Source organism: Schistocerca cancellata, chromosome 4 (genome assembly GCF_023864275.1).
Source record: "Schistocerca cancellata isolate TAMUIC-IGC-003103 chromosome 4, iqSchCanc2.1, whole genome shotgun sequence".
In the NCBI taxonomy this organism is placed as follows: Eukaryota; Metazoa; Arthropoda; class Insecta; order Orthoptera; family Acrididae; genus Schistocerca; species Schistocerca cancellata.
In genome coordinates this window covers 737616045-737760223 of record NC_064629.1, presented here as the reverse complement: position 1 = coordinate 737760223, position 144179 = coordinate 737616045, and the positions used below count along the sequence as shown (strand labels likewise).

Sequence of the window (144179 nt, the reverse complement as noted above, 5' to 3'; positions counted from 1 at the left end):
GCTTCAGTCACCATGTCTGCGCAAGGGGGGGGGGGGGGGGACCACATCTCCTGCAAAGTGACTAAATAAAGAATATGTATTAATATATTATTGACTTTGATGAATTGACAGTCATGAGATCCTCTTTCTCCAGCACAGAGTGAGTCGTTTTCCTACCAATTTCTTCTGGGAGGGGAGTGGAGGGAGAGGGTGAGGGGTAGGGGGGTGGGTGGAACGCCCTCTGGTGGTTTCACTGTGCACTATCTCTGTCGATCCCTGCGTATCAAGATGAGCGCACACAGGAAAATTTTCCAATAAGAATACACCTTCAATCTGCCACATTGTAATTACATAATTAGGACATGTAGTTGCTGGATGCGAACTTTTTCCAGCAAATAAAAGTGAGATCCAGCCCTTGCAAACTGAATTTTATAAATAAACAATATATTCTATGGTATATAATTGAATTTTGTGAGGTCCTTTCTCTCTAGCCGGCCGCGGTGGCCGAGCGGTTTTAGGCGCTTCAGTCCAGAACCGCGTGACTGTTACAGTCGCAGGTTCGAATCCTGCCTCGGGCATGGATGTGTGTGATGTCCTTAGGTTAGTTAGGTTTAAGTAGTTCTAAGTTCTAGGCGACTGATGACCTCAGACGTTAAGTCCCATAGTGCTCAGAGCCATTTATCATTTACTTTCTCTCCAGCACAGACGGCAGCTTAGAGCCCATGGCGGAATCGACTCTCAAACAGGCGTTTGCCTTGTAAGGATGAATTCTCGCGTGTATCGGCATTCCTCAGGCGTTTGCTGGATAAACACTGCCTTGTTTGCGCTTTGGCCCGACTGCGACAGACGGTGCGTGCGGACCCGGATGGACACTTGGAGAAAGAGAGAAAGAGCACATGTTTCAGCAGGTATTTCTTGGATGCTTTTGTTCAAGGATTAGTGCGACATTCGGTCTGTCAGTCACGGGGCCTGAGCGGACACTTGTGTGCGGCAGCCGCTTCTCAGGCTCTCGCAGATGTGGCGTGGCCAGCGGACGGCTTGGGTGGCGTTCTGTGCGTTCCAGTGGACGGTGGATGCTATGCAATTGAACGCTTTTTAACATAGTAATTACGTGTGAGGGTGTTTCATGATGGTATTCTTTGTGCGATTGGAATAAAAAAAAAGCGATCGACGCAATTACTTCTTACAAGACCTGCATCTTCCCAAACAGCAGGGAATGATGAGCAAGAGAAACCCAACACTGCACTCTGAATTTCTTATAAATAAACAATATAATACTCTTGAACTTCCTGTCGTAAGATCTACATCTACATTTATACTCCGCAAGCCACCCAACGGTGTGTGGCGGAGGGCACTTTACGAGCCACTGTCATTATCTCCCTTTCCTGTTCCAGTCGCGTATGGTTCGCGGGAAGAACGACTGTCTGAAAGCCTCTGTGCGCGCTCTAATCTCTCTAATTTTACATTCGTGATCTCCTCGGGAGGTATAAGTAGGGGGAAGCAATATATTCGATACTTCATCCAGAAACGCACCCTCTCGAAACCTGGCGAGCAAGTTAGACCGCGATGCAGAGCGCCTCTCTTGCAGAGTCTGCCACTTGAGTTTGTTAAACATCTCCGTAACGCTATCACGGTTACCAAATAACCCTGTGACGAAACGCGCCGCTCTTGTTTGGATCTTCTCTATCTCCTCAGTCAACCCGATCTGGTACGGATCCCACACTGATGAGCAATACTCAAGTATAGGCCGAACGAGTGTTTTGTAAGCCACCTCCTTTGTTGATGGACTACATTTTCTAAGGACTCTCCCAATAAATCTCAACCTGGTACCCGCCTTACCAACAATTAATTTTATATGATCATTCCACTTCAAATCGTTCCGCACGCATACTCCCAGATATTTTACAGAAGTAACTGCTACCAGTGTTTGTTCCGCTATCATATAATCATACAATAAAGGATCCTTCTTTCTATGTATTCGCATTACATTACATTTGTCTATATTAAGGGTCAGTTGCCACTCCCTGCACCAAGTGCCTATCCGCTGCAGATCTTCCTGCATTTCGCTACAATTTTCTAAAGCTGCAACTTCTCTGTATACTACAGCATCATCCGCGAAAAGCCGCATGCAACTTCCGACACTATCTACTAGGTCATTTATATATATTGTGAAAAGCAATGGTCCCATAACACTCCCCTGTGGCACGCCAGAGGTTACTTTAATATCTGTAGACGTCTCTCCGTTGATAACAACATGCTGTGTTCTGTTTGCTAAAAACTCTTCAATCCAGCCACACAGCTGGTCTGATATTCCGTAGGCTCTTACTTTGTTTATTAGGCGACAGTGCGGAACTGTATCGAACGCCTTCCGGAAGTCAAGAAAAATAGCATCTACCTGGGAGCCCGTATCTAATATTTTCTGGGTCTCATGAACAAATAAAGCGAGTTGGGTTTCACACGATCGCTGTTTCCGGAATCCATGTTGATTCCTACATAGTAGATTCTGAGTTTCCAAAAACGACATGATATTCGAGCAAAAGACATGTTCTAAAATTCTACAAGATCCTTGCTCTCCAGCGCAGAGTAGCCAATTTCCAGGTCGGGGAGGGGGAAAAAATGGTTCGGCTCTGAGCACTATGCGACTTAACTTCTGAGGTCATCAGTCGCCTAAAACTTAGAACTAATTAAACCTAACTAACCTAAGGTCATCACACACATCCATGCCCGAGGCAGGATTCGAACCTGCGACTGTAGCTGTCGCTTGGTTTCAGACTGTAGCGCCTAGAACCGCACGGCCCCTCCGGCCGGCGGGGAGGGGCAAAGGGGTGGCTAGGACTGGGGAGTTTATCAGATGGGGAGGGGTTAATTAATTTATCAACTTAATTAAATAGTCAATCGAATTGATAAGAGTGAGATTGGGTTATTCGAATAACTCAGACCTGAAAGTACATCAGTATCATCAGTGAGGGGGATTTGGTGGGGCGGGGGGGGGGAGGGTTGGAGATTTTCTGAGGGTTTGGGAGGAGGAGGAGTAGGCAGAGGGGTCGGGGAACAGTAGGTTAAGGGCCTGTCAATCAAAAGGTTGGATTATCCCCAGGGTGTCACTACCTGTCAATCAAAAGAGAACAGTAGGTTTGCCCTGAGTGCATACTTGCCCCTGACCTAGGCAACCCTCACTAACAAAATGTCGAGAAAGGTACACTGTCCTACAACTAATATATTCTTTGTGCCTAGCATGCCTGACAACGAGGAGTGAGTGATGGTTAGAAATCTGCTAGAAATGTTAGATATCTAATGCATAACATAAATTACAGTTTCAGAGAGGAATCATTTAAAAATTCAGTGCTAGTCTGGAGTATAGGTCGCATTCTATTTATAGGAAGAAAAGCTGAGTTTAAAATTTCATCTACACCCGTATTAATATTTCCGCCACACCAAGGTACAGCTACAGCGTTAATAAACGTTAGTTAAAAAATATTGCTTTCACCATCAGAAGAGTGTGTTGCCACTGTTGTACAGTTGGCTGTGAATCCATTGGTATGAATTTGTTACTACAGCTACTTGGGAACCTACTGTGCACCACTGTATGAACTATATAGCTGATTTTCCTGTACAAGCACGATTATAATTCATCAGAAATGATCTAGAAATCAGTTGTAAGTATTTGATGTATATGGCGGTCATTTATATTGAGTTGTAGGACATTCACAGTCCAAATCAAAACTGCTACTCCACCATGTCTACAACCATTTGAAACACTTTAAAGTGTCAGTTAACTGCTGCAAACCAGTTTCAAAGTAAAATTCCTTGTTTATGACCCAAAAATGAAAAATCAAGTGGAATTTATTCTAGATATTGGAGTCCATCAAACGAAGATGCATGTGGGATTACGTAAATTACACCATTTCACTATCACATCTTGGATAGAACCGAGTCGTTCAATTTCATACCTGTAGCAATTCTAAGGCAGTGACTGCAAGTGGTGAGGTTCTGTCAGCTCTATGCATACTTGTCTATAGCCATTTGCCCATTTGCTTGTCAGTGATTGTGAGACATAGAGATTCTGTGATGATCTAGTGTTCCACTCTGTTCTTTTTCACGAAGTTAGTGTAGCTTACGTTTGGACGTCAGATGATGCTGTCTGCTGCACCTCTCTATTTCTGGCAAGGAGTCTGCTTTAATTACATTGGTTTTATAATTTGCAGAGTAACTATATTTAATGAAAATTGGATTGCTCTGTAGTGGCTAACTTGAACTGTTCCTTGAGTTCATAAGATACAGATTTAGTAGTTTGAAGTCTTAGAATTGTTGGGATAGTTTTCGTAAAATGACATGTACTTGAAAGAAGAAATCTAGTATGATCAGTCCTAGAGTGCTTTGCAGCAGATATCGGAAGAATGGAAGACCTCTTGCTAGGATCACAACAGTTATTAAGAGCTCAGACGAAATTGTAGCTGCATATCGCGAAATTCAGTTCTTTAGGTGCTAATCTCATTGACTTCCGAACAAAATTGGCCAATTTGTTCGTACATTCAATGATTTTCTGCATTTATGTCAGCTGTCCTCATTTAGAAATCCTGTGGTAGCATATGGTGTTACACATGCAATGTAAAACACATTTTGAAGTGGGAGGTTCTTCAGGTACAATTTTTTTTATCTACGTGAAGTATTCGTTACTTTCAGCATGAAACTGAAACGAAAGTTCAATGACTTGCTGTATGTATGTCGCCTGTCTCCATTTAGAATTCCTATGGAGATATCTGATGTTAAGTACTCACTGTAAGCCACACAGTGAAGCATGAATCCTTAGATGTAAAAGTTCTGTGATATGATTGTTGTCATGTGTTGTTTTACTGAGTGAGTACATTTGATGTACATGTTCCATAGTACGGAAATAGATCTAACACAGAAACTTTGGTTAAGGATATAGGATACTTTTCTGGCTCAATGTTGTGTAAAAATCAATACCTATTCAGGCACTGTTTATAATGTATATGTTTTACAGATTTTTAGTTGATATCAGATAATACAGCACACTTTCTAAACAAATTAGAAGTATTTTGAATATTTTTGAACCTGATTAGAGTTATTAAAAATTACAAGGAAATTTATGTAATTGTTTTTCCAAAATGCTTCCTCAAATTGAGGTACCATTAAATCCAACGTTATACATTTGAAGGAGACCAAATTTTTACAAGATATGAATGACATGATGGCTGAGGTACTAGAAACATTTAATTCCACTTATTATGTATATTACAGGTAAAAATATATCACATCTTACGTTTTAATTTTTATAATTTTTTCCTAATAAAAATGTTATTTTTTCTGTAATTTAGTTCATTCTGCCATAAAGGTTAGGTATACTACATACATATGGACCATTGCAATTTACAGAAAAAAAATAGAGTAATTCTTTATAAACTTTAGGAAATATTTGTACCTGAATTCTGAAAAATACAACTTTCAGGAAGTTGTAAATGAAGATATGAGTCCAATTAAACTGTGCCTCAGAACATTCCTGAAGCATAGTCTACATCCTGAAGCACTTCTTCATCTTCAAGCTTCCTCTTGGCATTCCTTTTAGCCCTTCTTGCTTCTTTGGTAACTTGAAGAGCGAACCTTTCAGCTCCATGCACCCCTTGTCTGCCACACACAAGCAATTGATCTTCCATATTAGAGCCACATATAGTGACTAAATTTCTCAGGACTTGTAACCTTCCTATCACTCCATCACTGAAACGTATCACTGCATCTAGTACACCAAATTTTAATGTATTTAGTCCTACAAAAACAATCTTGGGTAATCTTTCCCATATGTAATGGTTGAAACTTTCGTTTGTATTCTGAGTGCCCTCATGAAAACAGGGTCACTCAGGTCTCCAAAAAATTAGTTTTATTTCATTCATAACAGGCTCAGGAAGAGAATGCTTAAGATGATATTTTTGCCCACTTTCTTTTGCTTTTTGGTAACCACACCAAGAATCTTCTCCTTTAGGGCAACGTCCGTGATCAGGGTGGTCATCAGATCAGTGGACAACTTATGAAAGTAGGTGGCCCACACAGCTTTTCTCATTGCTGTAACATCATTCAGAGGTGCAGTTCGTCTAATGGCCAGTCCATAATAACTCTGAAGAAGGTCTATTGCAGTTTCTGTCAATCTACCTCGGCCAGACAGAGTTTTTCCATCAGGTAGTTTCCTCAATCTAACACCCATCCTCTTTTGCACATGTCCACAACACTCCAGTTTTGTTACCAAGGTATCACCATAAACATTGAACTCATTAATTGTACTGAAAGCTTTAGAGTCCCCATCACCTACGAACTTCGTATATCTAACGTTATAAATGGGCACCGACCTCTGAAATATTTTTAGAGCTCCATCACACTCCATACCTCCACTGTAACCATCATAATTCTTAGAACACTGATGTTCAATATGTCCTTCATTGTTACCATGGCAGGTGTGGCAGTACTTAGATAAACACTCAACATCAACAGCTTTTCCATTCTCCAGAGAAATAGCACTTACAACACCATTCAAGGGACGATGTCCTCGACATTGCCATGTCCCATCAAGTGCAACAGCAATGTCCCTGGTTCCAATAATATTTACAGTTTCTTCTACTGTACGTTTCATAGTTGCTTTAGACACAACCGTGTAGGCACCTTAAAGTATTTTTATGTACTTGCTGAACCTACTGGTAGGAGGAAGAAGACCCATAAAATCACAACACGTTTGAACAGCCTTTTTTTTACTTTTCCTGTTGCATGCATTGCATACACTAACTTCAAATTCACATCGTATGAATTATGTGCATAATGTTCTAAGTAATTTTCGAGATAGATTCATTGCAGGATCTACACAGAACAACTAATTTTGATGCTAAACCATTCCTGCTACTTTGTTATTCAGTTATTTCCAGACAGCCTACATCATCACGTTGTTTACATTTTGCAACTTCCTTTACCAAAGAAGATAAGATGCCCATGTCAACAACAACAAATCCACTACAAACAGCGTCATTGTTTACACAAAAATTTGAGTCACCGGGAGGCGTGCCATGTGGGATTTTCTTCTGTGAAGAATTGATACGTAAGTTACTTTCAACAGTGTGGCTTGCTTTGTTTGTGAACTGGTTACCACAAAATTTCCTTTTATTGAACTTCTTGATGCATGGCATAGTTCGTATGTATTGTACACTAAGGGATATGTACTTCCACAAATACATGTAGCACTTGGGCAACAAACATTCAGTAACACGTGAACAAAGTGTTTCAGGGAACAAAAGTAAATACTAGCAAAGATAATCATTTACACACTAGAAACTTGCACTGTTACCAACATATACAATGTATCATACGTATAATCGCCGGAAACAGAAAGTTCACATTTCTTTTCGAAATAATACTGGTTTCTGTAACAGAAATAAAAGGGACGTGGCGGCATACATGACTGTAACTTTAAATTTGGTATATGTAGGTCATTTTTCAGTTGAAACCCTATAATGTATATATCCATGTAATCAGGTAAGACTATAGAATTTAATAATGTCATAACAAAATTTTTCCACCATTTACAAGTACCCAGTATCCTTAGGAACACGACTCGTAACACTGCAATCAGATCCCCACACACGGTGGATAGCGGTGTGCATGATGTCGGCCGGTAGCCGGCCGCACATCGCCGCCGTAGCACGTGAATCACATGATTGCAGTATATTTATCGAGGTGCGCCGATTGCTCCAGCGTTGGTAGGCTAGGGACTGCGTTATTTTCCGTTACTTGGCTGGTGCTATGGCCTCTCGGCTACATGTTACATCCACGACATGGCGACGGATGATGTTGCTGATGGAAGTTAAGTTTACTCGTCTTGAAATATGATATACAATAGGGTATTAAGCTCTACTCTAGTAAAAAATACCGTAGTTTTCCTCATATGTATTTCCCTCTCTTTTCAGGGTTTTGATTCGACTTTCAAACAAGTATAAGTGTGTTTCATTCCCAGTGTTTGATACAGTACTGCATGTAAGAACAAGGAGTTCATGGCATAACTGTGGTTTTGTTTTGGACAATGCATCAATGCAGGTTAAGGACTGTTATAAAAGTTGTCTTCTATCATTTAGTTTTAGACGAGAATTTTCCAAGTATGTGGGCCATTTTGAAGGTCCCAAGTTTCCCAGTATGGGCTGAAGCATATGTGTGATACTGACTGTAGTGTTGTCAATAATCGACAGAGGAAAATCTATAATCGAATACTGCAGAGATGGTGCATACACAAGTAGCATCACTAATCGCAAATCAGGAAGAATCAATAAGGTAAGCTTCCCAGAGTTACAAGGCGCCACAACCACATAACATAATTCAAATATCACCACACTGGACAAGAACGGTCACTTCTGTCTTGTTCTATCTAGTCTGTGAGTTGTGTCTGAATTTCCCCATCAAATGCAATCACACGCCAAAGTTCTCCTTCCACCAGCAAAGAACAGTATCGTTGTATCTTTGCACAGTCGAACAAAGTTCAGTCTTAAATGTACCGTTTCTTGAGTGTCATCAACACACATGTATTCATCGTATCTGCATTAAAAATTTAGACTTCATTATCTGCAGATTTATACTTTATTGCCGCTCAGTGTCTGTGGTTCTCTCTTGTCTGTTGGTACTGGAAGTCATTTAATTACATAACTAACTCCACTAGTGTTCAAGCAGCCACTGCATTGCGGAGCTAAGGATAACTGTATTATTTGCAAAAATGAAGTGTTATGTTCTTTGTCTATTTCTTTATCTGGCCGTTTCTTTTGTTCACTTGTGTGTATGTTCAAAGCAAAACACAATACTTACATTTCAAATTTCCCATGTAATTTTAACTTAGGTCACACTGGGCTATGGCTGTGGCGCCATCACCAACAGTATACTATAATGGGAACATAACGTGTATGTAGGCGAGTTAATGAGGTGCCTAGAGTTGGTAGAGGGTGAGCTGAATTTGCTTCTACACCTGAACAGTAGCTGGAGGCCCCAGGGCCTAGGGCGCACTGCAGTCGGTCTAGCTAAACGATCGGTACAGGCCAGACAGGTATGAAGATGAGCAGTGTGGCCAGAAATGGGGGAAACCCCAGGGGGAGATGAGATGGGTGGTGGTCGCTAGCTTAGCACTAAAGGGAATGCACCAGAAATGGTAGTTTTTGAGAGACTTTGAAAGTAGGCTAAGTTACAACTGTTAGGAAATCTATAATAGTTCACAGTCAAATAGTTAAACAAAACTGAATACACCTGCAAGCTCAGATAAATGAGGCCACATCGAATGACACAACAATATTTTCAATACCTTTAAAACTAGAGGAGTTAGCATTTTACAATGTTAAATATTTCCCCAATGAAATGTTCAATTAACTTCTTTTAAACGCTTCATACGATTTCACCAGGCAACGTCTCAGATGATAGCATTGCACTGTATCTATCGTCACTTAAAGCTATACAAGGTGAGTCACTAACTATTGCCACCTAGATTAACTCCGAAAGTATGACAGTAACTGAAATGTTTGTGGGACAAATGTTGCATGGGACAATGGAGGCCACAATATGACATTGGTGTTTTGTTGCTAGGTGGGGTCGCGTCAGAGGTATGAAGGTCAAGTTTGCTTTTCTAAATGGGATGCTATAGCTTGATACTTATTTTCTTATAGTGGCTATCGAGACGAATCCAATGATGTGTAACAGTAAGGTCTTTGAAGGTCAACGAAGGCCAAAAAGGTGTCATAAACGTCCATGTACAGAAGGTGTTGGAAGTGATGACCAATGGTATCATGGACTGAGTGGTATACCTTATCACTTCAGCACTTACCAAAGCACAAGCTATGACAATTCTCTCTCGTACGTAGTGTAAATATAAATATTCGCCGAATACGGCGTATCCATCTAACGTGCCATTGACATGTAAACACCATTCGACGGTTTCGCAATACAACACTAATAGGAACGTAAGGCCAGTATCGTCGAATCAGGCCAATGTGAATGGTGTATTCCTTTGAAGAACAAGTCGATATGCTTCTCATTTATGGAGAATGTCAACGAAATTCAGTGAGAGCTAGAGACTTGTACGCTGAAAGATATCCTCAACGTGCTCACCCTACGCATCATACATTTGAATATGTGTATGATAAATTGAGAATAACTGGATCTTTAACGCATTGGAAACATATATGGCAAAGAAAAATTACTAACGAGGAAACGGAAATTGGTACTCTTGCCACTGTGGTTCGAGATCCTTGTGTTAGTTCGCGTCAAATCGCAAGAGAGTCTGGTATCAATCAGAGTTGTGTTGTTTATGTTCTACATACCAATAAATATCACCCTTACCATATCAGTCTCCATCAAGAATTAACTGTTACGGATTGTATGTGTCGCGTTGAATTCAGCCGATGGGCTCTACTTCAGATTCAGAGGGATGACACATTTATTAATTTGATTTTATTTACTGACGAGGCTATATTCACAAACCACGAAAATGTTAATCTGCATCACATGCATTAATGGGCAACTGAAAATCCATGTCGGCTGCGGCAAGCTGCACACAAAAAACCGTGATCGATGAATGTATGGTGTGGGATTCTGGAGGACAGAATTATAGGCCCCTATTTCATCGAAGCAAATCTTAATGGTAGGAAGTACACCATATTCCTGCAAGAAACATTAGGTCTGTTATGGGAAGAAATGTCTTTAGGAACAGGGAACAGAATGTGGTATCAATACGTTGGGTGTCTGGCTCATTTTTCGCTGATGGCTAGAAATTTTTTCTTGTGGGGATTCGTAAAAAATATTGTTTATAAAGACGTTCCAACTACACCTGAAGATGTGCGAGACAGAATTGTCAAAGCATGTGCTTCGATAAGTGCTGATGTGATAAGGAATACCACTCCGTCCATGATAAGAAGATGCAGCACTGCATTGACACCAATGGTCATCACTTCGAATACCTTATGTAAATGTACATTCATGCCATCTTTTTTACCTTCGCTGACCCTCAAAGACTTTACTGTTACACATCATTGGATTCGTCTCGACAGCCACTATCAGAAAATAAGTACCAAATTATAGCATCCCATCAAAAAAAAAAGTTGATCTTCATATCTCTGAAGCGACCCCACCTAGCAACAAAAACAGTCATATTATGACCCCTGTTGTCCCAAGCAACTTCTGTCCCACAAACTTCTCAGCTCCTATCATACTTTCGGAGTTATTGTTGGTGGCAATAATTGGTGACTCACTCTCTATATCTATTTTATTTATTGATTAACATCGTCTTTCTTTTATATCTTTTGCATGATACAAAGGACTGTCAGAACATCATATTCTTCACAATAACACAGAAAAGGAATGCAGTATGAACACCTCGTATTTTTTCGTACTATCATTTTTATTTAAGGAATATTTAACTAGTTTTGTCAGATATTTATTTAACTGTTGATTACGGTTGCTAACACAATATCATCATAGTTTAAAAAGTGGCTAATGGCGTGTTTAGAAGACACCACTTTTGAAAAGAGAACTGGAATATGCTTCTATCAATCAGATATAAATAACTTTCAACAATATTTAACCAAAATTTGCTTTCACTTAGTGTGAGCTTAGTTGAGCAAGAATACTAGCTTATTTATTTATGAACAAACCTTTATTTGTAGTTACTGTGTGTGAACTGAGTGTGAGCGAACGCTTATAACATTTATGTATTAAAATGTTGCTGTAATACATTAGTCTAGTGCAGAAAGTGGCCAAGTGGAAAGAGATACCTTTGGAGTGGTGCGCACTAGGGAGCGATTCTGAGCACTTTTCGTTTAGATCTTGAGGAAGACATATTTATGTTTTTTCTTGAAGAAAGCAGACCTGCTATGAGTGAGTAGGTTGAGTGGGTGACAGATTCTGGGTGGTGAATGGCCGCTACAATACTTTAACTTTTGAAAGACTTTATGTCGAGTTCCTGAAGAAGGCAAACCTGCCTGTAGTGCAGTGCTGTATTCAGTTGGATGGGTGATTTATCCTGGGCAGTGAACGGCTGCTACGATACTCTATGTTTTTCTGATTGCATCACATAATTTCTACTCAATATCTTGGATGTGTTAATTTGTAAATCATGATGTTGATCTTTGAACTATTTTGAGCTGTTGTATATTTTGTGTATTATGATCACAAAATAGTCTTAGTTTTTACGTATCTCAGATGAATGTTTAGCTTAGGGATTCTGATACCATTCTCGTAATGCTCTCAACACAACTTGACTACATTTGATAATGTTATTTTCTGTCTATATTTTAAATGGAAATCGTAGAAGCGCTTTCCATTTATTTGACATGTACTTTCTTGAATAAACATCATTAAAAGTAATTCTCTGTCGTCTACATCAGTTACAGACGTTAGAATACAACCCTTTCTACTAAATTATTAATTTATCTTTTATTTTATATTTCTGTGTATTTTATTAATTCGAAATTCTAGCCAATGCAGAGACTATTTGACTGCAGGATCACAGCTGCAGGTTATTATTTGCATCGAGTTAGCTGCTGGTCATGGAAGCAGACATGCTCGGCTCGACCCAATGACTACAATGAGCTATTCTTTTTTAACTGAGACCAATTACCTTAACTACGAGTAACCACAGTTTAAGTCTCTATTGGTTTGCTTGTAAGGACTGCTGGCTAGAGAGTAACTACTCAACACAAAACCGTTAGGCAACGTTACAATACTAGCGGCGGAACTCGGAAATACTATCCCCCACTTCGTGCTAGGCAGCCAATTGGCAATATGTGTCACGCAGTTCCCTCCAGTGTGACGCTGCGCCGACTGAATGTGGGTTGAAGAGACCACTGCAGCGCGCCAGTGGTAAACTTTGAGGCATGGATGCTCTCAGATGATGGGCTCTGTGTAGGATGGTGTTAAATAAAGCCTCCATTGCTCCAACTACATAACATGATAGTGACACCCATACACATTTAACACAACTTGCTTAAACTGTGATGGCAGAAGGCTGGTGGTTTAAACATAGAGTAAAATTGGGCTTTAGATTTTTGAACTTACATAACATGATGCTGCATGACATATCTGCAGATCATTTTAAATAATCCACAAAACTTAAAATTTGTGTGATAATTGTTTAAATGGTAATGTTATAGGGGAAGATGCAGGAATTCTGTAAGTGACTTGATTGCTACAAATGCACTTACAGGTCTCTACAGGAGTGAGTGCTTTCTAGCAAACGTATTAAGTAGTTCAGCAGACTAATTACTCCCCTTTGTCCCAGCTGAGCCAGTATCACAGGGGATTCCATATTTATGACAACAGCCATACTTCAGTGGTGAAATCGATGGAAAACACTATGGCCATCTTGAATTTTATATTTAACACAAGTGAATTCTGCATTTAACACAAGTGAACTACTACCATCAGTATGACCGTGGGCCATTATGCATTTTTTAATTTTCCACTAATTTATACTTTGGACAACGGCCTATTTCTGCAGTGACATCACGGGAAAACCAAGTGGCCACCTTGAGTTCTGTATGTAGCTCAAGTGACCTACTTCCACCAGAATAACAAAGCACCATCGTGAATTTTTTCATTTCTCGCCATTTATATTTGGGACAACAGCCCTACAGTGACATCACAGGAGTTGGAAAAAACCCCAGATATTGTTTTCATTGTCCCTCAGTATCTGAATTTCCCATCATTTCATTCATAAGGAAATTGATCTGTGTCAGAGGCGGGTGAGGAGGGGGAGAGGTGGGTAAATTTGATGACTGAGTGATAACATCATCAATGATGTCATAGATGGCATACTTCGCACTAGCTACTTGAGGACTTTAAAGAAACTGAGAAAAGACAGACAACAGGCTGAGATTCGTTGGAAGAAAAGTGTGGTCTATGGAAAGAGTGAGCTCACTTTTAAAAGAGGGCTCAATCTTCACTGAGTTTACTTTTTAAAAAGTTAGCATGAACATACTGTTTACTTCTACTATTTCTGGCTCACTTCCTTTCATATAAAAACTGTAAACGATATCAATTTTATTATAAAATTCGTACAAAATTAAGCGGAAATATAAAAATAAACAGAGATAAATAATTACAGTAAATTCACACAATTACAGTAATTCACACTCATTTAAAAATTTATTATAAAATTCGTAGAAAATGAAGGGAAAAGAATTGAAGACTTTGTTTTTCTTTTTTACTTGTGTTCTCTTTTTTAGAAAAAGTCTAGTCTGAAAAAAATGTCAATGGAGATAAATAAAACAGCAAAATAAGATTAATCACATTTACCTAAAATTAAACCAAATTAAAAAACATTTATTTTAATCGATTACAGTGCAACATTATTACCATTAATATTTTATATTTTATTCACTTTAGTGTATCAAATGTCATTGGGAATCGCAATCCCCCAAGAGATTGTTGCAAACAAAAAAATTTAAATATGTATAAAATTTTTGAAACCAGAAACTGTAGACCACGAAATTCATTATCATTACTTTAAAGTTTCTTCATACCCTTGCACCTCACTTTAATATTACCGTCTTTAAAAAAAATTGTAAACCCCATCCACTAATTATTTTCAAAAACCTGTCTCCTAAAATAATTTTAAATTCCTTATTCAGTTCCAAATACGTTTTCTCTCCTTGTCTAGCAGTCAAACATTCACAACCAGTAATACTGTATAAAATGTTTACTTGTAGCTCACTAATCTTTTCTAAAAAAAAATTAATATTGCTAGTGTTGTTGAGCTTCTTGAGTAGAGCCTCAATTTATATGGATAAAATATGTATTAATATTTTTTTATTTACTGTTGATAATAATTTGTAATGTTCATATAGTAATGTATTTTTTCTATTTTCCAAAATAAATCTTTTATCATCATGTGGGCTCAATGCCTTTTTAATTGCTTCACCTGAATAAATTACATACTTAATGTTTCTTATTAAATCCCTAGTTCTGTGCTGCTCCCTATTGTTATACAAACAATTTTATAATCTTCTAAGCTTATTTTATTTTTAACAACACATTTCTGTAGCCTCCTCGATTTTTCATCTATATTGTCACCAACGTTATTAGCATGCAGTTTTGTTCTGATATTGTAAAAGCCTTTGATTATTTTTTATTACATTCATCTTTCATTTGCCTTAAAACTATTTCATTTACTTGGGAATGTTGTATATGGATAGTCACTAGTATCAAATTTATCAACTATCGATTTCATATTGTAATAGGAATCTTCAGTCTGTATGTTGTATATGCAACTATCTGTATCTTGATAACAGAACTCAGTTTTCTCACAGTATTTTGGTTTTATAACTCTATAGTGTAAATCACACACCAGCTATGCAGGGTGGTCCATTGATCATGACCGGGCCAAATATCTCACGAAATAAGTGTGAAACGAAAAAACTACAAAGTACGAAACTTATCTAGCTTGAAGGGGGAAACCAGATGGCGCTACGGTTGGCCCACTAGATGGCGCTGCCATAGGTCAAACGGATATCAACTGCGTTTTTTAAAAATAGGAACTCCCATTTTTTATTACATATTCGTGTAGTATGTAAAGAAATATGAATGTTTTAGTTGGACTACTTTTTTCACTTTGTGATAGATGGCGATGTAATAGTCACAAAGATATGGCTCACAATTTTAGACGAACACTTGGTAACAGGAAGGTTTTCTAAATTAAAATACAGAATGTGGGTACGTTTGAACATTTTATTTCGGTTGTTCCAATGTGATACATGTACCTTTGTGAACTTATCATTTCTTAGAATGCACGCTGTTACAGCATGATTACCTGTAAATACCACATTAATGCAATAAATGCTCAAAATGAAGTCTATCAACCTCAATGCATTTGGCAATACATGTAACGACATTCCTCTCAACAGCGAGTAGTTCACCTTCCACAATGTTCGCACATGCATTGACAATCCGCTGACGCTTGTTGTCAGGTGCTGTCAGTGGATCACGATAGCAAATATCCTTCAACTTTCCCCACAGAAGGAAATACGGGGACGTCAGATCCGGTGAACGTGCGGACCAAGGTATGGTGCTTCGACGAGCAGTCCACCTGTCACGAAATATACTATTCAATACCACTTCAACTGCACGCGAGGTATGTGCAAGACATCCATCCTGTTGGAAGTCCATCGCCATACTGCATTCAGTGAAACATCTTGTAGTAACATCGGTAGGACATTACGTAGGAAATCAGCATACATTGCATCAATTAGATTGCCAGTTATCCTTCCACCCATAATACCACACCATACATTAACCCGTCAAGGTCGCTGATGTTCCACTTGTCGCAACCATCGTGGATATTCCGTTACCCAATAGTGCATACATATTATGCCAGTTTACGTTACCGCTATTGGTGAATGACGCTTCGTCGCTAAATAGAACGCGTGCAAAAAAATCTGTCGTCGTCCCGTAATTTCTCTTGTTCCCAGTGGCAGAACTGTACACGACGTTCAAAGTCGTCGCCATGCAATTCCTGGTGCATAGAAATGTGGTATGGGTGCAATGTTGATGTAGCATTCTCAACACCGACGTTTTTGAGATTCCAGATTCTCGCTCAATTTGTCTGCTACTGATGTGCGGATTAGCCGCCACAGCAGCTAAAACACCTACTTGGGCATCATCATTTGTTGCAGGTCTTGGTTGACGTTTCACATGTGGCTAAACACTTCCCGTTTCCTTAAATAAGGTAACTATCCGGCCAACTGTCCGGACACTTGGATGATGTCGTCCAGGATACCGAGCAGCATACATAGCACATGCCCGTTGGACATTTTGATCACAATAGTCATACATCAACACGATATCTACCGCAATTGGTAAACGGTCCATTTTAACACGGGTAATGTATCACGAAGCAAATACCGTCCGCACTGCTGGAATGTTATGTGATACCACGTACTTATACGCTTGTGACTATCACAGCGCCATCTATCACAAAGCGAAAAAAGTGGTCCAACTAAAACATTCATATTTCTTTACGTACTACACGAATATGTAATAAAAATGGGGGTTCCTATTTTAAAAAACGCAGTTGATATCCGTTTTACCTATGGCAGCGCCATATAGCGGGCCAACCATAGCGCCATCTGGTTTCCCCCTTCAAGCTAGACGAGTTTCGTTCTTTGTAGTTTTTTTGTTTGATGCTTATTTCGTGAGATATTTCGCCCAGTCACTATCAATGGACCATCCTGTATAGATAAATCACGTATACTTACTCCAACATAAAATGGCTTATTAAACACACTTTTTGTTTTATTCATATGGACAATAGCAAGATTGTCATAAAGTATTTTCCTCCCTTTAAAGTTTGACTTTGCTACAAGTTTGTCACATATTTCTCCATCTGAAAGTAATAATATGCCTACTCTGTTCCTTATATTTTTAATCGTTTTTCCAAATACTCAGTTTTCCATCAGTTTCAAGAAATTTTCTTCAAAATCTTAATTTGTCTTAGTGCTCATTTCTGTGTTCAAGTCTATATATTTCTTTAACCAATCAGAGTGTCTAATTTTGTTACTGTTTGAGTAGCTGCTCTTCCTAAACATCACGTCCTGCGAGCAAACCAGTTACTCATACTTTAGGTACTTGGGCTACAGATGACTCTGTTTAGAAAGCGTGGTAACTCCATGTAGACACAGGGTCAGACTTGGCACATCTCCTTTCATGCCCCACATGTAATTCGTTGCAAACAATAAATTGTATCTGTGATACTACATTCAAATAGTCTATGTACTGGCAAGAATTGCAAGCTAATAAATATTAATGCACAGAAATATTAATACACAGAAATACAAAATGAAACATAAATCAATAATTTAATAAAATGACTCTATTCTAACATCTGTAATTGATGTAGACGACAGAGAATGATATTAAATAAGGTTTCTTCAAGGAAGGACATCTCAAATGAGCAGGAAGTGGTCCTATTACATTCATTTGAAATACAACCAGAACATATCCTCATCAAATGCCATATGATTACGTTGATAGCGTCACGAGAATGGTAGCAAAATCCACAAACTAAATAGTCATCAAAGATACACGACAGCTAAGTCCATTTCACAATTACAACATGCGAAATATTCTCCAGCTCAAAGCTGTGCAGAGTTCACCATGATGATTTACAAATTAGCACATGCAATACAAATAATAGCAACTCATAATCTTCTATCCTCAGTTCCATAATTAAAGTGGGAATAGTTAAAATTCTACTCTGGAGTACATTCAGACCTCTCGAGATAAAAAGTCCACTGGGAAGTATTGTAGCGACCATTCACCACCCTGAATCAGTCACCTATATGACTGTCACACACACGTTACCATAGGCAAGTCTACCTTCTTATAGCACTCGTCATGAAGTGTCCAAAATCACTCCCCTGAGCTCTTCATTCGCGAAATCCCAGTATCCACTTGACTCCAGCAGTGTTCCACCATTGTGCAGTTCTCATTCGTTGGAAGTCATCGCTCTCAAGCTCTACAGACATGATGTGATGAGAACTGGCCACTTTCTGGACTAAACTAACGTATTACAACAATATTTAAATGAAGAAATGTCATAAACATTCAGTTAGATCCAGACCATTTACAATAAATAAAAGTAATAGTTGGTTCATAAATAAATAAGCCAGCATTCTTGTGCAAGTGCTCTCATGCTAAGTGACAGCAGGTTGTCGTTAAAACTGCTTAAAAAATTATTTGTGCCTGCTTGACAGAAGTGTCTTCTGGCACTCTTTTCAATTGTGGTGTCTGATAACACATACGATTGACCACATTTAAATTAGAACAGTTTTTAATATCACTTGCAGTCAAAATTTAAATAAAGTTACTGGCAAAATAGTAAACCGTTTGTTAAGTAAAAACGCAAGTATAACAAAATTTGAGGTAATCATGCTGCATTCATTTGATGTTTTAATGTAAAAAATACAGTGCTCAGACAAACATTTGCATAATGAAAAAGACGTAAAAAACGTTGTACATCAATAAATAAAATAGATATAGATGCGCAGCCTTCAAGGATGATAGCTATTATGCAATTTTATCATTTGAGATACCGTTTGTTGAAACTGTATGAAGCGATTAAAAGTTGTTGATTGAGAGGTTCATTGTGTAAATGTTTACTCTCTGTGAAATATTAATTTTTGCAGTTTTAACATATTGAGATATTGTTGTGTCTTTGGCCTCATTTTTCAGAGATCGCAGATGTATTGAGATTTATGCTAATATCTGCCTGTGAGCTATAGTCGAAACTCAAAAAGCTGTAACTTAGCCATCTTTATGATTTTCTGGCACTCCACCATTTCCTGAAGCAGGAGATGCGAGTAACAGCTGTCCAAATTTCCAGCTTATGGATTTTCCTCACATCAGGTCATTTGATAACATGCAAGGCTTGCCTGGAGTGACCATGGCAGGTCCCCCGGCCACATCATTCACATATGCAAACAAATTCACCTTACCTTTTCTAGGTGACTGATAAGCTCACCCACATATGCGTATTGTTACATCTTCCAGAGTAGTAAACAACTTACTCTCTTTGGTTCCAGGAGCAATTTACTTATCAGGAGCAAGAGGTACACCGAGCGAGGTGGCGCAGTGGTTCGACACTGGACTCGCATTCGGGAGGACGACAGTTCAATCCCGCATCCAGCCATCCTGATTTAGGTTTTCTGTGATTTCCCTAAATTGCTCCAGGCAAATGCCGGGATGGTTCCTTTGAAAGGGCATGGCCAATTTCCATCCCCGTCCTTCCCTAATCCAATGAGACCGATGACCTCGCTGTCTGGTCTCCTTCCCCAAAAACAACCCAACCCAGCAAGAGGTATATTTTACTTAAATCATGTAAATATTTGATTGTTCCAGATCTAATTCAAATACATATCCAGATGGTGATGAGTTAGAAATTTCACTTATTCTTGTAGAACTAAATGAAATAGGAACATCCCAATGAAACTCTCCATATGGTAAATATTCACTCATAGCCAAACCATATAAGTTACTTGCATCTAAATATGCTAAGTAATTCGATATTTCTTTTTTATATCACAATCTTTCATATATTTGTTATTTCCATTCAAACATCTTTGAGGTATATTGAGATATACCGCCTCTCATTCGTTTTCCAGTCATTAAAATCATACTGCAACCATGTAATAATTCAAGTGGCTGTCCAGTTACTTTTAGCATACCATCAAAAGGTAAACCAGATGCAGTAAAATACCAAGATGGATCTAAATTATAAGCTTTTATACAAGTTCTCTAAACTTTTCAAATACATCAGCCAATAACAAAAGATCATTTCTAAGAAATAAACCATCATATGCACCAAATTTTATATACTAAATTTTTTCCAAACTACTTGATTTATATGATATATATATCATGTAAATCTTCTTTATTTTAAGAATGGAAGTAATTCACAGTACTGTTATACAAAAGTTTATCTAGGCTTAATTCAAGTCAAATTACAAAACTTGAAGTGAAATTTATTTGTGATATGTGTTTGTTCGATTTCAATAGTGAAGAAAAATTATAGAGTCGCACACCAAACTGCATAGTTACCAACAGTTGAAAGTTGAGTAGCCAAAGAAAGTGAACACATAAGTTTTAAAAGTTATCAGCACACAAACAAAGTTATATTTGTTACATATGCTTATTTTGTGAGTTTGTTGTTGAAGATTGCTATTGTACAGCCTGATCCAAAAAAATTAATATACTATGAAATAAAAAAATCATGAGCCAAATTGGTTGTTGTTATTATATTAAATATATAAATGAACACTATAAAAATCCAGTTGTTTATCATCAGCCAAATTTTCATAAAAACTGTATTGACTGTATGGAAGAAGAGGTTGAAATGTTGGAAGAAGTTATTCTGAAATCGAAGAAATGTGACCCTTAACATCTGAAGAACAACCGAGATATGTAAGACCAAGAATTTATTCATTAGATAGGTATCACTGATTACAAACAAACAAATAATTCGTCATCACAATCATTTGACTGGAAAATATGTTAATCCACTGTGTAAGTGTTGAAATTTACAATTAAAACACACACACATTTCATTCCTATTTCTATATACTTTATCAGAACATGATTCACACTTGTTTGTAAAGGAACTTGGTTCTGATAGAAGGAATCAGATTTAATAGCAAATAATGAAAGTAGATATAGTAGTTCTGGCAAGAAGACAAAATCAAAGATGAATTTTACTGACACATTTAGATTTATGTGATCAAGTCTTGATAAACTTTTATGAAATTTAAAAAAGTGTCACATGAAAACATTAAAAGGTTTTTTCAGGAGGATCTAGTAAATCAGGTAATCAAGAAATGTGTCTACCCTAAGATTGCAGGGGTAGCTGGAAGAAATTCGAAGAAACGTGTCTTCTGTTGAGAAAATAATTTCACAATAAACTGAATGACTGTGAAATAAGTGATGAAGAATGTAAATTTATCCTATATCTATAATATGATATATACATATTGTTAACAACTAAAACAACTTCAACACTTGCTCTTTGTATATTCTATGAATTTTTTTGTAAATCCTGTGGTAAAGATGTTAACTGACTAGTTGATTTTGATTCCATGCCATTACCTATTTATACACACCTGTAATTAAAAATATGTAAAATTTCATTCACTTATAATAAGTGGTCGAACTTCATAATTTGACATAAATATTCAATTGGTTCAGATGAAACAACTGGAATTCATTTGGTTTATATGGCTGTCTTGTTATCAATATTATTTTACCATACAAGCATCAATATCATCTTGAGATAATTCTAAATATGAACCATTATAGTATGGTTACATTATAAGTAAATCAATATCTAAGTGTTCTAAACCTAATGTATGACCAAATTCAGGAAACAAAACTGCAAGTAAATTTGTCATATCTTTTGGTGTATTCCCATCAGTCTCCAAATACCACAAGTTTTCGTCATCCATATGTGTTTTCACAGGATTCTATTTGGAAAAAATGCATGACCTAGCATATTACCATTTCCAACTAGTCATAGATCCTTTGGACAATGGGGACCATATATTTCTTAGCTACGTACTGCTCTTTTATTTACAATTCATATGTCGAGTTTTCATGTCAGGTTTAGTGTCATATTAATGGAACTGGATGTCAATATACTATTACCATAAATGAAGTGCAGACATTGTTATTTGTAATACCTTTTAGTAACACCTTTATAGACTTAACATGTTAGACAATTGAAAAACATATATTTCTAATAAAAATTACTTTTATTAAATGCAGTAGATAATTTTAAAATTAAAGAATAGAGACCTACTTTAGTGATGAAAATAGTTGGATTTTCGTTTCCTTTCAGTATCACCAAATTAGAGGCTTCTAACTTTTCTACTATAGTAGCATCTTGATCATTGAAATATTTGAAGGCTTTCTCAATTTTTGTTATATTATAAAAAAATCTAAAAGAGACAGTCATGTAAATTTCCTTTCTCTTAATAATGGAAGTAATTGACATTACTGTTATATAAATAATATTATCAAGGCTTGTTTCAAGTCAAATTACAAACCTTGAAAAAGTAAATTTTATTTTTGATATGTGTTTACTCCACTTCAGCAGTAAAGAAGATTTAGAGTGTCAGACACCAGACTGCAAAGTTAACAAACTATTAAGATTTGAATTTCCAGAGTTAGGTGAATACTTACAGTATACACAGAAAGTTCCAATCGTTATTTATGCCGATTTTGAGAGTTTGCTGTTGAAGATAGATACTTCACAACCTGGTCCAAAGACTTCATATCCAATCAAAATCAAAATCAGGAGCCAGATTGGTTGATGTTATTATATTGAATACATAAGTGGACACTATAAAGATCCATTTGTTTATCATGGACCAAACAGTCACAAAAAATAATCGAATGTATCGAAGAAGAGGTTGCAGTAATTGGAATAAATGATTCTGAAAATATGTAATGAGACCATTAACATCTGAAGAACAAACAACACATGCAAGATCAAAAATGTATTCATTATGCGATGTCGTTATTCACAAACAAACAAATAATTCATCACTATTATTTGACTGAAAAATATATAAATCCACTATGTAATTGTTTTAATTTACAATTGAAACACCCAAATTTTGTACCTGTTTATCTACACACTTTATCTGGATATAATTCACATTTGCTTATAAAAGAACTTAGTTATGATAGAAAGGACATAGATTTAATACCAAATAATGAAGATAGTTATATTAGTTTTGGCAAGATGGTTGGTTGGTTGGTTGGGGAAGGAGACCAGACAGCGTGGTCATCGGTCTCATCGTATTAGGGAAGGATGGGGAAGGAAGTCGGCCGTGCCCTTTCAGAGGAACCATCCCGGCATTTGCCTGGAGTGATTTAGGGAAATCACGGAAAACCTAAATCAGGATGGCCGGACGCGGGATTGAACCGTCGTCCTCCCGAAAGCGAGTCCAGTGTCTAACCACTGCGTTTGGCAAGAAGATTGAAAATTTAAAGATGAGGTTTATTGACACACTGAGATTTGTGGCATCAAGTCTTCATGAAATTTTATCATATTTGAAGACGTGTCAAATGAAAAGCATTAAAACGTTTTTTTAGGAACTCTAGTACATCTAGTAATAAGGAAGGTGGCTATCCCCATGTTTATATCGATAGCTTTAAGAAATTTAATGAAACATAGCTACCATTCAGACAAGAATTATAGAATAAACAGAATGACTGTGAAATAACTGACGAAAATTGTAAACATTTGGAAAAATGTAATATAAAAAATCTTGGTGAATATCATGATTTGTGTCTTACAAATTATGCTTTGTTATTGGCTGTTGTATTTGAAAATTTTTGAAAAACTTGCATAAAAGTTTATAATTTAGAACCGTCTAGATGTTCTACGGTACCTGGTTTATCTTTTAGCAATATACTAAAAATGACTGGAGAACCACTTGAATTATTACATGATTATAATGTAATTTTAATGATTGAAAAAGGAATAGAAGGTGGTAATCCCAGTGCTGTAAAAGTTATGTGAAAGCAAATAATTAATATGCAAAAGATTATGATGTAAAAATGTATCTAATTATTTAACATATTTGGTTGCAAATAATTTATGTGGTTGGGCTATGAGTCAGTATTTGCCATGTGGAGGATTTGAATGGGATAATATAAATACATTAAATTCTGAAAAAACGAGTGAAGTTTCTAACCCATCATCATGTGGAAACATATTTAGGTCAGATCTAAAACACCCAAAAAATTTGCATCATTTGTATAAAGTTTTACCTCTTGCTAATGAAAATAAGATTGTACCTGGAAACATAGAAAGTAAGTTATTGACTACTCTCAGAGAGAAGCATGTTTATGTAGTTCACTATAGAAATCTTAAAGAGTATCAGCCTCTAGGAATAAAGATAACGAAAATACACAAAGTCTTAAAAAATGATTGATTTCAAACACATACCCGGCTCATACAATAATAGTTGGTAGAGACTTTAATTTACCCTCGATATATCGGCGAAAATATATGTTTAATTCTGGAGGTATGCTTAAAATATCATCCAAAATTGTGCTAAGCGCATTCTCTGAAAATTATTTCGAGCAGTTAGTACATGAGCCCACACGAATAGTAAACGGTTGTGAAAACACACTTGACCTCTTAGCAACAAATAATCCTGAGTTAATAACCAGCATCAAAACCGATATAGGGATTAGTGAATACAGGGTTGCCATAGCGAGATTGAATATTGTAATTCCCAACTCCTCCAAGAATAGGCGAAAAATATACCTATTCAAAAAAGCAGATAAAAATTCACTTGATGCCTTCCTGAGAGACAATCTCCACTCATTCCAAACTAATAATATACACGTAGATCAGATGTGGCTTAAATTCAAGAATCAGTATTTGCAACAATAGAGAGGTTTATACCAAATAAACTAACAAACAAAGGAGATGATCCTCCTTGGTACACAAAACAGGTTCGAACACTGTTTCAGAAACAACGAAACAAACATGCCAAATTTAAACAGATGCAAAATCCCCAAGATTGGCGATCCTTTACAGAATCTCGAAACTTAGCACGGAGTATAATGCGAGACGCCTATAACAGTTTCCACAACGACACTTTGTCTCGAAACCTGGCAGAAAATCCAAAGAGATTATGTTCGTATGTGAAGTATGTTAGCAGCAAGAAACAATCAATGCCTTCTCTGCACGATAACAATGGAGATATTATCGAAGACAGTGCTGCCAAAGCAGATTTACTAAATACAGCTAACCGAAATGCCTTCACAAAAGAAGACGAAGTAAATATTCCAGAATTCGAATCGAGATCAGCTGCTAACATGAGTAATGTAGAAGTATATATCCTCGGAGTACTGAAGCAACTTAAATCACTTAATAAAAGCAAGTCTTCAGGTCCAGACTTTATACCTATTAGGTTCCTTTCGGAGTATGGTGATGCAACAGCTCCATACTTAACAATCATATACAACCGTTCACTCAACGAAAGATCCATACCCAAAGACTGGAAAGTTGCACAGATCACACCAATATTCAAGAAAGGTAGTAGGAGTATTCCACTGAATTACAGGCCCACATCGTTAACGTCGATATGCAGCAGCATCTTAGAATATATATTGTGTTCGAACCTCGAAGGAAACGGTCTATTGACACACAGTCAACATGGGTTTAGAAAACATCGTTCCTGTGAAACACAACTAGCACTTTATTCACAAGAAGTGCTGACTACTATTGACAAGGGATTTCAGATCGAATCCATATTCCTGTATTTCCGGAAGGCTTTTGACACTGTACCACACAAGTGGCTCCTAGTGCAATTGCGTGCTTAGGGAATATCGTCTCAGTTATGTGACTGGATTTGTGATTTCTTGTCAGAGAGGTCACAGTTCATAGTAAATGACGGAAAGTCAGCGAGTAAAACAGAAGTGATTTCAGGCGTTCCCCAAGGTAGTGTTATAGGCCCTGTGCTGTTCCTTATCTATATAAACGATTTGGGATACAATCAGAGCAGTCGTCTTCGATTGTTCGGAGATGACGCTGACGTTTATCGACTAATAAAGTCATCAGAAGATCAAAAAAACTGCAAAACGATTTAGAAAAAATATCTGAATGGTGCGAAAAGTGGTAGTTGACCCTACATAACCAAAAGTGTGATGTCATCCACATGAGTGCTAAAAGGAATTCGTTAATTTTCGGTTACATGATAAATCAGTCTAATCTAAAAGCCGTTGTTGTGTTGTTGTGGTCTTCAGTCCTGAAAGCCGTAAATTAAACTAAATACCTAGGTATTAAAATTACGAAAAACTTAACTTGGAAAGAACACATAGAAAGTATTGTGGGGAAGGCTATCCAAAGACTGCATTTTATTGGCAGAAGACTTACAAAATGTAACAGACCTACTAAGGAGACTGCCTACACTGCACTTGTCCATCCCCTTTTAGAATACTGCTGCACGGTGTGGGATCCTTACCAGATAGGACTGACGGAGTACATCGAAAAAGTTCAAAGAAAGGTAGCACGTTTTGTATTATCGCGAAATATGGGAGAGATTGACACAGAAATGATACAGGATTTGGGCTGGAAATCATTAAAAGAAAGGCGTTTTTCGTTGCGACTGAATCTTCTCACGAAATTCCAATCACCGACTTTCTCCTCCGAAAGCGAAAATATTTTATTGACACCGACCTACATAGAGCGGAACGATCACCACGATAAAATAAGGTAAATCAGAGCTTGTACAGAAAGATATTTTTGTACATTCTTTCCGCGCGCTGTACGAGATTGGAATAATAGAGAATTGTGAAGGTGGTTCAATGAACCCTCTGCCAGGCACTAAAATGTGATTTGCAGAGTATCCATGAAGATGTAGGTGTAGATGTAGGTGAACTAAAGCAAACGAATGATTTTGAAGAAGATTTCTACAAATTGATGAATATTTCATTACTTGGAGAAACAATATAAGAAACAGAGGAGATATAAAATTACGAGAAGTTTCAGATCAACAAAACTGTGATAAACCTGTAACAGAGCCACAAAGGGAGAACAATAATTAATGAAAATGTAGCTGCTATCCAGATGAATAAAATCAAAATTATGATTAATAATCCAGTTTATGTTGTAATGAGTATACTTGAGTCATCTGAAGAACTGATGTATAATTTTCACTATAGAGTTATGAAACCAAAATATGATGAGAAAATTGAGTTGTGTCATCTAGATACAGATAGTTACATTTGCAACATACAGCCTGAAGAGTTCTATGGCGAAATGAAATCAATGAATGATAAATTTAACACTACTGACTAGCCAAGAGATAATATAATGTGGCGGCTGCCAGTTTAAAATTCCTTAGAATCGAGAAACAACTACGCCAAACGTAAAGGCAATGATTGACAGATTTGCAGGGGCTCGCAAGACCATGCATATTTAAATGTAAATATGGAAAATATTATAGTGGCTTGATGATTCATAACTCTATTACTCAAAACGTGGAAGTCAGTAGAAAATGTGAACAAATCTTAAAATACCGTGACCATATGTAGCAACAGGTTTTGCAGATAACTGACATTCAAGGTTCATGTGACTGTGCAGTTAATAGTTTTCAAGCAGAGAGCCTTTGTACCGTAACCTCAAGAGAAAACACTGTGCTGCAACGTAAGTAGCCACTTCGATGGCAAACACGCAGTGGCCCACTAGAGCATGCCACATCTCACCACTTAAGCAACCTGGCTAGAAATCTACTGGCGTGAAATCTTGCCCACGCTGTTTCAAATTTCACAAACGTTCCACTCAGAACAAACGTCCACGTAACTGGAACTTTCAAGTGCATGTTGTTCATGCTGAGTCGAGCTGTGATGCTAATGTAGAACATTACAGTGAAACTGTGCAATACAAGGAATCAGTAGTTTCTTCAGCGCAACGCTACTCCAACAAACTTCTTGTGTACCTTGTTATTGCTGGCTAAAATGTTCAGTTTCAGTTAGACATCAGTGCTTCGGTGTCATTGTTACATCACAGCCAGTTTGTGGGCATTCCCATTAGCTTTCGTGAATAAACCTTCAGGAAAGTTAAGAATCTGTGCAGACTTTAAGACGACAGTGAATCCTGAGCCAGTAATTGATTCATGCCCACTGCCCAGACCTGGAGAACTTATGGACCGCTTAGGAGCGAGTCTCTACTTCTCCAAGATCGATTTTCGCGATGCCTACCTACAGATTACATTAAATTAAGTATCACAGGAAGTGTTTGTGATTGATACACACATGGGACTCTTCAAATTTCTTCTCATATCTTTTGATAGCGCATTTGCACCAGCGATCTTTCAACGTTATCAGGAAAAATTAACTGCATCTGTGTCTTCATGTACAACTTACTTGGATGACTTTCTGGTATCAGGCCCTACGCCAGAAGAGCACCTGAGCAATTTGTCTACCCTGTTCAAAGTGTTGTCAAGGGCAGGTCTCAAATGTAACAAAGATAGCTGTGTGTTCTTCCAGGCTGAAATGTGGTCAATTCCCAAGGTGTTCATCGTTGCAGTCATACTTACAGGTTACTAGTGACTTCAAACCTCCAAGAAATCTTTCTGAATCGCAATCAGTACTAGGGTAGCTGACCTATATCCTCTTCATTCTTCATGCAGCTCAAATTGCGGCACCCTTTCATTGTCTTTGGCGCTAGACCGCATCTTATGTGTGGTTCCACAAATATGACATTGCATTTCAGAAATTGAAAGACCCTTTGCTCAACGATCATTGTCTGGTCCATTTTGATTCTGGCAAACGCCCTGTCTTCGCCAGACACATCCTCGTATGGCACTGGCATGGTACTTTCGCACAGAATTGGTTCTGCAGACAGGCCAGTAGCTTTCGCCTCCAAACTTCTCAACAAGGCTCAGACCTATTACGAGGTGCATTCAAGTTCTAAGGCCTCCAATTTTTTTCTCCGGACTGGAAAGAGATAGAAACATGCGCATTGTTTTAAAATGAGGCCGCGTTCATTGTCAATACATCGCAGTGATGGCAGCACCGTACAGCAGATGGAATTTTACCGCCAGTGACGAGAATGAGAACTGTTTTAAATACTTAAAATGGCGACGTTTTCCTTACTTGAACAGCGTGCAATCATTCATTTTCTGAATTTGCGTGGTGTGAAACCAATTGAAATTTATCGTCAGTTGAAGGAGACATGTGGTGATGGAGTTATGGATGTGTCGAAAGTGCGTTCGTGGGTGCGACAGTTTAATGAAGGCAGAACATCGTGTGACAACAAACCGAAACAACCTCGGGCTCGCACAAGCCGGTCTGACGACATGATCGGGAAAGTGGAGAGAATTGTTTTGGGCGATCGCCGAATGACTGTTGAACAGATCGCCACCAGAGTTGGCATTTCTGTGGGTTCTGTGCACACAATCCTGCATGACGACCTGAAATTGCGAAAAGTGTCATCCAGGTGGGTGCCACAAATGCTGACGGACGACCACATGGCTGCCCGTGTGGCATGTTGCCAAGCAATGTTGACGCGCATCGACAGCATGAATGAGACTTTCTTTTCGTCAGTTGTGACAATGGATGAGACGTGGATGCCATTTTTCAATCCAGAAACAAAGCGCCAGTCGTCTCAATGGAAGCACACACATTCACCGCCACCAAAAAAATTTCGGGTAACCGCCAGTGCTGAAAAAATGATAGTGTCCATGTTCTGGGACAGCGAGGGCGTAATCCTTACCCAATGCATTCCAAAGGGCACTATGGTAACAGGTGCATCCTACGAAAATGTTTTGAAGAACAAATTCCTTCCTGCACTGCAACAAAAACGTCCGGGAAGGGCTGCGCGTGTGCTGTTTCACCAAGACAACGCACCCGCACATCGAGCTAACGTTACGCAACAGTTTCTTCGTGATAACAACTTTGAAGTGATTCCTCATGCTCCCTACTCACCTGACCTGGCTCCTAGTGACTTTTGGATTTTTCCAACAATGAAAGACACTCTCTGTGGCCGCACATTCACCAGCTGTGCTGCTATTGCCTCAGCGATTTTCCAGTGGTCAAAACAGACTCCTAAAGAAGCCTAGCCTTCGCCGCTGCCATGGAATCATGGCGTCAGCGTTGTGAAAAATGTGTACGTCTGCAGGGCGATTACGTCGAGAAGTAACGCCAGTTTCATCGATTTCGGGTAAGTAGTTAATTAGAAAAAAAAATCGGAGGCCTTAGAACTTGAATGCACCTCGTATGTCCAGATAGAGGAGAAGGCTCTTGTAATCAAATTTCAACAATACCTGTATGGAAGGAAATTCTACTTAGTCACTGACCATAAACCACACCAGTCACTTTCCAAACTAGCCAAGTCTGTTCTAAACCGCACTACACAAAAATGCCATCGATGGGCTCTTATTCTGTCGCATTATATGTATGAGACAATTTACAGGCCCAAATGCAAACACGCCAATGCAGATACGCCCTCCCATCTTCCTGTGGGACTGAATGCAGACTTCAGCACATCAGAAGCATCACGTTGACATACTGCCGCACAAGAGTTAGATGCTCTGGATCACCGTAAGGTCACCCAGGCAATGGCAGCAGACCTGGATGTGCAATTTTTTTTTTGCGTTACGATCGCACAAGCTGGCCTCGCTCAGTGAAACAAATCATTAGCCTGGTGATCCGCCAATACGTAGCACATCGGCATGACTTGTCAGTGCTTCAAGGTATTATGTTGCTACGCACTGTATCAGAACAATCGCGTGTGGTAATCCCAAAGGCTCTCCAGAGAAACGTAGCCAACTTGCTCCACCAGGATAACTGGGGCGTGATCCACACAAAACAATTAGTTCAGAGACATGGCACTTGCTTTGGCATGGATGCTCAAATACAACGAATGATGGCACAATGTCATACCTGTGTGGAGCACCAGGCAGCCTCTCTTCAACGTATCACTGACTGGCCAAAACCAAAAGTGGCTTGGCAGTGCATTCGCTTGGACTTTGCCGGATCCTACTTTAACATTCGTTGGCTGATTGTCATCGATGCATATAGCAAGTTCCCTTTTGTAATGCCTATGAATTCAACATCGAAACACTGCACACACCAGTTTCTACAGTCCATATTTTGCACTGAGGGTCTTCCACAGTTGCTCGTAACTGACGATGGATCTCAATTTGTGTCTGCAGAGTTTGAGGACTTTTGTGCAACCAACATCATTCGTCACATCACCAGTGCGCCTTTTCACCCTCAATCAAATGGAAAAGTGGAGCACTTCATGTGCACTTTCCAACAATAGATGGACAAGCTCATTTCATGAGGGAACAAGTTGTGAAGTAATGGGCGAGTTGTGGCACCCTGAAAATATTCTAAGTTCGAAGTTGGCGTGGGCGCACTGGCCGCTCAGTAAGCAGGGGCTCGTCAGCAACCACATGGTGCGGAATTTTAGCCAGAGCAAGAGGGGTTGCCTCAGCACGTGCTCCAGGCTGACTGCGTGGCTGGGAATTCCATGTTGATGCTGTGTCGAGGACTGTGCTTTGTGTCAATGAAGGAGATTTGTATGCCGCGAGTGCCAAAGATGGCGGACTTTGTGAAACCATAATGGCAGACATTTCACAGATCATGTAGAAATTAATAATAGCCAGAGGGATCACGATACCTTAAAACGAAACATGTACATTACCATTATTTGCACGACGATTCTGACGGTGTAATCAGATTTTCAATATCTTTATTAGTTTAAAGTTTAGTATCTGACAGTAAATTATACAAGTAATACCCAACAACGAATTTCTAAAATCTAAACGGTTCATCCGATTTTGTCGATCGACGTCTCTTTAGAAAGCTATTAGTGTAAACCTAAATTGGTATGCATTACAGGCACGTAACTTGAATAGTACATGACTTATTGGAGGTCACAGTGGCCGATTACTATTTATCGCGTCAGGCAATAAGTATTCCACAGTTACACGAAAAAACGGTAGCAGCATGCTTATAATTATATTTATTCGTCTATGTCTTTGTTTATATTCAATATATACTATTCATGAAGAAATTGGTCAAATATTTACTGTGTTTTAGAAATCACAGAGGCATTAGGCTACTGGCCTACCTTTGTTTCTATTCCTTTGATATTTGTTTATTTAATCTATTTATGTATTTAATAATGTGTGTTAGAGCGTGTTTATGGTCCAGCCGTAGGACTATTTACTTAATTTCAAGTTATTTAAATGTAAATCCAGTATTTTGTATGTGTTTCAATACGTTTGTGAGCGTGCGTTGGCTTGGAGATATGGCGGGAGCGCTCTAGCCAGTCACAACGCTCGTTACTACGGTAGGCGACTACCGAAGTCAATGGAGAGACTGTATGGAAGTGGGGGACGAGCATCGGGTCGCACAGGACTCGGGAGAGTGCTGGAAGGGAAGGCGCGACGGACGGTCGCAGGAGAGTGTTGAGCAGCTTGCGCGTGGTCGCGGAAGATAGAAATATTTCGTAGTGCAGACTTGTGCACTTGTGAGATTTCCATGGCTTCTGCAGAGAAGACATAGAATGCGTTTAGAAGTGAATATCTCGTGAGCTATGTTGTTGTTCATAACTAATTACGTGAAGTAGGAATCTATTGTTTCCCTGTTATTCTACTTATATTTTGTTTAATTGCTGGACCATCAACACAAATAAGTGTTTTACAGTAATAAACGGCATTCTTAAAGGTATTTCTGCTATTGTACTCATCATTTAAAGTCGTTAAAATAATACCTGCAGATTTTATTTAAGTACAATCTTTCATTTATAAATTTCTATTTTACATTCAAAATTCGCAATTGCCAAGTGATAGGAACCTTCGACCATTTGAGTCATGTGTGTATTCATATTGTATACTGTAGACTCAGCAGTATTTGAAATGTAATGCGGCAACTACGTATCCCAGCCCTTAGGCAACGAAACCAACCAAAACTTTTAATGTTTCAACTCTGTGTCTGAGGGTACGTAGGTGAGGGGCACCAATATTTTTTTTTGGAAGCCTGCAAATCTTTGCTGCTATTCCTCTTGTCTTAGCGCTACCAGACCCACAACAGCTCTCCACCAGCGGAGTGGCCAGCACCTACTCTATTCACTTGGGGAATGCATAAAGCTAATCAACATTTTTTCCAGATTGTATAGCAGATAGAAGGCCTGGGAGCGCTGCAGTATTGTAAAATCCTTAGGTAGGTCCATGTTTCTTGTACAGGGTCCAGTAGGTTTGCAGCAGCGGCACTAGAACCAACTTCATCCTTCTCATTTGCATAATCCTGTAACCGAGTCTTTCTTTACAAATTCGTTGCCTGCCTGGATGATGCAGTCCGCACTCCATCCAGTGACATGAAGTGTGTCCTCTGCCTAGATGTTCGGCTGGCTTTCCGGGGCGTTTGCAAGGTGAATGCTGGGGCACTAGCAGGGTCTTGGCACCATCTACAGACTTGTTTCATGTTCTCTCATTCATCGTTTGCTTCATTCACACTCTGCCCCCCCCCCTCCCGGAGTTATACCAGCAACTGACACTACACGACGACACTGAGGGGGTTCGAGAGGGAGGAGTATTGTGTCCTCGCCAATAGACGCAACTGGGGTTGACGCACTAAAACAGTTTCAGACTGGCGCCACGGGTAGCGCTTTTAAGTTCGCCGCCATTCACAAACGCGGCCCGATCAGCAACCTCCTTCTTGCCGTCAATAAGATGGACATCCGCATTGGGATAAGTGGCTGCTACAGGTAGGAATGAACGGTTAGTGTTCGGCGTGGTTGTACAACTGTTCTAGTACGGAGTTCCAGGGTTGCAGTTCGTAGCTACAGTTCGTAGTGTAGATCAGCCTGTGAGACTTAGTCTACAAGTGGAGTCGCCTACAGCCTTCACATAGGGACACGTGTTTACTACTGACAATGTGGTGTGATGACCAGGATGGACAAAGTCTTGTTAACATTGTATTGAGTAACACACCCCTTGACAGTGCACTTCTTAGTTGTATCTGTCCACAAGCACACTGAACGAGTTGTTTTTCATCTTAAGTGTCACAGTGCAGTAAAGTGTATATTTGTGTATCACTAATTAGTTTGAATTGTCAAAGTTCCTCCATCCACCTCGAAGCGCCTAAATATACTATGATGTGTGCGAGTCCTGCTACCCAGATGACCCTTACACATCACGTCCTTCATAGTGCAACGTTACCACCTTTGTTTCGTTTCCTTAAATTTTTTGAAAAAGACGAGATCAACAAGGCCACAAAAACGAAATAAACTGTGAAACAATATATCTGAACTGGGGCAATAAACGAAATGCCAAAAGGACTGACTAACTCAACAGATAACTTGACGACCAAATATGAGGTTCAGAGTAATAGTGAATAAGTCAGTTTACTGTTCCAGGCTTAAACACTTCCTATAAGCAATGGCCACATACTTGTTGAAGGCGAGTGGGTTCATATCGCCCCTCCATCTACAATATAATGACATAGTTGCCCAACAGCCAAGCAGTTGTATTTGACTTTGCCCAGGGAAAGTAGGAGTTAGCAACCCTAAGCAAGTGCCAGATCACTTCGTGATTATGACAGGTAAATCTATGTTGCAGAGTCTCTACAGCAGGACAGTGACTGCATTTATCTGTGACACTATGTCCAATGAAAAATAGGTACTCATTGGTGGATAACAATTTGTATACCATTTGATACCACGAGGACACCTCTGTCATTGACAGAACAGGAAGGCTAACATGAAACCACAACATCTCCAGAAGTTAGCGGCGATGCCTGTTCAACAGGCACCGTACAGTCAGTTCCCCAACCAAGGATGTAGCCAGGATTGTGCCAAATGGGGGGTGGGGGGTGCGGGGGATAAGGTGGGTGGGATTTGTTAAAGAGGACCTTAAAAGAGCTCATGTTTTTCATTTATTTTGAGAACATGTTTATTTACTTTTTAATTTTTCGTAGATAATCAGCTTTCGGGAGGGCTTCATAGAAGTAGTATTTCGTGTATAAAATCAAGCCACAAAAGCTTTTCTTAAATAGTGTAACATATACTGTCAATAGTACGTAAAAATACCCAAATGTACAATTTAAAACTTCTTTGTCAAAAGGATTATAAAGTATTATCTGTTTGGCCTCTTTGCTATCAAAACTCATCTCAGTATTCTAATATAATGTTTTCTATCACATCCTCAAATCCCGTAAGCGGTGTTCTAACAGATATGGCTACCCATGTGGGTCAAATAAAATTCCAGTCATTTTAAACAAATTATTACCATTTCTGCCATATCACTGTAAAAGGCAGCCTCTGGGTTTTCTCGTGCATATTTGCGAATTTAGACTTTACACGAAGTAACCACATGCGTATTGCATACTTTGATTTTTTATACTTAATATGACACATTTTACTTTTTAATATTGCATATTAATCACTTTTCCATGTCTTTAGTGCATAATATTACACAGTTTAGCCGCATAAAATATGGATTTTCAATAAAGAACTATATATAATTTTCTTCGACAATTATCTCAGAGTTTTCAGTAAGCAGAGATATAATCTCATTCCTTAGGTGTGTTGTAATTTGGCAAACAGCTGAGATATGGTGATGTTCTGATCTCTCTTCACCAGCAAAGGTTATTTCTCGCTCTTCTTCTTTCAGTCTCGATTTGAGTTGTGGAAGTGAACAGGAATCAACAAACCTGATTGTTTTCCGATACCATGATCATTACCAACAGGACTGTTGGAGTAAACAGAAGTATATCGTTGTGTTAGACAGATAAGCTAAAATAATTTCTGGTGGCGATAATTGAAAGGATCAGGAATTATTGAAGCCCACACATTCCAAAATTTCCTCATTTAAGTATTCATCTGTCACTTCTTGCAATGGAGAAAGATCATTTTCTGCAGATAAACCCATCAGCCTAAATGACAAGAATTTGCATTATTATTTACCAGAGGAAAACCCTCCTATTGGAACACTAAAAAGGCAAATATGTTCCGTTTAAAAGAGTCTGACTGAAAAGTGGGGCACCAATTGCCTTCACTCTATCTTTCTCAGAAGCTTTAAAAATTTTCCTGAACGTTTTGGCATGGTAACATATTCGTGCTCTTTTCAACATGAAACTCATCTCTCACTCTCACACTCTACTGCAACTGTAAGTCGCTCACACCCACTAGTTCATTGTTCAACGCCGCTCATACGCATCCAGCGCCAATTGCCATTCTCATAGATTCATTCTGGGAATCTCTTCATCATGATACCTCTGTGTCTCTCTGTCACTATCTCTCTTCTCACATCCACAGTCTCCTTGGTTTTGTTATACTACTGTTGTCTCCTCACGCTACCACTGTCTCCCCTATGTTCTCTCTTAGTAGTAGTAGTAGTAGTAGTAGTAGCAGTAGCTTTATTCATCTGTAGATCTCTTTTTACAAGGATATAGGACATGTCAAAGTATTTACAAGTTAAGAGCAATTTAAAATAAGCGAATTCGTATACACATACATTTACAGACTTCTAGTTAGAGACAATCATTAGATTTACTCTTGGTATACAATTTTTTTTTACAAATAACTTATTAAATAATGTAATGCCACGCTTTTCACTTATATCTCACTATCTGTCACTGCACACACTATACACACATTGTTTCATAACACTTCACTGATTACACACACCATCACACACACACTGGTGACCTCTGGGCCATTTTCTGTACATCAACTTCCCATTTGCTATCCTGAAAAACCGAGTCAGCATCCCTCTATAATGAGTGAGACGTTAAGCTCAGGAACAGGAAGAGGTATTAGTACTGTGCTATGCATAGCTTGGGGGTAAGTATTTCTAGAAAAGGAAAAAAAGAAGGAAAAAGCATAGTGTGAAAGTGTTGTGTGGAATGTTGGATGTTTTATAATCATTATTATTATTTACTTGTATAACATTTTTTTTACCAAACCCCTACCCTGTTTTATCTAAGTAATCTTTCAATGTATAAAATGTATTGCATAATGGGTACTTTTTTGCTGCCTTTTTAAATAAGTGTATTTTTGCAATTTCTTTTATCTCTTTTGGTAATTTATTGTACAGTTTTATTCCTTGGTAGAAAATGATGTTTTGAGTTTTATGTTTATTTTTTCTTGGCAAATGTAAGTTGAAGCTAGCTCTTGTTCCATGGTCATGGACAGAACTGTTTGTGCAGTAATTACCAATGTTATTTTTGATGTGTACAACTGACTGGTAGATGTATTCACACAGAGAAGTTAAAATCCCTTGTTTTGAACAGATCTTTACAATGAGCTTGGTTACCATTTTTGGTTATGATTCTTATGGCTCTTTTCTGGAGTTTGAAAATTGTGTTCATATTTTGTGCATTTGTTCCCCAGAAAAGAATGTAACCAAAAGACAATGCATGTTACACACTGATGATAGGATTCTAAGGGCATAACATGGCGATGACATTCTGTTTCCAAGTACCTTTGTGTGTTCACACCACTTCAACTGAGAATCAATACTCATTCCTAGAAATTTTGCATTTCTTACACAGTCAATAGAGGTGCAACCTACATTTAATTTAGCATTGCCATTTTTCATATTGAAACTGAAACTCATGGCATTAGTTTTCTTTACATTCAGAGTCACATTTGTTGCTTATTGACCAATCATAAACTTCCTTGAGGGTTTCATTTTATTTCTCTACAAGGAGATCTCTTGTTTTCTCAGTGACTATAATATTGCTGTCATCAGTAAAGAGAATTTTTTACCATGAATAACACTACTAGGAAAGTCATTGATGTATATCAGGAACAGTATTGGTCCTAATATGTATGTGGTTCTGGTAAGTGTTTTACTAAATGTTTAGATGTACTTTAAGTATGTATTATCTCTACTGCCTAGTAAAACCCCATCTCTTGATAGTCCCAACAGGAACCAGAGAAACATGAGCAAATTGGCTGTCCTCAGAGCCATCCCAACCCCACATTGATTGGCCTTACAGCTCCATCAAGGTGTGGTCGATCATGACGCCGGAACAGCTCAACAAAGTGTACGTTGGTACCATGAGTCAAGGAAGCTATCTTGTCCAGGTCACCACCTGTGTCATATGCCCCTCCCTATCCAAACTGTTTACCACCCCACCCACTATCACTACATGGTCTTCTTTTGTAAAGTCTTTACATAAAGACCCTAAGTCCTCTATCCAGCTCTGCATTTGGCTTGAAGATACTGGTGGCCTGGTACGCTGCTCCTAAACTTTCCTGTAACTGAGGGCCTACACCTCACCCATGGCTACTACCTAGCAGCAGCACTTTCTTCTTCCTAACACTTTGTACATTCCTAAGCTTCTTGGCATCGGTTGAAGTGTGCTGCACATTTCCTGCTCCTCGTTCTTCCTGAGGCTCTTCTCCACTTAACTCTGACAGTGGTAGATACCTGTTTTTGGAGTTGATGATAAAGCTGTCAGATCGCGTTCTCTTTCTTCCTATCCTCCTACCAGCCGCCAGTTCCCAACCACCCTCCTCCCCCTATCGCCCTTGATCCTTATCAGTTCCTTCCTTGATTCCTACAACTGTGCCTGAAGGGCACAGATTTTCCTTTCCTGTTCCCCAATCAAAATGTTCCTACTGCATACACTGCAGTTCCAGGAGAGAGCCTCTTCTGTTTTCCCAATGTTCTCCCCACTGCATACCCCCCCCCCCCCCCCCCCAGTGAAAATATTTCATACAAGATTGGCAACAAATCCCTCTACTCACTACCCTATAACAGCTCCCATATTTCTCACCCTTACTATCTCATTTATCCATTCCCACTCCTGCTGTCTCTCCCACAGTCATAATCTCCCTCTTCCTTGTTGCCACTGTCATACACTTTTTCTCTCATTACCGCTGTCTCTCACCCACTGACACTGTCTCCTTCATTCGTCATAGCACTGTTCTCTCAGTGTGAACTATGTTTCCAATCCTACTGTCTCTCTCTTTCTCTCACGCTACCATTGTATCCTTCGCTCTTTCTACACCACAACCACCATCTTTTATAGTCCAGTATTTATCTGCCACTGCCCCTGTTTCCTTCTCTCTCAGCACAAAAAAGGGCGATTATATTCCCATACCAAACTTTTGGGAAAATTTTTTGAAGGTGTTGAGTAAGGTAGAACGAGGCAGCTGGTACCCCACGTTTTCAGTCAGTCTTTTAAACATGAGCATATTCTACTACAGCAGGATATGTCGCTCATATGAAGAGAACTATATGGGTAAGTAAAATTTTGATAGTTTACTTATGTGAAAATGAAATAACATAAAACTCATTTTGCAGCTCATACCGGAATTTACGTGCACAAAAATTTTGCTTGTGCTTATGTGCTACAAAATTGGGTTCCCAGCACCATTCTGATGACTACAGAAACACTTTACACCATATTTCTTCGCGTTACGTCACTTTATAATCATACGGGATTTTACGCGTGTATTTTACATATTCAAGTATGGTAAATTTGAACTTTTGTATCTGTAAAACTGGTAAAGCTATCAAGAAAATTTACAACGTTGTTTGACATGGGGATCTTAGGAACATATAGTAAAAATTACACCCATTTGGTGTGCATAATTGTCTTGGACTCTGCAGGTCAGTTTTCGTACCGAAAAAACATATTTTGAGGCATTTCTCGATAAAGGGTAAAGACTTTTGAAACGGTAAGATGACACTGCTAGATAAATGCCTATAGAAAATAACGTTATCTTAGCAACTTGAAGCAGTTATTTATTATTCAGAGTTCTTCTCACACCGGATTTTACGTGTACATGGAAGATAATTTTGAACCTCTGTATCTCAAAACGGATAATGATATCAGCAAAATTTTCAAGGTAGTTCGAAAGCGGAATCTTGGGAATTTATCGTCAAAATTTCAGCCATTTTCCGTGAATAGCCGTTTTCGAATCCGCGGCTCTGTTTTGGTACGAAAAAATGGTAGAAAACCCTTTTTTGGGAATTCCTAAGGAACCGTCCACGAACTAATGGTGCCCGCATAAACCCCTCAAGGCCTACAGTAAGACATATGAAATACAAAAACGACCAACCAGTGTGCTCCATTTGCATAAGCAGGAGTAAGGCGTTCGATACAGTTCCCCACAGTCGTTTAATGAACAAAGTAAGAGCATATGGACTATCAGAACAATTGTGTCATTGGATTGAGGAGTTCCTAGATAACAGGACGCAGCATGTCTTTCTCAATGGAGAGAACTCCTCCGAAGAAGGAGTGATTTCAGGTGTGCCGCAGGGGAGTGTCATAGGACCGTTGCTATTCACAATATACATAAATGACCTGGTGGATGACATCGGAAGTTCACTGAGGCTTTTTGCAGATGATGCTGTGGTGTATCGAGAGGTTGTAACAATGGAAAATTGTACTGAAATGCAGGAGGATCTGCAGAGAATTGACACATGGTGCAGGGAATGACAATTGAATCTCAATGTAGACAAGTGTAATGTGCTGCGAATACACAGAAAGATATATCCTTTATCATTTAGCTACAAAATAGCAGGTCAGCAACTAGAAGCAGTTAATACCATAAATTATCTGGGAGTACGCATTAGGAGTGATTTAAAATAGAATAATCATATAATGTTGATCGTCGGTAAAGCAGATGCCAGACTGAGATTCATTGGAAGAATCCTAAGGAAATGCAATCCGAAAACAAAGGAAGTAGGTTACAGTACGCTTGTTCGCCCACTGCTTGAATACTACTCAGCAGTGTGGGATCCGTACCAGATAGGGTTGATAGAAGATATAGAGAAGATCCAACGGAGAGAAGCGCGCTTCGTTACAGGATCATTTAGTAATCGCGAAAGCGTTACGGAGATGATAGATAAACTCCAGTGGAAGACTCTGCAGGAGAGACGCTCAGAAGCTCGGTACGGGCTTTTGTCAAAGTTTCGAGAACATACCTTCACCGAAGAGTCAAGCAGTATATTGCTCCCTCCTACGTATATCTCGCGAAGAGACCATGAGGATAAAATCAGAGAGATTAGAGCCCACACAGAGGCATACCGACAATCCTTCTTTCCACAAACAATGCGAGACTGGAATAGAAGGGAGAACCGATAGAGGTACTCAAGGTACCCTCCGCCACACACCGTCAGGTGGCTTGCGGAGTATGGATGTAGATGTAGATGTAGAAGTGTGCAATATACATGTTTTAACTCTGTACTGTATGATAGAAACACTAACACGATCCATCTGTTGTGTATGCAAATGGTTTCTAGCTCAAGGGCTACCCAAAACAGTTGATCCTACCATTCTATCACCAATAGCACCCAAGGTATGAGCCACAGAAGAATCCTGAGTTTTAGAACACATTAGGTAGTGAATGCTGTTGCATGCGTACTGATCTACTGTGTACATTTTAGTGCTGGGAGTCTCCAAAGTGGTATTGTTTTCGTCTTTGATGCAGATCTTTCCATTTTAGCAGGGAGGCTACATCTTTAAGAGAATTGGAATCTGTCAGGAAAGAATGGAATTCAGAAGGAATTGGTTGTGGTCTATAGTAAGGGGTCAACATCGACATTCACCTAAATCGAAAATGGGAAGCCACAGAAACCCAATTTTCAAGGTTGCTGGCGGATGGATGCTTACCACCTCGCTTTCTAAATCCAGGGATTGCTAGCTCAGTGCCTCAAGGAGCAGGGCCTCCCCAGTCGGTGAAGAATTTCGGAAAACTAGATGTCATACATTGTTTTCCAATAAAACAAAATTAATCATAACAAAATATAGAATTCAGATATTGCATGTTTTTTTTCTTTAAATGTGCATGTCTAGTCATTTCATAGTACACAAAGACATGTATTTTTTTAAGTTTTAATGTAATGGAATTCTTGGCTTCAGTTATAGCATAACAAGAGGGTAAACAGATTTTGAACGAAAGGGGTGGGGGGGGGGGGGGGGGAAGACGCAGGGTGTAGTCGGCTAGGACGAATTCAAGCAGCCTGCTGAAAAAATCTCTTAGAAATAAACGAACTACTGACTGTGCTGTCATGATACACTTCTTCCACTCTCCACAAACCCTTCCCCATCGTTCAGTATCGAAACTGGTTTGGAACAGTCCGGGTGACTTTTTGCCATTTGGCCTACTAATGATAGATTTTTGAGCAAATTTTTTAAAGGAATGCAACCATCGATACCTAGTCAGTATTTTTGCTGATTAACGCGATATTTGGGAAATACAGGCAAACCCAAGTGTATTTTTGTGCACTGATTTTAATATAACATTATTTGTAATGTTATTTAGATCTCCACTGACTTGTGAAATACTGAATTATTGCAATTGTGAAATTCTACTAGTCTCCAAATAGCGGCTCCAGCGCTAATGTTAAACAGCTGTAGATAGGTAATTAGGCTATCATAGTAGTGTGTGCATATTTCAAACTTATTGTAATGCAAGTGGACGAATGAAAATCGGTTTTCCTCTCCGTTCTTGTTACAAACTTATCTGTAAATAGAAACTATCAAACAGCACACAGCACAAAGCTGTAAACAGCAGTACTTAAATTTAATTCAACTGCAAACAAGAACTGAAATGATTAACAAAACAACAACTGAGATAAGTAAGGCTAGCGATGTAAACTAGTTGATCTTGGCTAAATTAGGGTTGGGAGATAGCCAATAATGCTATCAATGTACATGACTTAAATGTATCGACAGCCTTGATAACTATCGCTAATGCTTATCCGTTTTTCGTCATATGACTGAAAATCAAAATATCTTTCAATTACACTGCATGTCAACTATGTCGTGTGTAACTCCATTTAGATGACAGACCCCCCAGAGCCCCCATTTCGCTAGGTCCTTGCCCCATCCCACGCATTAACAAAAATGTGGTAGTGAGTTGCTCTCTCTCTCTATAGAATATGAACCCCCAAATAACTGACAGCAGTATACAATTCATGGACAAGTGTTAACTGGAAATTCAGTTGACTGACATCAACAGGTAGATCAAGACTGCCTGAACACAGAAAATAAAATAACCAAGATGTGAATGTGTAGATACATGAGAGACGTGGTGTGCCGAACAACTAAAACAGATGCTTTCCTTTGAATACTGGAAAGTCCCAAGCCCCTGAGGGAATACGCACATGCAGCCATCTCATATCATAATAGAAAAATATTATACTTTCATAACTAACTTACAAAATTGAAATCAGATCCAACTAAGAGACGCCGGACGAAGTTGGAAAACACTGTGAAAGACATTGAACATACAGTAGAAGACAGTGAAAAAAGAAAACTGCTACAGTCAAATTACACTGCACTTTCCCTCAGATTCCAACCAAAGCTACGCAAGAAAGACCTCCCTGTCACAGCCATTGTGATTTGGAGAAAAGGTCCCACTTATCCACCTGCCAGGTACATATTGCAAATCTCATCAGAGAACTACAAATTACCAGAGGATAGAATTATAAGGTACACCACACAATTCATACATTACATAACAGACATTCTGGTTCCAGACGCAGCCACACTACCTTTATTTTCTATAGACAGTATGCATGGCAATATACTAACAACCGAAAAAATAAACATGATTGAACAAAATATTAAAACACACAGTACACATACACATGAATATATGAATATATATATATATATATATATATATATATATATATATATATATATATATATATATAGTCAAGCTTCTAGAGCTAATAAAAGAACAGAAGTATTTCCAGTTCAATAATGAATTCTGTTTATGAAGTGAAGGATTAACAATGGGATCTCCAGTGTCTGGGATCATGTTGTTGTTGTTGTTGTTGTTGTTGTCTTCAGTCCTGAGACTGGTTTGATGCAGCTCTCCATGCTACTCTATCCTGTGCAAGCTTCTTCATCTCCCAGTACTTACTGCAACCTACATCCTTCTGACTCTGCTTAGTGTACTCATCTCTTGGTCTCCTTCTACGATTTTTACCCTCCATGCTCTGCCCTCCAATGCTAAATTTGTGATCCCTTGATGCCTAAGAACATGTCCTACCAACCGGTCCCTTCTTCTTGTCAAGTTGTGCCACAAACCTCTCTTCTCCCCAATTCTATTAAATACCTCCTCATTAGTTATGTGATATACCCATCTAATCTTCAGCATTCTTCTATAGCACCACATTTCGAAAGCTTCTATGCTCTTCTTGGCCAAACTATTTATCGTCCACGTTTCACTTCCATACTTGGCTACACTCCATACAAATACTTTCAAAAATGACTTCCTGACACTTAAATCTATACTCGATGTTAACAAATTTCTCTTCTTCAGAAACGCTTTCCTTGCCATTGCCAGTCTACATTTTATATCCTCTCTACTTCAACCATCATCAGTTATTTTGCTCCCCAAATAGCAAAACTCCTTTACTACTTTAAGTGTCTCATTTCCTAATCTAATTCCCTCAGCATCACCCGACTTAATTCGACTACATTCCATTATCCTAGTTTTGCTTTTGTTGATGTTCATCTTATATCCTCCTATCAAGACACTGTCCATTCCGTTAAACTGCTCTTCCAAGTCCTTTGCTGTCTCTGACAGAATTACGATGTCATCGGCGAACCTCAACGTTTTTATTTCTTCTCCATGGACTTTAATACCTACTCCGAATTTTTCTTTTGTTTCCTTTACTGCTTGCTTAATATACAGATTGAATAACACCGGGGACAGACTACAACCCTGCCTCACTCCCTTCCCAACCTCTGCTTCCCTTTCATGCCCCTCGACTCTTATAACTGCCATCTGGTTTCTGTACAAATTGTAAATAGCCTTTCGCTCCCTGTATTTTACCCTTGCCACCTTTAGAATTTGAAAGAGAGTATACCAGTTAACATTGTGAAAAGCTTTCTCTAAGTCAACAAATGCTAGAAATGTAGGTTTGCCTTTCCTTAATCTATTTTCAAAGATGTGTTGTAGGGTCAGCCTCACATGTTCCAACATTTCTGCGGAATCCTAACTGAGATTCGCCGAGGTCGGATTCTACCAGTTTTTCCATTCGTCTGTAAAGAATTTGCGTTAGTATTTTGCAGCTGTGACTTATTAAACTGATAGTTCGGTAATTTTCACATCTGTCAACACCTGCTTTCTTTGGGATTGGAATTATTATATTCTTCTTGAAGTCTGAGGGTATTTCGCCTGTCTCATACATCTTGCTCACCAGATGGTAGAGTTTTGTCAGGACTGGCTCTCCCAAGGCCGTCAGTAGTTCCAATGGAATGTTGTCTACTCCCGGGGCCTTGTTTCGACTCAGGTCTTTCAGTGTTCTGTCAAACTCTTCACGCAGTATCGTATCTCCCAGTTCATCTTCATCTACATCCTCTTCCATTTCCATAATATTGTCCTCAAATACATCGCCTTTGTATAGACCCTCTATATACTCCTTCCACCTTTCTGCTTTCCCTTCTTTGCTTAGAACTGGGTTTCCATCTGAGCTCTTGATATTCATACAAGTGGCTCTCTTTTCTCCAAAGGTCTCTTTAATTTTCCTGTAGGCAGTATCTATCTTACCCCTAGTGAGATAAGCCTCTACATCCTTACATTTGTCCTCTAGCCATCCCTGCTTAGCCATTTTGCACTTCCTGTCGATCTCGTTTTTAAGACGTTTGTATTCCTTTTTGCCTGCTTCATTTACTGCATTTTTATATTTTCTCCTTTCATCAATTAAATTCAATATTTCTTCTGTTACTCAAGGATTTCTACTGGCCCTCATCTTTTTACCTACTTGATCCTCTGCTGCCTTCACTACTTCATCCCTCAGAGCTACTCATTCTTCTTCTACTGTATTTCTTCCCCCATTCCTGTCAATTGTTCCCTTATGCTCTCTCTGAAACTCTGTACAACCTCTGGTTTAGTCAGTTTATCCAGGTACCATCTCCTTAAATTCCCTCCTTTTTGCAGTTTCTTCAGTTTTAATCTACAGTTCATAACCAATAGATTGTGGTCAGAGTCCACATCTGCCCCTGGAAATGTCTTACAATTTAAAACGTGGTTCCTAAATCTCTTTCTTACCGCTATATAATCTATCTGATACCTTCTAGTATCTCCAGGATTCTTCCATGTATACAACCTTCTATCATGATTCTTGAATCAAGTGTTAGCTATGATTAAGTTGTGCTCTGTGCAAAATTCTACCAGACAGCTTCCTCCTTCATTTCTCTCCCCCAATCCATATTCACCCACTATGTTTCCTTTTCTCCCTTTTCCTACTCTCGAATTCCAGTCACCCATGACTATTAAATTTTCGTCCCCCTTCACTACTTTAATAATTTCTCTTATCTCATCATACATTTCATCAATTTCTTCATCATCTGCAGAGCTAGTTGGCATATAAAATTGTACTACTGTAGTATGCATGGGCTTCACGTCTATCTTGGCGACAATAATGCGTTCACTACGCCGTTGGTAGTAGCTTACCCACACTCCTATTTTTTTATTCATTATTAAACCTACTCCTGCATTACCCCTATTTGATTTTGTATTTATAACCCTGTATTCACCTGACCAAAAGTCTTGTTCCTCCTGCCACCGAACTTCACTAATTCCCATTACCTCTAACTTCAACCTATCCATTTCCCTTTTTAAATTTTCTAACCTTCCTGCCCGATTAAGGGATCTGACATTCCACGCTCCGATCCGTAGAACGCCAGTTTTCTTTCTCCTGATAACGACGTCCTCTTGAGTAGTCCCCTCCCGGAGTTCCGAATGGGGGACTATCTTACCTCCGGAATATTTTACCCAAGAGGTCGCCATCATCATTTAACCATACAGTAAAGCTGCATGCCCTTGGGAAAAATTATGGCTGTAGTTTCCCCTTGCTTTCAGCTGTTCGCAGTACCAGCACAGCAAGGCCGTTTTGGTTATTGTTGCAAGGCCAGATCAGTCAATCATCCAGACTGTTGCTCCCGCAACTACTGAAAAGGCTGCTGCCCCTCTTCAGGAACCACACATTTGTCTGGCCTCTCAACAGATACCCCTCCGTTGTGGTTGCACCTACAGTACGGCCATCTGTATCGCTGAGGCACGCAAGCCTCCCCACCAACGGCAAGGTCTATTGTTCATGGGGGTAGTTCTGGGACCATAGCAAACATATTTATGAACCATGTGCGACAGGTATCGAAAAACTCAGTTTCACATATCCAGTCAGCAGTTTTTGCCTTTTGCAGTATTTTTTGCTTGCATTTACATTATTTGCACTTTATCATGTTTTTGTACATCGAATTGAAGTTACCTGTGTTCTCACTCAGCACAGTATGAAACTGGGTTCACACACTCAACGAAAGTGTCGCCACAGCTAGTAGCATACCGTAGTTCCAATGCAGTTGCATGTGTGAACTCCCAGTTTTTAGTGGTGCAACTTAAGAGACAGAACTTCTGTCATACCACGAAAAGTTCAACTTGGCTGTACTTTGTCGAGCCACTTTAGTTCCACCGCTGCCCCATGGTTGCAGTATTTCGAAACATGGGCATTCTGTCACTTTTCTCATGGAGTAATTGCTGCTGTGCTCCATTAGACTTCAGTGTGTTTTCATTTTTGTTAGTGAAAAAAGTGAAAATACTGCTCGGTCAGTACATTGCTATAGCTTCTGGAAGTACAAGAACAGGAACCTACTTTTGATTTTCAGTGGCAACAGCTTTGTGTGTGTGTGTGTGTGTGTGTGTGTGTGTGTGTGTGTGTGTGTGTGTGTGTGTAAGGAGGGGAGGGGAGGGAGAGGAAGGGGGGAGAGAGAGAGAGAGAGGGAGAGAGAAAGAGAGAGAGAGAGATATAGATTAGAAGCTGTAGGAGAGTACAGGTTGAATGTATGTGAAGTGTGTGTTTGAGTTGTGTAAATTAGTGAAAATGTTTTGTATGGAGTAGATGGTAATGGTAAATGTAGTCTGTGGTTATATGTGATACTTAACGTTATATTAAATGGCGAAACTATTTAAAGAGTGTGTGGTTGGCCAGACTGGTCTGATCATTTATTAGTTGTTTCTTTTCTGTTATGGCTTTTTGAATGTGGTACTTTTCTTATATGGTGAGGAAGTGGCTTTTGTTGTTGTTTATCCTTATGATTTCCATGTTTGTGGCTCTGGTGGTATGTTTATGCTGATGCTGGTGTAAGTGTTCTGCAAAATTTGAATGTTATGTCCTGTACTTCCATGCTCTTACATGTTCTTTGTCTCTGGTATCCTTCTGGTTTGACCTATGTATCTTCCAACACATGTATTGCATTTCAGGTGATACATGCCTGATTTCTGTTATAGAACAGTTTCTCGTATTATTTTTGGGAAGTATTTTTGAATTGAATTTTGGCTGTTTTCATGCTTTGTTTTTTGAAAATATTGGATATTCTGTATATGTATTTTTGGTTGTAAGTCAGAGTGTACCATCTTTTGTTTTCTGTTTCTTGCTCATACTGTGTGGTCCCTATTGTCGTATTTTGTGTCTTTGTTGGTGCAGGATTCTGTCCTTGTGTTGTTGAAGGCTGGTTGCTTGTTCTTTTCTGTTTCTTGATTTTATTGTTTATTTGTTACTGAGTTTTCTTTGTATCCATTGTTTGCTGCTATTTGTATTATGATATTCAGTTCTTTTTGATAATTTCTGTATCTAACGCCACTGTGTTTAGTCTGTGAAGCATGTACCTAAGTGTTACCTGCTTTTAAGAACTAGGGTATTGTGATGTACCATGTATAACTGGATCTGTTGTTGTGGGTTTTCAGTATATGTGTTCAGTATATGTGTTGGTCGTTTTGAATCTTTATGGTGATGTGCAAGAAATTTAACTGCCTGTTTTCCTCTTTTTCTATTGTAAAAGTATCTTTTAACGAACTGAATTTTTGTGTTTGTGTAGCTGGTCAATTTTATTGTTAGATTCCTTTATCAGGCACAAAATGTTATCAATATATCTAATTTAATACAGGATGTTGTACCTATTTGACACTACTTTGTTAAATACAAGGTGAATTACTAACTATTGCACCCAGAATAACTCCGAAAGTATGATAGTAGCTGAAAAGTTAGTGGGACAAAATTTGCATGGGACAACAGGGGCCATAATAGGACGTTGGCTTTTTGTTGCTAGGTAGGGTCACTTCGGAGATATGAAGGTCAACTTTGCTTTTTTAAATGGGATGCTATAGTTTGGTACTTATTTTCTGATAGCGAGACGAATGCAATGATGTGTAACAATGAGGTCTTTGGTCAATGAAAGTCTAAAAGGTGGCATAAATTTCCATTTACAGAAGGTGTTCGAAGTGATAGCCATTGGTATCAATGCAGAGCTGCAATCATGGATTTAGTGGGATTCCCTATCACTTCGACACTTATCGAAACACATGCTCTGACAATTCTCTCCCATATATCGTGCAAATAGTAAATATTCTCCAAGTGCCATTGACATGTGAACACCAATCGATGGTTTCGCAATACAACACTAATAAGAATGGTAAGGCTAGTATCGTCGAATCAAGCGAATGTGGATGATGTATTCCTTCAAAGAACAAGTCGATATGCTTCTCGTTTACAGAGAATGCCAACGAAATTCAGTGAGAGCTGGAGACCTGTACGTTGAAAGATATCCTCAACTTACTCGCCCTACACGTATTACATTTGAATATGTGTATGATAAATTGAGGACAACTGGATCATTAACACACTAGAAACATATCCGGTAAAGGAAAATTACTAACAAGGAAACGGAAATTGGTACTCTTGCCACTGTGGTTCAAGATCTTTGTGTTAACCGTGTCAAATTGCAAGGGAATCTGGCATGAGCCAGAGTAGTGTTGTTCGTGTTCAGCATCGCAATAAATACCATCCTTACCATATCAGTCTCCATCAAGAATTAACTGTTACGGATTATATGCGTCACATTGAATTCTGCGATGGGCTTAACTTCAGATTCAGAGAGATGACACATTTATTAATTTGATTTTATTTACTGATGAGGCTACATTCACGAACCATGAAAATGTTAATTTGCATAACATGCATTATTGGGCAACTGAAAATCCATGTTGGCTGCGGCAAGTTGCACACCAAAAGTCGTGGTCGGTGAATATATGGTGTGGGATTCTGGAGGACAGAATTATAGGCTCCTATTTCATCGAAGCAAATCTTTATGGTATGAAATACACCACATTCATGCAGGAAACATTAGGTCTGTTATTGGAAGAAATACCTTTAGGGACAAGGAACAGAATGTTTATCAACAAGATGGTTGTCAGGCACATTTTTCGATGGCTAGAAATGAGTTGCAGAGAGAATTGCCAAATCGTTGGACTGGACACGGAGGAGATTTTTCGTTGCCGGCTCGTTCGCCACACCTAACGCCTCTGGAATTTTTCTTGTGGGGATTCGTAAGATAGATTGTTTATAAAGATGTTCCAACTACACCTGACGATATAAGAGACAGAATTGTCAGAGCATGTGTTTCGATAAGTGTCGATGTGACAAGGAATACCACTCAATCCATGACAAGAAGATTGCAGCACTGTGTTGATACCAATGGTCATCACTTCGAACACCTTCTATAAATGGTTGTTCATGCCACCTATGTGAGCTTCATTAACCTTACTGTTACACATCATTGGACTCGTCTCGATAGCCGCTATCAGAAAATAAGCACCAAACTATAGCATCCCATTAAAAAAAAAAAAAGTTGACCTTTATATCTCTGAAGCGAGCCCACCTAGCAACAAAAAACCGACGTCATATCATGACCCCCGTTGTCCCATGCAACTTCTGTCCCACAAACGTTTCAGCTCGTATAATAGTTTCGTAGTTACTCTTGGTGGCAATAGTTAGTGACTCACCCTGTGTAACTTATCACACATGGTTCATTAATATGCTAACAAGGAGGGAACAAGCCGTGGTTTGGAGAATATGTAAACAAGACGAAAACTCCGTAGGTAATTTGCACTTCAACTTTAGAAACAAAACCTTGAGTTTAATCTGGAACAACCAATAGTGTACAAACATACGTATCCAATTTGTAGATTAACTGCGGAAGATGCTTTATAAATAAAAACGAAATGCGATTGGTGTAAAATTCTACTTAATTAAATTGTAGTAAGCTTAAGACGGAAAAATCAGTAATAACTGATTTTATCAACTGCTGCGGAAGATAATCACACTAACAAAGATATAATGTGTTTTAGCCTTAAGAAAACGAAGAAGGATAAAATCCACTAATAAGATATGAGTTAGCGCAGCAAAAATAGGTTAACTTCCAACGTTAGAAGCCGACGGAACTGTCAAAACTTTCTTCCCGAGAAACCTTAGTGTATGGACCCGTTGACAGACTGTGTGCAACCCGCCGTGAGAGATAGTGCTTTGCTAGGCATGACAACAAAGTACGAACAGTGATCTGTGACTACAAAGTTTGAATGTAAGCTCTTTGTGATTAGGCAGGAAAGTTTGAGATTGTGTGTACTATACTGTCGAAGTAAGAGTGCGTCTCAGTTTGAGTTTTATCCAGAATGTCTGTTAATTCAAGAATGGAGCAGGTAATGGAATAAAAAGTCTAAAACTATTACTGCATGCCTTGCGCTGCTAACAAAAAAATTTCATATCAACAAAAGGGTGGTGTAGACGTCGACGTTTCTTGGTTGATCGTCGAGTAAGTTTTTGAAGTCAGTAACTAAATAGACCGCTACCGGCTTTGTATGTAGGTGCGTTACTCTTAAAATTTGTTATTTTATCATCTAGCGCCGTAAAAATCGTTTTGCGAAACGTTTAGAATGTTCTGGAAAGTGGGCGATAGCGGCTTAATTTTCACATTACAGTTAAAACTTCCTAATTGTTTCAAAACGACAGATAGAGAATTGGAATAAAATTGGAAATTAGTCGCAGTTTTCCAGAGAGTGAATTGCGTTTAGTGAACAATGTACTTGTTGGCGTACTGTTGTTTCATAGTCTCAGCAAGCTGATTTCTCTCTTTCAGTGGTTTATCGAAGTGTCTAAGGGGAAGGCCGTGTGAGTGCTTAACAGACCCCGTCCTTCACTCTGTATTCATTGCCAGTTATTAGTTAAAATTAACATTTTCTGCTTGTATTATCATGCAGGTACTCTAATGTACTGGCATGGCAGTGCACCATTCATAAGTACGCTGGGTGCTGGAAATAGTGTAGTTTGCCGTGTATATGCAGTCAGTTACCATTTTTGGTTGTCATACTCTGTCTAGTGCCACGTGCCTCCCTTAGTGATGGTGCCGTATGAAATGCTTTCCTATTTTGAATTTGTATTGCACTATTTCTTTTTAAACCACTTGCACGTAGAATTGCGTTCTTCCAATGTTATTCGACGTGTAGGTTTAATAAGGTCCGACAGTCATTAATTTCAGTAGTTCATTCTGTATTCATTTCAGCTACAGGTATCTGAACCTCCACAATAGAAGCCTGTATCATTTTAATGCTTTCTATATGTCGGCTTCATGCCAGCTACTGTTATGTTTCATTCTCACCACTTCACTCTTCTGAAAAGTCTTCAGACAAATTACAAAAGAAACACAACAGTCTGAACGTAAGAGTTTCTTGTGAGACTGAAATGTTACCTCTATCAAGAATATATATGCACAAAATTAACTCTGTCTTCTACACTTGCCAGTCTGTTCAAATTTTTTCTGCCTATGCCAATGCTAGTTTCTCTGAAGGAATATACCGCAACATTTATGATACAAATGTGGTTTGCTGGTTGTTGTTAATTTGTTTCTTTTTCCGTGATTTGGATACAGTTCAAAATTATTTTTTTTAAATACAAAGTAATGCTGTCATAAACATGTTTATTTTCATTGAACGGTGTTCTGTTGAATGTGCTGAACAGTTCCTTTACTCTAACCCATGAACTTGCTTGGCCACCAACAGTTTGAACATAGACTCTGCCTGTGGTGAAAGTGTTGAGAAAGAAGTGAAACTATCTGGGACTGCTTTTCAAAAATAAACATAAACTTTACAATTCAACTGAGTTTATTGTTAACATTGCCATAATTGTGAATGTAATCTCCCCCTACCCTTGAAAGTTTCTGATCGTTGAATGTAATCTGATTATTTATCGCAATTGGGTATAGTTTGTGATATGGCAGTGTATGTATCAATGGCATATGTATGTGCTGTACAAATGATTGTGTTATGATATTCCTGGCTTCATTAGCACATGGAGGAAAAATACGTCAAATGCTAAGTTTTAAGTATGTTACAGTATTTATTGATAAAGTTTTTGCCATTACTGCTTAGCATAGAGCTATTAAAAAAGACATATTACAAAAATTTTGTGAGACTTAATACATAATCAAAATTGTTTGTGAGAACTTGTTTATCCATATCAGATCTACAGGAATATGAAGCTAGATTTGCAATTACTTCAGGTATTTGTCCAGTCCAGTGCTGAAGTGATGTCTTTTCATAGCCACTTTCTCCACAATGTCAGACATAAAAACACAAAAATGAGTAGCCATTCACTTATGGATGAGACAAACAGAAAGTAACAGAACAATAGCGCAAATGTTTTGTATTCACAAAGTAAGATCACCTAAAGTGATACATTGGTAACTGGTAAATAGCAGTCTGTGTACAGATGGAGGTTTCATACAAAAAAACTTGTGAAGTCCAGAGTTGGAATAAACTGCATGTATTGATACTGGATGTGTCAGTTTTGTTCCATAATGTTCTCCCAATGTTACATGTGATGTCATAATGTGCAAAGACGAGGAGACCAGAATACTGACACTGTTTCTTTTGCATCTCTATTAGTTTTAGAATTAAGTTATGATGACAGAGTAATCTGTTGTGTAACCAGAGTTCTAGGTTGGGTTGGAAAGTGACAGTACGGTTGAGGGTTGGTGAATCCAAATAATAGCTGTGAAAGCCTACCTCAGTTGGGTCGTGAGTTTGCAAGTGATATTGGATCCTACAGTTGAAAACTTCTGAATTTAATGGGACCCAAATAAGTTCATACTAAGAGGAGATATCAACTGTACAGAAAATAAGGGTGGTGACAGGTTTATTTAACTGGGGTCTTTACTGTCCAGACATTCCAAGAAAAATGCCCTGCATCTCATGATGACCTATTTAGAGAACAGAAAGAACCCGCTTTCAGGGCAAGAACTAAGAATATTCTTCAGTCTCATAGGTGTTTATCCCTTCGAAATTGTGCAGATAAAATTAGACAAATAACAGCTTCTGCGGGGGCATCAAAGCAGTTGCCCTTCGTGTGCTACATACAGGGCTGGAACTGTAAGAAACAAAAAATGTGGAACAATAAAATGTATTTTCTGCCACACACGTCACCATGAGTTACTGAGTGTAGACATGGATGTAAATGTCACTAGGAATTCTATTACGTAGTTGAGAAATGCTAAGAGCATTTTGTTGAATGTTACATGATTATTTCATGTATAAACTGGTTGCAAAAAGTGTGACAGTGGTGGCCATGAGCAGGGAGTGTGTGGATACTTGAGCATGTGGAATACTTCAGCCACTGATGTTGTCTCATCAGGTTAATTTATTTTTACATAGGTGGTATCACTGTTAAGTTGGACCGAGCGAGGTGGCGCAGTGGTTAGACACTGGACTCGCATTCGGGAGGATGACGTTTCAATCCCGCATCTGGCAGTCCTGATTTATGTTTTCTGTGATTTCCCTAAATCGCTTCAGGCAAATGCCGGGGTGGTTCCTTTGAAAGGACACGGCCGACTTCCTTCCCTAATCTGATGAGACCGATGACCTCACTGTCTGGTCTCCTTCCCCAAACAACCCAACCCAACTGTTAAGTTTGTCAGTATTTTACTGTCTTAGAGCAAGTTAGTTGTGTTGTCTGTTTACAGTTTTCGACACCCTAGCAGTAAATAGCTAAATGGTTTCCAATTTTTGTTTGGTTAATTTTTATGTTTGACCAAAAGAAAACTAGTGACTGGAACCTTTGTAGTTTGAACATTATTTTTGTTCTATAACAGTTAGAATAGTTGATTACATAACATAGAAATAGCCAGTTGAACAAAAATGTTGAAGATATGGATGCTTCTGACTCGTGAGATGGGCTAGTTGAGCTATGGCTTAACTTCCCCTATGCTAAAAATACATTTATAGGTGCTTTTTGTTGAAAAGAAACTTTGTGTGAACAAGTGTTACAAAATTGTTACAAAAAAGTGTGTGCAAAAGCGTTTACACAACTACACATCATTAGTGTAATTTGTTAGTAGGTAAAGCTTGTCCACTAGCTTCCACAAATGTGAACGTTTGCAAAGGCTTTAAAGTTAGTGGTGTTTTTGCCTGGAATGTGAATTTTCACTAATTATGAACTTCCGTAACTTACAGTCTCATGTCCTTCTGGAAAGTGCTTGGGCTTCATTCAAATAATGCAAATTATACCAAGCACATTGAAAGACATGTGGGTGGGCTTTCGTCTACTTTCGCGTTGAGCCCTCGGCAAGTGGGACCCATTGTTTCACCAGAACTGTGAGATGGTGGTGGTGGTTGTTGGGATGTTTAAGGGGGACTAAACAGCGAAGGTCATCAGTCCCCCGAACTGTGAGACTTTTCCACAAAGCCATGCCTAATTTTATGAAAGGCAGTAGGAAAAAGCTAAATTGGCAGTTTTAATTTCTGCTCCTGAAAAGCTATAAATTGAGAAATCGCTTCTGGATAGAGCAGAAAAAGATAAAAACGGGTAATGGGAAAACTTTGACCTGCACAAAAACAGTCAAAGCAATGCGTCTACCATGGAAATTCAAAATAGGCTTAATCTGAATCATCTAACAGAATCTGACAGTTATTCAACAAAAAGCACAAGCTCACTCAGGGCCAAGAGTAATAAGAGGGACACTGAAGATGTAGTTGTGGACAGGAAGCCAAGCATAAGTGATTGCTTGTTGGTATAATTAGAGGGGGAAAATGTGCTATGCAATTTGTTGGGAAAGTTATTAATATAGAAAAGGAAGGACTGAAAGTTAATTTTCGAAAAACAAAAAAAAAACAAAATAGAAACTTCGTTCAATGGAAGAGGAGTGAAAACAAACATGTGTGCCAGGTTATCCATGGAGTAAATGACTGTTGAAGTTCGTGACATGATTTAGTTGCTGTCTAGTGCGTGGTAACGTCAGTACAGCTGTTGCCGTGGTGGCTAGCATTGTTGCCCTCACTCTAGTGTCCCATGTTCAAAACCTATTATTGTTTTTATTCATTTCATAATTATTTTTTTTCCATTTATCTACCGTATCCATAGACGGTTACTACAGAAATGTTTGTTATAAAGTAGGGGATACAAGGGTGTTACATTAACAGTGAAATTACATCTGGGTTTCGCAATAAATGTATAACATATATTGTGCCTGTGTGTGTGTGTGTGTGTGTGTGTGTGTGTGTGTGTGTGTGTGTGTGTGTGTGTGTGAGAGAGAGAGAGAGAGAGAGAGAGAGAGAGACTTTCAGGGTTTACAGTCATTGTAAATTCTCATTCTTACATCCATTCTTACATTTACTCTTCAGGAAAATTTGGTCTATTTCCTCGGATGAAATCGATCATAGAAACACGTGGAAACGGAGAAATTCTGAACACAATGAGTGTTATTATTATTTCTTTCCTTTCTCAGACGTTATGTCTGGTTAAAAATGGAAAGTGACGCGGACCTTGATCAAGCGCGACTTCCTTTTAATTGTACGGTATATATTATATTGCATTTAGGAACTTTTGGGTAATTGTACATGTATCAATAATTACAGATTTCTGTAGTTGTATATATAAGTTTGGATGTAGCTGTATTGCATTGATGTACTGGTGGATATTGTGTGGTATGACTCCTGTAGTTGATAGTATAATTGGTATGTCAACTTTATCCTGATGCCATATGTCCTTGACTTCCTCAGCCAGTTGGATGTATTTTTCAATTTTTTCTCCCGTTTTCTTTTGTATATTTGTTGTATTGGGTATGGATATTTCGATTAGTTGTGTTAATTTCTTCTTTTTATTGGTGAGTATGATGTCAGGTTTATTATGTGGTGGTGTTTTATCTGTTATAATGGTTCTGTTGCAGTATAATTTGTATTCGTCATTCTCCAGTACATTTTGTGGTGCATACTTGTATGTGGGAATGAGTTGTTTTATTAGTTTATATTGTATGGCAAGTTGTTGGTGAATTATTTTTGCTACATTATCATGTCTTCTGGGGTATTCTGTATTTGCTAATATTGTACATCCGCTTGTGATGTGATCTACTGTTTCTATTTGTTGTTTGCAAAGTCTGCATTTATCTGTTGTGGTATTGGGATCTTTAATAATATACTTGCTGTAATAGCTGGTGTTTATTGTTTGATCCTGTATTGCAATCGTGAATCCTTCCGTCTCACTGTATATAGTGCCTTTTCTTAGCCATGTGTTGGATGCATCTGGATCGATGTGTGGCTGTGTTAGATGAAAAGAGTGCTTGCCATGTAGTGTTTTCTTTTTCCAATTTACTTTCTTCGAATCTGTTGATGTTATGTGATCTAAAGGGTTGTAGAAGTGGTTATGAAATTGCAGTGGTGTAGCCGATGTATTTATATGAGTGATTGCTTTGTGTATTTTGCTAGTTTCTGCTCGTTCTAGAAAGAATTTTCTTAAATTGTCTACCTGTCCATAATGAAGGTTTTTTATGTCGATGAATCCCCTTCCTCCTTCCTTTCTGCTTAATGTGAATCTTTCTGTTGCTGAATGTATGTGATGTATTCTATATTTGTGGCATTGTGATCGTGTAAGTGTATTGAGTGCTTCTAGGTCTGTGTCACTCCATTTCACTACTCCAAATGAGTAGGTCAATACTGGTATAGCATAAGTATTTATAGCTTTTGTCTTGTTTCTTGCTGTCAATTCTGTTTTCAGTATTTTTGTTAGTCTTTGTCTATATTTTTCTTTTAGTTCTTCTTTAATATTTGTATTATCTATTCCTATTTTTTGTCTGTATCCTAGATATTTATAGGTATCTGTTTTTTCCATCGCTTCTATGCAGTCGCTGTTGTTATCCAATATGTAATCTTCTTGTTCAGTGTGTTTTCCCTTGACTATGCTATCTTTCTTACATTTGTCTGTTCCAAAAGCCATATTTATATCATTGCTGAATACTTCTGTTATCTTTAGTAATTGGTTGAGTTGTTGATTTGTTGCTGCCAGTAGTTTTAGATCATCCATGTATAGCAAATGTGTGATTTTGTGTGGGTATGTTCCAGTAATATTGTATCCATAATTTGTATTATTTAGCATGTTGGATAGTGGGTTCAGAGCAAGACAGAACCAGAAAGGGCTTAATGAGTCTCCTTGGTATATTCCACGCTTAATCTGTATTGGCTGTGATGTGATGTTATCTGAATTTGTTTGGATATTAAGTGTGGTTTTCCAGTTTTTCATTACTATGTTTAGAAACTGTATCAATTTAGGATCTACTTTGTATATTTCCAATATCTGTAGTAACCATGAGTGGGGTACACTATCAAAGGCTTTTTGGTAATCAATGTATGCGTAGTGTAGGGACCTTTGTTTAGTTTTAGCTTGATATGTCACCTCTGTATCTATTTTCAGTTGCTCTTTACATCCTCGTGCTCCTTTGCAGCAGCTTTTTTGTTCTTCATTTATAATTTTGTTCTGTGTTGTATGTGTCATTAATTTCTGTGTAATGACTGAAGTTAGTATTTTGTAGATTGTTGGTAGGCATGTTATGGGGCGATATTTAGCTGGGTTTGCTGTGTCTGCTTGATCTTTAGGTTTCAGATAGGTTATTCCATGTGCAAGTGTATCAGGGAATGTGTATGGGTCTGCAATGTAACTGTTAAATAATTTAGTGTGAGTCCGCCGCTCATGGTCTCGCGGTAGCGTTCTCGCTTCCCGAGCACGGGGTCCCGGGTTCGATTCCCGGCGGGGTCAGGGATTTTCACCTGCCTCGAGATGACTGGGTGTTTGTGTTGTCTTCATCATTTCATCATCATCCAGGAAAGTGGCGAAATTGGACTGAGCAAAGGTTGGGAAATTGTACGGGCGCTGATAACCACGCAGTTGAGTGCCCCACAAACCAAACATCATCATCAATTTAGTGAGATGTGAATGTGTTGAGGTGAACTTCTTTAGCCAGTAATTTGCTATTTTATCATTTCCAGGGGCTTTCCAATTGTGTGTAGAATTAATTGCTCGGGTGACTTCATGTTGCAAAATTATCACTTCAGGCATTTGTGGTATCATCTTGTATGAGTCTGTTTCTGCTTGTATCCACTGTGCATGCCTGTTATGTTGTACCGGGTTTGACCATATGTTGCTCCAGAAGTGTTCCATGTCTGTTATGTTTGGTGGATTGTCTATTTTAATGTGTGTGTTATCTATTGTTTGGTAAAATCTCTTTTGGTTTGTGCTGAATGTTTGGTTTTGTTTCCTTCTATTTTCACTTTTTTTGTATCTTCTAAGTCGTTTGGCCAATGCTTGTAATTTCTGCTTCTTTTCATCTAATTGCTCTATTGCTTCTTGTTGTGAGATTTTACCTAACCTTTTTCATTTTTTGTCTGATATTTCATTTCTTATAAATTGTGTTAGCTGTCCGATGTCTTTTCTCAGTTTTTCTATTCTGATCTGTAGCCTGTGTTGCCATGCTGGTTTTGTGGGCTTCTTCTGTGTGTTGGTTTGTTCTGATCTCTGCCTAGTGTGTATACTTACTGTAGTGTATGCTCCTATATAAACCAGTAGTTGTAACTCTTCCATAGTTGTATTTTCATTTATTTTATTGTGTTGATAGTTTTTATTGTTGTTTCGACTTGTGGGTTATTTGGCGGTCTATGCAAGAATGGTCTAATGTCTGTATTTGTGTCTTTGTATTCTATATATGTCAGCTGAAATTTCTCTTCTATATCTAACACGTGTGTCTCTTCGTGTTCTATTTGTGCTTGTTCTGGTGGCTGTCTTAAGATTTCGTTTTCCTCTGATTGTTTAATTGATGCGTGTTGTTCTTTGTTTGTTTGCTCTGGGATGTTTGAGTCCATTACTGTATTTTCTTCTTCTGATTGCACATTATTTTGTTCCAGTATTTGTTGTACTTGTTGTTTGATGTTTTCTAATTCTGACTGGGGTATCCTATTATTTTTTATTATTACACGGATCTGATCAGCTAGTCGTTGTTCTGTTAAAAATTTTAATTCCGGGTATCTGGTAATAAATGTTGTATATATTTGTGATCTGTATCCAGTTGTGTTGGTTCCTAGGTTTGTTGCTTGGTAATAGCAGAACATGAGGTGTCGATTAACTTCATCTGACCATCTCATCCTCTGTCTTTGTTTTCCTTCTAGGGTGGTTGCAGGATAGGTAGATAGTAGGTGAATAAAAAACAGAAATAAAAGTAATTATCAAACTTCAGACATGGGACACAAAAGTGTGATGCTGCAACCTTGGCCACTGAGCCACTGCTTCGGTTGGACTGTTCACTTGCAAAAAAAAAAAAAAAAAAGAACACACATGTAAATTACTCTCGAAAACTTTGACCAACATTTTCCTTCAGATGTGTTAGCTTATTTGGGCTTCTCTTCCACTGAGTAACGTTTCTGGACATTCTGGTTATGGCACGTGCTGTGTTCTCCTTGTAAGTTTAAATTGCCTCTACCTGAAGACACCACTTTTGTTGGTGATCAATTAGTCTTCAGCCTCCCATCATCAATGCTAAAAAATTACTGTGTGAGTACTTTTACTATCATAACTGGTTTTGAAGAACTTAGTGTTTTGTAAAGTTTAAGTTGGTTGTTAACATGAGATTTGAAATCCTTAAACATGTTTTGAGAATGAAATGATGATTTAAGTCTGTTATTTTCCAGCTCAAGTATCCCAATAACATGGATCAAGCATCCCCACCATAGGTATCCTTCAGCCATAATGTAAAACAACTTTGTAAACAATTTCTTCGTTGCTGCATATTTTAGAATTTGTTTTTAAATGCATATCTTATGGGGGAATGTGTAAGGCTTATCATGACAGTTGGATCATTCCATGTCAGTTCAACCAGGGGCTCCAGCTCATGGTCTCAGATTTGACTGAAATTCAGTACACTAATGTACAAAGTATTAGTTACCCCTGCCAATTAGTTCCAGAATTATGACTTGTGAACGAAAGGTGGCGTGACCCAGAAACTGCAACTCGCAGCTGGCAATCCATCTTCAGACCCAACTTCAGGTCTTACCAACTTTGGAACTATTCCACACAGTCCAGTGAAATTTTTACAGTAACATCCATTTACAAAACACACTCCATGAATCAAAACACCAACAACATATTTCTGAGGGAAAATAAAAAATTCTAAAATGTGATTAAAAATTGTAATATGTTACAAGGTACATATTGTAGGTGCCCTCTATGCCAAATATAATTCACTCAAAAAGGGTATAATTTTTTTTGTGGTAAGCTTAATGTGGCCTAAACACACACAGAATTCGTCATGCCCAATCAGTCACAAAAACTGAGTTAAATGTACATGAAAATACAAAAATTTGAAAAATTACCTGAAAAACATGGATTTTTGATGTGTGGTAGCACAAAAGGGACAAGTGGTATCCAAGCCAAATTTCACTCTCTGCATAAGTAGACCATAATGATATATATCTCAAAATTTCAGCATGTTATTGCAAGACATTTGTGTACAATGGAAGATGACAGATGTATTTGGTGATATGGCCATTGTTCCACAACACAATTTTGTAAAAACATATCGTAAACTGTTCTGCCTCTACTTATCCTTCCCCACAACTGTTTAATCACTAAGCAACAACATATAAACAGATTAACACACTCTATCATTAATGTTTACTGCACTTTAACTGCTAAAAACCAGTTGATTGTTCTTTGAACGGAAGTTTTCCCACACTTTAGCTACTGTACTCCGTACATGGAGTGGCAAGTTGTACTGTCTTCCTGATAATGTGGTAGGAACTGGAACTGTCATAAGAATATGTTCAAAAGGAATCAAACACCTGTCTGCCAAATATGGCCAATGAAATGATCTTGCTGGTCCTGCTGGTGCCATGAAGTTCACAAATACATCACCTTCTGCTTCACAGCACTCTGCAACACATCCTAAGTACTATTTGTCATCATAAACAGCAATAACATAGCAACCTGGTTATATGTTGCTGCTTTTGCTTCTGAATCCTGAGTCAGACACGCTGTAAAGACACACGTTGTGCATGAACCTATAGTTATAACCAGACAGTCTGCTCGTCTGCACATTGTCAGAGTCCGCTGGAGAGAAGCTATGATGGCCCCTTGTGCCTGCAACAGTTTTAACGTGTTCTAGTGTGCTTTTTAGCAACTCTTCGACTGATTTCACCTCATCTTTCGAAACATAGAATGATTCTATGCCAGAGATATTTTTCTGTGCCCAGGTAAATAATTGAAGTGTCAGAATGTGACCTTCTGTAGGGTGCTGCAGACTAGCTCGTGATGCCCTGCGCTTAATGGTAGCACCAATACTATCACATACATTTTTACCATGACTTGTTGCAAAAAAATTCCATTTTGCGTGAATCTGAAAGGCATGGTAATGCATGCATAATTTTTTGAGATTTTTACAGTTTTTTTTACTGACTAGCTGCCCCATCACTGAAGTATTTCGCGAAATGTATGTGAGGCAGCTTGTTTCTCACATATGCCATGACAGTCCGAATGTGGGCATGAACTGCAATGGCATCACGAATTAAACCGTCACTAAAAACGTACAGGTTCATGACAGACACATCACCTGATTCACCTCTATAGTAAATTGCAAATGGATGGAGAGTTGCTTGACTGTTGTCCCAATGATATCCTTGGATGGTATCTTGAACTATAAATGCATAATTTTCAGAAAAGTCTAGTATTACTATAATTTCATCTTGTTTTAAATTATCCTTACAAAACTGGAGATAAGCCAATTGTGCTGTTGCTGTGAAGCTGTGTGTGGTCAGTTTGTCCGTTTTTTGACGACACATTTCAACAAAATCTTCCACTGTACTTTGCTTTGTTTCAAGACTTGTGCGATCCATGTGTGTCCATTGTTTATAAGAAACAAGTTCACTGTCATTCATAAGGAGTTCACCATACAGTCTGTTGTTCATGTGTTCTGCAAGATTTGCCTTGCCAGGACACTTTTCACTCCTGTGTATCATGCACTGGTAGGAACTGGTGTCACACACTAGCAGCTTCATTGCACCTTTGTAATCCAGAACAGAATCCTTTATAGCAGCAAACATCAGCTTAGCATTTTGATGGGCCTCACGTGTGTGTGCCCCTTGCATTTACAGGCACAACCCATTTTGGCCGAAGATTGAAAAAAGATGATAAACCTACTTTGGTATTGGGATACTTTTCCTTGAATTCTACATATAGTTCTGATATGTTGCATAGCAACAGTCTTTTTTGCATCTGTACATATACATTTCCCATTTTTATCATTACATACTCATTTTTCCAGGAGTTATTCGTCTGTAGACATTATTTTCATAAAACTCTGACACTGGCACCTTTATTTCTGAACTCAATTGCTTACCCTGAGCCTGCTGAAGTTGTGGAAGCACTCCTTGGATTGTTTTTATTTTCCCAGCTTGCTTTACCATATATGTGGAAACATTGAATTCCTTTGCAGTGTAGTCAATAGACCAGCTGGAAGGTGCAAGGGTAAGAATAGCTACTTTTTTCTGGCATGTGGATATGGCACATTTTTCTTTCAAATCATGCACAATTTTGTCAAAGTCAGAGCATTTCTGGCACGATTTCTGTTCCTTTGGAGTAGATAGTTCTTCCTCTTCCACCATTAGTGAGTCAGCTATTTTGTGTTTCAATTCCATTTGAGCTTCTTGTAGTTTTCTTCTACCATAGCTGGGCCTGTATCTTTTCCCAACTTTGTCTCTCTTCATGGGAGACGAACCAAGAGCAGTCACTTAAGTATTTAATTGCTCATCTGCTGTGGTTGTAGGTGGCTGATACTCTTCGTCACTGTCATGTAAATTATCAGAATATTCTTCATTTTTTAGCAGTGTAACACACCTGGAACATAACTTTGTTTCATGTTAAGTCACATGCACTGATTCACTTTCAATACTGATTTTATATCAATTTCTCTGAGGCTACACTTCACTGTCTTCTTATTAATTCAAAATGGATCAAAACAACTTCTTTGTAGGAAAGAATACATATCCAGAAACACTTTCATATGATGATAACAAACGCTAAAGTTTCGTGGAACTGTACTCCTTGTGCCCACAGGGTGTATCCTGGATCTCCATAGCAACAAATCTTGGTCCGATTCATCCAGATCATACAGTACACAGTGAATGCCACATTTTGTTCCATATGTTGTTTTATGACATTCATATGCTTGTGCTCTACCAATACTGCAACTTTTTTGAACAGAAGCCCCACTGGTACACTCTTCTGCCTCCATACTGACTTTCCACAACAGTTCTGACCAGTCTGAACTAGAATCTTAAAAACATGAGTAACCTGTAATTGTTGCTTGTTGTTCCCGCCCAACAATGACTCATTCTGTCCCTGAAAACTACCATTGTTTAACTTTGTTGCCTAATGGTTCCCAACAATTGCTGCAGCTTTACCTGAAATAAGCTGTCAGCATCATCACTATTACTTGCTAAATCGTGTTAAAAGAAACATAACCAAATACATCTGTCAACTTTTGTTGTACACAAATGTCTTGCAATAACAAGTAGAAATTTTGCCACATATTATATTATGGTCTACTTATGCAGTGTTTGAAATTTGGCTTGGATATCACTTGTCCCTTTTGTGCTACCACACTTCGAAAATCCATGTTTTTCAGGAAATTTTTCAGTTTTTTGTATTTTCATGTGCATGTAACTCTGTTTGTGTGACTAATATGGGCAAGATGAGTTCTGTGTGTGTTTAGGCCACGTTAAGCTTACCACAAAAAAATTTATACCCTTTTTGAGTGAACTATATTTGGCATAGGTGGTACCTACAATTTGTACCTTTTAACATATTACATTTTTTAATTCTTTATTTTGGCTCAGAAATATGTTGTTGGTGTTTTGATTCATGGAGTGTGTTCTCTAAATGTATGTTACTGTAAAAATTTCACTGGACTGTGTGGAATAGTTCCAAAGTTATTAAGACCTGAAGTTAGGTCTGAAGATAGATTGCCAGATGCGGGTTGCAATTTCCGGGTCATGCCACCTTCTTTCACAAGCCATAATTCTGGGACTAATTGGCAGTGGAACTTAAAATTTTGTACGTGAGTGTTCCACACTTGGTAGCATTGGTGTGCTAAATTTCAGCCAAATCTGAGACTATCAGCTGGAACATTTTCTCAAATTGGTTGAATTGACATGGAATGATCCAGTTTCATTTGTCTCTAAGCACATAGCAAAAATAAAAATAATTAAAATAAAAAATGTGGCTGAACTTTGCTCAATCTTCCCCATTGTTTTACAAATGACAAATTGCTGCATTTAATAAGCTTAGTGTGGGTTTGTGGGGATAATGAATACACTGCCAGAATACCGCAGTGTGGATGGGGGGGGGGGGGGGGGTACGGCAAGATTGTAGTACCGTGCATCGGCTTTGACTCATGTCACAGAGATGAGGGACACCCTTGTTTCCAGCTCACATAATATGGAAAATACAATGTCACTCACTACACACACAGAGAGAGAGACAAATAACATGAAAAATATTTAATTATGTAAATAACATGAAACTAATGATAGCATTACGGGGATTAAGGGATTGTGGGTGGGGACTAACTAAATTTATGTGAATCCTAATAATGAAGACTTACCAAAATGAATACTATCGCAGAAATCAATCCAGCAAAATCATCAGAAATCAACAAAACCACAATAAAAAAAAAAACTGAAATGCTACTATCAGAAAGTTAAAACAAAATCCATGGTAACACAAAACCTAGACTTTCTCGTGTAACTAACACCTAAGTCCTAACGTCACCAATGTAGGTGGGGCATAATCCATACCAATTCAGGCAGGCTAGGAAAAAATCTTACCTTCATAGTCGTGGATGTTAGTGAATTTAGAATTGTTAAAATGAAGGGCTGAGTAATGAACACGTAATTTTTTGTTTTTTCCAAAAAAATTTCTACTACGAGATACAGCCCTCCAAAGATGACGCTGTGCATACCATTTTGAAGTTGTGAATTTTGGAAAAAATTTTAAAATGCTGTATCTCTGCAACAGTTATACATTTTTTATTTTAATGATAATTGCTTTATGATTACAAAGAAATACTCCATTTGGACTTACCTGTCGAAGTTTTTTTACTATAGCATATAATTCATGGAATTTTTTCCAAAAATGCCAATCCATATTCTGTTGATTACTACCATATAGTTCTACATTTTCTGGAAAGGAGAGCTTCCACTTTGTTTGAACGGGTTTTATAAACAATTGAAATTTTTGCCATAAATAAAATCTGTTTTATTACCACATTATCACACAACGGGCTCATATAAATCAAAACCTAGCCTTATTTAACATAATTTTACTTTTGAAATATGAGTAAGACACTCACTTTTTCAAGCATTTTAAATAGTTGCAAATGTATGTGAAAGGTCCAAAGACTTAAAGGTTTCAATTTATACAACTTCTGTGCACTCTGTTTTGTACTGATACTAGCCAGTCAATGAACTAAAAATGTGTTCCACTGCTTCATTATCTTCCTTTGATATGTAGTGATGCCTTCCTGTTGAACAAACAGGAACTGGAGCACTTAAAATTATCAAAATATCGTGAACAGGAAGTGTGCACTGATGACGTTGTTTCTGTTCTTCAGCTGGAATCCTATATTCAGCAGCTGGTCCATGTGGTAGTATAAAGTTCATTACAATTTCGCTTAACTCATTACTGGTGTCTATAATCACTGCAATCCACCAGTCGCGCGCGCACACACACACACACACACACACACACACACACACACACACACACACACACACACACACACTACAAACGTCCCCCATGTCAGGTTGTGAATCTGAATATTATCCTGCCGTTTCTGAGGTGTTTGGCAAATGAACGAAATTTCTTCTTTCTTGCTCCTTAAAGTGCATGTAATATGAGTTCGTCCATCACTTTGAGTCTGAAAATGTCTTCTGAATTCTTTTCACAGTAGTAGTTTATTTGGACCATTCTTCTTTTTTCTGCTCACGGAATTCCTGAATTTCCTTTTTGGACAAAAGAATGAAGGCTGTGAATGTGCAAGATTTCACTTGTACAATCCTCAGCATTCTGAATCACAGCTCTGTTTGGTCTGGAAAGATTATTTTGTAGCATGCTGCTTCAGCAGGCCTCCTGCACCATCACAAGGCCCCTTCCCGTGACCAGTAACACTGTATACCCAGTCAGTTGGCACAAGTAACTTACTCAGTTCGAACAGCTGGTAACAGTTTTTAATGTGACTAGGAGCACCATCAGAAATGACGATGATCCTCTCTGCCCCTACCCCCTGCGGGTCCGGCGGTTAGAATAGGCCTGAGGTATTCCTGCCTGTTGCAAGAGGCGACTAAAAGAAGTCTCACACATTTTGGCCTTTATGTGATGGTCCCCTGTAGGGTTTGACCTCCATTTTTCAAAATTTTCCCGAAGAGCGAGCCAATTGGGTAGGGCACTTTACATGGTGCATCGTGTCCATGCGCTGAGACCTATTGCATTGTTCGTTGGCGTGGATTTGCACTTCCGCTCATTCTCCAACTCTAGGGCGAGGTCACCCTCCTGGGTGCGTATTTTTCTATCAACTGTGCAGTATCGTTTTCTACACTGACAATGATCACGCATTTGTTTGCTTGGTTGCACCTGATATCCAGCACGGTAGCCAGTCCGTTGTGGTGGGGCCGCCATGTACCCTGTTGGTTGTATCCCCCTGAACACACAGGGATCGCTCTGTTGATGCCTGCACTGTTAACTCTCCACGTATACCGAGAAGTAGATGCCCGTTACCCTGGGGCATCAGGACTCCCGACAATGGCAGTCGTGCCGAGTGGCCTTTGCTGCGGCTTGGTGGCGTCTGTGGGAAGGGCCCCGGTCGGAGTGGGTGGCATCAGGGTGGATGACACGTGATGAAGTGTAGTACATAATCTCTTGCTGGTGGTCAAACACCAGCAGTGTCTAAGTGTTCACAGGCTCAATTCAGTGCACAGAAGTATGACCCGCAACTCGTTCCCCTCCCTGGCCGCACCATGGGAGGAGCGTCAGGTTAAGGATGGCAGCAACTCTTATTCGCCCTGGTACCTTGTACGAGAGCTGATGGGGAATCTTTCATGACGATGAAGCCTCAGTTTTTTATTTAGCATTTAGAGGGCAAGTTTGGGGAGATGGAGGGCTTGTCTAAATTGAGATCTGGATCAGTCTTGATCAAAACAGCATCCTCTACCCAGTCACGGGAGTTACTTGCTTGTGACAAGCTGGGAGATGTTTCTGTAACAAGAGCTTAAATATGGTCCAGGGACCTTCTTTTGCAGTCTGACGATGAGCTGCGCGCCAGTTTAGAGCGGCGAGGTGTACACTTCATTCGGCGTGCCCACAGGGGCCCCGAGGGATAATCAGGTTTCCACCGGTGCCTTTATCTTGGCCTTCGGGGGTGATACATGAACCGAGAAGGTCCAGTAGATGGTTTACCGCTGTGATGTAAAGCTCTATATCCCTCCCCCAATGCGGTGCTTTAAGTGTTGGATTTTCGGCCATATGTCTTCCCGCTGTACTTCTAGTGTTGCATGTCGAGATTGCAGATGCCTGTCACATCCCAATACTCCATGTGCCTAGTCTCCCTTCTGTGTCAGCTGTGGAGAGCACCATTCGCCCTGCTCGCCTGATTGCAGGATTCTCCAAAAAGAAAGGAAAATCATGGCATACATGACCCTGGACCAACTGGCCTACATCCTGTACGTATGACATCTTACAGCACCACTCCAACAGTTATAGCCCTATCAGCTCCACCAACTCCAACCCCAGTCACCTCTCAGAGCCAGAAGACTACACTAGCCCCCTTGATGGTGGGGACACTTCCCTCCCTGTTGCTCCTGCACCACCTACTTCAGGAGCACCCCCCGCCCCCCCCCCCCCCCCCCCACCAAAAGCATTGGGGATGTCAGTCCCCCATTTCTGCGCCAGAGAAGCATAAGTCTTCTTTGACTCCTCTCGCTAGGAAGGGGTCCCTTGGGTTGCTCCCTTCCCAGGTTTCTGCTGGTGGAAAAGATGACACCCGCCAGTGACTGAGAAGCTCAGAAGCAGCTGGTCGTAGGGCTTCATGCGCATCCTCCCTCAATCCTGGAGACTGAATCAGTGAAGTTCTCCCAGCCAGGGAAACCCAAGGAGTAGTGACAGAAATCCAAAAAGATCCCCAAGACCAGTGGAATTGTGGTGGCACCCACACCACTGCTGTTTACAAGCTCTGAATCTGCGGATGAGTTGGCGGTTCTGGCATCATCATCTGAGGACCTAGATCTCGCCGGACCCTCAGACACATTGGATATAGACTGCTCAGGCAGTAAGTTGGTGGCAGCAGGGGACCTTAAGGAGTAAACTGCCTCGTTGAATGTTCCATGCCTTCCCAGTCTGACAATGACATCATCCTCCAGTGGAATTGCTGCGTTTTTTCCACTGTCTGGCTGAGCTACGGCAACTTTTAAGCTTTACACCTGCTTTCTGCATTGCCCTCCAGGAAACCTGGTTCCCGGCAATGCAGACCCTTGCCCTCGCTATAAGGTATTTTACAGGAACTGTAGCGACTACAGTCAGGTGTCGGGTAGAGTTTGCATTTATGTACTAAACTCAGTCTGTAGTGAAACTGTGCCCCTTCAAAACCCTCTTGAAGCTGTGGCTGTCAGAATAAGGACGACACATGAAATCACTGTCTGCAATGTATATCTTCCTCCAGATGGTGCAGTGTCCTTAATGTACTAGCTGCACTGATTGATCAACTCCCTAATAAGAGATTTCAATGCCCTTAACCCCTCATGGGGTGGCACCATGCTTACTGGCCGAGGCAGACATGTCGAAACTACTGTCTCAGTTCGATCTCTGCCTCTTAAATACTGGGGCTGCCACACATTCTAGTGTGGTTCATGGTAGTTACTCGGCCTTTGATTTATCAATTTGCAGCCCAGACCTTCTCCCACCTATCTACTGGAGAGCACATGACAACCTGTGTGGTAGTGACCACTTCCCCATCTTCCTGTCACTGCCCCAGCGTCAAGCACACGGATGCCTGTCCATATGGGCTTTAAACAAGGCGGACTGTGAAACTTCCACCTCTGCTGTCACTGTTGAATCTCCCCCACATGGGAACATTAATGTGATGGTTGAGCAGGTGACAACAATCCTTTCTGCGGCAGAAAACTGGATCTCTCGCTTTTTAGGTCGCTCCCAGCAAGAGGCAGTCCCTTGGTGGTCGCCGGAAGTTGCTGAAGCAATGAAGGAGCGTCAGAGAGCTCTACAGCAGCATAAGTGGTACCCTTACCTGGAGCACCTCACAGCCTTTAAATGGCTCAGTGCCCACGTTTGCCAACTTATCGAACAACGGAAACAGGAGTGTTGGGAGAGATATGTCTAGACCATTGGGTGCTGTACGTCGCCTTCCCAAGTCTGAGCAAGGATCAAACGTGTTTTCGGGTACCAGACGCCAACAGGTGTTAACGTAAAAGACATGATATCTACTGACGCAATGATGATTGCTGAGCACTATGCTCGAGCCTCTGCATCGGAGAATTATGCCCCCCACCCTCCTCCCCAGCCTTTCGCACTCTCAAATGGCGGCTGGAAGGAGAAGTCGTCTCGTTTACTACATGCCACAGTGAATCCTATTACACCCCATTTAGAGTGGGAGCTCCTCACTGCCCTTGCACGTTGCCTCCTGTGCCGTATCTGATCCACAGTCAGATGATTAAACATCTCTCATCTGACTACAAGGGCCGTCTCCTCGTCATCTTCAACCGGACATGGTGCGATGGAGTCTTTCCATCACAATGGCGGGAGAGCACCATCATTACAGTGCTCAAACCCGGCAAAAACCCACTTGATGTGGATAGCTATCGGCCCATCAGCCTCACCAACTGTGTTTGTAAGCTGCTGAAAAGTATGGTGTGTCGGCAGTTGGGTTGGATCGGGTCCTGGAGTCACGTGGCCTACTGGCTCCATGTCAGGGCCGCTTCTGCCAGGGGCACTGTACCACTGATAATCTTGTGTCCCTAGAGTCTGCCTTCCAAACAACCTTTCCCAGACATACACACAGTTGCCATCAGTTTTGATCCATGCAAAGCATATGACACTACCTGGCGACATCATATTCTTGCCACATTATGCTGATGGGGTCTCTGAGGCCCACTCTCGATTTTTATCCAGAATTTCCTGTCACTCCGCACTTTCTGTGTCAAAGTTGGTGCCTCTCTAATTTCCACTCCCCCCACCCCTTATATCCTGGAAAATGGGTTCCTGCAGGGCTCTGTATTGAGTGTATCAGTATTTTTAGTGGCTGTTAAGTCTAGTGACAGCTGTTGGGCCACTTGTCTCACCCTCTCTGTATGCAGACGACTTCGGTGTTTTTACTGCTCCACCAGCACTGGTGTTGCTGAGTGGCGCCACCAGGGAGCCATCTACAAGGCGGTCATGGGCTGTCGCCCACAGCCTCCAGTTTTCGTCCACTAAGTCATGTCATGCAATTCTGTCGGCGTCGTACCGTTCATCCGGAACCAGAACTTTACCTTCATGATGATCCCCTCACTGTAGTGGAGACATATCGATTCTTAGGACTGGTTTTCGATTCCCGATTTACTTGACTTCCTCACCTTTGTCAGCTTAAGCGGAAGTGCTGGCAGCACCTCAATGCCCTCTGCTGCCTGAGCAACACCAACTGGGGTGCAGATCGCTCTACTCTGCTGCAGCACTACAAAGCCCTTGTTCAATCCCGCCTTGACCATGGGAGTGTGGTTTATGGTTCGGCGGCACCCTCAGCGTTGCGTGTACTCGACTCAGTGCACCACTGTGGCGTTCGCCTAGCGATGGGAGCCTTTAGAACGAGTCCGGTGACTACTGTACTGGTGGAGGCCGGAGTCCCTCCATTGCAGATCCGACGTGCACAACTGCTCACCAGTTATGTTGCAGACATTCATAGTTCTCCTGAGCATCTGAATTACAGTCAGCTTTTTCCACCCACGGCAGTTCATCTCCCACTTTGGTGGCCCAGGTCAGGGCTAACGATTGCGGTTCATGTGCGATCCCTTCTGTCTGAACTGGAGTCCTTCCCATTTCCACCTCCCATCCAGGTAGATCCGCATACACCTCCATCGTGTACACCTAGGCCGCAGATTCGTCTGGAACTTTCGCATGACCCTAAGGACTCAGTTACTCCTGCCACTTTCCGCTGTCACTTCCTCTCAATTCTTGACGTGTTCTGGGGCTCTGAAGTGGTTTACAGCGATGGATCAATGGCTGATGATCACGTCGGCTTTGCGTATGTTCATGGAGGAAATACTGAAAAGCATTTCTTGCCCGATGGCTGCAGTGTTTTCACTGCTGGGCTGGTGGCTATATTTCGTGTCCTTGAGCACATCTGTTCAGGCCCTGGAGAGTCGTTTCTGTGTACTGACTCCTTGAGCAGCCTACAAGCTATCGACCAGTGCTCGCCTCGTCATCCTTTGGTAGCGACCATCCAGGAGTCCATCTATACCTTGGAACGGTCCAGTCGTTCAGTGGTGTTTGTCTGGACCCCAGGTCACGTGGGAATCCCAGGCAACGAACTTGCCGACAGTCTGGCCAAACAGGCTATGCGGAAACCCCTTATGGTGATCGGCTTCTCTGCAACTGACTTGGGTTCAGTACTACGCCGCAAGGTTCTGCAGCTTTGGGAGACAGAATGGCATAACCTCAATACACGCAACAAACTGTGTGCCATTATGGAGTTTACAAATGTGTGGAAGACCTCCATGCAGGGCTCTCATGGGGACTCTGTGATTCTCTGTTGGCTCTGCATTGGCCACACTTAGGTGACACACAGCTACCTCCTGCGCTTTGATGGTCCACCTTAGTGTCAGTGCAGTGCCTGCCTGGCAGTGGTCCATATGTTTGTGAGCTTTCCTTCTTTGGCTGCCCTGCGACAAACTCTTCAGTTACCAGACTCGTTGTCATTAATGTTAGCTGACAGCACCTCATCGGCTAAGTTAGTTTTATGTTTTATATGTGACGGTGGATTTTATCATTCTACATAAGTTTTCACACATGTCCTTGGTTGCTTTGTGTGCTCCACTCTTATGCTTTTAGGTTGGATGTTTTAATATGTTGCAGAGTGGCTGGCCTTTCCTTTTTATTCTCGTGGTTGGCCAGCCACGGTCATCTGCTCTTATTTTTATCCCTTCTACCTGTTTTTTTGCTGCTCTCTGTGGTTTTCTTTTCCTGTTTTTTTGTCCATAGTAGTGTTGGCTGTCCTATCATTCTTATGGTTCTTCCATTCTCTTGTTATTGTGCTGTACATCTCCTTTCTTTTTCCTTTGTGTAATTATTTTACCGGGCACAAGGGACCGATGACCTCGCAGTTTGGTCCCGTCTATCTCCTCCTCCCCCTCCTTTAAAACAACCAACCAATCTCTGCCCCTGTTTGCAGTTGAAGAATTTTGCGCATTGCTAGCAAAGCATGTGCTGAGTCATGTTTCGTGTCATCACTTGCAACTGCAACAGTTGTGGTCTTGTTTTGAAAATGTCACTCCCGTAAAAATTGAAACCTGGTCATTACTCCAATGATACACTTGTACTTCTTGTGGGAGAATTACAGACCAGTTCTCAGCAAAATAACAGTGAAGCACTAAACACGGTTCTTCAGCCTGTACACACCCTTTCACTACTTCAATATGGTGGTGTTGCAATTTCTTCAGATGCTATTGTGTTACTGCCTTCACTGACATATACCATGTTCATCAATGAAACTGTCAAAGGCAACAATTTTCTTAATTAGTTTATTTTCCTCCCATGTCGCATATGTAATTTCTACAGAGTTATCTGCTACATCTCCCAGGCCAAGTGCCTAAAGGCAGTTCTCCCTTACCAGGGCAGTCACCACATTCATGAAAGAAACAAGTCTATTGCTTTATGTCACAGGCTACTAATGACTTCACATGCCCAACCGATATGTCATGTCACTTGCTGCCGTAAGTTATTCAAAGTTACCACACAAGAGTTCAAAATTTGCGCAGCGCACACACACACTAACAGACATATGTAGATGGATGTGGAACTACCCACTTAAGTCATAATGCATTAAATTTTGCTCTTCCAATGTGTGAAGTTGTATAGTTGCTCTTATAAATAGCAAAAGTTTCTTTAATACTGCAAGTCGTGTACCTGTTAACTTTCACAACTTTTTACCTTCAACTGTTACAGTTAGTGTCTCTTTTGTTGGCGCTCTGGCAAGACCTCCGAGGGGGGTCCACAACTCTTTTGTGGATATGTGCGTGGCAAGCACGGGACCCTGAGCTAGTGCAACTCTCTTTCCTTTCCGAACTGCATACCTTTCTTCTCCACATCCCTCCTCGTCCTCAATCCTTAACCCCTCTCCCCTCCCCTGCCCCTTCTCCCTCTCTGTGGGAGTATGTTTTGTGCCTATGTCGGGAGACTGATGCTTGTGACTGTAAGACGTAGTTTCTCTTCTTTGCTCTCTATGCTGGAAAATCTCTGTCCTCCTTTGTCCTTCTCTCTTCCTTGCCTCTTCTCTTTACTCTCTTCCCCCCTGCAGTGTTTGAGACCTCTTTTCTTTCCTGTGTTCCTCCCTTTCTTTTTCTTTCCTCTCTGTGTGTGTCTGAAGGCCAACCCACATGTTCCCACGCACAGCTGGTGATGGGGTAACATGTAATTCTCCACCTAGGTAGACAAGTAGGACATGTACGTACCCCCTGGTAAAGGCCTGGCTCAGGGAGGGGTGATCACCTGAGCTGGTACCTTCCGAACGTGCCAATTGGTCCTTCTGTCTGTTTCTCGGTGGGTGTGACCTGAGGTGTGGACAATCACCTAAGGCGGGAGTGCCCTCAGAGAGGGCCCGGACGAGGAAGGAGTGTGCCATCGGAGACACCTGTAATCATGGGGGATACTTTTGCAGTGGTTTCCTCTTATTCTATAACTTCTGCCCACAAGAGAAAGCTAGCTGAGTCTCAGCCACAGACAATTCTTCCATCAGTGCCAAAGTTCCGGGTTGTTTCTCGGTCTGATGAGGGTCAAGACATCTCTACAGTCAAACCTTTCTTTATTCAGAAAGGTGTCGACGCAATTGCAAGTCATGTCAAGTCTTTCTCCCAGTCATGAAATGGCACCTTGTTGTTAGAAACAGTCAGTGCCCTCCAGGCACAAAAATTGCTGCGAACTACACTGCTACAAACCTTCCTTGTCGAGGTGGAAGTGCACCGTACTTTAAATTCATCACGCAGGGTGGTTTATACATGCCCACTCAACGGATTATCCAGTGAGGACATTAAAAATTACCTGTCTGACCAGGGTGTAACAGCCATACATCGAATCATGAAAAGGGTTGACAAGGACTTGATACAGACCTGTAAACTCTTCTTGTTGTTTGACAGAGTTAAACTTCCATCGAACATTAAAGTGGGATATGACATCATTTCAGTTCACTCTTACATCCCCCATCCTATGCGTTGCTATCGGTGTCACCTGTTTAATCATACCAGCCAGTCGTGCTCCAATCTGGCCAAATGCATTACACATGGCAGGGATGCCCATGAGGGTGATTGTCCACCTCCATCCCCCCGTTGCATCAACTGTATGGGTGGCCATGCTGCTTCCTCTAGAGATTACCCTATTTTCAAAGATGAACAAATTCTCAGTAAATCCGAGTGTAGGAAAAGGTGTCTTCATTTGCTGCTCATAAGTTATTTGCCAGTAGAAAGCCCACTGTGCTCCCAGCGGATAAATATAGCACTGTCCTTGCACATCCTGTGCCTATTAAGGAGGTAGCCACACAGACTTGCGATCTCACCTTTAGCACCACGGTCGTCAGAACGGCCAGCCCAAAGATCATCCGTTCAACCTCCCCACTATCACCTGCTCACTCTAAGGCTTACACTTCATAGGTTCCTACTAAATCACGGGTCCCAAAATTGGACACCCGGATTCCCAAAAAGAGCCTACTCATGAAGCTTTTTTTACGTACCCCAACCTCCCAACCATAGATTTCTCCCTCTCAACGTCCTGCTTCCAAGAAGGCTCAAAAGAAACAAAGTTCCTCTACTCCTCCACAGTGTGTTTCATCTACAGCACCATCCGCTGAGCCACCCTCAGCCATCTTCCATGTCGCCGAGACGCTACACTGGTGGCCGATCAACAAACTGATCACTGGCGGTAGGAGCTGCCCCCCAAGTAACCTATGGATCAGGATATTCTGCCTTTGGCTGGATGCTGTTCCACGCCATCAGCTGCCGGCTCTCAGCGGTCGTTGAGTTGATGGCAACCGTGGTGAGATTTTTCCCTTTTCTGTCTTCCCTATGTCAATTATCCATTGGAATATCTGTGGAATTCGCTCCAGTCATGATAAATTGTTAATCCTCTAAAGACCCTACTCCTCCGTCATCTTCTGTCTTCAGGAAACAAAGCTACATCCCCATGATTGCTTTTTCTTCCCTCATTTCCAATCGGTCTGGTTTGATCTCCTTTCTGTTGATGGCACTCCGGCACATGGGGGACTTAAGATTTTTCTCCATGATGCTGTCCATTATCACCCAATCTCCTTAAACAGTTGCTTCCAAGCCGTTGCTGTACATCTTTCCCTTTCTGAATACACCTTCTCTCTTTGTTCCGTATACATTCCATCGTCCACAGCAATGGCAACTGCTGATATCTTCATCTCCTTGGTCAGCTGCCCCCCCCCCCCCCCCAATTAGCTGTTTGGGGCTTCATTGCCCACCACCCGCTTTGGAGATCTCCACGTCCTAGTCCACAAGGATCCCTATTAATTAACCTCTTCCACCAAGCAGATCTTGTTTGCCTCTACACTGGGGAACCTACATTTTGTCCGCCTCCGCATCAAACTTATCTCATTTGGACCTTTCGCTCAGTATTGTTCAGCTAGCTCAGTGCTTTGAATGGTTTACTTTTGCTGATAAACACTTGAGTGACCATTTTCCTTGTGTCCTTAGATTACAGCTGCAACTGCCATCTATGCGCCCAAGATGCTGAAAGTTTTCCCAAGCCGATTCGACACTTTTCTCCTCTCTAGCAACATTTGATGACCATCAGTTTCCTAGCACTGACGATCAGGTCACTCATGTTACGGAAGTTATTCTTACAGCTGCGGAATGTTCAATACCTCTTACCTCCCCTTTCCCTCATTGCCCCCCAGTTCCTTGGTGGAATGAGACGTGCTATGACACAATAAGCGAGTGGAGATGTGCTCTTCACATTTTCCACCATCTTAGACTGGCCAACTGTATCTGCTACAAGCAATTACATGCGCGATGCTGTCGCATCATCTGCAGTAGCAAGAAGGCAAGCTGGGTCTTCTTTTTCTCCCCTCTAATCTTTGGGCTCACTGTCGCGCAGGATACCATAGTGGACCCATTCGCAATCTTGAACTCATTGGGTCGACACTTCGCTGAGATTTCGAGCTCTCAAATTACTTGCCATCCTTTCCCCTGAAGAAACGGACAGTGGAAGAGCGACCTCTTGTTTCTTCCTCTCAAAATCTCGAAAGCTATAATACTGTTTTCTCTATGTGGGAACTCCAACATGCACTCTCTTCCTCTCGCTCTTCCGCCCCAGGAGCAGATGGCATCCGCGTCCAAATGTTACTGCATTTATTATACCATAGTCTGCATTACCTCCTTTGCCTTTATAATCAAATTTGGACCGACAGTATCTTTCCCAGAAGATGGCGGGTAGCTGTTGTCATTGCTGTTCCGAAACCTGGAAAGGACAAACATGCCCCCCTTAGCTATCGCCCCATATCTCTCAAGAGTAGTGTATGTAAGGTTTTTGAGCGTATGGTGAATCACTGTTTAGGCTGGTGGCTGGAATCCTGAAACCTTGTAACACCTGCCGAATGCAGTTTCCAAAAGCATCGGTCTGCAGTTGACCGTCTTGTTGCTCTCTCCACTTATATCATGAACAATTTTCTCAGGAAATGCCAAACGGTAGCAATATTTTTTGATCTGGAGAAAGCATATGATACCTGTCAAAGGACAGGCATCCTCCACCCACTGTTCTCTTGGGGCTTTTGAGGTTGGCTACCCCTTTTTATCCATGAATTTATGACAGAGTGCCCACATTTAAGGTGCGGGTGAACAGTACTCTATCCCATATTTCCTCCCACGAAAACAGGGTGCTCCAGGGCTCCATGCTTAGTGTTGTACTGTTTGCCATTGCCATAAATCCAATTATGGATTGTGTCCTTCCCGATGCCTCGCGCTCCCTATTTGTCGATGATTTTACAATCTAAGACAGCTCTCAACTGACCAACCTTCTTGAACGACATCTTCAAGGCTGTCTCGATCACTTCTACTCGTGGATCATCGAAACCGGCTTCAGATTTTTTCCAAGTAAGACTGTCTGTGTAAGTTTTTGATGCCGTACTGAGTTTCCTCCTCCTTCCCTACACCTAGGACCTGCCGACCTTCCATTCGCAGACGTTGCCAAATTCTTGGGACTTAAGTTTGACAAAAACTGTGCTGGTCTTCCCATGTTTCATTTCTTTTGGCTTGCTGTCTGCGATGCCTCAACACCCTCCGTGTTCTGGTGGTACCTCCTGGGGAGTGGACCGATTGGTTCTCCTCCATCTATATCGCACCTTAGTGCGCTCGAAATTGGACTATGGAAGCATAGTTTACTCCTCTGCACGGTCGTCTATTCTTTGGTGTCTCGAGTCTGGTCACCCCCGTGGATTGCGTTCAGCATCTGGAGCTCCTTACACCAGCCCCGTGGAGAGCCTTTACGCTGAGACTGCTGAACCTCCACTGTCCATTTGGTGAGCTGTCCTACTGAGTCGTTGCACTAGTCATGTCTTCCATGCCTGCTCATCTGACCCATGCCCCTTTTTTTTTACGCCTCCTTGGATTTAGGGTATGCAGCCTGCCCTTCCTATCTACTAATACCAGGAATCCGCTTCCGTCAACTGCTACATTCTCTTTCCTTCCACTTTCCTAAAACTTTCTTGACAAATGGGGATATGGCACCACCTTGGCTCCGTCCCTGGACCTGCCTTCTCTGTGACCTTCGTCAGCTTCCCAAGAGCAGTACCGTACCACCCCTATAGTTTATTATCAGGCATTTGCTGCTCTATGCACACAAATGGAAGGTGCCACATTTATTTACACTTACAGCTCAAAGACCTCATTTGGTGTTGGGGCCGCCTATATTGTTGGTGACACCCCTATTAGAATTCGGCTTCCCGACCAGTGTTTGGTTTTTACTGCGGAGATTTATGCTGTTCTCTGGGCTGTCCAATACATCCATCTCCATAAGCGACTACAGTATGTTATATGCTCAGATTCGCTCAGATCTCTTCTCAACCTTAAAGCTCTTTATTCGGTCCACCAGATTCAGGAGAGCCTCCACTTGCTTCATTTGGGGGAAGTCGCTGCGGCATTCCTCTGGAGCCCCGGGCACATTGTTACCCATGGAAACGAGGCAGCCGATGTAGTGGCCAAGGTTGCAGGCTCTCTTCCTCGGCCCACTGTTCACATGTTTCCCTTTGCTGTTCTACAGAGCGTTTTATTTCGTCGTGTTGGTCTTTTATGGCACATACAGTGGTCTACACTTCCTGGTAATAAATTATGCAACGTAAAACTTCTTCCTGTGCTTGGACCTCTTCCTTCCGGCCTTGTCGTCGAGAAGAGGTAATTTTAATGAGACTCCTGATATGGCACTGTCTTTTTTAGTCATCGACATCTTTTAACTGGCGATACTCCCTCGCTTTGTCCTCACTGCTCTCAACTGTGGACAGTGAGACACCTTTTACTTCAGTGCCCCTATTTTAATCCACGATGCACTCATGTACAGCTCTCGCCTGATATATCTTCCCTTTTAGCATATGATACGTGCTCAGCCAATCGCGTCCTTGAGTTTATCAGTGTCAGTGAGAGGACATTAGTAATTTGAAATTCTTTTTTGGGGAATACACCCTCCCCCCCCCCCCCCCCTCCTTTCAATAGTAGTTTTCTAAGCTTACTTTCCGTTTTTAGTTTCCCTTCTTTAGTTTCCCTCCCATTGCTTCTGATTTAACATTTGGTTTTTACCCTTCCCTAAGCCACAAAATGGGTGCTTATGACCATATCAGTTTTGCTCCCTAAAACCATTAAAACAAAAACTCTGGTGAGAACAGTCCCATTTATCTTATAGATAAAATAACTGCACTATTTGATTTGAACTTGAGTCGCTTCTGCAGGATGACCATAATAGGCATCTGGTCTTCCAAAGACTCCTTTTACAGACCTCTCATTTCTTGATTTGTCTACCATACACTTTGATACTGATGGAACATAGTCCAAAATTGTTTTGTTTGAAAATGTTTCTGGAATAATAGATAAAACTTGCACGTTTTCACTGTAGGATGCACAGCTGAATAGATATTTGTGAAAAATTCCTGGCAAGAGGTGAAAGAGTGCTTGGGTCCATTTTCTTCTGAAGATGGAATTTCTGCTTTGAAGAGTGTGGTCAGTTTTGCTGTAGTGTATTCATCCATAGCTTTAGTAATTTCTCTGCGCTTTCTTGATGCATAGAGCTTATGACTGGACTTCACTGACTATGGTTTCTTAACAGAAGTAACACCTACCTCTGTAGTTGACTGATTCAGGGTATTTAATTCTTCCTCAATTGACGCAAAATCTGCATCATCTGCACCATGGGAGGCTTCACCCTGTTCAGATACTGTCTTTGTTGTTATTCTGTCACAACATTTAGAACACACAAAATCATCACTAGAAACATCTTCACTTTGAAATAGTCTTTAAATGAGAACACTTATTCCCAACCTGAACAAAGTTTATTTTTTGTTTGTTTGTCTTATATATCTGTCTTTTATGGATATGCAAATAGTCAGCACACTTCACTCTCCTGTGGCCTCAGACAGAAGGCATTTCAAACAGTCGTTTTCACCAAACACAATGCAGCTGTGTCAACTGACAAGTTTCTCATGAAAACGCAGAACTCACTGGATGGTCTCAGATTTCTTAGAAGCCTCTTCAGTAAACAAGTTAGCTCTGAATAACTGCAATACAGAAACCTGCAATGAATAACCACGACAAAGAAACTACAACAAAGTGTTAGAAATAACTGCAACTAAGAAAGTGATAAGAAATAACTGTAACAAAGACAATAGAAATAAATATTGTAACAAAGAACTTAGTGAGAAACAACTTCAGTTATGACATAAGTTACGCTTGAAAGTTAAAAAAAGAAAAAAAATATGTTTGAAAATAAAACCTGCCCAACTTAAGTGGAAGCTCTCCTTTACAGAGAATACAGTAGTACATGGTACTAATCAACAGAAAAAAATCTGACTTTTCTGGATTGGCATTTTTGGGGAAAAAAAGTTCTGTAAATTTAAAAAAAAAACATCAAAACGTGACAGTAAAAGAATTTTGACAGAAATGTCCAAACAGAGGATACCATTGTAATCATAAAGCAATTATCTTTCAAGTAAAAACAACTCTAACAAAACTCTAGAACTGTAACAAAAATACAGCATTTTAAAAATGGTTCTGAAATTCACATCTTCAAAATAGTTTTCGCAGTGTCATCTTTGCAGGCCTGTATCTTCGGAGCAGGAAATTTTTGGAGGGGGAAAAAAAAGTGTTTCATACTTACTCCAGGAATTTCAACTTTTTCTAAGTTCAATGTCATCCGAGACTATGAAGGTATCCCCCCCGCCTGAAGTGATACGGATTATGCAGTAGAGTAAACTCCACAATACGCACCAATCGCAATCCAACATAATTAACAACATGTAACAACACAACCCTGAAGTTCATGAAAAATTGCTTTAACACAAGTTTTGATATATGTCGCATACTTCTACACATACCATATGTGCCACCATAAAAACATACTTATTGACCAAAGTCAGATGGCACACATATTTAGCACTCTAATGGTAGCGCGCGCACACACACACACACACACACACACACACACACACACACACACTCTTGAATGGCCAGCGTAAACTTCTCAAGCCACAAACTCATCTGGATAGAACACCATACTTCGTCCTGCTAACCGCCATATATACTGGTCCAAAACATGTGGCAACTTTGGTCAGTCTCATACCTTCTCCACAAATACAACAAGTAAAATACTTTGCCATTAATTGAATGACTGTAGGAGTTAATTGTGGCCATGTTGGCTCCCATTGTTGCAAGCAGGTACCTACTTGTAAACATCATTGTTGTATTCATAATTAACAAAATATGAGACAAAATTGAATCGCCAACCATAAACAACACGCTGCACTATTACTTCCAAACACAAAAAAGATATCTTGCCCATAACTCCAACATCTGAATAACTAAGAAACTGCCACAAACACTTACAATATTTTTCCCTCAAACAGCACTTGGGGAGTCTTACAAACCACTAACATCATTCAGTTTAGAAGCATAGACATACCAGCCTACAGAGCACCATGACATTCGTAAACATACACTCCGTAAATACGATCAGTTTCAGATATGCTGAAAGGCTATGACGTAACTTCATAGAAGCTCTCCTGCTAACCTTGCAGAACTAGCACTCCTGGAAGAAGGGATATTGCAGAGACTTGGCTTAACCACAGCCTGGGGATGTTTCCAGAATGAGATTTGCACCTTACAGTGGAGTGTGTGCTGATATGAAACTTCCTGGCAGATTAAAACTGTGTGTTGGACCGAGACTCGAACTTTGCATTTCGCAGGCAAGTGCTCTACCATCTGAGCTACCCAAGTACGACTCACATCCCGTCCTCACAGCAAATTTCATATCAGCACACACTCCACTGCAGAGTGAAAATCTCATTCTGGAAACATCCCCCAGGCTGTGCTAAGCCTCATCTCCACAATATTCTTTCTTACTGTAAGGTTCGCAGGAGAGCGTCGGTGAAGTTTGGAAGGTAGGTGACGAAGTACTGGCAGATGTAAAGCTGTGACGGGACGTGAGTCGTGCTTGTGTAGCTCAGATGGTAGAGCACTTGGCCGCAAAAGGCAAAGGTCAAGAGTTCGAGTCTCGGTCTAGCACATAGTTGTAATCTGCCAGGAAGTTTAATAAAGACAATATAACAAAGTAGAACAAAGTGTTTGAAATTGAGTGGCACATATAAAATTCAAGTAATAATGAGAGATAAATATGGCATGGGACTTAAGACTTCAAGAAATAGTCATTAGTGCCAGTTTGGAGGGAGAAGATAATTGTTACACGTAGTTTAAAAAAATATTAAGTCCTAATGATACACGATTATTCTTGAAGAGAGGACAAACAGGAGATAAACGGCTGTTATCACAATGTGTTTCAACTTTGGAAGATACATAAGGTGAAACTTAGCTGTAGGATTTTTTGAGAACTTTGGATGCTAGTGAATAGGGGTAAATGAAAAAGCAGACGAGAAAAGTGTTTAATAATGATAACTTTATAATAAGTGAGTTACTGACAATGGGTTGAGAGAAAGTGATTGCAAATGACCTATTGTTAAGAATAATGCTTACTTTCACATTGAATAATTTGAATAAACTGTAAACCTCAAAGTAAGATGATTGTACCATGTAAGAAAACCCTAATGTTAATTGTAAAAATAGTGTTTTCACAATTCAATAAAAGTTATGTAGTGGAACCCACTTGCATTTTTTGTAGTTCATGTAAAATACATTTGCATAATAGGCATTGAAATGCTCGTTGGAGACATTTCCTTCTGAATTTGTTTTTACAGTGAAAAGTGCATTAAATATAATGTAAACAACAGGCAGTTACCATGGCCCTTGACTCATTGGCTTTGCCAACTCATAACAAAATTATCACCTTTGAACCCAACCAAATGCTTGTATTGCACTGTAGATCTGTCATTCACAACCAAGATTTCAAGATGGGTCCAATGTCATGCTCTTGCCCAAAATTCCAGTAATTAAGTTTTGGTAACAGAAATTATAGTTAATTTACTTTTAGGTAGTTCTAGAATATATTAAGGGAACAGGCTTATGCTTGAAAATTTCTTATTTTAATTCACTCACAATTGCCTGATTTAAGGGACTAAATTCCATTATCCATGTTTTACTTCTGTTGATTTTCATCTTATAGCCTCTTCTCACGACACTGTGCATTTTGTTCAATTGCTCTTCCAAGCTCTTTGCCATCTCCAACAGAATTACTATCATAGGCAAACCACAAAGTTTTAATTTATTCTTTCTGAACTTAATTCCCTTTCCTGATTTTTTTTCTTGGTTTCCTTTACTGCTTGCTCATTTCACAGATTAAGTAACATTGGGGAGAGGTTCAACCCTGTCTCGTTCCCATTTTGAACACTACTTCCCTTTTCGAGCCCTTAGACTGTTAAAACTGCAGTTTGTTTTATGTACAAGTTGCAAGTAAATTGTCACTCTCCATAATTTACCATCTCTACCTTCAGAATTTAAAGTTAATGTTGTCAAAAGCTTTCTTTAAACCTACAAATGATGTAAATGTAGTTTACCTTTCTGCAGTCTACCAGTTCTAAGCCAAATCATAGGATCGGTATGGTCTCATATTTCTCTGGAAGCCAAATTGATGTTCTCAGTGATTTGATTGACTGACAAGAGTTTTCCATTTTCCTGTAAATGTCTCTTATCAGTATTTTGCATGCATGCCTTGTTAAAATGATGGTTCAATAATATTTAAATCTATTAGCACCAGCCCTCTTTGCAATAGAAATAACAACATTCTTCTTGAAATCTGGTATATCACCTGTCACATATATCACCCATATTGAGGGGAATAGTTAAGAGGACTTGTTTCAACATAGGTCTTTCAGTGCTCTGTCAAAGTCTTCTTGCAATAATTTTTCTCTCATCATATCTTCACTTGCTTCTGTTGCTCTTTCTGTAATATTGCTTTAGAGTTTGTTTCCTCTATATTGACACTATATATTCCTTTTACATTTCAGTTCTGCCTTCTTTGCATAGTATGGGCTTATTTGAGCTGTTGGTATCCATACAAATGCTTCTTTTCCAGCAGTGTCTCTAGTTTTTCTATATGAGTATGTTGCATCTGTCTTCCCCCAAAGCCATATATGATTCTGCAGTGTTGAATTTCTTGGCTACCCATTCATGCTTTGCCAGTTTGGCACTTCTTGCAATTTTCATTTTTTTATAGGTGTGTATTCCCTTCTGCCTGTCTCATTTGCCGCATTTTTATATTTTCTCTGAATACCTCAGCTGTGTCATTTGCCTTCAACAAATGTAGACATGATTATCAGATTTTTCTTTCTCCTGATTTTTTTTACTAGTATTTGTCTGATAGCAAAAATGTCAGTTATTCCTTAATTTGTCAGTCCATTGTGGTCTTCTTCAAACAGAGGTTCTAGACTAACTCGGTACAAGTGCACGTACTGTGCTGGTGCTTTTGCTTCTGTTGGTAAATGTTTGAGCAATGAATCACAGGAAGTCGACAGGACAAATCATGACTGCGGTGTAGGTAGCCAATGAGTCTCATTTGTAATTTTGTATAATTCACAAATGAAATTAGCAGGTTTTTTTATTGTACAGGGTTTGAATTTCACCACATTATCAGAATTTCGAAATTGGAAAGAAGACATCAAAGTAAGTTACTGCAGTGATGAATGTGTATCTTTGCTATGTTACACATCAATCTATAATGGCAGTCTTATTAATGTGTTAAGATTCATTGAATTCAGCAACTCACAATCAGATTATCACAGTCCAACGTAATCTAGGCCTCAGGTTAAGCTACAGAAAGTTTTGTCATTGCAACAAGCCCCCCCCCCCCCCCCCCCCCACACACACACACACAATGGCTCTGTCAGTTCAAACCCAAACTCACTCTCCAACCTACCGTAAGCCCCAGGATACAATACAGGCCAGTCTGTTGACACACTTGGTTATTGCAGTCACCAAAGGAATACAAAAATCAGGAAGCAACCTTGAAATTGATAATAAATATATTGTTTTGATTCTTTCATTGACTAACTAAAACTGTCCTGACACATCTTATACAAACAGCTTTGCTGATCTACACACAGTAGAAGAGAGGTGTACTGTCAGATGCTGCCTCTGTTTAAGGCTTTGGCTGTCTTTCAGTATCTTTTGCTGTCACTAGTCATAGCTCCCCATCCAGCACTACAGCCACAAAATGTAATTTATCTTTTTTTCTAAAAAAGAGTATTTTTGTTTTGAAGTACAGTGCTGCATTGCATAGTGAGGAGTTAGTGTTTCTGTTTTTGGCCTTCTTGTATTTGGAAATAAAATAAAAAAAGTGAAAAGCTGTGTGACTTCAACTTTATTCTACAATACAAAAAATTGCTCAACAGTACCCCATTTTCTGCACATTGAAATCCCTTTGTCACTAGAGATACGATATGGTGACAACTGTAGAGCCATACAAGGACATCTCATATTCACCGAACTTGTCAGCATGTGTTGCTGTAAACTTCTTGAGAAAGGTACCTGTTTAAGAAGTTTTGTTTCCAGTTTGTCTACAGACATCTTGTGCTTGCACAGGAGATAAGGGTAAACTATAGTCACTTGATCTACATGTCAGTTTTATTTACATAAGAAATACGTATAGGTAATTTATATTTAAGAAAAAGAATCATGCATTTAGTATACCTATAAATTGTGTTGTGGGAACTGCACTGATTTAATAAATTTTCTTTGTGGTTATGGCAACTGCATGTTGTTAACATTTTCAACACACCGGATTTCATGATGTGTCATTAGGCTTCGTTAGTCTCAAAGATGGGGGATGCTGCATTTATGTGAGGTTTCTCAATATCTCTACTTATGTTTCAAATACATACATACTTTTTTTCAGCTCCAAGCGACAGTTGAAGAACTTAAGAGACTTAGTAATTTGACAGAACGACAGAAAGTGAAGGACATTTTGCTAGTTGAAGCCAGGAAAATTGAGACTGAAATTTCATTATTGAGAGAACAGAGCGGAGCAGAAATAGCAGAATCATCTTCAGGTGGTGCCCGAAATGCACCTGCTCGATGCTATGATGTGCGATTAACTAATTATGGTTTGTATCAAGTCCATTAGTAATATTATAGTATTAAGACCCCTATGGAAGATTAAGAAAAAATATAACTGTTCTGCCAAATCAGACTGCAGTGGATTAAAGTTTCTAAGTTTTATTAGTATTTATTCATTTTTAAAAATAAATTCTATTTTACTTCTTTCTCTTCCCACTTACGTCACTAGAAGTAAATTGAGTCTTTCATATTGCAATGCAAACTACAAACTTCATGGTAATGAACAACCTCCCTTTATACTTTGTCATCCTGTTCTGGATTTCTTTACTGATGTATGAAATATGAACTGCTTGTAAAATTTTCCCTATCATTATGGCAATAAACAGGTTTCGTATAATTGATATCTAATGTGTGGTTGTTTGTTTCAGCATGGGACCAGTCGGACAAATATGTTAAAATTTATGTTACTTTAAAAAATCTTGAAGCACTCAATGAAACAAATATTGAATGTGTTTTCACAGAAAGGTGAGTAAATAAAAGTTCACATATAATTATGTCCATGTGTTTTAGTCTGTAGACCATGGCAGTGAATGTGCTAAATGTAAGTAGTTTATTTATTTATTTTAATTACATATTGTGGTGGAAAATTGTCTGTAACTTGTGACGAACATAATTGATCTAATCTTTTAGAGAGACTGATTCACTCTAAGCATACTTCATTACTTCTTGTCTGCGTTTCATGTAAACTGGTGAGTTGCCTAATGTTATTCCTGACAAGCACGCTGAGAAGGAACTATTGTAAATATTATAGGAAACTAACAGTGATCTCATACATAATTAAAATACTTATCAGTCTCGATTGCAAGGATTTATTAAAAACTAAAAATTACATGTCAAAATGGTAACTGGTTGACTTCATAAAAAACCATTTTCAGACTATGTCTCTAAAACATTAACAGGGTGTATACGACCCGGGACAACCGGGAATTCCGGGAAAAACCCGGGAATTTTTTCATCCGGGAGAAAACCGGGAAAAACCCGGGATTTTTCGGAATTCCGGGAATTTTTCATTGTTTTAGCTTTCAGTTACATTTTTGTAGTTTTGACTGCAGAATTGATTCTCTAGCAAAGAATGTTATTGTATCCTGCTACTGGAGAATGATACTGCAGCAATAAAATATAAACGAGAGGAAAAAAAAATAAAACTGTAGTGGCAAAGGAAATGTGCATTTTACAACAAAACACCGTGCACGCACAAGCGTCTACAGATAGCAAAAATATGTTAAAGGCCGTAGGGCGCAGACTGTAATTCTTCGTAACAATAAACTGCTTGCTATGAGCATGACGTCACAACTGTTCACATTAGGTTCGTTTGACCAGTTGCCAGCGGTCTGTTGCGCATGCGCATTTGACTCGCGTATAAGCAGTACCTTCTCTCGCTTCCCGCTTCTTGAAGTTTGGCTGTTAGCTGCATCGGTAGTAGCAGCAAGCAGCCAGATGCAAACGAGAAAAATTTTTCTCGCGCGCCCTAGCTGCCAGATTCGCGCTTGCACAGAGTTGTCTGAGTTGTAGTGGGGAGGGGGTTAGTCTCCACGTGACCCGTGTTTACGTTAAGTGATTTCGCTGCTTCTCTTCGTGTACAGCTCCCACGTCAAATGAAAACAAAACGGATTTCTGTGGCCGGGAGCTATCAAGTGAATTAAAATGCATTCACATAATTACAGAGGGCAAAAATATGTTATTAATTTCAGTTTCTGATATTATTTTCTTTCTAAGTTAGTAGCAGTCAAGCATTAATCGCCTTGCAGAAGAATGAAGTTATTTTTGCAAGTTTGCTAAAGAAATTCCGTTGAGGCAATCATTTTATTTGAAACGAAGTGTTTCATTTAACAATTTTGGGTACTTCCAACTGTTAGGTGAATTTCAAGTGCACGTTATCATCTTCTGCCATGTATGGCATTATGCCATAATAAAGAACCAAACATGAGATCGTGGAGTACTGGTACTCCAAGAAAATTTACATCCCAAAAACCACACTGAAAAGCTTAATATCAGATGGGACCTACTTCATTGTGAATCTGGAAAAAACCAATGTGCACTTCAAGCCGAATTATGCATTTTAGTATGATTCACGAAATTTTGATGCCTTTTGGAGTATCCTTTGATGCCCTGTTTCTTTTATGGTGTAGTGTAAGCTCTCTTAATGCTTTATACACACGAACATGCGGGCTTCCTACACCACTGCAGTTGCACACGCACAATAATTCGTTTTTGGCGCTCTCTGCCAACTGGTAAATCGAACCTATAACTAACAGTATTGCGAACGGTGGTTAGAAAAGCGTTACTTTCAAAGTAAATTTCTTTTTACGCAAGATGAATTATGTTACGTGTGTGAAAGTGGGATGGATATCTAAATCACAGAGCGTTCGAAACTGAACAGTTTGAGGACCAGTCACTTCAAGAATTTCGAGCCGAGGCATTTATGTCACAATTTTAAATTTACTGGCACATTTGTGTGATGTATCTTAAAGTATATCACACCAAAAAAAGACCAATATTACACGTGAGAGCTTAGCTTTTCTTGTAGATATACGGTACTGTGTACATTAATGTAAACCGTTAACTTTTTTCCTCTTGTGTGTTCGCGCTATGTAACCAGTAATCTTGCTAGTGGCTGACTATAACACGTGCCCTATGCTCTGAATAGCTGCTGTCATCGGCTGGCGAGATCTCGTGGCTTGAGATATGACTCGCTTACAAAAGGACATCACAACCTCGGTTGCAACGCTCCGGAAACTAACAAGCTGTGTTTGGTGCAATTCGAATTTATACTTTCGTAATACGAAAATATGCAGCGTATATGTTGCTGCAAATCAAAGGTCTTTCCAAAACTTCTCTGCTCCGGCTTTTCTTTTTTTTCCGGGAAGTTCTACGCGATTATATAAAACGTTAACCATTCAAAGGATTGATAAGTTTTACAGTTCCGAGGGAACTTTTTCTGTGCTAAGTGACAGTAGGTCGCCCGGGAAAAAGCATATTTTTTAAACGGGATATCCGGGAATAATCCGGGAATTTTTTTTCCTTGTCCCTGTATACACCCTGATTAATATTCTTCAGAGGGAAACAGGTGTCACAATTACACATTTCAACTTTGTAATAAATATGGATAGACAGGCTTAACAAAATAAAAAGGTCTTTTACCATCAGATGGTGAGCATTGATGGGGACAGAGCATCGGTAAGTGTTGAAGGACACTGCTGGTAACTGCTAAATAGCAGCAAAACTCTATACATTATAAAGAAGCTGCTCTGCCCCTCGCCAGCTGCATGACAACACTGAGAGCCGATAGGGCTTAACATGATGGGAATGTATGAGAAATGTAAAACGTTGGGTGGTAGATATGGATAAAATAAAACATTAACGATTATATAAAGTAAGATGCAAAAGTAATTATTTTACTTCAGCAAAAATAACTTCAAACATACATAAACAACCAACACAAATAGAACAACACTGAACTGCCATCTACGGGTGTTGGATAAAAGTTCAAACTCGAATATTGAAGCAAAGACGAGTGTTGCGATGCCAACCATTGCCGTGGAGACAGTAGCTTGGAACTTAACGATGCAGTGTTGATGGTAAGGAATATGGTGCATCATAGATGAAACATCAGAATGTTGCCATTGGTCACCATGGAGACAAGAATAGATTAATGATGATGAATATTGAATAATAAAATGCATAAAACCTAAAACTGGGTACTAAAACAGTAAGAGTGGTGAAAGACTGAACACGTCAGACTGGTTAAACTTGAAACTATAAAAGAAAATGCACTGACAATTAGTCGAAAAACACCGTATGTACAGTGATGGGCTTATGACCTAATTCCGTGACAGAATTCGTGTCATAATTACCACCTTTATAGATTAAAATCTGACATAAAAAGTATAACAAAAAGAAAAGAAAAACATATATTTTATAAAAAGAGGGGGTTGATGGAAATTACCAATGGTTTAAAGTGAGAGAAGCAAGGGCAGACCTGCATTACAGCAGATCATCAAACAGATCAAAGAAAAGTTTCTCCCAAAGTCTAGTTGCTCATTCATAATGGTAGATGACAGTCTTTTGTAATAGGTATGGTATCAGTCTCTTCCAAGGTGTCTAATAGGAGCCTTTTTGGGGGCATTACCTAAGATTTTAAAGTTCTCCTGGATAAGCCCTCCTGAACTTTTAGTATATATGACATGCTGCCAGAACACTGATTTAGTACAGGTTTTGCTAGTTGTGTGCTCTTCGAAGTGAGGAAGAAAATTGTGATCAGTTTGTACTTTTTATAATGACTGTTGCAATCATTACAGTAAAATCTTTTCCACCCCCGAGTTAAAAATCTCGACTTCCAACCTTAAGTCTCTGCTTATTTTGGAGTATGTTACTGGTAGTTAATGCCATGGTGGTATGTGTATTAAAAACTATTTATTCTATCAGACAGGTTACCTATATAGATTTTTTAACGAATTTGTAAGTAGTGGTGGCAGGAGCATCTGAGGATTTCATCTGCAGCTAGTGGATACTTTAATACTCTTTGGATCATTGGAAAAAGAAAGCTCTTTTATATTTCATTGGATGACAGGAAGCAACATAGAGATTGGTGTCAGTTTCTGTACATTTTCTGTAAAGGGCAAAGTGATGTTTTCCATAGTTATTTCAGATAATAAGGTCAATAGAATTGATGAAGGAACAATAGCAGACGTATTCATTAATTATAGTGAGACAACATTTGTCAGAAAGAATCGAGAAATTCCTAATATAAAAATTTATAATAAACATATGGATGATGTGTTCCTGCTTTACAGAGGTTCAGAAAAAGAAACTGATCATTTAGCTGCAGTTCCAGACAGCATTCATCCAAAATCATCTTTTACCATAGAAGACAAAAAGAACAGAAGTATCAGTTTTCTTGATCTTACTGTTCCCAATTACAATGGTAAGTATCACTTTGCCATTTACAGAAAACCTATGGCAACTGAGAGCATTATCAACTCTGCTTCCTGTCATCCAATGAAATATAAGAGAGCTTTCATTTTTTTCAGTGATCTGCAGATTATTAAACTAGCTACAGTAGTAGTTCATAAATTGCAAATGAGGTTGACATATTGAATAACTTGAAATGAAAATGCTCAGATGCTCCTGTCACTATTACCTACAAATTTAACATGACCTATATAGGTAATGTGCCTGATAGCATAAATAGGTATTTTAAAAATATGGATACAACCCTGGCATCTACTACAGACCACCTACTCTGAAATAAGCTAGGACATAACATTGGAAGTGGAGATAACTTGGGGGTTTAAAATATTTTTTGTAATGATTGTAATAAACATTATATAGGACAAACAAGTCAGGATTTTCTAGCTTGCTTCAGAGAGCACACAACTGACATAGTCTGTACGAAATCAGTGTTCAGGCAGTATCTCATATATAATTCATTCAGGAGGGCTTATCCAGAAGAAACTAAAAAATCATACACAGTGTCTCTAAGGGCTCTTAAAAGGGGACATAAATCTTTTAAAAAATCAGTGTTTTTAATTTTCTTATTTGAAAGTAAATATAATGGAGATCATCCTAAATTTTTTCTTTGAAATTCGATCTACAAATGATATAAAAAAATTAAAATGGTAAGCAGTGTAATGTGCCATACTCACTTTCCAAGGTACCCAGTGGAGGAAAAATTTTGTTGCTAAATTTTGCCTGTGAACCTGGAAAATATAGCTTTAGAAGGCTATGATTTTTTATACAGCCTTGCAGTGTGGTATAGGAGGCTGTGGAGCTTTGTAAACAAGTGTTTTCTTTCTTTCTTTCTTTATTTCTTTCTTTTTTTTCTGTTTAGTGGAATTTGAGCAAAGTTGGATTTGTTGTCATTTTTTGTGCAAGGTTGAAGATATTGATTGTTTTTCAGTGCCTAGACCTGGTAAAGTATTTTAAAAAATATACTAAGACAGATGTTGAGGTTAGGGTTGGGCCTGTAGCTGCAAACATTAGCTTGTCTCCAAGTGCATCTAAACTAAAACTTGGGAAAGGTATTGTGTCAGAAGAAACAAAAGTTCAAGAATTGTGGATCTCGAATTGCTTTCAGAGGCACTTAGAAAAGCCTGCAAGTGCTTGTTTTAAGGAGGAAATGGGAATTTGGTGGACGACAGAAAGAGAGAAAATTTGTTAGCACATTGTGCATTTTATGTCAAAACTGTGGTGCTGACACACTATTCAAGACATTGAAGGCCAGTAATAGAATGTATGAAGCCTTTTAAGTGGTATTGTGAACATGCCTGGTCCTCTCCTAAAATTTACTGCAGTGAACACTACTCTCCTCAGTGCAGTTGCAGAAGTAAATAAATAGAGCATGAAAATGGCAGTCCAGGGAGCAATTAAAGGAAATTGTGATGCAACTAATATCAAAGATATAGCAGTTGCCTGTGACAGTTCCTGCATGAAGAGAGGTATGCTTCACTGCACGAAGTTTCGACAGTCGTTAGTGTTGACACTGGAAAAATAGTAAACTTACAGGTGTTGTCTAAACTTTGTTCTGCGTGTTCTTTGCACGAGGAATATAATGATGTAGATAAAGAAACTGAATGGTAAGAACTCGCAAAGCTGTTGGTATCAGGAATTATGTAGGCTACAGTGGTGGGATGGAAGCTGCTGGTATGGAACTCATTTTCCATAGGTCTTTGCGAAAGTATGGAGTAAGATATACACACAGTGTTGAGGAGATGGAGACTCTCATTATTTCAAGAATGCAGTTGAAAGTCAGCCCTATGGAGATGACTGCACTATCGAAAAACTGGGGTGCTTAGGCCTTATTCAGAAGAGGATGTGTGGACGATTCAGAAGGCTTGTTGCAGACAATAAAGGCAAGTTACTAAAGGATGGGAAGCCACTGGGAGGTAAAAACACACTAACAAAAAGGAGAATTTGCAGCCTGCAAGTCTGTTATGGCGCTGCAATTAGAAATAGCCTCACAGATTTGGATACTATGAGGAAGCAGTATGGGCTATTTGGTTTCATTACTTGTAGACATACTACACCCCAACATGGCCTATGTTCTAATGAATGGTGCAAATTTCTGAAAAGCAAGGAAAGTGGGGAAGCTTACAGACATAAAAATAACCTCCCATATGAGGTTGCAATGACCATTAAACCAACTTTTTGAGCACTAGCTTCACCAGAACTGCTAGAAAAATGTCTGCATGGCAAAATGCAGAACCCAGATGAAAGTTTTAATGCTCTTATTTGGAAGAGATGTCCAAAGACTGTGTTTCCAATTTGGTAGTGAAGATTCCTGCTTTGGAAGCTGAAGCAGTGTTTAATGATGGGAATGTGGAAAGACTTCATATCCTCAGCAAGTTGGGCTTCATACTTGAAATCTTCACAGAGCAGATATTACCGATCATCAATGAACAACGAATTGCGAAGGCAGAGACTTAAGTACTGAATATAGAAAATAACTGCTAGGCAAAGGACCAGAGGAGCTAAAAGAGCGGTGGTGGTGGTGGTGTGGTGGTGGTGGTGGTGGTGGTGGTGGTGGTGACATGGAATATGGGTATGGGCAGTTTTTGCTAAGGTATGATCAGAATTTTTTAAAAATATTTCACTCAAACTTTAAAATGATTTTTCTGCAACTTGAGGTTTTCTCCTTCCAGGAACACAATCAGGAAATACTGGAAGACTTTTGATGAAATAATTAAGTGGAACAAAATTTTAATCTAGACATTTTATGGTCATAGGGATAATTTTTCTGTAAAAAAGTGTTCAAATCCAAAATATCATAGCAAATAATATAAATAATTTACCAAAATGTTACTGCACGTAATTGTACATTTATTAGTGTAGATTTCTTTACCATAGAAAAAACTTGCCAAATTTGCTTGGAAATAATGAGAAAGTGTACCTTAAAGCAATAATCTAACAAAAAATTCAAAATTTTCTTTTATTGTTTTGATTTTAACAATTCTCCACATATTCAGACATTTTTTCACCACTCGTGTGACTATAGAGTTTTAGGTTTTATACTTATCACGATTAGATTCCGATCCTCATTCATTGATCCTTATCTACATGGTGACCGAAGGCACCATTCTACCATTAAATCTTTGGCACGCCATATTCTTTGCCAGCGACACTAAGCATGAAGAAGTTCCAAGCTGCCATCTCCACACAAAGGTTGGCATCTCTACACTAACCTTTGCTTCAATATTTGAGTTCAAACTTACATGCAACACCTGTAGGTGACAGTTTATCATTCTTACTACTATTTCTGTGGGTTGTTTACATATGTTCCTAATTGTTCTTGTCAATGTAAAATACTTACCACTGCATCTTATTTACTTTCATGTAATCTTTAATGTTGTATTTTATCTACATCTATATAGATGTTTCATGTTTTCTCTATGGTGCCATCATACGTTAAGCCCTATTTGTTTCCAATGATGTCACGCAGCAGGTGAAGGGTGGAACTACTACTTTATAATGTGTGGTTTTTTGCTGCTATTTAGCAATTACAAGTGCTCTCTTAATCACTTATGAATGCTCTGCCATTGTCTCTGCGTACCACATGATGGTATAAAAACTTCATATTTATTATGTAGATGAAGTGTGTAATTTTGACACCTGTTCCCCTCTAAAGAATATTAATGTTTAGCATTTCAGGAACTTCGACTGAGACTGATTTTTTATAAAATCGATACTGGTTATTGTTTTGATGTGATTTTTAAGTTTTTAATAAACTCTAGTGATCCAGGGTGACTAGTATAAAATAAGTAAATCAAGGGACTATTTAACTTCTGTGTCTCATTAACCTTAGCAGTAGCAATGTATTTTTTTATAACATGTACTGCCAGTTGGTGGAGGGGGGGGGCTACATTATGACCACCACAAAAACAAATTTTGTTAATTGTTGTTGACTTTTTATTCACAGCATAATTTTTAGAGAGCTAAAGATATGTAAGTCTAGTCCTAAACCTGAAAATATTGAATATGTCATTTGTTGTGATTAGTCACATCTGCTACCAAAACCAAAATTTTTGGGTCAAATTTAACTGAAAAATCTAAAACAATTATGGAATATGACAGGAGAAATCACTAAAAACAGCAAATATTACAGTTTGACTTAGCATTTAGTTACGCATTTTGGGGAGGAGGACAAAATGCAGTCTGAAGTGGTCACTATGCACTACGACTAAAAGTAATTATGCAGACACTCGATTAATTGTCAATGTTTCCCTTACATAGTGGCTGCTGAATTGTAGTGTAGTCCTCAGAACAGAAATTGTTAAACTGTACTCAACAGCCTAGTTGCAGGAACTATATTGAGCTGGCTGCAGACAATGAATTTCGTCCTCCGACTGCAGGGTAGGAACTGTCTGTGTGTCTGTGGCGCATTATCTTTTCTGCCTGTTGAAGGATATCCATACCTGGTAGTACTAGCTGGAAATGAAGCAGTGCTCCCATTGACAACACTGTTTGGTGTCTGGCAATACAACTGATGGGTAAGAACAATGTACTGTTGGACGTGGCACAGAAACAGAATGTAGTCCAGATGTGTGAGTGCCATCAGGAGGGTGCCAGGCGAGTGGTTGGATCTGTGTGGTGGTGATCATCATGGCACATGTTGTGCACTTCGTAAGCCATGTCACAACAACATCCATGCACTGGTAGGAAGGGTGGGGAGAGGGGCGGTGAAGCCAGCTGGCTTGGTTAAGGTCTTACAGCCTTGCTTGCTGATCTGGGTATTTGGTGTATGCATGCATGTATGTTGCACCATATGCCACTTGGCTTCGGCACTATGGGAATCCTACATGAAACAATGGTGAACAGGTGGCAGGTTAAGAGTTAGGCATGTTGCTGCCTGGGAGCTGGTCTCAGGTGTGAGGCACAATGTCCAATTCCATCAATTTGCTGCTGACTGGATGTAGCTGGGCCCATCTTATCAGATGGCTTGCTGCCTGTAGGTCTTCTGATCCTGTAAAAGAAAATGGCACAGGTGTTACGCCTATATGCATGTGAGAGCGGTGTGGCCTGATTTTCAGGTTGCATTGTTACTCAAATTGAACATTAAATTTTAAATACATTGCCAAACTACTCTAAGAATATGCCTGCTACCCATGTTTTTTGACACACTTGTTCATTGAAATGAGTGCTAGATCAGTCAGTTCAAAGATATATTTTGTTCTAAAAAATCTAATATTCGCATTAGCTGCTAATAGTTCTTGTAGTACAGGATCATACACAAACGGTTTTGTGATGATTTAATCCCATTTTCAGGTGTATAAGTTTACAAAAAATATAATGAGCATTACAAAGTACAATGATGGTAAAAAACAAGGCAGTTAAATCGGAAAGATAGGGAAAGAAGTGCTCACATGTAGTAACTAATTTAACATTGAGAGAAACACTGTCTTCCAATGTTCAGATTGTGTTCAAAATTTTCAGAACTGCTTGAGTTGGATAAAAATAAAACATCCAAAATACTAATGGGTATCAGGTGCAGCCATTGTACATGAGCCCTGGGAGCTGTGAGTATAGAACTAAAGAGGAGTTCAAATAAGATCCTGGAAAAAAAGATATACATGATGAACCTGCATTTGGATAGAAAAATATAATCACTAGCGATCACGAATGTAAAATTAGACATTCGAGCGCGCACGGAGGCTTTAAGACAGTCGTTCTTCCCGCGAACCATACACGACTGGAACAGAAAAGGGAGGTAATGACAGTGGCACATAAAGTGCCCTCCGCCACACACCGTTGGGTGGCTTGTGGAGTATAAATGTAGATGTAGAGATTTCAAGAGAACCACATAAACCACATCATGGAAACATGACTATGCATGCAGTAGGAAGGTCAGGCCATCAAACAACCCAGCTGACGTAGTGTTGTTGAAACTGCCGGCATATAGTTTGCCAGAGAGAAGTGGCCAACAGGTAGTGTGGAAATGCACCACTAGAGGGAGCAATGATGGAGAAGGAAGAAGCAAGATTCGCACCAACCGAAGCCTGGGAACAGTTACAAAATGAGAGGAGAAAGACAGCAGTATAACAAATATGTAGAGAGGAATTACTGTGCACGCAGTAAGAGCCGCTATGATGAAAGTACTGTACAGAAACTTCCTGTGATAAAACATAGTATAGAGAGATTACAGTGTGACCAATAAAAGTGGTTAAAATTGTGATAAAACCCATTATGGGATCATATTAAATGGAGCCAAGTGACTGCTCCATAGTCGTAAATTGTTTCTAAACGTAGTTAGCGCAAATATGTACAGTGGTGAGCTGACAAAGGAATCCAAACTGCAAGGACAAGTATGCAAAAAGAAGAAGAAAAATGATACCTGACGAAAGAGATTATGGTGGAAAACTGAGGAAGAGGGGAGTGCACAGTCAGTCAAAATTTGAGAGGATGCCACTAAGAGTCCCAATTGGCCATTCAGGATATGGTTGGGAAACAGTTTTAAGGAGTGCAAAATACCTGTCAGAACATTATTACCATTACATAAAATCCTTAAATTAGTGGTCGAATTAGAAATAGTATGTCCAGTTATACATAGGTCAGTGGTAAGTGCAGATATTGGAAACATCCCATTTCCCAAAATTAGTGGGCAGGACAGTCATTACAAAAAATGGAGTAGAGACCTGTAGAGTGAAAATTATTAAATTCAACTGCTCATTATGACGGGATTAGAAACCAGTACCCCTCAGAATAAAAAGGCTGGGGGAATGCTTTTTGCTTTTAACTGTTTACATATTTTTTTCGGAAATAGTCTCGTACTAAGATATCCTACGGAAAGATGATTTTCTATTAGTTTCGCTGGTGGGAGAGTAATTTGTCACTGGGCAGGAGAGAATAGGATTGATTTTCTTTTGGATGTCTTTGTTAAAATCAGAGTTGTAGCTGTTAGTATAAGCAATGTCGCTGATAGTGTTCAATTATTGGTTAAAGGCTTCATGTAGGAGTGGAAGAGTATCAATTCTGTAAAGGAGGGACTTGACACTGGTCTCTGTATAGCTGAGAGAGTGGTTGGACGGTGGATGAATTAGAATGTCTGTGGCAGATGGTTATCTGCTAATGTCAAACTTCATCTCAGCCTCTCAGGGTAATCGGTAGATCTAGATAAGGGAGTGAACCACGAGTACTGTGTTGAATCATAAACTGAATTGTAGTATGTAACTTTAGTTGATTGACAAAGATATCATAAACGTTGTTTGGGCCAGTGTGTGTAGCAGGATGTCATCTATGTAGCGGTTGGTACCAGACCAGTATTTTACCGTATTTACCCAAGTGACACACCTCCCCCCCCCCTTTCTCTCTCTCTCTCTCTCTCTCTCTCTCTCTCTCTCTCTCTCTCTTTTTCTTTTTTAAGGCTGCTAAAGGAAAATTCATTTTTTAACATACTCTGACTGATGAGAATTATAAACCTTTATTGACTTAATGTATCTGCTTAAAAAGTTATCATTACACCTATTCTACCCATATGTCATTTATTGACTTGTCTACATTTTGATAATCTAAGAAGAAATAAAATAAACAAATAGAAATTGTTTACATTAGTTTTTATCTTCACTGCCTCTTCTGTTTAGCCTGTCATCTGTGGAACCACTATTTTTAATCATCCCAACAAGGTAGCTTTGAAAGTTACATCTTCTTCTATCTCTGTTGTCACAAATATTTTGCCATTTCTTCCAAATATGTTCTGGTTTTTGAACATGCAGCTGATTTCATTTCTGTACTGATGTCTTTTACTTAAAAAACATATAGTCTGCCTGCCACTCTCTCATTGGCTATGTGGAACCAGCAGCTGCTGCACCCCCTCCCCCGGTCGTCTGTGTCGTACCTCATGGTGAACGTCGACAACATTGCTGCACAAAATGTGTAAGTACGTCACATGCCTCAGTCCACATTTTTTAGCACCTCTTGCAGAAATGTATGGTGCTGTCGAGGATTTGTCCAATTTTAAAGTTAGTTTGATTCAGAATACAAATACAGGGTTGCCACAAGTTCTGGAAATCGGGCAAGTTTGAAAAACACTGGAAATATCTTATTTTTGTCTCAGTAGATGAAATGGTTTGTTTACTGAGTTGTCATGCGTCGTCACTGGCTGGGCGCAGTTGAGTATGTGCATCACTTCTCTACTCCCTCAGTCTTATTGCTTCTCCCCTTCCTACCACTCTCCTCAGCTTGCAGTCGGTGCTGCCACCACTTCTTGCCACTAGCCTAGCAGCTGCCGATGAGAGCAGGGAGGTGGGAGGAGTGGTTTGTTTGGATCTGATTCTCAGAGGTTGTTGACGCAGCAGCCAGAGATTGTGGTCATGTATGCATGAGTTGTCTGAGGGACCGTGTGAATGTGTGTATGCTCTCATTTTCTGACAAAGGCTTTGGCTGAAAATTTAGTTGTGAGAGTGTGATTGTCTTTTCTACGTGTCTGTCTGCAACTCAGCAATCATCTTTATGAGGAGTTGCTACCTATCCTCATTAGTATCGATTCTCAGAGCATTTGTGCAAGTTAAATGTTGCATGGATTGATCAGTGTGATCTCATTACATCAATATGTTGTCTGTGACATGTAAATAGTGGGCCACACAAGTGGACTTCAATGACAGGCCAATACCACAGGCCATTTCTGTGGGTATCTGTAACAGATCGGGCCTGCTGATCTGAAGCCCATTTGCCACCAATGTACAAGCCCTGCCCATCAGATTTAGTCTCACCAATCTGCCTGCAGTCTGTGTCTGTTTGTGCATGACATAGTGCAAGGGATATTCATGTTCAATCCAAGGATCCAGGACTGCAGTGCTCCTCGGCAGACCAGAGGCCACAAGTGATGGATTTCACGAATTACAAGTGTCTCACTGCAAGTACATTGTGCAGTGCAGCGTTTTAGAGACTTTTATTTATTCTAATATATTTTGGCACTTCGAAAATAATTTGTATATAAGGAAGTATGGGCGATAAGAAGAACGTTCTGACAGTTGCTGGAGGTTCCCTCACAATGAGCCAATCATCTTCACAATCAACATCTGCAGAATGTAAACGGAATGAGGCTAACGAATCAGACCTTCACCACTGCACCACAGTTCCTCATGGTTTCATGTACTGAAGGCAGTCAGTCCTTTGCAATAGTTAGCCTGTTTCTTATTCAGAAAGATGTTGATGCAATTGCTGGCCCTGTGAAATCCTGCTCCCATTTACGTAATGGCACTTTGCTTTTGGAGACTACTTCTGATTCTGAAGCACAACTACTGCTTGCTGCTTTGCTTCTCCATGACTATCCTGTTCATGTCGAGGCCTATACTACTCTGAATTATTCCTGTGGTTATTTACACTAGACTGATCGACAGAGGGTGAAATCCAAACCTACCTCTCTGATCGGGGTGTCATTCCATCCATTGGGAGATGAAAAAGGTATATACCTCCTTAGTGCCCACATGCACCCTTTTTATCACCTTTGATAGAGTGGTGCTTTCGTCCAAGATCAAAGCAGGCTATGAAGTTTTCTCAGTCCAACCGTACATTCTGAACCCAATGCGCTGCTACCAGTGTCATTGTTTCAACCATACTAGAATGTCTTGTTGACACCAGGCCCAATGAGTAGGGATGGGCATGAGGGTGATTGTCTGCCTCCTCCTCCCTGCTGTATCAACTACAATGGCGACCATGCTGCCTCCTCGCAAGATTGTCCAATGTATTTCGATGAGCAGGCTGTCCAGGAGATCTGGGTGAAGGAAAAGGTTCCTTACCTGGTTGCTCGCAAGTTATTGGCTAGTCGCAAACCCCGCATTTGACCGTCTGGCACTTATAGTACTGTTATTGCTACATCTCCCTCCATGAAGGACATGGCTATGCAGATATGCTACCTCAAATTCAGCTCTGAGATGGTGAAATCACCCAGTGTCATGGTAGCATTGCAGTCACCTTGTCCAGCTGTGCAACAAGTCATCAAACTCTCACCTCACGGGGCTAAATCACCAGCTACACAACCAGCAGGCCAGAAAGAACAGAAGGAATACTCCCGTTAAAACTTCAGATGTCCCTCCAGCCAACCAACACTTGAGTCTTCCTCTGCTAACCAGAAAGGCTCGAAGTCCTACAAAGGCAAATGGTCTTCTCCTTCAAACTCGAAGATCCTCTTTGAAGGTGTCGCCATGTGATACCTTTGCCCGACCAGTCTCCGTGTCTCTAGTTTTTCTGCTGTCGGCCTGAGGAGTCCAATGCAGAAGAAAGCCAATGCTTCTGTGGACTTCATGGAACAGGATCCTCCTCCTTATGTGCCTTGTAGCAGCCAGTCTTCGCAGGCTGGCACTCGGCAGCCACCAAGGTGACACCCCTTCATTTTTTCCTCATCATGACTCTCCTCCAATGGAATTTTTGTAGCCTCAGACAGAGGATTTTCAGCCACTTTTAGAATATCAGCGTCCACTTTTACTCTGCCTTCAGGAAACAAAATTGCGCCCTCACGACTGCTTTGAGCTTTAACATTTTTTCATTGTCCGTTTTGACCATCCACCAGAGGTCGGCATTCCGTCTCATGGGGGAGTAATGCTGCTCATATGGGATGATGATCATAGTCAACCCATCTCCCTGACCACCCATCTTCAAGCTGTTGCAGTTCGCATTTCCTCCTTCCTCACTCGCTTGTGTACCATTTACTTCCCTCCTCATTCATTGTCACCAGGGCCAAATTCCTCCAGCTTACTGGGCAGATATCTCACCCATTTCCGCTACTCAGTGACTTTAATGCGCACCATCCCATTTGGAGTTCACCCAGAACCTGTCAGAGAGGTGCCCTCTTGGGTGACCTTCTTAATCAACTTAACCTTTTCTGCCTTAACACAGGAGCACCCACATTCCTGTGTGACTGCTTGTACACCTAGTCCCATGTGGACCAACCTTCTCCACTACCCATCTTGCCCATTATCTCAAGTGGTCCGTTCTTTCTGACACCTACCCGAGTGACCATTTCCCGTGTGCTCTCTGTTTGCTGACACCTACCCCACCTACGTGCACACTCAAATGGCAGCTTACTAAGCCCGACTGGAGGCTTCACTCCTCCCTGACGACCTTTGACAAACAAGATTTCCCCAGTTGTGATGACCAGGTGTAATAACTTACAAACGTTATTCTTAGCGCCATAGAATGTTCCATTCCTCGCACTTTGTCTATACCACACAATGTACTGGTCAGTTGGTGGACTGAGGCATGCCGCGATGCAATTTGCGTGCAGAGACGTTAGCCTACGATGGCAAACTGCATTCATTATAAACAGATTGGTACACAGTGTCGTCGTGTTCTTTGGGATAACAAAAAGCTAACTGGATTTTATCCACTAGTTCTTTAACAGTCCACCCCCTCTTTCATCATGTGGGCCAACCTCAGACAGCTCTGTGGGACCAAGATCCATTCCGGAATTTCCAGCCTGGCAGTAGGAGACGATGCTATCGTAGACCATATTGCTACATCGAACACCTTGGGCTGCCATTTTGCAGAAATTTTGAGCTCCTCCCACCATCATCCTGCCCTTCTTCCACTATAAATGAAATGGAGACAGCTCAGGCGATACCCTTCCCTTCTCAGAATCATGAGTGTTAGAATGCTGCCTTTACTATTAGGGAGCTAAATCATGCTCTCACTTCATCCTGATCCTCTGCCCCGGGGCCAGACAATGTTAACATTCAGATGTTGCAGCACCTTTCTCTTGTGTGCAAGCACTTTCTCCTTTATACATTCATCTGCATCTGGGCAGAGGATCTGTTTCCCAGACACTGGGGTGAAGCCACTGTCATACCCATACCTAAGCCCGATAAGGTCAAACACTTTCATTCTAGCTACTGCCCCCCCTCTCTCTCACCAGCTGTGTTTGCAGGGTGTTGGAACATATAATTCATGCCCAGTTGGTATGGTGGCTAGAGTTTCGCAATTTAATAACCACTGCACAGTGTGGATTTCAAGCACACTATTCTGCAATTCACTATTTTGTCACTGTCCACCTATGTCATGAATGGTTTTCTGCCGAAATCCCAGGCTGTGACCTTGTTTTTCGATTTGGAGAAAGTCTACGACACCTGCTGGAGGACTAGTATCATCCGTAGTCTCTACATGTGGGGCTTCCTTGGCCACCTGCTCTGTTTCCTTGAGGTATTTTAAAAGGGCTGAGTTTTCAAGGTGCGTGTGGGTACTGCCGTGTCGGACACCTTTATCCAGGAAAACAGCGTACCTCAGGGTTCTGTCCTGAGCGTGATCCTCTTTGCTATCGCCACTAACCTTATAATGGCCTGTCTTTTACTTGGCATCTTTGGCTCCCTTTTTGTTGATTATTTTTCCATCTATTGCAGTTCTTCATGGACCTGTCTAATTGAGTGGCGTCTTCAGTGATGTCTCAATCGTCTGCACTCGTTGAGCATCAACAAAGGCTTTCGTTTTTCCACTGACAAAATCATTTGTATGAATTTCTGGTGGTCCAGTTGGTTTCTCCCGCCATATTTACATCTCGGGCCCGTTGCTCTTCCATTCATTCAAACTATGAAATTCCTGTCGAGCAAGAGTCCCAGGAAATTAACTCGGTCATCCTACATGTCTTTCTTGGCAGCCTGCTGTACGCTGTCTCTCAATGTCCAACGCGTCCTCAATGGTACTTCCTGGGGTACAGATCGAACCACTCTCTTTCGTTTGTACTGTTTCCTTGTCCGTTCGAACCTAGACTGCATTGTTGATGCATCTGCACATCCATCTCAGTACTATCCACCATTGTGCCATCTGTTTGGCCACTGGAGCCTATTACACTACTAGCCTGGTTGAGTGTCTGTATGCAGGAGCTGCCGAACTACCACTTTCCTACCGCCCTGACTTTCTCGTCAGCAGATATGCGTACCATCTGTCTGCCATATGTGGCCATCCATCCCATGCTGCCTTCGATGACTCCTTTGTCAGTATGGGCACATCCCTATTCTGTTACCTCCTAGAGTTCGCTTTTGGCTCTTGCTCTGGCAGATTAACTTCACGCTCCCTGCAGCTTTCCCGGTGGGTATGAACCTTTCATCACCTTTGCTTCATGTGGCAGTCCATGTTGGCCTAAGCCTACATTTGCTTCGACGCTACACCAGACTTACTATGTAGTGTTCAGTTTCATGACCTTCACATGGAACTGCATGATAGTACCTTTGTGTACACTGATGGCTCTCAGACTGACTATGGTGTCGGCTGTGCCTTCATCACTGGAGTCAGTATTTTTCGGTATTGGCTTCCGGCACACTACTCAGTATTTACAGCAGAGTTCTTCGCCCTGTATCAAGCCACAGAGTACGTCCAGCAACACAGTGTTCTCAATTGTCAGGCTGTATACGACCTGGGACAACGGGGAAATTCGGGAATAATTCTGGAATTTTTTCATCCAGGAGAAAGGCAGGGAAAACCCCGGAATTTTTCGGGATTCCGGGAACTTTTCATTGTTTTAGCTTTTAGTTAAATTTTTGTAATTTTGACTGGTAAGAACTGATTCTCCAGTATCCTGCTACTGGAGAGTTATACTGCAGCAATAAAATATAAATGAGAGGGAAAAAATAAAGCTTTGTGGCAAAGGAAATACGCCATTTACAATAACAAAACACCATGCACGCACAAGCGTCTGCAAACAGCAAAAATACGTCGAAGGCCTTAGGGTGAAACTATGTAATACTTTGTCACAATAAACTGCTTTCTATGAGTGTGATGTCACAACTGTTTACACAGGTTCTTAGGTTCACCACCGGGCTCAAGCGCAGTTGACTCGCATATGAGCAGTACCTTCTCCTGCTTCCCGCTACTTGAAGTGTAGCTGTTGGCTGTATTGGCAGTAGCAGCAGGCAATCAGATGCTAACGAGAAAAATTATTGTCGCGCGCACTAGCTGCTAGACTCGCACATGCGCAGAGTAGTTGTGGGGAGGGGGTTAGTCGTCACCGGACCCCTATTTGCATTAAGTGATTTCACAGTCTCTTCATTTACAGCTCCCACATCAAATGAAAACAAAATGGATTTCTGTGGCCGGGAGCTATCAAGTGATTTATGATACATTCACATAATAATGGAGGGCCAAAATATATTATTAGTTTCAGTTTTCTGATTTTATTTTATTTTGAAGTTATTAGCAGTCGAGCATTAGTTGGCTTGCAGAACAATGAAGCTATTTTTGTCAGTTTGCTAAAGAAATTTGGCTTTATTAATCTTTCCCCTGGGGCAATCAATTTATTTTAAATGAAGTATTTCGTTCCACAGTTTTGGCTAGTTCCAACTGTTTGTTGAATTTCAAGTGCATGTTTTCATCTTCTGCCATGTATGGCATTATGCTATAATAAAGAACTGAATATGAGATAGTACAGTACTGGTACTCCAAGAAAATTTACATTTCAAAAACCTCACTGAATAGCTCAATATCAGATGGGACCTACTTTATTGTGAATCTGGAAAAGTAACAATGTGCACTTCAAGCCGAATTTGGCGTTTAGGTATGGTTTACAAAATTTCGATGCTCTTGGAGTATCCTCTGATGTCCTGTTTCTTTTATGGCGTAATGTAAGCTCTCTTAGTGCTTACATAAGAACATGTGGACTTCCTACACCACTTCAGCTGCACACGCGCAATAATGCCTGCTTTCTGGTGCTCTCTGGCAACTGTTAAATTGAACCTATTTCTACCAGTCTCGGGGTAGTATTGCGAATGGTGGTTCTAAAAGCGTTACTTTCAAAGTAAATTTCTTTTTACGCAAGATGAATTATGGTACGTGTGAGAAAGTGGGATGAATTTCTAAATCAGAGCGTTCAAAACTGAACACTTTGAGGACCAGCCACTTACAAGAATTTCGAGCCCAGAAGACCAGACATTTGTGTCTTAATTTTAAATTTACTGACACATTTGTGTGATGTATCTTAAAGTATAACACACGCAAAAAAGATTAGTATTACATGTGAAATCTTACCTTTTCTTGTAGCTATACTATGTATATTAATGTAAACCATTAAGGGTTCCTCTTCGTGTGTTGGCACTACATAACAGTGATCTTGTTATTGGCTGAATATAACACGTCCTATGCTTTGAATATCTGCTGTCATTGGCTGGCGAGATCACGTGGCATGACTAGCTTACAAAAGGACATTGCAATCTCGATTTCAATGCTCCGGAAAGTAACGTGCTGTTTGGTGCAGTTTGAATTTGTACTTACGTAATATGAAAGTATGTTGCTGCATATCAAAGGTCTCTCTCTCTCTCTCTCTCTCTCTCTCTCTCTCTCTCTCTCTCTCTCTCCCCCCTCCCTCTCTCCCTCCCTCTCTCCTTCTTCCTCTTTTTTTTTTTCCCCCCCCCGTCCATCAAAAGACTTTCCAAAGCTTGTCTGCCCCCCCCCCCCCTCCCACGTTTTTTAAAATATACCGTTTATGTTCCCGTTTGCATTTGCCGTCTGAGTTATTGGCCGTTTCAGTGAATGACGCATACGCTGTGGACCACATTTTACTTTTATCCATTGTAGCAATGTGGTAAAGACCATTTAATTTTTAGTTCTTGACCTCCACTTCTCTTTTGCATATTTTATAGACCTGTCTCCACATCCCTGTTTGTACCTGTCGTATCTTCCATCATTGGGGATTGACATGTAGTCATTTTTAACTCCTCTCTTTTTCTTAATGTTTCACACTTTTGACATGGGTTCGTATGACCCTAGTTTTGCGCCATAAAACAAAACTGGGGGAGAAATATGGAAGTCCTTACTTTTTTACTTACCCTTCGAGATATCACAATTTGTCAGGGAAAATGCTGAAACTTGTCTGGAAATATCAAGCAATTCAACTTGTGGCAACTTTGAAATAGATTCAGGCAGACTGCAGTTTAAACGCGGTAGATGTTTGTAAAAAGGCAAAGTACGGAGTATAAATTCCCATGGTTGGCAATAAGACAAAATTTGCCGCATGCTCACTACTCCCCTTCCCACACTCAGTGTCAACTACGTTCGTGTCAATGTTCCATTCCAAGCTTTCTGTTGTGCTATGCTTGAGCAACAGTGAAACATGGATAGCTATGTCTTTTAATGTGTAGGTGATGTGTGAAAACAGCAACTAATACGTAAATAAAACATAACAACGTGATTCAGTCCAATTCTTGAACTTCCACTCATCCCATTGTCTAGTGCTGTCTGCTGGTACCATCTCCACAACACGTCTTTCCATTATAATTCTTATGATAACAGTTGCAGTCAGTTTAATGTGATTTGTTTCATTAGTTAAACATTTAATTCTGAATTAATTTTCTTTCTCGTTCCATGTGGATGTCACCATTTTATTCTAAAGCTGATTAAAAGCTGGTAATGGTAGCAGGCGCTATGTGGTGTGGATTGGGTGGTTTTTCAGGTTAGAGGGTCTGTGGAAAACACAAGAAGGGCTTCAGTCACAAAGGGTGCAGGCCGAACACAGGAAGAACGTAGATACAGCAACCATTGCTATAACAGTTGTAAAGTGTCGTAGCTGTGTTGGGAAAGTACCAGAGCTCCAAGTGCTAATAGAAAAAACTGATGGTCAAATTGATACAGCCACTGAAAGCTGGCTAAAGCTGGATACAAGATCAGCTGAAATTTTTGTGAAGAACCTGACGGTGTTCCGAAGGGGTAGGCTACACGTGGTTGGCGGTGGCGTGTTTGTTGCTGTTAGTGGTAGTTTATCTTGTCGCAAAATTGAAGGAGATAGTTTGTGAGTTAGTATGGGCAGAGGTCATTGTTGGCAACCGGAATAAAATAATAATTGGATCATTTTACCAACCTCTCAATTCAGATGGTACAGTTGCTGAAAGGCTCAAAGAAAACTTTAGTTTTTGATTTCAAACACGTACCCGACTCATACAATAAGAGTTGGTGGTGACTTTAATTTATCCTCGATATGTTGGCGAAAATTCATGTTTAATTCCAGAGGCATGCATAAAATATCATCCGAAATTGAGCTAAATGCATTCTCTGAAAATTATTTCGAGCGGTTAGTTCATGAGTCCATGCGAATAGTAAACGGTTGTGAAAACACACTTGACATCTTGGCCACAAATAATCCTGAGTTAATAACAAGCGTTAAAAACGATACAGGGATTAGTGAACACAGGATTGTTGTAGCAAGATTGAATATTGTAACCCCCAAATCCTCCAAAAGTAAACAAAAAATATACATATTCAAAACAGCAGATAAAAATTCCTGTGACGTGTTCCTGAGAGACTATGTCCACTGATTCAAAATTAATAATATAAGTGTAGACTAAATGTTCTTGAATTCAAAGTAATAGTATCGGCAGCAATTGAGAGATTTATACCAAATAAATTAATAAACAACGGAGCTGATCCTCCTTGGTACACAAACCGGGTTAGGACACTGTTGCAGAAACAATGAAACAAACATGCCAAACTTAAACAGACGCAAAATCCCCAAGACTGGCGATCTTTTACGGAAGCTCGAAATTTAGCGTGGACTTCAATGCGAAATGATTATAACAGTTTCCGCAATGAAACTGTCTCATAACCTGGCAGTATGTTAGCAGCAAGAAACTATCATTTCCTTCTCATCGTGATAGCAATGGAGATACTATCGAAGACAGTGCTGCCAAAGCAGATTTACTAAACACAGCCTTCCAAAATACCTTCACGAAAGAAGACGAACTAAATATTCCAGAATTCGAATTAAGTAACTTAGAAGTAAATATCCTCGGAGTAGTGAAGCAACTTAAATCACTTAATAAAAGCAAGTCTTCTGGTCCAGACTGTATACTAATTAGGTTCCTTTTGGAGTATGCGGATCCATTAGCTCTATACTTACGTCAAATACAACCGTTCGCTCAACGAAAGATCCATACTCAGACTGGAGAATTGCACAGACCGCACCAATATTCAAGAAAGGTAGTACGAGTAATCCACTAAATTACTGGCCCAAATCGTTAACATCGATATGCAGCAGGATTTTGGAACATATATTGTTTTCAAACATTATGAATTACCTCGAAGAAAACGGTCTATGGACACACAGTCAGCATGGGTTTAGAAAACATTGTTACTGTGAAACACAACTAGCTCCTTATTCACATGAAATGTTAAGTGCTATTGACAACGGATTTCAGATCAATTCCATATTTCTGGATGGCTTTTGACAAGATACCACACTATCGGCTTGTGGTGAAATTGCTTGCTCATGGAATATCGTCTGTTACTTGAGTGGATTTGTGATTTCTGACGTTCCCCAAGGTTGTGTTATAGGCCCTTTGCTGTTCCTTACCTATACAAACGATTTGGGAGGCAATCTGAGCAGCCTTCTTAGGTTGTTTGCAGATGACGCTGTTGTTTATCGACTAATAAAGTCATCAGACGATAAAAACAAATTGCAAAACGATTTAGAAAAGATATCTGATTGGTGCAAAAATTGGCAGTTGACCCTAAATAACAAAAAGTGAGGTCATCCACATGAGTGCTAAAAGGAATTCGGTTACTCGATAAATCAAATCTAAAGGCCATAAATTCAACTAAATACCTAGTAGGTATTACAATTACGAACAACTTAAATTGGAAGGAACACACAGAAAATGTTGTGGGAAAGCTAACCAAAGACTGCATTTTATTGGCAGGACACTTAGAAAATGTAACAGATCTACTAAGGAGACTGTCTACACTACGCTTGTCCGTCCTCTTTTAGAATACTGCTCGGTGTGGGGTCCTTACCAGATAGGACTGACGGAGCACATTGAAAAAGTTCAATGAATGGCAGCACGTTTTGTATTATTGCAAAATATGGGGGAGAGTGTCACAGAAATGATACAGGATTTGGGCTGGACATCATCAAAAGAAAGGCATTTATCATTGCGACTGAATCTTGTCACGAAATTTCAATTACCATCTTTGTCCTCAGAACACGAAAATATTCTGACTCCAACCTACATAGGGAGAAAAGATCACCACGATAAAATAAGGGAAATAGCTTGTACGGGAAGATACAGGTGTACATTCTTTCTGCGTGCTATACGAGATTACAATAATATATAACTGTGAAGGTGGTTCGATGAACCCTCTGCCAAGCACTTGAATGTGGTTTGCAGAGTATCTGTGTAGGTTTAGATGTTTCGCCCTAGTATTCTAATACATGAACAGCTCTGAATTTTCACGTGCAACACACTTCATAAAGCATCAGTTTTTCGACCAAATGATATACTGACTTTGGTTCATAATTGTACACTGTTACCTTTATTTAAATAGGAGCATAAATGTACATATACGGTATCCATATACATATGAGAACTTGTATTGCACACACATTTAAGTACAATAATTTAATTCTATTTCCTCTTTTTCCACAAAATTGTCAATTTTTTAAAGCAGAGCACTATAGTGTTTCACAGCATTTAGGAAAAATTGTCAACTGAGCCCTCAGTTCGTTAATTGTTGGAAAGCACTAGGAAAACGAAATTTTGTATTCAAAGACTTTGTATTGGTAATTTACAACATGCAAGTTTCCAGGTTTATCCTACAATTACTACCGGAGATATAAAAAGCAAAATGTCACGTTTCTTGAGCTCTACAGTTTTCGATAAAATACCTAACCTAATAACAGAAGAATAAATAGTGCTGCACAGCAATTAGTGCAAAGAACATGAAAGTTGTGAAGAAAGAAGTTTGTAGTGTGAAAATTTGCACGTGTTTTTATAAGTGAGGTTATACTCCGACCTCAACCATGTGACCAGATGAGGAAATGCGTATGCCCACCAAAAACTCTAACAAATGTAAGTAATAATTTACTTACATACAAAGATGTGAACTGTCTTGTCTACAAATGTCACATGCCAAAAAACACACACACACACACACACACACACACACACACACACACACACACACACACACACAGAGAGAGAGAGAGAGAGAGAGAGAGAGAGAGAGAGAGAGAGAGAGAGAGAAGGGCGGAGGGGGATAAAGTAAGTGATAAGTCATGAAATTAAGGTCATGAATCTCTTTTCGCATTATATTACTACATGTTAGGTCTAGAGGTAGTAGGAAATAGGGTAGTCCATTTGTTTGTTGTTTCATTTTTGTGTAATACTTGTCCCATGTGGTAGTAAAAACCAATATTCAATGGTTTCTAATGACAGTCTGCATACATTGACCATAAAACATAATTTTTGTGTGTAAAATGATATTGTGTTACATAAATTTGTTTACAGGTCATAAAATATTTTCTGTTTATAGGTCTTTCAGTCTTAAGGTCAATGGGCTTGATGGCAAAAATTATATACTGAATATATGCAACTTGCTAGAGAAAATAATTGTTGCAAAGTGTTACTGGAAAAAGAAAGGAGGTAAGTATTTTATTATATACTGTTTCATTAGAAATAAAATTTTGTTCACTTACTTTACTTCTGTCCACTTTTTTGTTTCAGATACTTTGATTGTTTTCTTGGCCAAAAAGTCTCCAGGGGCAAACTGGTCACATATGACATCAGTAGAGAAGAAAGCAAGTGAGCCGAAGGTTCCAAAACTAAACCATTCTGATGACCCAAGTGCTGGGCTGATGGATATGATGAAACAGATGTATCAAGAAGGTGATGATGAGATGAAGAGAACCATTGCCAAAGCCTGGGCAGAATCTCGTGACAAACAGTTTCCTCATTAAGTCACAGCTGTCGCAAACACTTAAATAAGTATCAGTTTTGTTAAAGCTGTTCTCTGAGCATCATGTGCAGAACCTAAGGACAGATAATACAAATTTTTGTGCATTGCAGTGTTGTGCCAGTAGAGAGATTGGGATCAGTCATTCAACAGAGAATAAATTGATACTTCATGACTAAACTGATTTGATGTGCAGTCTTTGACTAAACCTTAATGAATCAGAATTGGTAATAGGCTGCAGCACAAGGAATCAGTTATTTGTGATAGTGTCCTGTATCTTATGTTGTTAGTTGAAAGTTGTCGTATGTGTGTGTGTATTATGTTAAATGTTGTATTTGAATATATAGCATCGTTTTGTCAGATTGTTTCAGCTATATTGTGTTCAATAATGATTTTTCAGTATTCACACAGTGGAAATAATGAACTTCCGCTAAATTAGTGAGGAGAGGCAACACAATTGTTAAAAAATTGGTTTAGTTCTTCTTGTAAGTTGTCCAAAGCGATGCTGTTAAAAAAAATATTTGTAGGGGTTGAACTCTGATACCAATTTTGGAGGTTGTTCAGAGATATTTTCAGAGTCCTTTGGTATGAGGGACCCGCAGTATCCAGTTGCTCATCTGAGAGTAAAAATTTAATTACCATTTATTTGTATAGGTACTGTAGTTACCTTAGCTTCTGTGAAAATGGCTTCACAACAAAAGCACTTGTAATATGGAATCACCTAAGTGGAACAACCCAGTTTCTCATAAGTGCTTATGTACTGATACAAAAGTACTGTGATGGGGTTGCTGGTGCTTTCACTGAATTCATGCTGCTGTCTCACTGTTAATGTAAAACTATCATTGGGGGGGGGGGGGAGGGGGGGGGGAATGCAAGCATGAGGGTAGAGTGTTAAATGGGTACTACTATTAACAACAACAAGTAAGTAAATTGAACAAGCTTTTTTCAAAACAAGGCGCACAGCATATAAGTAGACATTGACGCTGTTTGTGGTGTGTTGGGGCTTATGGGCGCTCAACATCGAGGTCATCAGCGCTGTTATGGGGAACAGTGAAACCCCGCTTTTACCCTTTTCGAGGGACCTTAAAAGATGGTTTAAAATGCAGGAAAATGTAAAATGTGGGGGAAATAATGTTTTAAACCGTAAAAGTTGTGTATAGCATACCCCCTTGCAATTTTGCACTTAATGTATGTGCACATAATAGGCATCAAAATACTTTAGTCAGGGAATTTATTTAATAATAAATAAGGTTTGTTAGCTAATAAAAACTCCTGTTATAACAGGAACTGATAACTGGGAAGAAGAAAATTTTTATTCAATTTCATATGTCATAATCAATGTTTCTGAATGCCTGCAGCTGTCATTACTTACCCTAGTTAGTCCAATCAGCCACCATGCAGAGTAGAGTTTGGCAGCGGCAGGAAAAATGGAAATGTCGTGTGGCTAGGGCCTCCCGTCGGGTAGACCGTTCGCCTGGTGCAGGTCTTTCGATTTGACACCACTTCGGCGACCTGCGCGTCGATGGGGATGAAATGATGATGATTAGGACAACACAACACCCAGTCCCTGAGCAGAGAAAATCTCTGACCCAGCCGGGAATCGAACCCGGGCCCTTAGGATTGACAGTCTGTCACGCTGACCACTCAGCTATCGGGGCGGACAGCGGCAGGAGATATGGCACAAATTGTTCTAATGTTCACATGCTTACCGGTTAAAATTTGCTTAGTAGAGCATCCTGATGTCAAGAAATGTAACCACATAATGAAAAAACTTCCTGGCAGATTAAAACTGTGTGCTGGACCGAGACTCGAACTCGGGACCTTTGCCTTTCGTGGGCAAGTGCTCTACCAACTGAGATAACCAAGCAGAACTCGTGTCCCATCCTCACAGCTTTACTGCAGAATGAAAATCTCATTCTGGAAACATCCCTTAGGCTGTGGCTAAGCCATGCCTCCGCAATATCCTTTCTTCCAGGAGCGCTAGTTTTGCAAGCAGAAGAGCTTCTGTAAAGTTTGGAAGGTAGGAGACGAGGTACTGGTGGAAGAAAAGCTGTGAGGATGGGGCGTGAGTCGTGCTTGGGTAGCTCAGTTAGTAGAGCACTTGCCTGCGAAAGGCAAAGGTACAGAGTTCAAGTCTCGGTCCGGTACACAGTTTTAATCTGCCAGGAAGTTGCACATCTCCTGCAGAGTGAAAATCTCATTCTGGTAATCACATAATGTTTGTGAACACTACTTGACTGGCAACATCATGCCAATGTCATTTTACGTCAGTTTTTTCTCCATGAAAGTTTTTCATAAAGCGTAAATCATGGGGAAAATATAAATATGTTGACACACAATGGTTGCGAATTATCATGGACTTACGAAATTTGATAGGAGCGATAAAAAACTGTTGTAAACAGCAGGAAACCATTAATTCCGGGAACGTAAAAGCGGCGTTACACTTTTTTTGAGCCCAATGCAGATACAGAGATAAATATAGGTACAAAATAAAAAATTGCAAATACTTCATGATGAGCTGCTGGGAGACTACTGGTCTTGTGTACCAAATTACTCAAAGTATTTCTCAGAGAGCTGAAACATTTTGTTGGACTCTGCATACAGTGTCTGTACATTGTAATAAGTACCCAAGAACAGGAAAAAGTTGCTTCTCAAATCAGAATGCATGGTTTACATATTATAAAACATTTTGTGTGATTGGCACAATGCTTGTGTAAATTGATTCTTTTCTTGCGAAAGTATATTTTGTTAGAAGTGAAGCATTTGTTCTTTACGACGTGACTACCACTTTTCTATTTTTAGTAGGTTTCATTATGACTGTTGACATACATACCACTGGGTGAATTTCCTTATAGTACTGTGTTTCCTTGTTGTACTTGTTTTTTTTAGTAAACATTTAAAGGATCAGCTGAATTGTACATGTATTTACAGTATTCACCATCTTTTTAAATTTCCCTTACTAGAAACTGTTAATGAAATATGCTGTAATATGATACTACTCTGCAGTTGAAACATAAGATAGTCCAAAAACTTGTAGATTAAATTAATTCTTAAATTTAGTGTTCACATATAATCATTAGTAGTCTATCATGTATTGAACTGTTGGAAATAAACTGATAATTTTAATGGTTTCTCATATCTTGGAAGAAAGAACAGTATTAACATGGTAGTTGCTCACAGCAATAGTGTATAAGCATCCTATATAAATCTGTTGAGAATTTATCTAGATCATTATGTTAATGTTTAAAACACGTGTGGAGTTAATTTGTAGCTCAAAATGTTTATAAGCTGTTAGAAATATGTTGAGTTGTCTTACTTTCTGCCTTCAAATTATGTTATATGAGATGTGGAAAGATAGCCATGCAATGTGTAGCAGAGGCCCAGGGTAGAGATGGGTGTGGGACACAAACTACCAGTGATGAGGCCAGGGAAATTCCATGACAGAAGGTGGACCCTCCCGCATTTGGCATTCAGGGGAGCTAGTGTTGGATTGGAGATGGGAAGGAGATCCAGACGGTAAGGGTTGTGAAATGTTGAAGTTTGGCTTCTTCATAATCCCTTCTGTTATGTCATCTGACAGCATTATTAGGGTCTAGCCAATAAAGTTGTAGGAATATGTGTGACAGTGCCACAAATCCTAGTAGTATGAGGGCTATTCAGAAAGTATGGAACATTTCCATCTGACATAGCCAGGCACGCACCGATCGCTTATATTTTGGTGTGTGTGTGTGCTCGGCAGCTCAGTCGGCATCCATCCGTGACAGTGGGAACATTACTGCATGTCTGGTTTTTTCGACATTCGAATTTGAAATGTGCAGTGCAATCGAAAATCCCACCAGTTGTGAGGTGTGGTCTGTGATTTGGTTTTTGTTGGCAATAAACCTATAGAAATTTATCGTGAACCGTGCGAAGTGTACGCAAACAACGTAATGAGTGAAAGTTCTGTCCGGAAATGGTGCATTTGGCTTAAAAATGGCCTAACCAATGTTCATGACAGAGAGAAGAGTGGATGCCCGAGCATTTTGACTGAAGATTTTGTCGCTAAAGTTGCTGAAAAGATTCGTGAAAAGCGTTGCTTCACAATAACAGAGCTTTCGCTTTCTTTTCCACAGGTTTCACAGTCTTCGTTGTTTCAAATTGTCACCAGGGTGTATACGACCCGGGAGATCCGGGAATATTTTCATCCAGGAGAAAACCGGGAAAAACCCGGGAATTTTTTTAGAATCCTGGGAATTTTTTGTTGTTTTAGTTACCAGTTATTTTTTGTGATTTTGACTGGTAAGAACCAATACTCTAACGAAGGATATTACTGTATCCCACTTCTGCAGAATAATGCTGCAGCAAAAAAAAACATGAACGACAGAAAAAAAAAAGAAAATAAAACTTACGTTGCAAAGGAAATGCACCATATACAACAAAAAAACAGTGCCCATACAAGTGTCTGCCAACCAAAGTGTGTCAAAGGGTTTTGGAAGAATACACAGTGCTTCCTATCAACAAATTGCTTCTGATGAGCGTGACATGACAGCTGTTTACATTTGAGCAGTTGCGGGCGGGCTCTTGCGCATGCGCAGTTGAGTCGCGTCTGAGTAGTACCTTCTCCCGCTTCTGGCTACAGATGTGTGGCTGTGCGCCACTATCTAAATTGCTCCGGTTCGGAAATATCGTATATCCATGGCTGATACTCAGAGCAGTCTGAGTTGTAGTGGAGAGGTGGGTAGTCTCCACGTGACCTGTGTTTACGTTTAGTGATTTTGCAGTTTCCTCTTCGTTTATTGCTCTCACATTAAATGAAAACAAAACGGATTTCAGTGGACGGGAGCTACCAAATGAATTAAAATACGTTCGCATAATTACGTAAGGCTAAAATATGTTGTTAGTTTCAGGTTTTATTTCCACCTTTCTGACAGTCAAGCATTAATCGCCTTGCAGAACAATGAAGTTATTTTTGTCGGTTTGGCTTTTATTAATATTTTGTACTGAGGCAGTCAATTTATTTGAAACGAAGCGTTTAATGTTGCACTGTTGGCTAGTTTCAACTGTTCACTGCATTTCAAGTGCACGTTTTCCATCTTCTAGCTCGTATGGCATTATGCCATAATAAAGAACCAAATATGAGATAATACAGTACTGGTACTCGAGAAAATTTACGTCCGAACCTGGACATACGATTGGGTATTTTAAGCCGAATTATGCATTTTAGTATATAGTTCACGAAATTCCGATGCTCCTGAAGTATCCTTTGATGTCTTGGTTCTTTTATGACATAATGCAAGATCTTTTAATATTCTACACGTACGAACATGCGGGCTTTCTGCGTCATTGTAGCTGCGCAGGCGCAGTGACGCCTGTTATCTGGCGCTCTCTGGCAACTGCAGAAACGAACCAATTTTTAATAGATCACGGGAAATTATTGCGAATGGTTGTTTGAAAAGTGTTACTTTCAAATTAAATTTCCTTTTACGCAAGATCAACTATGTGCGAGAATGTACGATGAATTTCTTAAATCGCGGAGCGTTTGACTCTCATTTAAAAATCAACTCTGAGAACGACCATCTAGAAGAATTTCGAGCCCAGATGATCAGACATTTACGTCGTTATTAAAAATTTTACTGGCACATTTGTGTGATGTATCTTAAAGTGTAACAAGCGCAAAATGATCAGCATTATATGTGGAAGCTTAGCTTCTCTTGCAGCTTAATAATCTTCGAGAAAATATTATTTGCGAAAGCTTTGTTTTTCTTCTAGTAAAACTATGTATATTAATTTAAACCATTAACTTTTCTTTTTGTGTGTTCGCGCTACTTAAGGGTGATCTTGCTATTAGTTAACTACACTAAGTGTCTTGTGCTGTCATCAGCTGCCGAGATCACGTGGCATGAGCTATGGCTTACAAAAGTGCGTCGCAATCTCTATTTCATTGCTTCGGAAAATAACATGCAGTGTTTTGCGGAATTCGAATTTATGCCTCGTAGAATGAAGACATGCAGCGTACATGTTGCTGCACATCAAAGATCTTTCCAAAACATGTTTTTTTTCCCCCCTGGGTTTCGTGTTCTAAAGTGCCGGCAAATTCTAAGTCTGTATAGAAAACCATAAACATTCTAAGGATTGATAAGTTTTACAGTGCCGAGGAAAAGTATACTGTCATTTAACACGGAAAAAGTGTATCTTAATCCGTGAGAAAGTGTATTTTCAACCGGGAAATCCAGGAAGAATCCGGGATTTTTTTTTCCTTGTCCACGTATACACCCTGGTCACTCAAAAGCTAGGCTACCACAAATTTTGTGCACGATTGGTGCCCAAAATGCTTACAGAGCACAATAAAGAATTGTGAATGGGGGCAACGTTGACATTTCTGGAGGCCTGCCACAAATATGGTGATGCATTACTGGCTTGAAATCATAACTGGTGACGAGATTTGGGTGAAACAAGTCAATTGAGAGACAAAATTACAGTCCATGGAGTGGGGACACACAAGTCCCCCCCGCCCCCCCCCCCCCCCCCCCAAAAAAAAGTTTGCAAACCTTGTCAGTAAGGAAGCTGACGGCAACAGTGTTTTGGGTTTTGGGATAGACACGGTGTGTTTCTTATTGATTTTCTCAAACATGGAGCAACCATAAATTCTGCCTGGTACTGTCAAACTTTGCACAGCCTTAGAAGAGCGCCGGCCGGAGTGGCAGAGTGGTTCTAGGGGCTACAGTCCGGAACCGCGCGACCACTACAGTCGTAGGTTCAAATCCTGCCTTGGGCATGGATGTGTGTGATGTCCTTAGGTTAGTTAGGTTTAAGTAGTTCTCAGTTCTAGGGGACTGATGACCACAGCTGTTAAGTCCCATAGTGCTCAGAACCATTTGAACCTTAAAAGAGCAGTTCACAACAAACGCCGAGGAAAGCTGACATAAAAAATTTTGTTTTTGCATGACAATGCCCGATCTCACACGGCAAATGGCACTAAAGAACTCCTTGATTCATTCAAATGGGAAATATTCCCTCATCTGCCCTACAGCCCTGATATTGCACCAATCGACTTCCACTTGTTTCCCAAGATGAAGAACTGGCTTGCACCACAGCACTTTGATGATGACGCGGAACTCCAGGTGGACGTGACTGGCTGAAATCTCAGGTGGCAGAATTTTAAAACGAAGGTCTTTCAAAGCTTGTCCACTGCTATGATAAGTGCCTCAGTGTGTTTGGTGACTGTGGTAAAGTAGTATGTCAGTCGCACTTTCAGATCTACGTAATAAAATGTATTTCTCGTACTTTTATGCTGGCTCGGCACTCAATGTGAGAGTGGTAGACTGGACAAAAATTTGAGGGCTACTCAGAAAGCAGGGAACGTTTTGGTATATAACGTTCCCTGCTTTCTGAGTAGCCCTCAAATTTTTGTCCAGTCTACCACTCTCACATTGAGTGCCGAGCCTTCAGTGTGAATGTGCTTATGATATGATATGCTCTTGCATACACCTGTGAGGGCCTGTTCATGCACATTGCTATCAACTACTGGCATTATTTTATTGTTCCTGCCATCTCTCATTGTTCTGAGTTACATAACACCAAAAATTTACTTAACAATGTAAGTATGTGCTGGTCTAATTGGCATGTAAATGCTGGGGGAAATTATTAACCCTAGTTGTTGACCATATTGCCATTGTGCAAATGGCTATTCAACCTTTTAGGTCCCAGTGACCTGTTTGTTGAGACTGATGTTAGGGGTTTTTGCAAAAAAATGGTAACTGTAAGTGTTACAGTGGAAGTAAGAGTCCTGCAGCAGTTACTAGTACCTTACAGTAAACACATTGGTGAATATTTTGTGTAGTGTTAAGCAAAATGACAAATTAACCACTTACTTCTAAGTATAATAAATACAGGGTGACAATTCGTTAACTATATGAAATAAAATCGTCATAACTTCTGAATGGTTTGTGTTAGGATGTTCAACCCTGCATGATTGGTCATGGGGGCATGATGGGAATTTTTATGCATATTGTTGTTTGGTTTAGTGACGAAGCTGACTTTCATTTGGACAGATTCATCAATAAGCAAATTAGGCGCTTTTGTGGGACTGAGAATCCACATTTCGCAATCAAGAAGTCTCTTCACTCTCAACGGGTGACTGTGTGTTGTGCAATGTCCAGTCACAGAATAATTGGTGTGATATTGCTTGATGACATGGTGACTACCGAATGTGGTATGTGAAGTTTTTGTAAGATGATTTCATCCCCATTATCCAAAGTGACCCAGATTTTAACAAGAAGTGGTTGATGCAAGATGAAGCTTGACCCACATCGAAGTAAGAGAGTGTTTGATGTCCTGGAGGAGCACTTCGGGGACCACATTGTGGCTGTGAAGTACCCAGAAGGCCATTGGCATGAGCCTCGATTGGCCGCCATATTTTCCGGATCTGAACACATGCAAGTGCTTTTTGTGGGGCTATATTAAAGACAAGGTGTACAACAATAACCCCACAACCATTGCTCAGCTGAAAACAGCCGTTCAGGATGTTATAGGCTGCATCAATGTTCCGACACTTCATCAGGTCATGCAGAATTTCGGTATTTGTATGTGCCACATTGTCAGCAATGATGGCAGGCATATCGAACATCACATAACCTAAATCCAAATATCTGTAGTGACGTTTACATGTTGAATAAAGTGTGTGCATGCTATAGTTAGTAACTATTTGTTTTTTCATATAGTTAAAGTAATTGTCACCCTGTACATCCAGTAATTGCAATGGTCTGCTAGAAATTCTCCACATACATAAATATTACAAAAATATATGTATATCACTTCATTATTACATATATGGCTGTGGAGAGCCCCTAGCAGACCAAATACTGGACATAATATATCATATCTTTACTCAAGATGGGAAAGAGGTACAGCTTTCCTTCCATTGTTAAAAATAGTTTAGATGTGCTAGCTGTGTTTTTATACATCAATGAATGCCTAAAATGCACCCAATGTAAATTGCACAGTGATTACATTTTTCACTGCAAACTTTTGAAAACTTGTGCAGTGTTGTACTTTACTTTGAAGTATCACAATAACTATGGGCAATAATCAAAAGGAAACCCATTTCATTGTCAAGCTGTTATGTGTGGCTATAAAATGGGGGGGAAAATAACTTTTTTATCCTGAAATTCGAATAAGACTGCAGACAAATTCGAAGCCGCGTCCGTGTTTGTGCGCGTACTTTTATTTGGTATATGAATATTTGGTGCTTCAGTTCAAAACTGTGGAAGGGGGCATATATGGTAATATTTAGGAGAACGTATGCTTTTTTGACAGTTTTTGGTGAGTGTAAAATTTGAGGAGTCATTGGAGTCAGACTGCAATTAGGAGAAAAATTTCCTTCGCATAGTTTAAAGATACAACCATACTCAATATTCAGCAGAATTGTTGTTGGTTTCCAGTTAGTCGTTTTGTCCTAATAATGGTGGGCGTAGATTACTGCAGTCCACTTAATGGTGATCCATATTAGCAGTATGAAAAGTGTAAATGCAAGCTCTGTTCTTGCTTTTCACAGCTGCCACGTTTTCATGCACATAAATCTACATAAGACACTAATATCACGTCTTCATTTGCTTTTGCTTTTCTGTGCACACGTGTGTTATGTTGCCAGATCTGTGAACAATGTTTCCACTGATGAGGTTAAAAGGGTAGAAGGGTGGAGACAGATGGGAAGTGGTAGCAAGGAACAGGGGCCACAGAAACAGTGCAATATCTGACAGTTTTGTTATTGGCACAAACAGATTCACCTTGCTACCTCAGTTAAATATGGAAGAGGCTCAGGTAGATGTAAGTTTAGTAAGTACTCAACAGACTTTCACCAGAAAACCAGGTGCCTCAAAAAAAAAGTAGAAAATAGGAGGAAAGTTCTGTTGTTTGGTAGTAGCCACGGAAGATGTCACAGGAAAAATTTGGTGACAGGTACCAGGTCACAAGTTTTTTCAAGCCCAGTGCATGTTTTAGCCAAGTGATAGAAGGTGTAGGATCATTGAGCAAGGCCTTAACAAAGCTGGGTCATGGTGTGATAGTGGGTGGAGCAGGAAATAGTATTAATAGAGATCAGAGCTACAATATTGAGTGTGACATGGTAAAAAAAATTTAGCAATGAACCATACGAGTGTTGACTTGGTGCCTGCTTTCATGCAGTGTTTGGCTCAAATTTTACAGCTTTGTTAGCAGGGTCAATATAGAGCTAGATCAGCTTCCTTGGATGACTACTTTGTCACGCGTAGGTTTGATTCTTGTTGATGATATTGGTAGGTGGGACTTTGCAAGATATGGCCTGCATCTCAATAGGAAAGAATATATTGGCTAGCAAAATCTTTAAGGGGGTCATTGAAGCTCATGGGAATACCTACTTTTTAGGCTAAGATCAGTGTCAAGTCATAAAACATTGAATGAAATTAAGCTTAATGAGAAGCTGCAAACAGGCAGGTACTACAGATTTTAAAATATCATAAGGTCATCATAAAAGTACAGTGAAAAATAATGTTAGTATATTACTTCAGAATATCAGGATATTAAAATACACAGAAGATAAGCTTCTGGTTTGTTCAGAAGATTTAGGAACTGAGGGTAGAATAGGTGTACTACACCTGTCTGAACATTATATGGTGACAGATATGGAAAAGGTATGTATCTGGATATAATCTTTCAGCACATATAAGTAGACAGGCACCATGGAGAGAGTTGGAGTTGCCATATATGTTAATAATTATCATAGTGTGAAAAATTTAGAAACCAAAAATTTTTGTGAGGAGCAACATGTAGAAGCATTGTGTGTGTGAGCTCAAACTAGTATATTTCTTTAATTGTTGTGTATAGGTCCCCATTGGGAAATTTTCAGCCGTTTTCGAAAAACCCCGATTCTTTGTTGTGCTATATGTCAGACGGGGAGAAGCAAATTATTCTTTGTGAGGATTTGAGTGTTGATTTTCTGAAAGTCTGATAGAAAGCTTGACCTTAAAGTATTACTTGGTTCTTTAAATTTGATGTCAGTTACCAGTTTTCCCATTCGGTTGGTGCAGGAAAGCAGCACAGTGATAGATGTCTTTATAGACCAAAATAAATTTAATCAAATAAAGTGTCTCCTGTTAAGAATGGCCTGTGTGATTGTGATGTACCGTTAGTTACTGTATATGACATAGCTCCATACAGTAGTACAAAACAGTCCTTCAGAATAGTGCTTTCAGTTAATGATTTAACAATAGTAAATTTTAGGGAAAGCTAGCAACAGTTAGACTGGGATGAGGTGTACAGGGAACCTGATGCTAATTTAATTTTTAACCTATTTCATGATAACTTTGTGAGTATGTTTTAAAACTGTTTCCCTTAGAAAATAGTGAAACACAATTCTAAGAAACCGTGTCAACAGCTATGGCTTACTAAAGGGATAAAAATATCTTGTTAACAGAAAAGGAAGTGTATCCTATAGTTAGGAGTAGTAATGATCCAGGAACTGTGGAACATTATAAAAACTACTGCACTGTATTAAGAGAACAGCTATTAAGAAGTCCAGAAGTATGTGCATTATGTCAGAGATCAGCACCTGTGATGATTAAATTAAAATAATTCGAAATATTGTTGAAAGGGAAACAGGGCAACCAAGAGCACGGGAAGACTATTTCTATCAAACTCAATAAAAAGTGCAACAAAAAGTCAGAAGTAGAAAATACTTTTATCATTTTTTAAGTGTTGTAGAGGAAATAGGATCCAGCTATTCATTAGAAAATGTGAGGCAGTACATGTGAGAGGCAATACCTAAGCAATTTCATGAAACTGAAAATGTACCCACCTCTCCTACCAAAATTAGAACAATAAATTCACCCAAAAGTAAAGCTCACATGAAATTGATGGCATTTCTAGCAGAGTACTAAAAGCTTATTCCCAATAGATAAGTAGGATTCTCAGCCACATATGTAGCAGCTCACGGAAATAGCATTTTTCCAGATAGACTGAAATATGCTATTGTTAAACCACTGCATAAAAAAGGGGATAGGTCTGATGGTAACAACCACCAACCAATCTCATTTCTGGCAGCTTTATCCAAAATTGTTGAAAAAGTAATGTATTAAAGAGTAGCATCACGTATTTGTAAAAATGAAATCCTAACAAAATGTCAGTTTGATTTTCAGAAAGGCTTTTCAACAGGAAACAGTACATATTTAATCACTGGTCAAATACTAATTGCTCTGAATAATTGAATATAACCCATTTGGATATATTGTGATCCATAAGGCTTTTGCCTGTGTGAACCACAAAATTGTTCTAGATAAGCTTAAGTATTCTGGTTTGAGTGGGACAATTCACAAATGGTTTGTCATGATTAACTGGAAGAATGCAAAAGTTTGAAATTAACAGTACAGATAGTCCACAAAAATCAGTGGAGTCCTCAAAGTGGAGAGGTATCAAGAACGGTGTCCCACAGGGTTCAGTCTTGGGTCCCATATTGTTCTTAATATGCTTTAAAGACTTGCACTATATTCATGAACATGCAAGGCTAGTTCTCTTTGTTGATGATTACAAGTATACTAATCACCCCCAACAAACAAGGACTGGCTGAGGAAATGGTAAATGATCTCTCTCATAAGTGAAGTGGTTCTCTGTAAATTGACTCTCTAAATTTTGAGAAAGCACGTTACGTAAAACTCTGTACAGGAAATGACATAACACCATTGCTAACTATAGAATTTGAACAGGAGTTTGTTGCTAAAGCAGAAGATTCAAAATTTCTGCTTGTGTGCATCAATCAGAAATTGAATTGGAAGAAAAACTTTGATCTGCTGAAACAGTTAGGTTCAGCTACTTATGCTATGAGGGGTATTGCAAATTTTGGTGAAAGACATATTGGTAAATTAGCCTACTATGACTGTTTTCATTCACTGCTTTCATGTGGCATCATATTTTGGGGTAATTCATCATTAAGAGAAAAATTACTCATTGCACAAAAGTGTGTAATCAGCACAAAGCTGGGCCCACCCAAGATAGACAGAGACAGAGCGCCTCGTGTTCCTTCTGCTAATAAGGCAAGTACACCATTCGTTCATTATATATTTTTACAGGCTTCAAACAGGAGCATCTACAGTAATGGATAGGAACTGTCGTTGCTGTTTACAGATGCAAGCTGAGTTGACGACCCTTCACTCACAGCTCAAGGCTGCATTAACTTCCATCACACAGCTTGAAGCTGCTGTCGAGGGGCATCACTGTGGGAGGTTGGATGTGGGGATATGAGGGATGTCGAGCATGTCCCCTGATCGGTCCACTTCTGTGGCCGGCCCAGATACTGCCTGCACTGAGATTGACTCGTCACCTATGGTCAAGTGGGAGATCATTCCAAAATCTGGCATCGGATCGGATGGGCAGATCGTAGGACCTCCCTGGTTTGTTTCATGAATAGGTTTAGAGTATTACCTGTGGCTGATGATGTCTCTAAGCTGGATGCAGTCGTCCACCTTGTTCCAGAGGTAGCTTCTCTGCCTAAAAGATCTGAGGATTCACAGAGGGTGGATTTGCTGGTAGTTGGGAGCTCCAACGTTAGGTGTGTAATGGGGCCACTTAGGAACATGGCTGCCAAGGAGGTAAAGGAAGCCAGTGTGCATTCCATGTGCATACTGGGGGCTCATCATTCCAGATGTGGAAGGGTGCCTCTGGATGCAATGAAGAGTACAGGGTGCAGCGAACTGCAGGTGGTGACGCGTGTCGCTTTGGATCGGAGGAGATTCTCTGGTTTCGGGCAGCTAGTGGAAATGGTAAAGACTGTGTCTCACTTCCGAGATGAAGGCGGAGCTCACCATTTGCAGCATTGTCAATGGAACCAACTGTGGTCCTTCGGTGCAGAGTCGAGTGGAGGGTCTGAATCAAAGGCACAGGTGGTTCTGTGACCGTGCAGGCTGCAGATCCCCTGACTTGGGCCATCGAGTGGTGGGTTTCCGGGTTCCGCTTAATAGGTCAGGAGTCCACCACACACAGGAGGCGGGGGCTGTGTGGAAGGGACTGTGCGGTTTTTTAGGTTAGAGGTCCCCAAGGAACGACAGAAAGGGCGTCCATCTAAAAGGGGGCAGGTAAAACACAGTAAGGTAGTTGCAGAAACGATCGGTATTGTAGTTATAAATTGTCGTAGCTGTGTTGGTAAAGAGCCAGAGCTCCAAGCCATAATAGAAAGAGCTGAAGCTCAAAATAATTATAGGTACAGAAAGCTAGCTAAAGCCGGAAATAAGTTCGGCCATAATTTTTCCAAACGATCTAACAGTGTTCAGAAATGGTAGATTAAATACAGTTGGTGGTGGAATATTTATTGCTGTCAGAAGTAGTTATCCTGGTAGTGAAATTGAAGTAGATAGTACATGCGAAATAGTATGGCTAGAGGTTATACTTGACAATCGGACTAAACTATTAATTTGATCATTTTACCGACCCCCCCCCCCCGACTAAGAGGATGTAGTTCCTGAGCAGTTCAAAGAAAACTGGAGTGTCATTTCAAATAGGTACCCGACTCATACAGTTATAGTCGGTGGTTACTTCAGTCTACCTTCGATATGCTGGAAAAATTATACATTTAAAGCCGGCGGCAGGCATAAAACAAATAGTGAATACCGTTACGAATACAGGGATTAGACACCACAAGGCAGTTAGTGCTAGGCTAAATACTCTAACAACTACAACCATCAAAAAGAAACACAAAGTATATCTATTTGTAAAAACCTGATAAAGATGCTCTTAACGCCGTTTTAAGAGACAGTCTCCACTCCTTCCGATCTGATCATGTAGGTGTAGAAAAGTTGTGGAATGATTTAAAAGAGATAGTATGACAGGAATTGAGAGAATATTCGACATAAATTAATAAGTGACGGTAAGAAACGGGTCAGATCACTGTTGCAGAAGCAGGGAGAAAAGCATGCCAAATTTAAAAGAACGCAAAATCCCCAAGGCTCGCAAAGTTTTGCAGAAGTTGGAAATGTAGCGCGTAATTCAATGCTCCATCCGCTTACTTAAGGCTAACTTAAATTAGCTGCTTGGTGCAGAGTTTACCTTGCGGCATTTTCTGCTTCTGCTGAGGTGTCATGTGGGTATGTTGTCATCTTTATTTAATGTGTAACATCAGTGTGTGCGGGACGTCATGTTTTCATCAGGTGTTGGGCTTCCTTTGGGCGTCAGGGTATGAAGGGGGATGGCAGTGCTTTTCTGCTTCAAGTCTTCATCTGTCGAGCATGGCCACTGGTCGTCGATAGCGGTCTCTGGGATTAGCAGGAGCTCCCAGCGCTCTGATGAGGGGGTTCGTAGAAACCCTCGTCCGGGTATAGAACCTTCTGGCACTCTTCTTGTGCCTTTCCAGCACGGTGTCCTCGTCGGCTGCCTCGTGGAGGTATTCATGGGGGAACTGTGAGTGCACATGGAAGACCCGCCGCAGGATCTTGTTTTGCAGACTCTGGAGGCGTTGAAGATGTGTCCTCGCTGCGCAGCCCCAGACCTCGCACGCATAATCAAACAGCGGGCGGAGGTAGAGGCGAAAGATGAGAAGGCCATTCGCCGGCGACAGCTCAGAGTGTTCATTGAGGAATGGGTAGAGAGCGCCCATCCGTTGAATAACCTTGAGCCTCACGTCATCAATGTGAGGCTTCCAGGTCAACCTCTTGTCCAGGAGGACCCCCAGGTAGCGGACGGTGTCACTCCACGGGATTTCGACGTCGTAGAGGCGGAGTCGTCGTTCCGGTGCAGTCCTCTTCCTCGTGAATACAATGGCCTGCGTCTTCGCTGGGTTAAATGCGATGCGCCATTTCACAGCCCAATCTTGCAAGGCGTGACAAGCTGCCTGAAGGCGAGGGATCAGCACCTCGCGCCACCGACTTCTAGAGAACAACATCGTGTCGTCCGCATATACAGCTTTTTCGACCCGTGGAGGTGTTGGCAGGTCCGACGTAAACAAACAGTAGAGGACCGGTCCGAGTACGGAGCCTTGAGGGACGCCAGCTCGGATAGGGCGGGCGTTGGAGAGGCGATCTTCTACTCGTACAGCAAAGGTGCGGTGTTCCAAGTAGGACGCAATCAGACGGACGTAGGCCTTCGGGAAGTGCAGTCGGTGTAGTTTCCATAAGAGTCCCTGGTGCCACACGCTATCGAACGCCTTCTTGACGTCGAAGAGGACTGCCCCACAATAGTCGCGCTGGTTGAACGTCTGGGCGATATATTCAACAGCCCGAAGGATCTGCATCGTGGTGGAGTGGCCACTGCGAAAGCCGAACTGTTCCGGCGGCATGAGTTCCTCAGCGTCGATGTGGACTTGTAGCCGGCGAAGCAGGAGCCTCTCGAACAGTTTGCTGAGGTGGGGTAGCAAGCTGATCGGCCTATAGCTGGATGGGTGGCGGCGGTCTTTTCCAGGCTTAGGTACTGCCACCACGATGGAATGCTTCCAGGCGCGTGGATAACTCGCAGTTCGCAGGATCCACGAAAAGATGGCTGCCAGATACACAATCGCCGTCCAGGGCAGCTGCTTCAGGACCAAGCCTGGGATGGCATCGACACCAGGGGCTTTGTTGGCAGGCAGAGTCCGTAAGCCCTCGTGAACTTCCTGAGGCGTGACGGGCGGAATGGGGTCGGCTTCCTCCTCCACATCTTGAAGCAGCGCCTCCACGTCGCGTTCAATACGTGCAACCCGTTGGGGGTCAACTCCCTCGTCGAGCGGGCAAAAGTTGGCTTCGAAGGCATCAGCCAATGCATTCGCCTTATCATCGGGCCGGAAGACATCACCAGCAGCCGTTGCAAGAGGCGGAATCCGGGTGCGTCGTTGTGTGAAGAAGCGGATTGACTGAAAATTCATCGGGTCAGGCGTGAACGATCGAAGTTTCTCAGCCCATCGCTGATTCCTATGGGCGATGAGCCTGGCCTTAATGTCCCGTCGGAGGAGGTTGATGTGCCGCTTGAGGTCTCGATTCCTGGTGATCCGCCACTCACGACACAGCCGATTTCGCAGCCGGATCGAGTCCAAGATGTCTGGAGGCAGTCCTGGAGCGGGGACGGTGGTAGGTTTCGGCGGAGGCGTAGCGTGGACGAGCGCATCCGTGACGTCAGCAACGAAGTGGTCGATGGAATCACCGTTGATGTCTTCTGCAGCACGCACGGTGTCAATGGAGTGGGTAAGCCGATCCTGGAAGCTGGTCCAATTCGTTCGTCGGTAGTTGAGGCAGCCGGAGGAATGGTCCGGGGCAACTTGGAGGGTGAAGAGCACTGGGAGGTGGTTCGAATTCAGTGGATGGACCACCTCAGCTGTCAGATGCTGCGGAAGACCCTTGGTGATGGCCACATCAAGCACGTCCGGGCGGCCGTTGGACGGGTAACAAGTGGGTTCTTCCGGGCCACAAACATAGGATTGTGCTTCCTCGGTGGCACGGAGAAGAAGGCGTCCACTCCAGTTGGTGGCCTGAGAATTCCAAGCAGCATGCTTGGAATTCAGGTCCCCAGCGATGAAAAGGCGTCCAGGCATGCGGAGCAGCGCTCGAGCATCTTCGAGGTCCAGCACTCTTCTTGGGCTGCGATAGACCGCAACAAAGGTGACGGGTCCTGTGTTCGTTTCCACAACGACTGCTGTAGCCTCGATGAGTCCCGTTGCCGGCGGTTGGATCTCATGATGCCGGATAGATCTGCATATGAAGATGGCCGTCCCTCCTCCTCTCGTCAGCCGGTCCGTCCGGTAGCAACAGTAGTTAGGGATGTTGCTACGAATCCCAGGCTTTAAGAATGTTTCACAGACCATGCATATATCAACGTTATAGTCCGTCAAGAATTGTTGCAATTCAGGCACATCATGGGTGAGACCATCGGCATTATATGCCACAATCCTCAAGTCGTCAAGCCGTCTAATCCTGGCCATGACTGACGGCGGAAGGTGCTGCTGTTGCTGCCGGGAAGGCCCTGGTGAGTGTCGCCTCAACTGTGGCGGCAATGGTAGTTGGCAGTTGAGCCAGCGTGGAGGTGATGCTGGCGAGCGAGGTGGCAATCTGAGTCAGCAAGGCCAGGAGATCGTCTGTACCTGGCTGGTGCTGAGGGCGGATTGCCTGAGGTGGCTGCTGGCGTTGTCCTGGCGGTGCCACAGGCGGTGCCTGAGCAGCTGTTGATCCTGGTGGCTGCATCGAGCGCCGAAGGGCGTCCGCCACAGTGAGGTCTTCGCGGATCTTCGCAGCACGTCGGTCCATCAATGTGGGCCAGGCGCGGGCATCAGAAGTCTGCGGCGGAGGCGGCTGCCTGGGTCGGCGGCGACTGGCGGGCGTCGTCTGCTTGAAGGTAGGCGGAAGACCGCGCATTCGTCGACTGGCCTCTTTGTGTTTACTGCACGAACGGAAGTTCGCCGGATGAGCGCCCCCGCAAAGTCCACAGGTCGCTGGCTGATCTCTGCTTCTTGTGCACGTCCTGCTGTCGAGATGCTTTTAATAATTTCCATAACAAAACTGTCTCGGAATGTGGCAGAAAACCCAAAGATATTCTGGTCATACAGAAGGCACTCCTGTGGCAAGACGCAGTCAATACCTTCACTGCGCAATAACAACGGTTCCGAAACTCCTTCACCAAAGTAGACGATGTACATATTCCTGAATTCCAATCAAGAACAACTGCCAAGATGAGAAACATAGCAGTAGATACCCTTGGTGTCGCAAAGCAGCTTAAATCACTTAATAAAGCCAAGGTCTCTGGTCCAGATCGTATTGCAGTCAGGTTCCTTTCAGAGTATGCTGATACAATAGCTCCATATTTAGCAATTATATACAACCGCTCGCTCTCAAAGTACCGTACCTAAAGACGGGAAAATTGCTCAAGTCACACCAATACCCAAATAGAGGAGTACGAGTAATGGGCTGAATTACAGGCCCGTATTATTAACGTCGATATGCAGCAGGATTTTGAAACATGTATTGTATTCGAACATTATAAATTACCTCGAAGAAAACTATTTATTGACACATTGCACGATTCAGAAAACATCGTTCTTGTGAAACACAGCTAGCTCTTTATACTCATGAAGTAATGAGTGCTATGGACAGGGGATGTCAAATTGTTTCCATATTTTTAGATTTCCGGAAGGCTTTCGATACTGTTCCTCACAAGCGTCTTCTAACCAAACGGCGTGCGTATGGATTATCGTCCCAGTTCTGCGACCGGATTCGTGAATTCCTGTCAGAAAGGTCACAGTTCGTAGTAATAGACGGAAAGTCATAGAGTAAAACAAAATTAATATCCGGCGTTCCCCAAGTAAGTGTTATAGGCCCTCTACTGTTCCTGATTTATATTAACGACATAGGAGACAATCTGAGTCGCCATCTTAGATTGTTTGCAGATGATGCTGTCATTTACCGTCTTGTAAAGTTATCAAACGAACAAAACGAATTGCAAAATGATTGATATCTGTATGGTGTGAAAAATGGCAATTGACCCTGAATAAAGAAAGTGTGAAGTTACTTACAGGAGTACTAAAACAAGCATCTAAATTTCGATTATGCGATAAGTCACACAAATCTGAAGGCTGTAAATTCAACTAAATACTTCGGTATTACAGTTACAAATAACCTGAACTGGAACGAGCTCACAGATAATGCTGTGGGTAGAACTGGCAGAACACTTAGAAACTGCAACAGGTCTACTAAAGAGACTGCTTACACCATGTGCTGTGCCGTGTGGGATCCTCATGTGATGGGATTGACGGATGACGTCGAAAAAGTACAAAGAAGGGCAACTCGTTTTGTATTATCGCGAAATACAGCTGTAAAATACTAACGCGAATTTTTTACAGACGAATGGAAAAACTGGTAGAAGCCGACCTCGGGGAAGATAAGTTTGGATTCCGTGGAAATGTTGGAACACGTGAGGCAATACTGACCCAACGACTTATCTTAGAAGCAAGATTGGAATACTCTTTCAAATTCTGAAGGTGGCAGGGGTAAAATACAATGAGCGAAAGGCTATTTACAATTAGTACAAAAACCAGATGGTAGTTATAAGAATCGATGGGCACAAAAGGGAAGCAGTGGTTGGGAAGGGAGTGAGACAGGGTTGTAGCCTCTCCCCGATGCTATTCAATCTGTATATTGAGCAAGCAGTAAAGGAAACAAAAGAAAAGTTCGGAGTAGGTATTAAAATCCATGGAGAAGAAATAAAAACTTTGAGGTTCACCAATGATATTGTAATTCTGTCAGATGGCAAAGGACTAGGAAGAGCAGTTGAACGGATGCACAGTGTCTTGAAAGGAGGATTTGGCACTATCTCCCCTGTTGTTGTTGTGGTCTTCAGTCCTGAGAATGGTTTGATGCATGTCTCCATGCTACTCTGTCCTGTGCAAACCTCTTCATCTCCCAGTACCTACTGCAGCCTACATCCTTCTGAACATCAACAAAAGCAAAACGAGGATAATGGAATGTAGTCGAATTATGTCGGGTGATGCTGAGGGAATTACTTTAGGAAATGAGACACTTAGTAGTAAAGGAGTTTTGCTATTTGGGGAGGAAAATAACTGATGATGGTCGAAGTAGAGAGGATATAAAATGTAGACTGGCAATGGCAAGGAAAGCGTTTCTGAAGAAGAGAAATTTGTTAACATCGAGTATTGATTTGTCAGGAAGTCGTTTCTGAAAGTATTTGTATGGAGTGTAGCCATGCATGGAAGTGAAACATGGACGATAAATAGTTTGGACAAGAAGAGAATAGAAGCTTTCGAAATGTGGTGCTACAGAAGAATGCTGAAGATTAGATGGGGGGATCACATAACTAATGAGGTATTGAGTTGAATTGGGGAGAAGAGGAGTTTGTGGCACAACTTGACTAGAAGAAGGGATCGGTTGGTAGGGCATGTTCTGAGGCATCAAGGGATCCCCAATTTAGTACTGGAGGGCAGTGTGGAGGGTAAAAATCGTAGAGGGAGACCAAGAGATGAATACACTAAGCAGATTCAGAAGGATGTAGGCTGCAGTAGGTACTGGGAGATGAAGAGGTTTGCACAGGACAGAGTAGCATGGAGACATGCATCAAACCATTCTCAGGACTGAAGACCACAACAACAACAGGGGAGATAGTGCCAAATGCGTTTTTCGTTGCGATGGGATCTTCTGATGAAATTTCAATCACCAGTTTTCTCCTCCGATTGCGAAAACATTGTATTGGCACCGACCTACATAGGGAGAAATGAACATCACGATAAAATAAATCAGGGCTCGTACAGAATAATTTAAGTGCTCGTTGTCCCCCGCGCGCCGTTCGGGAGTGGAACGGTAGAGAGACAGTTTGAAGATGGTTCATTGAACCCTCTGCCAAGCACTTTATTGTGGATGGCAGAGTAATCACGTAGATGTAGATCACCTTGCAGACAGTTATTTAAGGAACTAGGGATATTCACAGTACCTTTACAAGACACAGATTCACTTATGAAATTTGTTGTTAGCAATCCATCCCTATTCAAAAATAGTAGCAAGGTGCATAGATACAACACTAAAAGAAAGGATGATCTTCACTTGTCTGGCTTGAATCTGAGTTTGGCACAGAAAGGGGTGAATTATGCTGGCACAAAAACCTATGCTCATTTGTCAAATAGCATTAAAAGTCTGACAGATTGCCAACCAACATTTAAAAACAAACTAAAAGAATTTGATGACGGCTCCTTCTACTCAATAGAGGAATTTTAAGACATGAAATACCACAGTAAAATGGAAAAAAGTGTTGTGTGAAGAAAATATATTAGTCTGACATCATTACGAAATGTTCCAGTCATGGTGTATGGAACAAGTATTAATGTAATGTAACTTTAATATTACACTGTTTACTTCGCGGCTAGCGATCACATAGGTAGCAATCGTGCTCGCATCCATTTTTGTGTACTCATGTGAAACAGTGCTCCTAATATGTAATTAGTTGCCATGTACTTGGGTGAAACCATGCATCATTTACAGAGCTGTGAAAAGTCTGTGGTGATCAATGCGCTTGCTTACCCAGAGGACGAAAAAGAACAGGGCGCGAGCAGTTACGTATTACAGCCAGTAAAGAGAACTTCTGAATGTCTGGGTATTATTGTGAAGGGAATTTCGAGTAGAGATGGGTCGTTCGCAAACTAACGGGTCCAAAGGAATGGTTCACCAAGGTTAACGAAACGAGCAAGGAAAGAATTCTAAGGAACGGTCTTTCATAGTTCACTTTGGTCGCGGCTTACAGTTCCTGCGAAAGGGAAACGGTCGGTCTCGTTCCCTTCGGTGGGTCACGTTCCAGCCTCGGTCCTATTCCCGTCTGTCTCGTTCTTGCTCGGCCGGCCTCGTCCTTCGCGTGGCCACTCGTCACAGTACCACTCCTGACTGCTCATAGTTCAGTATCGAGTTGTTAGTTTCGTTCGCTTTGCACGCCCATTCTAGATGTGTTTCAAACCTTTCTTGAACTCCGAACTTCTGGTTATTTTCGTATTCTATTCAGCGTCCACGACTGGTAATTAAAATGTATTTTATAATTACGTAAATTACATAAAAATTACATGGTATGTAATACGCCGTTTTGTTACCTGAAAAGATGTATCAGCTTACTTCACTATTTCGATAAACAGCAGAAAAATACTTGTAAAAAGGCAAGATCTTTTTTTGTTATTACACATGCAAAGGACGTCGACACAGCACACACACGAGTGGCCATTTTCGTCTTTTTTTAGTTGTTTTTGTTTTTTCCAAGGTAAAAGAGCATGTTCATTACTATGGAAGGCAGACCGACTTACAACTGAATGAAGCTCGCACTTCATAATCTAGTGTATGGTGTCACATTTTATAAAGAGAATATGAGGCCCCGAGTATTAGACTCCTCATTGTCGTTTACCAATAGTCATCTATTGTTTGGAAGTAGTTTGTATTAGCTTATTTATTTCCTCACTGCCTAATTATTACATGTGTATCTATTTTGCTCACAGCGGTCAACAACTCGTGCGTAATTGGCGAGCAGCCTACACTCGAAGCAGGTTTTTCGTGCACCACCTTATATTATTTCCCTGCGATCAGCCACATGACGCTATAGTTAGCTAAACGAGATGTTTTGCAGAATTATGAGAATTGCAAGTGTGTGAGAATTCTGTTATGAACAAAAACTCTGTACTCCAAGGGGGGAGGGGTGGGGTGGGGAGGGGAGGGGAGGGAAGGGAAGGGAAGGGAAGGGAAGTGCCCCCTCTTGGCGCCTTCCATCTTCAGTCACCTATGCTACTAATTTTAAGTATTTCACAAGAATCATATACCATGCACAATGAATGGTGAACGAATAAAAATGAACGGTTCCCAAAAGAGAGCGATGACCTGTGAACTAGGTCCCAAGGATGAACGACTTTGCCCATCTCTAAGTTCGCGAGAATATATATAATCACCAGAAATAGTTCTGGCGTGCAACAGAAGTTTGTATTGGACAAGTTTACATAAAGTTATAAGTACAAAAATCCAATGGACGAGTGTACACAAGGAGTCATAGGAAGAAAAATCCATTACTTCTGTGTGGGGAAAAGCAGTTTCCTACAGCGACAGCCATGTTGGAAAAGTTGAAGATTGAAGTGGAAGAGTTTCCTGATACGAGTGAAATAACCCTTTGGCGTGCTGTTCGAAAATCGGGCTTCAGATATAAAAAGTTAAAGAAACGTATACTGATGACAAACAACCAAGTGGTAGCAGGAAAGAGAGTTCTTGGGTGGAAATAACACTTGCACAACACTGGACGGACTATTTATTACACTGAAGAGGGGTGGTGTGGTGCAAATCATTCCAGCAAGTGAAGTTGGCTGGAAGAAAAAATGGTTTATGCATAAAAAACGTATAGGATTGTTACAGAGGAAGTGTTAGAGAGTGGAATGGCTGGAAAAGAGTAATTAAAACGCTGCCCTGTTCTGGAAAAAAGGACTACAATGTGCCACGTTGGGAACGAAGATGGGTTCCTGCAAAATGCTGGCTTACGTTTTATTGGACGAAAAGGAGGTGCAGATTACCATTCTGAAATAAATGCCAGAGACTACTGAGATTGGTTTAGGAGTGTTCTCCAAAAATTAAGAGACAAAGGTGCGATTGTTTTAGATCAGGCTCCAAATCGCAGACGAAAAATCCAGTATTACGAAATCCATGTACGAATTTAAGAAAGGAATCTATTATTGAACGGATGGAAAGCAATAACATAGAGCTTCCATCTAATACCACATCATACGAGGAATTTACTAAAGCTGGCCTGTTGGAACACGTGTGACCGCACCTCAGGGTGCAGGAATAGCTTTTGGAAAGTATATTGCGATCAGTGGACAAGAAAATTAAACTTCTGTGGCTGCCTGTGGTGCACTGCAAATTGAACGCCATTGAACGTATTTGGGCATTTGTCGAGAACAAGGTGGCAAGGGAGAACAAAAATCTTAAAATCAGTGATACTTTACAGTTGTGTCGTTCCCCCTCTAGAAAATGTTCCCCAAGTGTCTGGAGGAATTCAGTGTGTCTTGTGCACGAACTCATAGTTCTCCATAAAGAGCCCACTGTCTTGACATAGCAATAGAACCACTGTTGACCCAAGTAGACGACTGCAATAGCAGCAGTGAGACCCCAGCCAGCGGTGAACGGGATTAAGTAGAAGTTAGTTTTGAGTCGTCATTCTTTACTACAAATTTTTTTGTCTGGCTTCTCAACAGATACCCCTCCGTTGTGGTTGCACCTACGGTACGGCTATCTGTATCGCTGAGGCACGCAAGCCTCCCCACCAATGGCGAGGTCCATGGTTCGTGGGGGTAGGGGGATATACTGATGTCCATATATTGTGAGCTGCTTGCATATCGATCATTTTTTTCAATTTTCTATGTAATTTCCCTCCACTCGCAACAAAAACTGAACGTGGCAATGCTGTACTGGAACATAACTAAGAAGTTGCCATTCTTCATTGAACAGGTGCTTATGACGCATCGAAAGTGACGGCGCGCTGGTGTGAGAACTGTACTCCACCACATCCTCTGATACGAAGCAGCTACTAACACAGTTGCCTTCCAAACCCTTTAACTAACCAACACGAGGAGTATTCGTATTAGAGACATATGACGTAAAAATAAAGTCCACGCTTAACATCAGTACCTTATGTCACAAAAGGTACAACAGTAAGCTCAACCACAGAATCACAGGTTTGACATTGTGATAAAACGAGTTACCAGAAAATAACAAAAATCCGCCAGTAAACGGGACAAGATTGTATCTTTAAACTGTGCTAAGGAAATGTTTCTCTGAATTTTATGCGTCCTGAGTAACACTCCCTGGAAAGAGCCAGCAAGAGCACAGTGTCTCTTAAATATTACAACGTATGTCACCCCCATTTCGACTAAGGTGTAATATTAGTACACTAAATAAGAGTACAGATGTCCACGATCCCAGCAAGGTATAGCATAACGATGTTCGTAATCCAACTTGACCAGAATACGAGCTTGAAGTCAGGGGTCAATCATTACAAAATGAATAAAAGTGTGTGCACTCACCATGAGCCAATCACTATCTGTCTACATCTTCTAAACATAAACAGAATGAGGCTTAAAATTCTTGAAATCTCCCAGCTGCACTGCTATAAACTTTGGGAATAATATAAACTCAATTGAAACTAATCAGTTCCTAACTGCAGTAAAACCAAAAATTATGAAAATTGTGAAACATAATCTAAGAATACGCTGTGGACTGAAAATATCTTTAAAACTGTTTTGTCAGTACCAAATGCAGACAAATAGAAATGTTGCAGAATTTCTGTTCCAGACCCAGACTTATAGGATCACAAATGAAAATGGAGATAATTAAAAAGAATTAAAGCATGTAAACGAAATATTTTATCAAGAATAGATGATTTTCAAGCTCTTGGAGCTTGATGGACATTAAACAGAATTATTGGACTTCATTTAGGAATTAAGTTATGTTCCATTGAGAGATCAACTCACATTGAATTACCAGATAACATAAACAGTAAAAAAAAGCATGTATTAAAGTAAAATATAAAGATCAAAAATTGTGACCAATAAAATTCTGCATTATATCATGTAGATAAAAATTCAGGAAGAGTAACAAAATATAAAAATGTTGGTCTCAATCAGAAACTTGAAAATTTTGAATTTCCTGTAGTGGTTGATCATATTCTAAAAGTTGAGAACAGAATTAATATATCTATTAATGTTTATTTGTTGACGAAAAATTACAAATTAAGAAATGTAAAAAGAAACATGTACCTCTCCTTTATTTCAAAAACGAAAATAATTCACACTACTGTTACAGAAAAGGTTTATCCCAACTTGTTTCGAGTCAAATTACTAAAGACAAAGAAGAAAAAAATTGTGACCAAGTTTATTTCATTTCAATAGTTAGGAAAAATTAGATGGACATACGAAAAATTACTTCATTAGCAAACCATTAAAAGCAGATACGCAACAAAAAGGTTCAGATGTTAGTTTTAAAAGTTATCAGCATACACATGAAGTTCAATTTGTTGTTCATGCTGAAGGTCGACAACTGCAAACAAAATCAATAAAGTTTATGTACAATGAAAGACCAAAAGCATGATCCAAGTGGATTTTGTTATTATATTAAATGTATAAATCAGCATCATAGATGTGTTCTTTATAGAGGACTAAATTGCCATAACAAATTTATTGAATGTATTAAAAAAGAAATTGAACAAATTCGAAGAATTTATTTGCAAGTTGAAGAAATGAGTACTCTAACTTCTGAAGAACAATCAAGACATAATAAATCTAAAGTTTGTATACTGCATGGATGCATTATACAAAAAATATGGCTTGTTGTCATGATCATTTGACTGGAGAATATATCAATCCATTGTATAATAACTGTAATTTATAGTTAAAACATCCTAGTTTTATACCAATCTATTTACAAAATTTATCTGGATATGATTCTCATTTGTTTGTAAAAGAACTTCGTTATGATAATAAAGACATAACAGATGAAATTGAGATGTAAAAGGATGAAGAAATTTAAAAATGAAAATGAATTTCTTGATATTTCTTGATGTTGCGAAGTTTTAAATTCTTATTCAGTTTATAATCTCTAAATGGACACTACCATACATCTAAAGCAATGTAGTCAATGAACGGATAAAAACATATTACTGAATTTCATAAAGATATATCGTTGACGAAGAAACAATACCGCGTAACTTACAAATTGCCGATTTTTTGTTTTTCAGTCAGATGATGTCGTTGACCAAACGCGCATCTGCTCTTAACGCTATAATGCCGAATTTTTAATTAGTTACTATGAAAAAATTATCTAAAACAATACCGCGTATCTACGATACCGCTTAAATACAAAGGCGCGCGCAGCCACATCACATTGTTACTGCCTTAATACGTATTTAACAGTGCTCGAAAGTGGTTCCATGCTTGTAGCTTCATTTGTGATAATGGACAGCGATATAGATGACGGTCTTTTTACTGAAGAAGAAATTGTTTCTCAGCTTAAATCAGCTTATGAAAGCGGAGAATAGTTCCTAAGAGTGACAGACAGCGGTAAGAAAATTATTTTATTATTCACCTTTGAATGTTAGTAGCACCACAAGCTTCTTATTGTGATATAAATCAGAACGCCCCCACTTTACTCGTTCTGTGCTTTATTCATTTCTGCCAAAGATTTCTAGACTGTCCACTTTCTTGTAGGATCTCCCGTAAATGCAGAACAAACAGGCGAGAAAAGTCGTAACTCTGAAGTTACATTTACTGAAGATGAATTAATTTCGTATATGGGGTCCTCGGTTACTGTTCCTACAACATCTAATGATGCAGGTAAATTTTCTTGGGATTATTGTTAATAGTATTAATGATGCCGTCGTTCTCATAAATACATGAATTTGAGCTTCATCTTTGTCTGTTTAAATTAATTTATAAATATTTTTCCATCTAGAAACTTCAGTGGCTTTATCCAACAATGCTCAAAATGAAACCACTTTCACAGTTTCCATTAGAGACGACTATACTTCACACTCATTGCTATGCGATGGTGCTCATTGTTTGCCAAACACTCTGGATAAATTATCGGATGATCACGGGAGCAATGATACTCACAGTGAAGGCCAAGAATTATATGGTGATGTAAGCAGCGACAGGAAAAGGAAGTCTAAACCACATCCTGAAGATTGGAAGAAAAATACCAATAAAATTCTGAGAATGCGTGGACAGGCGTATACTGGATACAAAAGAAGTCGAATTGGTAAAATCACTCATGATGCTCCAAGAGAGGCACGAAAATTATGTCCAACATGTACTTCGAAGATGCGCCAGAAATCCGTTCAAAGGAAGTGTCATCAGTTTTCTGCTGATGATAGGCAGGCAGTATTTAACACGTTTTGGGAAATGATGTCATGGGATCTACATCTACATTTATACTCCGCAAGCCACCCAACGGTGTGTGGCGGAGGGCACTTTACGTGCCACTGTCATTACCTCCCTTTCCTGTTCCAGTCGCGTATGGTTCTCGGGAAGAACGACTGTCTGAAAGCCTCCGTGCGCGCTCTAATCTCTCTAATTTTACATTCGTGACCTCCTCGGGAGGTATAACTAGGGGGAAGCAATATATTCGATACCTCATCCAGAAACGCACCCTCTCGAAACCTGGCGAGCAAGCTACACCGCGATGCAGAGCGCCTCTCTCGCAGAGTCTGCCACTTGAGTTTGTTAAACATCTCCGTAACGCTATCACGGTTACCAAATAACCCTGTGACGAAACGCGCCGCCCTTCTTTGGATCTTCTCTATCTCCTCCGTCAACCCGATCTGGTACGGATCCCACACTGATGCGCAATACTCAAGTATAGGTCGAACGAGTGTTTTGTAAGCCACCTCCTTTGTTGATGGACTACATTTTCTAAGGACTCTCCCAATGAATCTCAACCTGGTACCCGCCTTACCAATAATTAATTTTATATGATCATTCCACTTCAAATCGTTCCGCACGCATACTCCCAGATATTTTACAGAAGTAACTGCTACCAGTGTTTGTTCTGCTATCATATAATCATACAATAAAGGATCCTTCTTTCTATGTATTCGCAATACATTACATTTGTCTATGTTAAGGGTCAGTTGCCACTCCCTGCACCAAGTGCCTATCCGCGGCAGATCTTCCTGCATTTCGCTACAATTTTCTAATGCTGCAACTTCTCTGTATATTACAGCATCATCCGCGAAAAGCCGCATGGAACTTCCGACACTATCTACTAGGTCATTTATATATACACTCCTGGAAATGGAAAAAAGAACACAGTGACACCGGTGTGTCAGACCCACCATACTTGCTCCGGACACTGCGAGAGGGCTGTACAAGCAATGATCACACGCACGGCACAGCGGACACACCAGGAACCGCGGTGTTGGCCGTCGAATGGCGCTAGCTGCGCAGCATTTGTGCAGTGTCAGCCAGTTTGCCGTGGCATACGGAGCTCCATCGCAGTATTTAACACTGGTAGCATGCCGCGACATCGTGGACGTGAACCGTATGTGCAGTTGACGGACTTTGAGCGAGGGCGTATAGTGGGCATGCGGGAGGCCGGGTGGACGTACCGCCGAATTGCTCAACACGTGGGGCGTGAGGTCTCCACAGTAGATCGATGTTGTCGCCAGTGGTCGGCGGAAGGTGCACGTGCCCGTCGACCTGGGACCGGACCGCAGCGAAGCACGGATGCACGCCAAGACCGTAGGATCCTACGCAGTGCCGTAGGGGACCGCACCGCCACTTCCCAGCAAATTAGGGACACTGTTGCTCCTGGGGTATCGGCGAGGACCATTCGCAACCGTCTCCATGAAGCTGGGCTACGGTCCCGCACACCGTTAGGCCGTCTTCCGCTCACGCCCCAACATCGTGCAGCCCGCCTCCAGTGGTGTCGCGACAGGCGTGAATGGAGGGACGAATGGAGACGTGTCGTCTTCAGCGATGAGAGTCGCTTCTGCCTTGGTGCCAATGATGGTCGTATGCGTGTTTGGCGCCGTGCAGGTGAGCGCCACAATCAGGACTGCATACGACCGAGGCACACAGGGCCAACACCCGGCATCATGGTGTGGGGAGCGATCTCCTACACTGGCCGTACACCACTGGTGATCGTCGAGGGGACACTGAATAGTGCACGGTACATCCAAACCGTCATCGAACCCATCGTTCTACCATTCCTAGACCGGCAAGGGAACTTGCTGTTCCAACAGGACAATGCACGTCCGCATGTATCCCGTGCCACCCAACGTGCTCTAGAAGGTGTAAGTCAACTACCCTGGCCAGCAAGATCTCCGGATCTGTCCCCCATTGAGCATGTTTGGGACTGGATGAAGCGTCGTCTCACGCGGTCTGCACGTCCAGCACGAACGCTGGTCCAACTGAGGCGCCAGGTGGAAATGGCATGGCAAGCCGTTCCACAGGACTACATCCAGCATCTCTACGATCGTCTCCATGGGAGAATAGCAGCCTGCATTGCTGCGAAAGGTGGATATACACTGTACTAGTGCCGACATTGTGCATGCTCTGTTGCCTGTGCCTATGTGCCTGTGGTTCTGTCAGTGTGATCATGTGATGTATCTGACCCCAGGAATGTGTCAATAAAGTTTCCCCTTCCTGGGACAATGAATTCACGGTGTTCTTATTTCAATTTCCAGGAGTGTATATTGTGAAAAGCAATGGTCCCATAACACTCCCCTGTGGCACGCCAGATGTTACCTTATCGTCTGTAGACGTCTCTCCATTGATAACAACATGCTGTGTTCTGTTTGCTAAAAACTCTTCAATCCAGCCACACAGCTGGTCTGATATTCCGTAGGCTCTTACTTTGTTTATCAGGCGACAGTGCGGAACTGTATCAAACGCCTTCCGGAAGTCAAGGAAAATAGCATCTACCTGGGAGCCTGTATCTAATATTTTCTGGGTCTCATGAACAAATAAAGCGAGTTGGGTCTCACACGATCGCTGTTTCCGGAATCCATGTTGATTCTTACATAGTAGATTCTGGATTTCCAAAAACGACATGAAACTCGAGCAAAAAACATGTTCTAAAATTCTACAACAGATCGACGTCAGAGATATAGGTCTATAGTTTTGCGCATCTGCTCGACGACCCTTCTTGAAGACTGGGACTACCTGTGCTCTTTTCCAATCATTTGGAACCTTCCGTTCCTCTAGAGACTTGCGGTACACGGCTGTTAGAAGGGGGGCAAGTTCTTTCGCGTACTCTGTGTAGAATCGAATTGGTATCCCGTCAGGACCAGTGGACTTTCCTCTGTTGAGTGATTCCAGTTGCTTTTCTATTCCTTGGACACTTATTTCGATGTCAGCCATTTTTTCGTTTGT

At 40.4% G+C, this 144179-nt stretch overlaps 1 protein-coding gene across 1 annotated transcript; it reads left to right on the top strand.

Annotated features, from left to right (window-relative positions):
* Positions 1 to 51338: 51338 nt before the first annotated feature.
* On the top strand, positions 51339 to 113369 carry LOC126183858 (calcyclin-binding protein). Its single transcript, XM_049926150.1, has 5 exons — positions 51339 to 51529; positions 86994 to 87201; positions 87583 to 87679; positions 112424 to 112533; positions 112615 to 113369. Exons 1-5 carry the CDS (start codon positions 51503 to 51505, stop codon positions 112845 to 112847), a joined length of 675 nt encoding a protein of 224 aa, XP_049782107.1. The 5' UTR covers positions 51339 to 51502; the 3' UTR covers positions 112848 to 113369.
* The last annotated feature ends 30810 nt before the right edge of the window (positions 113370 to 144179 follow it).

Bases quoted from the DNA above. Each gene is read 5' to 3' on its own strand.
- LOC126183858 (XM_049926150.1), top strand. From the start codon at position 51,503: ATGTCTGTTAATTCAAGAATGGAGCAG. The intron at 51,530-86,993 runs GTAATGGAATAA...ACTTTTTTTCAG, and splicing joins TTAATTCAAGAATGGAGCAG to CTCCAAGCGACAGTTGAAGA. The intron at 87,202-87,582 runs GTTTGTATCAAG...TGTTTGTTTCAG, and splicing joins TGTGCGATTAACTAATTATG to CATGGGACCAGTCGGACAAA.